General features: G+C 46.2%; 4 protein-coding genes and 1 long non-coding RNA gene across 6 annotated transcripts; 3 read left to right on the top strand and 2 right to left on the bottom strand.

Moving 5' to 3' along the window:
- Positions 1-1145: 1145 nt before the first annotated feature.
- On the bottom strand, positions 1146-3551 carry LOC123351500 (pollen-specific leucine-rich repeat extensin-like protein 1). The gene is made up of 2 exons (XM_044990884.1): positions 3414-3551; positions 1146-2306 (listed from the first exon to the last, which is right to left on the bottom strand). Exons 1-2 carry the CDS (start codon positions 3549-3551, stop codon positions 1146-1148), a joined length of 1299 nt encoding a protein of 432 aa, XP_044846819.1.
- Positions 3552-9858: 6307 nt separating this feature from the next.
- Positions 9859-70215, top strand: LOC123351501. Its single transcript, XM_044990885.1, has 13 exons — positions 9859-10764; positions 13863-14148; positions 20914-21163; positions 26435-26818; positions 32983-33144; positions 42810-43022; positions 50859-50930; positions 52932-53102; positions 59652-59946; positions 62853-62878; positions 64186-64317; positions 64776-64881; positions 69719-70215. The coding sequence occupies exons 1-13, from the start codon at positions 10735-10737 to the stop codon at positions 70046-70048; spliced, it is 2457 nt and encodes an 818-aa protein (XP_044846820.1). The 5' UTR covers positions 9859-10734; the 3' UTR covers positions 70049-70215.
- Positions 70216-96189: 25974 nt separating this feature from the next.
- On the top strand, positions 96190-96648 carry LOC123351502 (small proline-rich protein 2H-like). The gene has a single exon (XM_044990887.1). It carries the CDS (start codon positions 96190-96192, stop codon positions 96646-96648), a length of 459 nt encoding a protein of 152 aa, XP_044846822.1.
- A 28850-nt stretch (positions 96649-125498) lies between these two features.
- Positions 125499-126870, top strand: LOC123351962. 2 transcript variants are annotated; one of them, XR_006574078.1, is made up of 3 exons: positions 125499-125546; positions 126301-126395; positions 126782-126870. It is a non-coding gene; the product is annotated as an uncharacterized LOC123351962 (long non-coding RNA). The 2 variants fall into 2 exon arrangements; XR_006574079.1 differs by having other exon boundaries at positions 125504-125546; positions 126305-126395.
- Positions 126871-133120: 6250 nt separating this feature from the next.
- On the bottom strand, positions 133121-134059 carry LOC123351503 (keratinocyte proline-rich protein-like). Its single transcript, XM_044990888.1, has one exon. It carries the CDS (start codon positions 134057-134059, stop codon positions 133121-133123), a length of 939 nt encoding a protein of 312 aa, XP_044846823.1.
- Positions 134060-144179: the final 10120 nt, after the last annotated feature.

The raw sequence follows: 144179 nt of genomic DNA on the forward strand, positions 1-144179 counted from the left end.
AAGGGAACTGGATAAATTGATGGTGGTTAAGTCCATTAATGGCTATTAGCCAGGATGGGTAAGGAATGGTGCCCCTAGCCTCTGTTTGTCAGAGGGTGGAGATGGACGGCAGGAGAGAGATCACTTGATCATTGCCTGTTAGGTTCACTCCCTCTGGGGTACCTGGCATTGGCCACTGTCGGTAGACAGATACTGGGCTAGATGGACCTTTGGTCTGACCCGGTACAGCCGTTTCTTATGTTCTTATGTTCTTATGTTCTTAACCTCTTACAAAATGTGTTAACTGTCCAGAGAGAGGAGCCCTAGGAGAAGCCTGGTCTGGGGAGCAGGCTAGAGATGGATTTTATGTTGACATCTTTGTTAATAAAACCCAGGGACAGGGAGATGGGCCAGTTCTGGTGTCCACAGTTCAAGAAGGATGTTGATAAATTGGAGAGGGTTCAGAGAAGAGCCATGAGAGTGACAGACTCAAGGAGCTCAATTTATTTAGCTTAACAAAGAGAAGGTCAAGGGGTGATTTGGTCACACTCTACAAGTACCGACATGGGGAACAAATATTTAATAAAGGGCTCTTCAGTCTAACAGAGGAAGGTCTAACACGATCCAATGGCTGGAATTCAAAAGCGAGATAAATTCAGACTGAAAATAAGATGTACCGGTACATTTTGAACAGTGAGAGTAATTAACCGTTAGAACAATCGGCCAAGGTTTGTAGTGGATTCTCCATCTCTGACAGTTTTTAAATCAAGATGGGATGTTTTTGTAAAAGATCTGCTCTGGGGATTATTCTGGGGGTGTTCTCTGACCTGCGTTACACAGGGATTCATCCTCGCCGATCACAATGGTCCCATCTGGCTTTGGAATCTCTATGCATCTATGAAAGCATCTGCTCCCCCCCGCCCCCGGTCAAATCAAATCCCAATACATTAGGGGACAAGCCGAGGTGCTACACCAGCTGAGAGCTTGTCCCCTAATGTATTGTATAGGCAGCAGCAGGAAAGCATTGCAGGAGAGGTGTGAAGCCATAGCAAAGAGGCTGTGAGGAGGAAGCCCATGCCCCGGTCACCAGCAGGAAGTGCGCACTAGGGTTACTTGGATTTGTATTGCATTTTCTGCCTCAGTTACACAAGGAGCCATTTTGGCCCTTACTTCTTTGGTGGCCACCAGTGAGGAAAGGGTAGTGGCTTCTGATAATGCCAGGAGTACAGGCACTCAGGAGATTTAGAGGCTTGTCCTGCAGCAGGTTCTCTTGGGTCCCGAGCACCTGGGTTTCGCTGCTGTGCCGGTGGAAGTTGTGTCTCGCTAGGGCTCAGGTCCTGCTCTGGTGTCTGGGGTTCTGGACCCTGACAGGGGCTTGGGTCCCGCTCTGGTGTCTGGGACTCAGAGACCTGATGGGGACTCGAATCCTGCTCTGGTGTTTGAGGCTCCGGGGCCTGATGGGGACTTGGGTCCTGCTCTGGTATTGGGGGCTCCGGGGCCTGACGGGGACTCGGGTCCTGCTCTGGTATTGGGGGCTCTGGAGCCTGACCGGGACTCAAATCCTGCTCTGGTGTTTGAGGCTCGAGGGCCTGATGGGGGCTCAGGTCCTGCTCCGGTATCTGGGGCTCTGGGGCCTGATGGGGACTCGAAACCTGCTCTGGTGTTTGAGGCTCCGGGGCCTGACGGGGACTCGAATCCTGCTCTGGTGTTTGAGGCTCTGGGGCCTGATGGGGACTCGGGTCCTGCTCTGGTATTGGGGGCTCTGGAGCCTGACCGGGACTCGAATCCTGCTCTGGTGTTTGAGGCTCGAGGGCCTGATGAGGGCTCAGATCCTGCTCCGGTATCTCTGGCTCTGGGGCCTGACAGGGACTTGGGTCCCGCTCTAGTGTCTGGGGCTCTGGGGCCTGTTGGGGATTCGAATCCTGCTCTGGTATTTGAGGCTCGGGGGCCTGACGGGGACTCGGGTCCTGCTCTGGTGTTTGAGGCTCGGGGGCCTGACGGGGACTCGAATCCTGCTCTGGTGTTTGAGGCTCGGGGGCCTGATGGGGGCTTCGGTCCTGCTCTGAAATCTGTAACTCTGGAGCCTGATGCGGGCTTGGGTCGCGCTCTGGTGTCGGAGGCTCCTGTGTGCGCCCCCCACAATTTGCTTCTCCCTGGGACGCTGAGCTTCCACCGTGGCCGGGTCGCTGACCCTGGCTTACTTCCCTGTCACAAGCCTTGGCCACTTGGAAGATCAGAACGAGAAACCCGTTGAAGTCAAGTCTGCCATCACGGTCAGTGTCCAGCAGCTGCAGCATCTTGTCTATGGTCTGGAGACCCTGGGGGACCTGCAAGGAAACAACACCCGGACCAAAGCCCATTAACCCGTCATATATTCTCCAGTTAGAAAGAACAAGCCAGCTCGGCTGTAATCCCCGGCTGTGCCTATGCTTATGGCAGGGTGTAGATCGCAGACACTGCACCCCGCTAACCTGGGTATAAAGAGCAGTGTAGCTCAGCTTAGGCAAGTAGACTAGAGTGCCCCACACCCCTGAACCCCACAGCTCTCCCCACGCCCAAGCTGTGCCTCCCATGTCTACACTGCTATTTCTAGCATAGTGTCCTGCTGCCCCCGCTGTGGCCTTTGCCCCTGCAGTGAAAGGCACCGGCCGTGAGGAAAGGCTCCGGCGGTGGGAACGCAGTGGGGAAAGCTGCCTGCTGCCGGAGCCTTTCACTGCGGCATGTAGCTACACTGCGGCCTCTGCATTCCACTGTAAGCGCAGACATCGTCTCAGGGTGAAATGCCCCCTGAGCAGAGGGCCAGCCGAAGGCCCAGGCCTCAGTGAAATCCTGTTATAGCCCCGAGTCAATTGAATCCTGTGTGTTCCCAGCTCATTCACAGTTGTATATAGATAAGCATGGTGTCCCGCCCCCCCGGTTTCCAGTTGGTATTGGGCGCGAGCAAAAAGGTTCTGAGTTCGCATTAGCGGAATCCTCGTCAAACAGGAGAGGGAAATTCTGAGAAAAAAATCCCTTCAGAAAATTCTGTTTCCTAGTGAAATTTTCAGTTTGAAATTTATGATATTTTTTCCTTTTTCACATTGTTTTTATGATTTGTACATTATTTCATGACATGTCAGCAGCCGTTACGCATAAAAAGGCATGTCATAGCGTGTCAGGTCATCATATGTCCTAACGGTCAAAATATTTATTTTATTTTCAAATAGATTCGGGGCAGCTGCTCCTTAGCAGCACAGATTGAAATGTCCCTTCTTTACCAGCTCAGTCAAACTGTTACGTTACGACACAAACCGGAGAACAGACTCTTGTGTATCTCTTATATCAGTTACCGAGCAAGAACACGTGCATCCTAGAAGAGATACTCATTGCATAGACCTTCCCCCGCCTCACTCCTGAGCCTAAGTAACTAGCACAGGCGTCTTGGCAGTGCTCACCACAGTCACATCAGCAAACTCCTGGCGGATGAGCTGCCTCAGCTCCCCCTTGCTCAGCGTGGGGCAGGCGCCATCCCTCTTTGCGGACATGTAGAAAGCATTGATAATGCCTTTGATATTGCTCAGCAGCTGAGTCATCTCCCTACACGTTCGAGTGAGCCTGGAAGAGAGGAACAGACATATTTTTTCCCCAGTAACACTAAACTCATGTGTAATCTCAGATCCCATGTGGATGTGCAGGAAATGACAAAGTGGCTAAACAGATGGACAAATGGACAGTCAAAAAGATGGGTAGGTGGAGAGATGAATGCCTGGATGAGTAGACAAACAGACAATGCCTAGCTGAGTATATGGAGAGCTAGATAGATGGACAACCCCATGGATGCATGGCTGTAGAGACAGATGGATAGATGCCTGGACTGGTGGTTGGAGAGCTAGACAGATCAATGGATGGCTGGAAAGATGGATAGAGAGACAGTTGTTGAGATGGATGGATAGTTGGAGGGATAGATGGAGAGACTGACAGTGAGATGGATGGATAATTGGAGGGATAGACGGATGGATAGACCGTTGGTGAGATGGAAGGATAGTTCGAAGGATAGATGGATGGATAGACAGTTGTTGAGATGGAAGGATAGTTGGAGGGATAGATGGAGAGATGGAGAGACTGACAGTGAGATGGATGGATAGTTGGGGTGATAGATAAATAGCCCCCTTTCCTCATTTATCTTTTTGCTTCTGACCACAGATTAAATACAGTCTAAAGTTCAGCTTTGTAAAAGTGGCTAAGCTGGAGGAAGAACAGAGCTGAGCATACAGCCCAGCTCTGGGAAGCCTCAGAGTATTGTAATTTCTAATTCATGGTCTGCCACAGTCACTGGTTGGAAAAAACAAATACAGACATTCCTTTAAGACAGCTCGGCGCTGATACATCCAGGAACCTGTTCCTCGCTTATATCAGTCCTGGTTTACTACCACCAATAACATTCAACATCTGTAAAAATAACAAGATCCCTGTTATCCAGACTTACCGGGTTCAGTAACAAGACAAGTGCAGTAGAGTAGTTTGGAGTGGAGCAGAGATCTTATATAGGGTTCTTAATCATACCCTGTGTGTCTTCCAAAGGAGACACCCTCAATGTGCAATGGCCTGATTCATTTCTAACCAATTCAGCTACCACCTCCCCCCCACCCCCCGGCTTTATTTATCTCTTACTTCTGTTGTACTGATTTGCTGCAACAGCGACTGCAGAATATGTCCAATGCTAGCCCCACCCTGGACGCCTTGCCAAGGCATTTTACAGAAAGGCTACTTTTAATTTTTCTGTAGGTGTCACCCAGAAATGTCTCTGAATGTCTGTGGAGCAAACCTGTTTTGCAAGGATCAGCTTCTCAAAGTGATGGGCTTTAGGTAGAGAAGCAGGGGAAGAAGCCACACATAACATAAAGGAATATGCTGTGAGGGGAAGTTCTCTGGCCTATGTGACACTGGAGGTCAGACGAGATGATCACAAGGGTCCCTTCTGGCTTTGGAATCTTCAGAATATTTTTTGATAAGCGACTGTGATAGTAAAGTGACTTGAATAGGGTTTTTTTTATGAGGAGGTTAAATGCAATTGCTCTCTTCCCACTGCTATAGTGCTTTCGGTCTCTGAGCGCAAAATACGACAGCATTAGTTCTTGAAACTCTGCTGGTGGCTGTAGGTGCCTTGCTGGTAGGAACACGCAGCTGTGTGCGCACTGTGGAGGGGAAATGTTGTCAGTGTTTCTCTTCTGCATAAGTGTCTGTGTGCGTTGGGGGGTGAGTCGCCTTTGGATAGTTTTTCTGAGAGCGTGTGCGTTGAGGGGTAGATGTTAACACTACCTGTCTGGTTAAGAATGCTCCTCTCTGTGTGTGGTGAGTATTATAAAAAAGATCTCTTAGAATCATAGACGATCAGGGTTGGAAGGGACCTCAGGAGGTATCTAGTCCAACCCCCTGCTCAAAGCAGGACCAAACCCAACTAAATCATCCCAGCCAGGGCTTTGTCAAACTGAGCCTTAAAAACCTCTAAGGAAGGAGATTCCACCACCTCCACCATCTCTTATTTGGGCTAATTTTGAACCTGCCTAAACGTTGGAGATTTAAAAATTTGACACTGACACATTGAAGAAGGAGCAGAGAGGGGCAGAGTTAAAGACAAACCCAGAACCTCCCCCTTCCTGGTAACGATATTCATTTGAAATTGACACGGCCCCTCTGCCCCCCAGGCACTTTTAAGAGAGGCTGAAATGTCAGGGTTACGTCCCCTACTTGCTCCCTTCTGTTTTGTGAGGTCAGGTCTTCACTGAGGGCCCGCTCCTGTGACGGATTACTCAGAGTAGCAAACGCTGCTCCTGGTAGTAAGTGTTTTCAGGATCAGGCCCTTGGCTCTGTGCAGGTGGACCAATGCACCTGCCCGCATGAGAGTGCAGGATCAGGTCCTTTGAGAGCAAGCTGTTTGGAATAGGGCCAGGCCGTTTGATGGCTGGAAAGTGCCTAAGGCACTAAATAAATGAATGACGATGACAGTAATTAATATTACAGAGGTGTGGGAGTGGGGGTGAGAGAGGCTGTCTAATGGAGAACTAAATACAATCAATACATTCCACCACATATAGCGCAGCCACTTAACATGTAGGGAAAAAAATGATCCCTCATTTTCAGCACTTGCCATAACAGAGCAATGCGGCCTAGTGAATCAGACCCTTGCCTAAGAGATATGAGATCTAGCTTCTAAGTCCTAGCTCTGCCATTACCTAATATATAATGCTCTGTAAATCCCTTGCCTTCTGGTTCCTCTCCCATCCTTTGTCTATTTCGATTGCAATTGCTTTAGGGCAGGACTGTTTTTACAGCCCAATGGGCCTATGATCTCGGGCGGTTACTTTAGGCACTGCTGTAATAGAACGAATAATTACGTCAGTCAGAGGCAGTAGAGCTATCCGAAGTTGGCCAGTGGTATAGAGAAGAAGAGTTATTTGTGGTTTAGCATTGGAGAAATAAGGGGATTATTTCACTATGCACTAGGGTTGATTGTGGAAGGATGCATCTTTCTGTCTTCCCCCTGGGAGCGCGTTATATGGTCAACCTATATTTCATGTCCCTCCCTGTGCAGGTGTTTTGGGATTAGACACGTATGGCTAAAATACTTGTTCCAGCGTCATTGACTTGTTCTCCCTGTAACTGCCATGAAAACCTCACATTCAAAATTACCGTCTCCCAAGGATATCATTAGCATCAAGGTGGGGGTAATTAACACCCTGTGGGCACTGGACTAATGTAGGTGTGTTCAAAACAGTGTCATTCAACTGGCTTCTTCCCGTGGGGCCTGTGGAGTCTTCTGTGGTTTTCCATCTTCCTTGTGCCAGGACAGTCATTCTGAGCAAGGACCGTTGATTGAATAGGTGAATTAATTACTGTATCTGGTTCCAGACCCTAACACTGAGCTCTGACCAGTCACTGCCGGCCCTGGGTCAGAATCTCCAGCTGGATTCTCTGACGTGTTCTGTAGGCATTTATATCATGTCCTTTAAGGTGCTGGGTTCATATAGTACTGGAGAACGAAGCCCTCTGTATAGCCCTCCATTCAGCCTGGGTAGGGGGAGAGTTAACTTCCCGGACCACCTATGGGGGAAGAGAGCAACAGAATCAGAACTGAGGCCCATCTGCTGCAAAATACAGGGGCCTGTGCATAGGCAGGGAAACCCAATTGTGGCTCTCTGTATGTGTATATGGATCTCCTCAATATATGTTCCATTCCATGCATCTGAAGAAGTGGGCTGTAGCCCACGAAAGCTTATGCTCAAATAAATGTGCTAGTCTCTAAGGTGCCACAAGGACCGCTGTTCTTTTTGCGGGTACAGACTAACCCGGCTGCTACTCTGAAAATTGTGGCTCCGTTATTCATGCTGCCCTGACACCAGGAGTCGTCCAGCTGAAGTCAATGGGTGTCTTTGTGGAATCCGGTGCTGCTGAGTGTGGAGGAGGGGCTGGCCTCTTGGTAGCAGAGGACTAAGACTGTAATTTCTTTGGGGCAGAGGCTGTCTTTATGTTCTGCATTTGTCCAGCACCTCGCACAGCGGGGCCTTAGTCTCTGAGTGGAGTTCCTAGGATAGCACCTAGGAACACAAATAAATAAATTATTAATAATAACAATAATGTAATAAATAAACGTAGCTGCTTCAGCAGAGAACAGCGATACACGTGCTGCAAAGCAAGTTAACAGAGCTCTTTTCCCTCAGGCTCACGCCGGCTATCTGGAGTCCAGTGGGTTCAAGGAAACAATCATCGTCGAGGCCATAAGAATAAGAGGGTTAGTGTGACTGGGTGTCTCACCTCTGCCCCTTGCTGGACAGAATCAGAACTGCTTAAATATACATCATAGGCCCCTTTCTGCTAGCACGTAGCCAAAATGCTCCTTTAGCTCAAGGACCACGGGACCGTGGCCCAGATCCACAGACGTATTTAGCTGCCTAACTCCCACCTAAAACCCTTGGTGGATCTTGGTGGCCTGTGCCTTTAGAGCAGAGGACGTTGGAGAGCCCTATCCCTGTCATCTCCGGGAGACTCCAAGGGGCTGCGGGGACGTCGTGAGAACCATGAAGGCCTGGTTCCCCGTGGGGTTTGTTATAATAAAACATTTGATCACTTCTGGGCCTCTCTAGCAAAGCATCCTAAGCAGGCCAATGAAACAAACCCTGATCAGCCTGTAAGGATTTGCAGTCTTTTACTGCACGTATTACTGAATGACAAACACAAGGCAAACCCCTTTGATTAGCATGTCTGAAGCTAACAGTGGGGTGCAAATTAGAACCTCTCTTTCGGGTGCACAGTGCAGCTGGCAATAATTCAAACGTCTGCCTGGACAGCCTTAAAGGCAGCTTTTCAAAGAGTGCCACCAGCTGGGAGTTTCGATAGATAGCAGCCAGGACTTTCAGCAGCCGGGCGCACCTCGTCGAGATCAGTTAAAGGCGGAGTGACAGTAAAAAGGAATGTTGTGCATAATAATAATGTTTAGCTCTTCCCAGCCTTAGTCAGATTAGTATAATTATTACAGCTGGGGAAACTGAGGCACATAGCAGGGACGTGACTTACTCGCTCCATCAACAGCTCTGTTGTACTGTAGAGGCATGGAATATGCTGGATCAAGCCTCCAAGCGCTAGCGTCGGCACAGCAGCTGAAGCAAGCCCACTGTGCCCACAACGCATACAGCAAAGACAGTGGTAATGCATCTCTTCTCTGAGCTGTTCCCTGGCCGTTTGCTACCACGCTGCCCGGGAGCAAGCAGAGAATTCATTCTCAATGGATGCCCGTCTTCTGCCTTTCTACTTGGACGGTCCATACAGTTGCTACTGGCTTTTATAATGTGTCCATTCGTCTGCTGCGACCTGGGCTGAGTCCCAGCAAACTTATCTCACTGGGTCAAGAAGTTAAGTTTTACTAACTCCCTAAATATCTTTATTAGAAGCTGCTACAAACTAAGTGCAGTTTAAAAATTTACTATTAGGCATTTGGGGGCAACATCCTCACAGTAGGACCCCCACTTTAGGCTCCTACTTTTGAGCATTGTTGCTCTAGCCAACAAATGGCTAATTAGAGAGTTTTATTTTAAACACTACAGAAATACTTACAATTTTTAAGTACACATTTTTGTTTGAGAGGAAAAAGAAATAACAATCAGATGTATCAATAGATATTTACAAAGGAAGCCACTGCCCATATCCACATTTTTGAGATGGGGAAACTGAGGCACCAAGCAGGGGGAAGATTTGCCCCAGGTCAGGAAGCGAGCCGAGGATGGAATTCATAGCTCCTAGTCTAGGGTGCTATCCACTTGCCCAAATCACCTAAGGAAATTCAGCTCCAGAATCTATATTAGAAACATCATTAGGAGCAAAATGCCCCTCCAGCAACATAAAGGGTTAAATGGTTTCAATGGGGTGATTTGAAATCACTACAGGTGAGCCTCTTAATGACTTACTAATTGGGCAGGAGGTGAACATAAAAAGGGGACATAAGCTAGGCCTCAGAGGAAAATTTGGAGGAAGGGGGTGGTGTGAATGCTGAGCTCGAGGATTCAAGCCAACACTAGGTTGAGCTGTCAGAGGAGCTGTATGACTGGTCATGGAGGCAAAGCCACTTTTGTTGTTAATGGAATTATGTGATTTATGGTAGTTGTAGAATCCACAGCTGAGCTCAGGGCCCCATTCTATTTGGAGCTGCACATACCCAGAGCAAGAGAGAGTCCTTGCCCTGGCTGGCGTACTCAGTTTCAAATCAAGTTTATTATTTCACCGTGGGTTCTCTCAGGCAGCGGTTTCTAGGAGCCAAACCTGGTGAAAACCAGCACAGGATGAGAGATGCTGATAAAGCAGACTTGATGCCCCTGTTATATATGCTACTGTTGCTGGGTTGCAACAGAACTAGAAACAAGAACAAACTTTGCTATGGAGCCTGTGTTGTGTCCCTGTAATTGTAACTACAGAGGGAAAACGTTGATACTTAGCAACAAAACAGCACTCAAGATCTTTGAATGGTCCCTTGCTGCTGCATTCTGTTTCTGTTAACCACCAACCCTTTATACAGAGCTCCAGTTTCAGGGTCAAGACAGCTCTGCTTAGAAGGACAAACAGTATCTTATTAATGAACATTGGGATCGTGGTCTGGAGCTGAGACAGGCTTAGATTTTCCCAGCTTATACACCTACCCAGGCCTCCTTCCTCTGTAACATTCAAAATATTTGGCTGCCAACCTTGTCATTAAGCTGTAACATGGGTGGAGTGTGATTGGTGAGAGTGTACTGAGAAGGGAGGTAGGTTGTGACAATCTTACTGGAGTTATTTCTAGTTAAATGCCTGGCCCACTTCTGAAGTGATTTCCAAGCTGGAAGGAGCATTCTGATGAAAACAACTAGAGAGAATAACACAGTTTTATTTTCCATTGGGTCTTTAATACACACCTGAATATCTTACAGAAGCCAAATAGTGCAGGGCCAGAGAGAAATCATGAAACACAGAGAGAGAAATTCCAGTGCTGGCAAAGGAGAAAATTCTTTACATATTTCAACTGGGTTTTGAAATGAGAAGGAGGATGTAGGCTACAGATGGAGGAGAAAGCTCTGCTGTCAGTGAAATTGTGTGAAAGAGTTACAAAGGGGACTGAGGCCAGGGAGGGGGAGTAGAGAAAAACACATCCAGGAGTAAATCTATGCAGGGTCTCTAGCAAGCCAGGTAGGGGACTTTGAACTGGGTCCTGCTACGAACGGGGAGGCCACTCCGGTTGTCTGAGGATGGGGAGATATGGCTGAGTCTGTTGATTTGTATGAAGAGGTGAGTGCGCCGGGAGAGAGTTGATTTCCCTGAGACTGGAGCTTTACGTTCCAGGGGCAGGGAGGTAAGCCCCGATCCGAGACCCTCATGTTGTCATGCCAGAGAAGCTGCTGCTGCTGAGTTCATCTATTATCATTTGTTTGTATTGAGATAGCACCCAGGAAACCCTAGTTGTGTACAAATAGCTCTCTCCCCCACAGACTGTGGTTGCAGATTAGGGCTCTGATGTTCCTGGTTTCCTAGGATTCCTCAGGAGAACAGCACATAAGCAACATGAATTCCAAAGGCAAGTTTTTTACATTTGCAGTCACCATAGGACAGATAACATACTCCAGCTACGTGGGCTGAGTATGAGCTCAGGGGAAGCCTGTGGGTCCGTATTCAGCATGGCTAGTTCATGCCTTTGCTTCTCACTGCCTGTGCCACCATGGTTATCCTGCTGGTTTGAGTGCATGAGCAGGAATCACACCCCTACCTCCCCCGCTTAGACATAGTATGTGACCAGTTTAGATGATACACTTAGCCTCATTTTACAGCGGGAAAACTAAGGAACTGGGAGGTTAATGCACCTTTGGGGCGGTGCTGCTTGAGTGATGACACTTTTCAAAGCTTCTTGAGATCCCCGGGGACAGGGAGGTGCTAGAAACGCATCTTTATTATTCTAATTTAGAAAATTGAGGGCAGGAGAGGAGTGGCTGTGTGTCTAATTTTGACACATACACTCGTGTTTTCCCACAGTGGACGGCCTGGTTGATGGGAAAGACGAATAGGTTGGGCTCAAACAGAATTGAAGCGGGTGAGACACATTTCTGGGGCACCTGGCATTGGCCACTGTTGGAAGACAGGACACTGGGCTAGATGGACCTTTGGTCTGACCCAGTCTGGCCGTTCTTATGTACATTCCTCTCTGCTGTCTTTGATCCATGGCAGCGACAAATCAGCATGACAAAGTTGCTAGGTGTGACTGGCAAAGAAGCAAGTCTGTAGCAATGGATTGTTTACTTAGCAAATGCTAAGTAATAAATAGCAACAATTTTAAAGATGTATCTGACAGAAAAAAATGGCATGATAATTTGGGCTCGCTGAGGGAAGTAGCTTGGGGTTGCAGACAAACTGGTTTCTCTGGAATACCAGCTCTGCTAAGGTTTCTTAATAATAGTGAAAATAATAGTCGTTTGCACCTCTGACTCCATGTGCCTGGACACAGATTGTTTAAAATAGAACATTTAAATCCAAGCATCTGACTGCAAAAGCCCTGTAGCTCTCAGGGAAGAACTCATAAGCCCATATCTAGGGACAGGTAATATATTTGTTTTCATTTTACACGGAGTGAGTAAAATTTCCCAAAGCACATAAGTCCCACTGATTTGTGCCTGTCTAGTGGCTGAGCTATGCTACTGCTACCTGCCAATGGAGCTGCTTTTTAAGCTCATGCACTTGAGGTCCTTGGTGTGATGCAGAAGGTTCTGGATTCCAATCCATGGTGGGTTTATTACAAGTGGGTCCACAAAATGAGGGTCCAGTCCTCCAGCGGGTTACTGTGGGCAGTTCCCAGTGGGTTGTTCCATCCGTGGTATTTCTAAAGCCCCTTTTCCACAACACCTAAGCACTGCCCTGTGTCAGAGCCTCATGAACGTTCCCTGTGTACCCTCCTCTAGAATTCCAGGACACCTCTCCTGGTGAGTCTGCAGGAGCGGGAGGTATAAGCAGGCGGCGGGGTCCGATATCTCATTTCCGGATGCCAGGCCATGGAAACCATATAAAAAGGCTCACATCACAATGCTCCCAATCGACACGACTTCTTCGTTAGTTCCTGTAGGTGAATTGGGTAAGTCTCCTTCTGATTATTGGGAGCTAACTTCATGGCAGGACTTAATTTTTAACTTTCCTCTTCTAGCTGTTCACAAGAGTGCTTTGCTTAACTATCTAGTGGTTATTTTACTAATCCTACTGCATGCCTTTAAAATGGGATTTCAGTCCATCTTCCCGTGGGCTTGTTCTTTCTGAAGTGGTTTGCAATATCAATGCTCTCTGCCAGGGCTGATTCCCCACTTGAGTGCAGAAGGTGGGGGCCCGCAAGGATTCTAAAAATTAATACTGGCCACTCCAGGCTTGTATTAAACTCCCAAGGTTACAGCTTTTCTCTGACCTTGGATGGGTAGGTGCTGCCACCAAACAAGTGCAAAACCCCTTTGAGGACCAGGAAGGTGCACTTGGGAATTCCTTCCTGTGGGGTACCCTCAACCGCTTCTAGTCCTCCTCCAGGGAAGAGCTGAGAAAGAAAACTAAGGAAATCAGCTGTTGCCACCAGCTAGTTAAACAACATGTGCACAAACCTCTTGAGACACAAAAATCCAATTCTGTCCTTAAAAAAGGTAAATTTTATTAAAAACAAAAAGAAAGAAAATACATCTGGAAACTCAGGCTATTGCTAGATTTTTTAAAAAAAACACTTACAAGGATTAAGCATCAGGAATAATGTTCTTGAGGTCCAGCTTAAAGGTTACAGGCAAAACAAAAGCATTTGAGGTTAGCACAGAGGAGTTCACAAGCCGTAAAGAAATAAAAGAGATAAACCTAATCACGTCTTCCTAGACGTTTCCTGATCTACTTACATATCTGGGATTTCAAATGAGTAGTTTCTAGGTGTGATACCGATGATTTTTTTTATACCTGGCCCGAAGTTTCTTACAGCATAGTTGCACTGTGTCTGCGTCTCCCCGAGAACAACAATAGACAGACAAAAGGGGAGTCTTGTTTCAATTTTAAACAGTTCTAGCCTTCCCATTGGCTCGTTTGGCCAGGTGCTCACTCCCTTCCTTTTACCTTTGCATAGCAGTAAGTCATTTTAACCTTTTACAGGTAAAGCAAGTCGAGAACAGCTACTAAGAGAGATTTTATAGCTAATTGACTGGCTGGGTCCATAAAAGGGAGCTACCCCCTTGTCCCCACACTTCATTTGTCACACTCTCTCTGGAGAAGTGTTCCCCAGTGCACAAGCCACTGATTCTGCTGCATGTTCTGGTGTGTGATGCTAATGAGAAGATAAAGCTGCTTGTCTTGATTTTGCAAACCTAGAAGCCTCCTTTGTCTTTCAGTTTTGCCCACGTCCCAGGAAGATGGCTTACCAGCAGCAATGCAAACAGCCCTGCCTGCCTCCTCCATGCTGTGAGACCAAGTGCACTACCAAATGCCTGGATCCCTGCTGCAAAGTCTGTGTGACCAAGTGTGTGACAAAATGCGTGGATCCCTGCTGCAAAGTCTGCGTGAAGAAGTGCACTACATGTGTGCATCCATGTCCATGCCCTCAAAAGTGCCTTCCATGCCCTCCGTGCCTTCCAAAATGCCCACCTGTGCAGGACTGCTGCAAAGAAAAGAAGCTCTGTTAGTGCCCACAGAACCACCAATGTCTACGGAATGAAAATGAATTGAAGTCTCCTGCATAGTAGCTTCCTCCTGACTTCGCTGGTCTGGCTTTTCCCTTGCAGTGTGACGTGTTTCTAGGAATGTTTCCAGTCTCTGTCCTCACACTGTTTCTGCTTTTCCTATCCAGAGGTCAGTGCCCCCGTTGTAATGAGTAACTGATCATCTTTGTGCCCCTGAGATATCAGCTGTGCCTGGGACAGATCCTGTAACACTTGTTCTGTAGACTCTTTAGTGTTGGAGATTTTCCCCTCTCTGGTCTCTTTTCCCATCCCGCCTTTTCTTGTAGATGCGCAGCAATAAAAGCTACGATTCATGACATCCTCTGCCTCCTGGTGTTTCATTCTCTTCAGCAGTCACATGCGCTCAAACCCAGATTCTCTTTCCCTGGGTTTCCTTTTCAAAAGGCCCTTCCCTAGGAAGTGGATGCAAGTGCCCAGAAGACGTGATGGGGCCAGAGGCAGCAAGGAGGAGCAGAGGCAGCAGGGTACCCGTGGGACAGGCCGGTACTCCTGCCTCGGTGGGACTGAACTAGTCAAACATCAGCTTGTGTTCGACAGGGCCTGAATTCCCATCCAAAAAATAGGGGGTGCTCAGCACCCACGAGCCATAGTGGTTCCTGGTCCTGCTTGAGGTCGGCTCACAGGGCGATGCCCTGGCCTAACCACACAGGGCGCTTGAGTGTGGAAAGTGATGAGTTCTGTGCTGCTCCCAGCTGCAGCCCTTGGGGCAGGGAGTTGGTTATAAACAGAGGCAGGGTGATTAAGATAACAAAAGCTTGTCATTAAGTTAAGGATTGTTACATGAGCCTGAAAGCCCTGCCAGGCACTCTAGTGAAAAGATAGGAAACAAAGGGCAGGAATAATTGGTCCATTTTCAGGATGGAGAGAAGTCAATAGCAGTGTCCCCCAGGGGTCTGTACTGGCACCAGGGCTGTTCAACATACTGATAAATGATCTGGGAAAAGGGGTAAACGGTGGGGTGGCAACATTTACAGATGATACAAAATTAATGAAGAGAGTTAAGTCCAAAACAGACTGCAAAGAGCTACAAAGGGATCTCACAAAACTGGGTGACTTGGCAAGAAAATGGCAGATGAAATTCAATGTCAAATGCAAAGTAACGCACATGGCAAAATATAATCTCAACCATATCTACAAAATGATAGGGTCTAAATTAGCTGTTATGTGTCAACAAAGAGATCTTGGAGTCATTTGCAGTACTCTGGAAGCGCTATGTTTCCAGAGAAATGCAGATTTATAAGAATCTTTCTCACTATGCTGATATCATCCTGAACTGTGGAAAATTCATTCTCCAGCTTCAGAAGACTTAAAAGTTACCTCCAGTCATCAATGGGATGTAGCTGTCCTTTCTGTGCATCAAGACCATACCAAGGAACTAGATGTAAGTAAGATTGCTGACACTTTCATCCAGAAAGGTACATTGAGACATAATGTCTTTAAACTGGGATGTTAGTGAAGGCAGCTTGTAGGTGATTGCAATGATTTTAATATGCTGTAATTCACGATGATGTAATTATGTAGTTCATAACCATTGAATCATTATTAAAATAGTAAAGATATCAATGATAGTGTATAAATATGCTGAAAATAAACTCCCCCCAAATCTGGCAGAACCCCCTTCTCCAGCCCCTCCAAACACACCACCTGTTCAAAAGCATCCACCAGCAAAAACCTCCGTTTCACTTTTCCTGGAAACTCGGCATTGCTGTATTCACCCCTCTACATTTTCACCTTTAAATTGCATAAGGCGAGAAGGGACCATTAGGATCTAGATTGACACCCTGTACAATACAGCACAGAGAATTTCACCCATTGACCCCTGTATACTTGAACCCAATATCTTGTGATTCACTAAAGCATCTCTGCAAGAAAGGTCTTGATCTGAAGACTTTTAGTGATGGAGAATCCTCCCACTTCCCTTGGAAGGTTTTTTCATTTGTTAATCAACCTCCTTGCCAAAAATTCATTCATCTGACATCCCTTTGCAAGTTATTTCTCCTCCTCTTGCTTAGCTCATGTTCTCCTGAGCTTTGCTCGTTATTTCACTGAAGGTTCCAAAGGTTTATCCTTCCACAGACTGTTAATTCTCTTATGGGATCAGGACCTTCCATGTAGGATGTAACTGACTGTGTACGTATCCCTCAGATATTGCTCATATCCTAGAGACTCACTCTGTACAATTCCACCATCGCGTGTTCAGCTCTGGAATAATTTAATTCTTCAGCCTCCATCCAACCTTTAATTTTTGTTGTGTTGAAATCTAGCTTGTAGTTCCTGGAATCATCTGCCTCCTGGTGTTTGCTTTGCCCTCTCTTTGTCTCTTTAATCACTGCTTGTCTCTTGTCTCGCCTATTTCAAGCTCTCTTCTGTTTCACTTTTAAAGACCCACATAACCTGAAAAGTGGGGAAAGAAAAATCCTGAGATAAGCCTGGGTGACTTCGTACAAATCTGCAAACCTAAAAAGAAACAAAGGAGAAAAGACCATCTGAGCTTTTCTTACGCTGCAGTGTTCTCTGGGTGCCAAAAATAATTCAACCCGCATCAGCCAAGTCCTCCCACCTCTTTGCCATCCTTTTATCCAAGAGTGTGTCAGTGCTGGTGAAGTTACGGGAGAGCTATTATTATTACTTCATATTTCATTAGCTCCTCAAGGCCCCACTAAGACCAGGGCTGCATGCGTCAAGGTCTGAGCAGACACGTGGCAAGACACAGTCCCTTCCCCTGAAGGTGATAGAATCTGGGGCACAATCCTGATACAGAGGTAAGGCCAAAGAGCATCATTAGTGGTCCAGGACCCCATTGTGCTAGGGGCTGTACAAATGTATAAGGAAAATATGGTTCTGATCCCAAGTAGCTTACAATTAGGCAAATCTCTACAACAGTTTCTCTTCTGAAAGAAAGAAAGAAAGAAAGAAAACAACCACCCAAGATAAGTAAAAAAGGAACATGAGGTTCCTGACACATGTATGATAAGTTCTCATTCTATGATTTAAATCAATTAAAACTCTTGTCATGCTTGTTCAGAATGCTCACCATCCTGTGTAAATAGCATAACATGGGTGACTTTTCCAGTCCATATTGGGGTAATTATAATTCCAAACTCACACTGATGGCACCTTAGATATGCAAATTTTATTAACATAATGTAAATGAACAGGGGATTGCTATCACCACTAGGGGCACTGATGTCCCATATGTACAAGGATAGACATCCCCCTGCACAAAGGTCTTACACTAGAGGATGTTGAAGAGAAGCTATTACAGTTAGACATTTTTATATAAGAAGGTCCAGAGAACTCAAAACCAAGAATTTTATAAGAGCTGGTTGAGGAGGTCACTGGACCATGGCTGGAAGGTTAAGCTAGAAAAATTCAGATTGGAAATAAGGTGTAAAATATTAATAGTGTGATTAGTCATTGGAACCATTTACCAGCCATGGTTGTGGATTCTCCATCACTGATGATTTTTAAATCAAGATTGGAGTTTTGTCTAGAGTCTATGCTCTAGGGGTTATTCTGGGCTAGTTCTGTGGCCAGTGTTGTACAAGAGATCAGATGAGATGATCAGAGTGGTCCCTTCTGGCCTTGGAATCTATGAATGTCTAGTGTATATAGCAGGAAGCCACTACTAAGCGAAGACACAATGTCAGATGATAATGACCCCAGATATTTCTTCTAGCAGGACTAAGAGTGGAGACTGTCCTACCACTAAAAATACTGGGGTATTCGTTATTCCAACATCGACTCCGTGCATATAGAAGCGTGCAAGGGAACTGCATTTTGGCAGGAATGGAAAAATACCTATAGCAGGTCAGACCAAAGCTCAATCTAGTCTAGTATCGTGTCTTTGACAGTGACCATTACAAGATATCTCAGAAGAAGGTACAAGAACGCCTGCGAAGGGAAACTTATGGAAATACGTAAGAATCAATTTTAGGAAGAAAATAAGCCAGTTCTTTATTGTATTGTTTTTTTCCAATGTGGGTCATGTGCTAGAACTTACAAACAGTATTTGCTCAGACAGTGTCACGTGCGTCTCCTTAAAATAATTATAACTAATTATTAAAATACTTATTAAAAATCTTGATGCAAGCAGGTAATTGAAGAATCTGTAGATGGAGGAAGTTTGGATTGTGAAAAATCAAATCTATATAGCCCTGCGTGTCTCATTTCTGGGCACTTGGCCATGGTAATGATATAAAAAATCTCCCACATAATGTCTGACCCATGCCAGTGTTTATGGATACTATCAGTAATACTTTATTGAAGGGTGTATGAATACTGTGGAAGATCAAGATATTTTCTCATAACAGTTTCTTCTATTGCTCAACCAGCCATTGGTTTTCTAGCATGGCCAAGTTCCGATGGGCTCTATTCAGTACCCACAACAATAAAAGTACATTGGAGGCAGGGCTGGCTAATTTAACAAAGCCCCTCCTGCATGGTGGCTTTTGCAGCAAGTCCTTTCCCAGCTGAATCAGAGCTCTGAGGTACTGCACAGTCCCTTCTCATGACATCCTTTGGGGGAGTCTTTGAGATTTTGAAGAGCCTCTTCGAAAGGAAACGAGAGCTGTGGGATCTTAGATAACTGCCTGCGATACAGAAACATCCACATTAACCAAAAAATACACTCTGTGGGCTGGCAGAGAGATCAAGGAGAGATTGGAGATTATGGAAAATGTTGAGAATCACTGGTATGGAAAAGAACCAGATTTAAAGTACTTTAGACCTAGCATCCTTGAGTTTTCCTGATTTAATTGTTAGAGGCCAAGGAAACTGCAGATCCTCTGTCCCTCTCTTCTCACAATTGTCACAGTGATGCTCCCTCGTCATGGGTGGGTTGAATCCCTCTCTAGTGACTACTCAACAGAAAATGGAATTTCAAGGTGACAGGTGATAGGTAATGGTGTTACTACTTAACTCAGGTGGTTGAGGTCTGAGTTATAACCCTGATGTCCCATGTTCCAAAACAATTGCAGACCTGTTGTGGGGATTGTTGCATCAGCATATGCCCCTCATTGTCATTTTTCTGATATAGGTTATCACAGAAGCATAGAATATCAGGGTTGGAAGGGACCTCAGGAGGTATCTAGTCCAACCCCCTGCTCAAAGCAGGACCAACCGCAATTAAATCATCCCAATGACTGACTCATCTTCTATCCCTTAAAACAGCGTATTCCAGGAGCATGGCATGAAAATGAATATGGGGCACTGCCTGTGGAGCTCAGTCTTATTGCTCCTTCCAAAGAAAAGGATTTAATAGATTAAAAAAAACCAGCCATATTTTATGCTAGTTCTGCCTGTTGAGCCACTTGAATGTAACCATGGCAATACATCTAGTTTTCCTGAACCAGTTTGACATTGGAATCAATGGAGTTACTCCAGAGATGTATTTGACCATCAGGTTGTAATCAGCAGTGGATGAGAACACTAAATTGATTGGCAAAGATAATCCTGGAACTCACAGTCCCTTCTGAAATGATAATATTATGTATGTGTTGGAATTGCCATAGCACCGAGGTGTCCTTTGAATGGACCTAGACTCCATTAAGCTAGGTGCTATACAAACACCACCTGGACCTGTCCTCATTTTCACAGCTGCATCCAATGTGCTGAAAGACGGATAATCAGAATTCTGGAGTCTGGCTAGGTTGACCAGAGAGCAAGTGTGAAAAATCGGGATGGGGGAGAGGGGAGCAGGATAATGAGGTGGTAGTAGGGTTGTATGTAAGTCAAATCCCTTAATAATCGAGACGGTCTCAATAATATCAGAACATCTGGTCACCCTAAGTCTTACGCACCTTTCAGGTGTGGATGTATTGGGCAGTTACAGCGCAAGGCGGGTAGCTGGTGGCAGTCCTTGAATATGGCAGAATATTACGATGCCAGTTACTGGGTATCAGCAGTATTGTCAGGTGCTAAAAAGGCGTGAGTGGGTCCCCAAATCACGAGAATTAAAAAAAACCCTCAATGGTTTTGTGGCTGAGCTGCTGCAGCAGGCAGAACACCTCTGACAGCTGAGCTGCTCCAGCCCCCATGGGTGCAGCGCACCTGGATACCCCCTGGGAATTCAGGCCCTGTAACATATACACAGCAGTCAACAGACAGGGGAGGTGCTGAGCAGGGAACACGACCTGCTGCTTGCCTCTTTCAGTCCCACAGAGGCAGAGAACCGGCCTGTTTCACCTGAACCCTGCTGCCTCTGCTCCTCCTTGCTACCTCTGACCCCATCACTTCTTCTGGGCACCAGCCACCACTTCCTAGAGAAGGGCCTTTTAAAAAGGAAACCAAAGGAAGGAGAATCTGGGTCTGAGCACATGTGACTGCTGAAGAGAATGAAACAGCAGGAGGCAGATGATGTCATGAATCGTAGCTTTTATTGTAGCACATCTACATTAAAAGACGGGAGGGGAAAAGAGACCAGAGGGGGGGAAATCGCCAACACTAAAGAGTCTACAGCACAAGTGTTACAGGATCTGTCCCAGGCACAGCTGATATCCCAGGGGCACAAAGACGGTCAGTTACTGGTTACAAGGGAAGGCATTGACCTCTGGATAGGAGAAGCGGAAGCAGTGCGCAGGGTGCGGACAGAGACTGGGAACGACGTTCCTGGCAACACGTCACACTGCAAGGGGAAAGCCAGACCAGCGGAGTGAGGAGAGAGCTACTGCACGAGGGGCTGTAATTCATTCTCATTCCGTAGGCGTCGGTGGTTCCGAGGGCACTAACAGAGCTTCTTTTCTTTGCAGCAGTGCTGCACAGGTGGGCATTTTGGAAGGCACGGAGGGCACTTTTGAGGGCACGGAGGACATGGACAACACTTTTGAGGGCACGGAAGACACTTTTGAGGGCACGGAGGACATGGACAACACTTTTGAGGGCACGGAAGACACTTTTGAGGGCACGGAGGACATGGACAACACTTTTGAGGGCACGGGCATGGATGCACGCATGTAGTGCACTTCTTCACACAGACTTTACAGCAGGGATCCACGCATTTTGTCACACACTTGGTCACACAGACTTTGCAGCAGGGATCCAGGCATTTGGTAGTGCACTTGGTCACACAGCAAGGAGGGGGCAGGCAGGTCTTTTTGCATTGCTGCTGGTAAGCCATCTTCCTGGGACGTGGGCAAAACTGAAAGACAAAGGAGGCTTCTAGGTTTGCAAAATCAAGACAAACAGAATCATCTTCTCATTCGCATCATGCACCAGAACATTCAGCAGAATCAGAGGCTGGTGCACTTCTCCAGAGAGAGCACTGCCATTGCAAACCACTTCAGAAAGAACAAACAAGAGGGAGGATGGACTGAAATCTCTTTCTCATGGCCTGCAATGGGATTAGTGAAATAGCCACAAGACACTTCAGGAAAACACTCTTGTGAGCAGCAAGAAGAGGAAAGCCAAAAATTAAGCCCAGCCTTGAAGTTAGCTCCCAATCATCAGAAGGAGACTTACCCAATTCACCAACAGGAGCTAATGAAGATGTCAAGTCGTTTGTGGAGCATTGTGATGCGAGTCTTTTTATATGGTTTCCATGGCCTGGTCTCCGGAAACGAGATATCCTAGAGGTATGCAAATATGATTTGCATAAACTGACTTGCTCCAATTCAACATCCTTCAACTACGTGTTGGCATCATTATTTTTAATAATTATTTTAAGTGGACACACGTGTCATCTGTGAGGAAATGCCTGACGTACAAAATTCATATTAGAAATACAATTCAATAAACAACTGCATTGTTTGCTTTAAAATGGTCTTTATGGAGTTCCTTTTATTCCATCCGCAGACTCCTGCATCTTCCTCTGAGGCAGCTGGTACTGCTCACTGGCAGAGAGAAGATATTGGCCTGGATGGATCTCTGATCTGATCCACTCTGGGTATTTCTCTGTTCCTGCTAATGTACAACTCCCGTTCATGCCACACCACGAATGCCCCTATGGGCACAGAGCTGACACTGGGTTTATGGATTCCTTGGTATTTTTAGCAGTAGGAAACTCCAAATGCAGCCCACTCGCCACTGTTACTCCTGCTAGAATGAATATTGGTCAGGTGTCTGCTGATAAGGAGTTTGTGTCTTTGTGATGTGACATGGTGTCTTCACCTCATGGTGCCTTCCTGCCATTTTGCACTGAAACTTCATCCTCATTCTAATATTTTCTAATATAGATTGTAAACACTTTAATGTATTTTAATCAGAAAATGAGGAGCTTTTTATGCATGTATCACGAAGATTATGTGCCCCTTTCACCCTTAAACGCAACACTTGCAGACCCTTTCTTTTGTGTCTTTTGCTATTCCCGCTTAATCAGTTAACAGGCACTGTGGACTCACATGCTGCAAGGCCCTGAGGGTGTGTGATTCTCCTGTGGGTTCAGATGGCAGCAGCTGATTCAAGACCCTGTGACTCAGCCTCTGATGCTGCCGACACGCGTGTATCTTCCTCTTTGGAATTCCAGTGTGTTATTATCACGAGTTGGGCCTCAGGGTTTCAGGAGCCAGGTCAGAAGGGACCCCTGGGATCATCTCATCTGATCTCTTGTACAGCACTGGCCATAGAACTAGCCCAGAACTAGCATAGACCCTAGACAAACCTCCAATCTTGACTTAAAAATCGTCAGTGATGGAGAATCCACGACCACCACTGGTAAATGGTTCCAATGGCTAATCACACTCACAGTTAATATTTTACACCTTATTTCCAGTCTGAATTTTGCTAGCTTCAACTTCCAGCCATTGTACAGATTAGAGCTGTCTCTGCTAGACTAAAGAGCCCATTATTCACTATTTGTTCCCCAGGCAGATATTTGTAGACTGTAATCAAGTCAAGCCTTAAACGTCTTTTTAAGTTAAATAGAGTCAAGGAGCTCAATCTATCTCCTAGTGAGTCACAATAATTAAATTCCTTACAGGAGGCAGTGGGATCTCCTGGATACGGCCTTGCACTGGGAGTCAGGAGACCTGGACTGTATCCCTGCCTCTGCTACTGACTGCCTGTGTGATCTTGGGCAAGTCATTTCACCTCCCTTTGACTCTTTCCCCTCCAAACCTTTGCCTGTCTAAATTAAAATCTTTGGAGCAGGGACTATGTGTTCGTACAGCACCTAGCAATGAGTTCACTGTCATACTTGGGGCCTCTAGGAGGTACAGCAAATCAAATCATTAAATAAATAAAATTGTCTACCACTCTTCAGTATTTCTAATTGTCTGGAATCTGAGCACACTCAAAGTAACTCTCCTAACAGGCCTGTTTTTCTCAGAAATCGTTATTACCCTTCCAATGGAATGGAGAGAGATGAGCTGTAACATTAAAAGCACAGGGGGAAGAAGCTTTGCCTTCAGATAACACTTCCCCTGGAATTATTTTTTCCCGGAATCACGCTGCTTGTGTTCCAGTCACTTTCACTTTAATCTGTTCTCAGAATTTGGCCCTTCAGGACTCACTGCTGGACCCTAAGGGGCCGAGCCCATAAGCAGCGAGTGGACACCTGCTTTCAAGGTGGAAGTCCATAAAGTAGGATCATAGATATCCAATGAGGAGAGCTTCAGCTTTGTCAGGTTGGAGTCCCACTTCACTCCTTGGGTCCACATGTGGAAATCTGTGGTACGGCCTCAGAGGAAAGTGTAGCTGAACGTGAGAAAAAGTGACAGAATCCAGCACACAACATGATGTATTCTGATAGTGGACCAAGAACCTGTTGTGTTAGGTTTGGTTCCTGTGCCAAAGACGTTACAATCTCAGTAAATCTCTGCCAGGGCTTCTCATCCTGAATGAAGGAAAGCAGGAAAGAAAGACCCCACTATAGGTTAAAAAGGAACATGAGCTTCCGGACACATGCATAGATTGGTGCTGGTTTCCTAACTGAAATAAATTAAAACCTGGACATTATTCTTCAGAAGAGTCAATGTCCGTGGGAACAGCATCACATATGTGTTTTTTCCAGTCCATATTTGCATAATTCCCATTCCACACTCATGTTGATGGCATGTCAGATATTGAAATTTTGTAATGTAATGGAGACAGACAGGAGATTGCTTTCCCCACAGGGGGTGCTGGCATCCCGTATATATCAAGATGGACCCTGTCACAGCAGATTACCATCTGCATTAGAAAATACAACAATTAGAATAAATTTTAGTGCATAATGGCAAAAAACCACCCCATACGTAAAGACACAATGTCAGCTAATAAAGAGCCAAACTCCATATCATTAGGAGTCACCTGACAAATATTTATTCTAGCAGAACTAACAGACTGGGCTGGATTTGAAGTGTCCTCCTGCTAAAAATACTGGGGAATCCAGGAATCCAAGATCAACTCTGTGTCTATAGAAGCATGCGGGGTAGATCATGGAGGGAAGTTGAACATTAGCAGGAATGAAGAAATGCCCATAATGGCTCAGAGCAAAGATCCATCCGGTCCAGTGTCCTGTCTCCAATAGCAACCAGTACCTGATGCCTCAGAGGAAGATGCAAGAAAGTCTGAAGAAGGAATTTATGGAAATGCAAAGAATCCTGTTGTTAATGGAATTGGCTTTTTCTAATATAGAGTATGTGATCAATCAGAGAACTTACAAACAGCATTTACTCTAATATGGAATGTGCATCCGCTAAAAATAATTAATTAAAATAATTAGTAACATGAGTGATGAAGGCGAGTAATTGAAGGCTGTGTCACTGGAGCTAGATAGGATTGTAAGAATCATATCTGCATATCTGTGGGGTGCCTCATTTCCGTGGAGCAGGCCATGCAAACCATATAAAAAGGTTCCTGTTCCAGTGCTCCTCAATCCACTCGGCTTCTTCGTTTGTTGCTGTTGGTGACTTGGTAAGTCTTGTTCTTATTATGGAGAGCTAACTTCATGGCTTGGCTTCATTTTTGGTTTTCCTTTCCTTGTTGTTCATAATAGTGCTTTGTGTAAGTATCTTGCTGTTATTTCTCTAATCCCATTGCACGGCTGCAGGAGGGGATTTCAGTCCATTCCCTGTAAGGATTGTTCTTTCTGAAGTGGTTTGCAATGGCAGTGCTCTCTCGACAGAAATGTTTCCCACGGCACCAACCTCTGTTTGTGCCGAATGTTCTCCGTCCCTGCTTTCGGGATCCCTTTTTAATTCAGGAAATTAAATTAGCAGGTGTGACAGGGAATTGCAGGGTGGGGCTCAGTGCTTCAGCAGAGAGCACTGGAAAGAGAAACATCTAGGCGGAGAGACTGTTGGAGAAATGAGGGCAAAGGAGTAAGATGTGTCTGGAAGTAACTCAGACTGAAAATATATGGAGGGGATATAGCACCTGCCCTTTCACTACCAAATTCCTTAATAGCGAAAACCTGCACAATTCTGTGGACGTCAGTGGAGCTCCACTGATTTACACCAGCCGTGGAGCTAGAGGGGAATAGAAGAGAGTCTAAAGGCCTTGCCTGCGCACACATCCCCCCAATGAAAGGAAGGCAGTAAGGAGATTCAAGGAGTCACCACCCATAAAAGTCAAGCTGCTCTGTGCTGGAAATATAACTCCAGATGCATTCGTGCAGCCTAAGGACCTGGGAAGAAAACATCTGCACAAATGCACTTCCATTCCTGAATATTTAGTTTGGAACACAAGAGGCCAAAGGAACCGACTGTTCATTTGGGGCTTTTGAAAAGTTCAGCTGAAAACTCTACCCTTAGATCAGTGGCATCAGGCTCAGTCAGTCCTACAGAGTGTGACAATAAGGAGATTCCAGAGAGATCTCTACCAGTGCCACCTGCCACCTGCACATTCAGAAGCGCTGAGTGGTTTATTTAACTCCTCTAGCAGAAAAACATTTGAATGCAGAAATGGTTGATGGTTACAAATACTGCTAAACACATTCTGTTTCTCTCGCCCTGCTATTAATCTCAGCTGTTTAAATCTGATAGTACATATTGCACTGAATGTTTTGCTTTCTTCTGCAGAAATATGTTACTGGTCACAGGAGTGTTTTGCTTAATTATATTGAGGTTATTTCACTAATCCCATTGTAAACCTTCAGAGTGGGATTTCAGTCCATCCTCCCTCATGCTTTTTCATTCTGTATTGATTTGCAATGGCAATGCTCTCTGTGGAGAAGTGTCCCCAAGTGCACCAGCCTCTGATTCTGCTGAATGTTCTGGTGCATGATGCGAATGAGAAGATGATGCTGTTTGTCTTGATTTTGCAAACCTTGAAGCCTCCTTTGTCTTTCAGTTTTGCCCACGTCCCAGGAAGATGACTTACCAGCAGCAATGCAAACAGACCTGCCTGCCCCCTCCTTGCTGTGTGACCAAGTGCACTACCAAATGCCTGGATCCCTGCTGCAAAGTCTGTGTGACCAAGTGTGTGACAAAATGCGTGGATCCCTGCTGTAAAGTCTGTGTGAAGAAGTGCACTACATGCGTGCATCCATGCCCGTGCCCTCAAAAGTGTTGTCCATGTCCTCCGTGCCCTCAAAAGTGTCTTCCATGCCCTCAAAAGTGTTGTCCATGTCCTCCGTGCCCTCAAAAGTGTTGTCCATGTCCTCCGTGCCCTCAAAAGTGTCCTCCATGCCCTCCGTGCCTTCCAAAATGCCCACCTGTGCAGCACTGCTGCAAAGAAAAGAAGCTCTGTTAGTGCCCACGGAACCACCGACGCCTACGGAATGAGAATGAATTACAGCCCTTCGCGCAGTAGCTCTCTCCTCACTCCGCTGGTCTGGCTTTCCCCTTGCAGTGTGACGTGTTTCTAGGAACGTCGTTCCCAGTCTCTGTCCGCACACTGCGCACTGCTTCCGCTTCTCCTATCCAGAGGTCAATGTCCCCCCTTGTAACCAGTAACTGACCGTCTTTGTGCCCCTGGGATATCAGCTGTGCCTGGGACAGATCCTGTAACACTTGTGCTGTAGACGCTTTAGTGTTGGTAATTATCCTCCTCCGTTCTCTTTTCCCCTCCCGCCTTTTAATGTAGATGTGCTACAATAAAAGCTACGATTCCTGGCATCATCTGCCTCCTGGTGTTTCATTCTCCTTAGCAGAAGGACCTGCTGCAGAAGTCACCATACTGTGGGCCAAAGTTCTGAAATGAGGTCTCATTAAGTCAGCTGACGTTACCTCCAATGTATTTTTATTGCCATGGATACTGAATAGACCCCACTGGGGCTTGGCTATCCTAGAAAACCAATGGAAGTTGAGCAAAAAAAGCCTCTTTTAAGAGAATAGATCTTGATCTTGCACAGTGATCATGCCCCCTTCCACAGGGGGTTACTGATGCTATCCATAAGCACAGACATGGACTATACATTATGGGGGAGATTTTTGCAAGCACCAAGGGCAATCAGGCATTGCCTGTAAAAATGTACACCTCTGTTTCACATTTCCTGGAAACTCGGCATTGCTGTATTCCCCTCTCTACATTTTCACCTTTAAATTGCATAAGGCAGGAAGGGCCCATTAGGATCTAGATTGACACCCTATACAATACAACACAGAGAATTTCATCCAGTCACCCCTGTATACTTATACCCCATATTGTGTGATTCACTAAAGCATCTCTAGCATAAAGGTCTTGATCTTTTAGTGATGGAGAGTCCTCTCCCTTCCCTTGTATCAGAGGGGTAGCCGTGTTAGTCTGGTTCTGTAGAAGCAGCAAAGAATCCTGTGGCACCTTATAGACTAACAGGTTTGCATCCGAAGAAGTGGGGATTCACCCACGAAAGCTCATGCTGCAAAACGTCTGTTAGTCTATAAGGTGCCACAGGATTCTTTGCTGCTTCCCTTCCCTTGGAATGTTTTTTTCATTTGTTAATAACCTCCCTGCCAAAAATTCATACAACTGACATCCCTTTGCAAGTTATTTCTCTTTCTCTAGCTTAGCTCACGTTCTCCTGAGCTTTGTAAGTTATTTCACTGATGGTTCCAGAGGTTTATCCTTCCACAGACTGTTAATTCTCTTATGGGATCAGGACCTTCCATATATCATGTAACTGACTGTGTATGTACCCCTCAGATATTGCTCACATCCTAGAGACGCACTCTGTACAATTCTACCGTCACATGCTCAGCACTGGAATATTCATTCCTCAGCTTCCATCCAACCTTGATTTATTGTTGTGTTGAAATCTAACTTGCAGTTCCTGGAATCATCTGCCTCCTGGTGTTTGCTTTGCCCTCTCTTCGTCTCTTTAATCACCGCTTGGCTCCTGTCTCACCCATTTCAAGCTCTCTTGTGTTTCACTTTTAAAGACCCAAATAGCATGAAAAAAGGGGAAAGAAAAATTCTGAGATAAGTCTCGGCGACTTCGTAGACACCCATGAACTTGAAAAGATGCAAAGGAGAAAAGACCATCTGAGCTTTTCTTATGCTGCAGTGTTCTCTGGGTGCCAAAAATAATTCAACCTGCATCAGCCAAGCCCTCCCACCTCTTTGCCAGCCTTTCATCTAAGGGTGTGTCAGTGCTGGTGGAGTTACAGGAGAGCTATTATTATTATTACTTCATATTTCATTAGCTCCTCGAGGCCCCACTGAGACCGGGGCCGCATGGCTCAGGTGCTGAGCAGACAGGCGGCAGGACACAGTCCCTTCCCCTGAAGAGCTGGCCATCTAAACAGACTGAAAATGAGGAGGGGACGGACTCACCCAAGGTCACACTGCAGGTGTGTGATGGAGCTAGGAGAGAACCAGCTCCTCTGTCTGCCTGTCAAGTGTTTATCCACTAGGCCACACCAACCCCCTACCACAGCTCCAAGTCTTTGCTGTGGATGTTCTCTATGCTATGATGTGCCATTTTTCTTGGGTAGCCCACAGCAATAACAAACACTAGTGGTCTCAACATAGGAACATAAGAATGGCCAGTATTAGACCCCTACTGGGTCAGACCAAAGGTCCATCTAGCCCAGTGTCCTGTCTTCCGACAGTGGCCAGTGCCAGGTGCCCCAGAGGGAATGAACAGAACAGGGAATCATCAAGTGATCCAGCCCCTGTCACCCATTCCCAGCTTCTGGGAAATAGAGGCTAGGGACACCATCTCTGCCCATCCTGGCTAATAGCCATAGATGGACCTATCCTCTCTGAATTTAACTAGTTCTTTTTGGAACCCTGTTATGGTCTTGGCCTTCACAACATCCTCTGGCAAGGAGTTCCACAGGTTGACTGTGCGTTGTGTGAAGAAATACTTCCTTTTATTTGAACAGAAGGCAGGTTTGGATGATATGAAACCCACATCCCAAAGCACTCAAAAAGCTTTGGTCCTATGTATCGATGTATGGACCACAACCCAGTGGAGGCTTCCACACTTACCCCTCAATCTCACACCTTATGCTACACTCTATGACACACGGCACACTCTATTGGTGCAAATATCCCAGGAAGAGAACTTTAGTAACGCGGGAATCTCAGAGCATTAGCAGCCTGCTAGGGAATGGGGCTGTGAGGAAATAGGATAAGCTCTGTGGGCTGTATAGAAAGGATGTAGAGAAATGGGAAAGGATCCAGAGGCGAGCGACAAAGATGATCAAAGGGCTGGAATGCAAGCCACAGGAGCAAAGGCTGAAGGAACTGGGTATGTTTAGTTTGGAAAAGAGGAGATGAAGCGGGATATGATAGCGGTGTTCAGCTACTTGAAAGGCTGGCGGAGAGAAGATGGAGAAACGTTGTTCTGTTTTGCCACCGAGGGCAGGACAAGAGGCTATGGGTTGAAACTCCAGCAGAGCAGATTTAGGTTAAATCTCAGGAAAAACGTCCTAACGGAACGAAGAGTAGGCAATGGTACAGGTTGCCTTGGGAGGTGTCAGAAGCTTCTTCACTGGAGGTTTTCAAAAGGAGGCTGGGTAGCCAGCTGCCTTGGATGCTTTAACAACGAATCCTGCATCTTGGCAGGGGGTTAGCCTAGATGACCCTCATGGTGCATCCTAACCCTAGGGTTCTATGAGTCTAAGCCATATGTCGAGAGCGTGTGGTGTTGGGGGAGGATAGCGAATGCTCAAGTCCCGTTTGCTTTTTTACAGTTTGGTGTGACTAGACCAGAATAATGGGGAGCATCACGGGGACTAGTAGGGAACCTGCCATTGAAAAGGCAGCACTTAGCAACAGCAGAGAGACTTGGACCTAAGCTTTAACCAGGAGGGAAGGGAAGGGTGACACGTCTCTGGCTCAATAGTGAACGAATGCACTAGTACAGCACTAGTGGGGGAGACTGTTGTGCCTGGGGAGCAAATATTTAAGAACGGGCTCTGCTGTCTAGCAGAGACAGGTCTAATCTGTACAATGGCTGGAATCGGAAGCTAGAAAAATTCAGACTGGAAATAAGGCATAAAATATTAACTGAGTGTGTGATTAGCCATTGGAACCATTTACCAGCCGTGGTTGTGGATTCTCCATCACTGACAATTTTTAAGTCAAGATTGGAGGTTTGTCTAGAGCAGGGATGGGCAAACTATGGCCCGCGGGCCGGATCCGACCCTTCAGGGCTTTGGATCCGGCCCGCGGGATTACCCCTGGTGGTGCTGCGGGCCCGGCGCTGCTCTCAGAAGCAGCCCCCGGGCCGGGAGGCAAAGGGCTCCATGTGCGCACGCAGAGCCCTCTGCCCCCCCCCAGGGGCCGCAGCACTTCCTGGAGTGGCGTGGGGACAGGGCAGGCATGCAGGGAGCCTGCCCTGGCCCTGGTGTGCGCCACTGCCACCCCGGAGCCACTTTAGGTAAGCGGCACCGGGCTGGAGCTCAAACCCCTCCTCGCCCCGCCCCCCAACTTCCTGCCCTAAGCCCTCTGCCTGTACCTCGCACCCCTCCTGCACCCAACTCCCTGCCCTGAGCCCCTTTCTGCTCTCCTGTGCATTCCAACCACCTGCCCTGAGCTCCCTGCTGCACCCTGCACCCCGTGCACCCCAACTCCCTGCCCTGAGCCCCATCCTGCACTCTGCACCCCTCCTGTACCCCAACCCCCTTCCCTGAGCCCCCTCTTACACTCTGCACCCCTTCTCTGCCCCAATCCCTTGTCCTGAGCCCCTTCCTCCACATCCCGCACTCCACCCGCCCTGCCCCAGCCCTGCATACAATTTGCTCACCCAGATGTGGCCCTCGCCCCAAAAAGTTTGCCCACCCCTGGTCTAGAGTCTATGCTCTAGGGGTTATTCTGGGCTAGTTCTATGGCCAGTGTTGTACAAGAGATCAGAGGAGATGATCCCAGTGGTCCCTTCTGGCCTTGGAATATATGACTGTCCAGTGTATTAGAATGGATTAGAATTAGAATGAAGTTGCAGCACAAAATGGCAGAAAGCCACTACTAAACGAAGACACAATGTCAGATGATAATGACCTCAAATACTGGAGACTACAGAAATGTTGAGAATTATTGGTATGGAGAAAGTGCCAGATCCAAAGTACTTTGGAGCTTATGTTTTCCTGATTAATTGTTAGAGTACAAGGAGATCAGTGATCCTCTGTCGCTCTCCTCTCACAATTGTCACAGTCATGGGTGGCTTGTATCCCTCTCTAGCGGCTACTCAATAGAAAATGGAATTTCAAGGTGACAGGCTACTATAGGTAATGGTGTTACTACTTAGCTCAGGTGGTTGAGGTCTGAGTTATAACCCTGATGTCCCATGATCAAAAACAGTTGAAGACTGGTTGTGGGGGTGTTGCATCAGCATATGCCCCTCAGTGTCATTTTTCTGACATAGGTTCCTAGTGACTGACTCACTTCTATCCCTTCAAACAGTGTATTCCAGGAGCATGCCATGAAAATGAATGCGGGACTCTGCCTGTGGAGCTCAGGCTTATTGCTCCTTCCAAAGAAAAGGATTTTATAGCTCAAAAAAAAATTGGCCATATTTTATACTAGTTCTGTTTGTTGAGCCACTTGCATGTCACCAGGCAATAAATCTCGTTTTCCTGGCCCAGTTTGGCATTGGACTCAATGGAGTTACTCCAGAGATGAATTTCGACCATAGATTGTAGCCAGCGGTGGATACGAACTCTCTAAATTGATGGCTGAAGATGACAATATTATTCTGTTTTGGAATCGTCACAGCACCTAGCAGCCCGTTATGCTAAGTGATGTACAAACCTAGCAACAAGGTGCTGCCTGCTTCTTCGCAGTGTCGTCTGGGGGTGGGAACGTGTGTTCGTATGGAACTGTTGTGGCTGACGTCACGGGATATTTGAATGCCAGATGCGGTAGAGTGTCATGTGTCCCTCCCTTCGTGCTTCGGCCACCATTCCAGAGGAAATGCATCCACGGGATGGATCACGTGGTGATTCCCTGTTCTGTTCATTCCCTCTGGGGTACCTGGCATTGGCCACTGTCGGAAGACAGGATACTGGGCTAGATGGACCATTGGTCTGACCCAGTATTGCCGTTCTTATATTCTTAACACCTGGATCTGTCCTGATTTTCTCCTCCTTGCTGCCTCTGTCCCCATCACTTCTTCTGGGCAACTGTGACCAGTTCTGAGGGAAGGGTCTGTTTAAAAGGAAACCCAAGGAAGGAGAATCTGGGTCTGAGTGTATGTAACTGCTGAAGAAAATGAAACACCAGGAGGCAGATGATGTCATGAATTGTAGCTTTTATTATGGCACATCTACATAAAAAGATGGAATGAGAAAAGAGACCAGAGGGGGAAAATCACCAGCACTAAAGAGTCTACAGCACAAGTGTTACACGTTCCTAGAAACACTTAACAGTGCAAGGAGAATGCTAGACCAGCGGAGTGAGGAGAGAGCTACTGCGTAGGGGCTGTAAATCATTTTCATTCCATAGACATCGGTGGTTCTGTGGGCACTAACAGAGCTTCTTTTCTTTGCAGCAGTCCTGCACAGGTGGGCATTTTGGAAGGCACGGAGGGCATGGACAACACTTTTGAGGGCACGGAGGACATGGACAACACTTTTGAGGGCACGGAAGACACTTTTGAGGGCACGGAGGACATGGACAACACTTTTGAGGGCACGGGCATGGATGCACGCATGTAGTGCACTTCTTCACACAGACTTTACAGCAGGGATCCACGCATTTTGTCACACACTTGGTCACACAGACTTTGCAGCAGGGATCCAGGCATTTGGTAGTGCACTTGGTCACACAGCAAGGAGGCGGCAGGCAGGTCTGTTTGCATTGCTGCTGATAAGCCATCTTCCTGGGACGTGGGCAAAACTGAAAGACAAAGGAGGCTTCTAGGTTTGCAAAATCAAGACAAACAGAATCATCTTCTCATTCGCATCATGCACCAGAACATTCAGCAGAATCAGAGGCTGGTGCACTTCTCCAGAGAGAGCATTGCCATTGCAAACCACTTCAGAAAGAACAAACAAGAGGGAGAATGGACTGAAAACTCTTTCTCATGGCCTGCAATGGGATTAGTGAAATAGCCACAAGACACTTCAGGAAAACACTCTTGTGAGCAGCAAGAAGAGAAAAGCCAAAAATTAAGCCCAGCCTTGAAGTTAGCTCCCAATCATCAGAAGGAGACTTACCCTATTCACCAACAGGAGCTAATGAAGATGTCAAGTTGTTTGTGGAGCATTGTGATGCGAGTCTTTTTATATGGTTTCCATGGCCTGGTCTCCGGAAACGAGATATCCTAGAGGTATGCAAATATGATTTGCATAAACTGACTTGCTCCAATTCAACATCCTTCAACTACGTGTTGGCATCATTATTTTTAATAATTATTTTAAGTGGACACACGTGTCATCTGTGAGGAAATGCCTGACGTACAAAATTCATATTAGAAATACAATTCAATAAACAACTGCATTGTTTGCTTTAAAATGGTCTTTATGGAGTTCCTTTTATTCCATCCGCAGACTCCTGCATCTTCCTCTGAGGCAGCTGGTACTGCTCACTGGCAGAGAGAAGATATTGGTCTGAATGGATCTCTGATCTGATCCACTCTGGGTATTTCTCTGTTCCTGCTAATGTACAGCTCCCGTCCATGCCACACCACGCACAGAGCTACGGGCACAGAGCTGACACTGGGTTTATGGATTCCTTGGTATTTATAGCAGTAGGAAACTCCAAATGCAGCCCACTCGCCACTGTTACTCCTGCTAGAATGAATATTGGTCAGGTGTCTGCTGATAAGGAGTTTGGGTCTTTGTGATGTGACATGGTGTCTTCACCTCATGGTGCCTTCCTGCCATTTTGCACTGAAACTTCATCCTAATTCTAATATTTTCTAATATAGATTGTAAACACTTGCGACAGAGGTTGAAAGCTTTAATGTATTTTAATCAGAAAATGAGGAGCTTTTTATGCATGTATCACAAAGATTATGTTCCCCTTTCACCCTTAAACCCAACACTTGCAGACCCTTTCTTTTGTGTCTTTTCCTATTCCCGCGTAGTCAGTTAACGGGCACTGTGGACTCACATGCTGCAAGGCCCTGAGGGTGTGTGATTCTCCTGTGGGTTCAGATGGCAGCAGCTGATTCAAGACCCTGTGACTCAGCCTCTGATGCTGCCGACACGCGTGTATCTTCCTCTTTGGAATTCCAGTGTGTTATTATCACGAGTTGGGCCTCAGGGTTCCAGGAGCCAGGTCCTACCTGGAAGAGACGGGCTGGAAACTATCTCTGGATTCTTCTAACAAAGGAATCTGTCTCCTAGTGAGTCACACTAATTAAATACCTTACAGGAGGCAGTGGGATCTCCTGGATACGGCCCTTCACTGGGAGTCAGGAGACCTGGACTGTATCCCTGCCTCCGCTACTGACTGCCTGTGTGATCTTGGGCAAGTCATTTCACCTCCCTATGCCTCTTTCGCCTCCAAACCTTTGCCTGTCTAGATTAAAATCTTTGGGGCAGGGACTATGTGTTTGTACAGCACCTAGCAATGAGTTCACTGTCATACTTGGGGCCTCTAGGAGGTACAGTAAATCAAATCATTAAATAAATAAAATTGTCTACCACTCTTCAGTATTTCTAATTGTCTGGAATCTGAGCACACTCAAAGTAACTCTCCGAACAGGCCTGTTTTTCTCAGAAATCGTTATTACCCTTCCAATGGAATGGAGAGAGATGAGCTGTAACATTAAAAGCACAGGGGGAAGAAGCTTTGTGTACAGATAACACTTCCCCTGGAATTATTTTTTCCCGGAATCACGCTGCTTGTGTTCCAGTCACTTTCACTTTAATCTGTTCTCAGAATTCGGCTCTTCTTCAGGACTCACTGCTGGACCCTAAGGGGCCGAGCCCATAAGCAGCGAGTGGACACCTGCTTTCAAGGTGGAAGTCCATGAAGTAGGATCATAGATATCCAATGAGGAGAGCTTCAGCTTTGTCAGGTTGGAGTCCCACTTCACTCCTTGGGTCCACACGTGGAAATCTGTGGTATGGCCTCAGAGGAAAGCGTAGCTGAACGTGAGAAAAAGTGACAGAATCCAGCACAAAACGTGATGTATTCTGATAGTGGACCAAGAACCTGTTGTGTTAGGTTTGGTTCCTGTGCCAAAGACGTTACAATCTCAGTAAATCTCTGCCAGGGCTTCTCATCCTGAATGAAGGAAAGCAGGAAAGAAAGACCCCACTATAGGTTAAAAAGGAACATGAGCTTCCGGACACATGCATAGATTGGTGCTGGTTTCCTAACTGAAATAAATTAAAACCTGGACATTATTCTTCAGAAGAGTCAATGTCCGTGGGAACAGCATCACATATGTGTTTTTTCCAGTCCATATTTGCATAATTCCCATTCCACACTCATGTTGATGGCATGTTAGATATTGAAATTTTGTAATGTAATGGAGACAGACAGGAGATTGCTTTCCCCACAGGGGGTGCTGGCATCCCGTATATATCAAGATGGACCCTGTCACAGCAGATTACCATCTGCATTAGAAAATACAACAATTAGAATGAAATTTTAGCGCATAATGGCAAAAAACCACCCCTACGTAAAGACACAATGTCAGCTAATAAAGAGCCAAACTCCATATCATTAGGAGTCACCTGACAAATATTTATTCTAGCAGAACTAACAGAGTGGGCTGGATTTGAAGTGTCCTCCTGCTAAAAATACTGGGGAATCCAGGAATCCAAGATCAACTCTGTGTCTATAGAAGCATGCGGGATAGATCATGGAGGGAAGTTGAACATTACCAGGAATGAAGAAATGCCTATAATGGCTCAGAGCAAAGATCCATCCGGTCCAGTGTCCTGTCTCCAATAGCAACCAGTACCTGATGCCTCAGAGGAAGATGCAAGAAAGTCTGAAGAAGGAATTTATGGAAATGCAAAGAATCCTGTTGTTAATGGAATTGGCTTTTTCTAGTATAGAGTATATGGATCAGGCAAAGAACTTACAAACAGCATTTACTCTAATATGGAATGTGGATCTGCTAAAAATAATTAATTCAAATAATTAGTAACATGAGTGATGAAGGCGAGTAATTGAAGGCTGTGTCACTGGAGCTAGATAGGATTGTAAGAATCATATCTGCATATCTGTGGGGTGCCTCATTTCCGTGGAGCAGGCCATGCAAACCATATAAAAAGGCTCCTGTCCCAGTGCTCCTCAATCCACTCGGCTTCTTCGTTTGCTCCTGTTGGTGACTTGGTAAGTCTTGTTCTTATTATGGAGAGCTAACTTCACGGCTGGGCTTCATTTTTGGCTTTCCTTTCCTTGCTGTTCACAAGAGTGCTTTGCGTGAGTATCTTGCTGTTATTTCTCTAATCCCATTGCACGGCTGCAGGAGGGGATTTCAGTCCATTCCCTGTAAGGATTGTTCTTTCTGACGTGGTTTGCAATGGCAGTGCTCTCTCGACAGAAATGTTTTTCACGGCACCAACCTCTGTTTGTGCCGAATGTTCTCCGCCCCTGCTTTCAGGATCCCTTTTTAATTCAGGAAATTAAATTAGCAGGTGTGACAGGGAATTGCAGGGTGGGGCTCAGTGCTTCAGCAGAGAGAACTGGGAAAGAAGCATCTAGGAGGAGGGAGCTGTCAGAGTCTTGAGGGCAAAGGAGTAAGATGTGTCTGGAAGTAACTCAGACTGAAAATATATGGAGGGGATATAGCACCTGCCCTCTCACTACCAAATTCCTTAATAGCGAAAACCTGCACAATTTTGTGGATGTCAATGGAGCTCCACTGATTTACACCAGCCGTGGAGCTAGAGGGGAATAGTAGAGAGTCTAAAGGCCTTGCCTGCGCACACATCCCCCCAGTGAAAGGAAGGCAGTAAGGAGATTCAAGGAGTCACCACCCATAAAAGTCAAGCTGCTCCGTGCTGGAAATACAACTCCAGATGCATTCGTGCAGCCTAAGGACCTGGGAAGAAAACATCTGCACAAAGGCACTTCCATTCCTGAATATTTAGTTCAGAACACGAGAGGCCAAAGGAACCGACTGTTCATTTGGGGCTTTTGAAAAGTTCAGCTGAAAACTCTACCCCTAGATCAGTGGCATCAGGCTCAGTCAGTCCTACAGAGTGTGATAATGACGAGATTCCAGAAAGATCTCTACCAGTGCCACCTGCCACCCGCACATTCAGAAGCGCTGAGTGGTTTATTTAACTCTTCTAGCAGAAAAACATTTGAATGCAGAAATGGTTGATAGTTACAAATACTGCTAAACACATTGTGTTTCTCTCGCCCTGCTATTAATCTCAGCTGTTTAAACCTGATAGTACATATTGCACTGAATGTTTTGCTTTCTTCTGCAGAAATATGTTACTGGTCACAGGAGTGTTTTGCTTAATTATATTGAGGTTATTTCACTAATCCCATTGCACACCTCAGAGTGGGATTTCAGTCCATCATCCCTCATGCTTTTTCATTCTCTATTTATTTGCAATGGCAATGCTCTCTGTGGAGAAGTGTCCCCGAGTACACCAGGCTCTGATTCTGCTGAATGTTCTGGTGCATGATGCTAATGAGCAGATGATGCTGTTTGCCTTGATTTTGCAAACCTTGAAGCCTCCTTTGTCTTTCAGTTTTGCCCACGTCCCAGGAAGATGGCTTACCAGCAGCAATGCAAAAAGACCTGCCTGCCCCCTCCTTGCTGTGTGACCAAGTGCACTACCAAATGCCTGGATCCCTGCTGCAAAGTCTGTGTGACCAAGTGTGTGACAAAATGTGTGGATCCCTGCTGTAAAGTCTGTGTGAAGAAGTGCACTACATGCGTGCATCCATGCCCGTGCCCTCAAAAGTGTTGTCCATGTCCTCCGTGCCCTCAAAAGTGTTGTCCATGTCCTCCGTGCCCTCAAAAATGTTGTCCATGCCCTCCGTGCCTTCCAAAATGCCCACCTGTGCAGGACTGCTGCAAAGAAAAGAAGCTCTGTTAGTGCCCACGGACCCACCGACGTCTACGGAATGAAAATGAATTACAGCCCCTCGCGCAATAGCTCTCTCCTCACTCCGCTGGTCTGGCTTTCCCCTTGCAGTGTGACGTGTTTCTAGGAACGTCGTTCCCTGTCTCTGTCCGCACACTGCGCACTGCTTCCGCTTCTCCTATCCAGAGGTCAATGCCTTCCCTTGTAACCAGTAACTGACCGTCTTTGTGCCCCTGGGATATCAGCTGTGCCTGGGACAGATCCTGTAACACTTGTGCTGTAGACGCTTTAGTGTTGGCGATTTCCTCCCTCTGGTCTCTTTTCCCCTCCCGTCTTTTAATGTAGATGTGCTACAATAAAAGCTACGATTCCTGGCATCATCTGCCTCCTGGTGTTTCATTCTCCTTAGCAGAAGGACCTGCTGCAGAAGTCACCATACTGTGGGCCAAAGCTCTGAAATGAGATCTTATTACATCAGACGAACCTACCTCCAATTTATTTTTATTGCCGTGGATACTGACAATCCGAATCCATTCTAATACACTGGACATTCAAAGACTCAAAGGCCGGAAGGGACCCCTGGGATCATCTCATCTGATCTCTTGTACAACACTGGCCATAGAACTAGCCCAGAATAACTCCTGGAGCATAGACTCTAGACAAACCTCCAATCTTGACTTAAAAATCGTCAGTGATGGAGAATCCACGACCACCACTGGTAAATGGTTCCAATGGCTAATCACACTCACAGTTAATATTTTACGCCTTATTTCCAGTCTGAATTTTGCTAACTTCAACTTCTAGCCATTGTACAGATTAGACCTGTCTCTGCTAGACTAAAGAGCCCATTAGTCACTATTTGTTCCCCAGGCAGATATTTGTAGACTGTAATCAAGTCAAGCCTTAACCGTCTTTTTAAGTTAAATAGAGTCAAGGAGCTCAATCTATCGGTGTGAGGCAGGTTTTCTAACCTTTTAATCATTCTTGTGACTCTTCTCGGAATCCTCTCCAATTTATCCACAGCCTACTTGAATTATAGGCATCAGAACTGGCCACAGGATTCCAGCAGCCATCTCATCAGTGTCTCCGCTTGGTGCCCCCATCCGGTACCTTCGTTTTGAACCTTCACCTCAGTTCCCGTTTTTCTCATTAATTGTCCCCCGTATTCATTTGGTCCCTGGGTCCAGTGGTCCCTCCCGCTAGGCTGGGGGAGGGGCCTTTAGAAGTGGGCAGGTTTGCACCCACTCACCTCCTGGGTTTTCCAATAAGAATCTCATCAGTGGTAAAATAACCTCTCTACAGTAAGTTGAGATTCCCGGGTTCATGCAGCCCAGGATCGTGTTAGCTCTTGGGGCCACAGCGCTCACATTCCGCTGATTATCTACCATGACCCCCAAATCTTTTTCACCGGGCGGGACCTGCAATAAATGACATTGTCAAATGGATTTGTATCGTAAAGCACTATATTTCATAGCACTGCTTCCCAGGATAGCGTCTCCCATCCTGTACGAATGGCCCACAAGCTCTGTTCCTCCCCTTCACTCTGGGGGAGTTCCACTAATTGAAATGCAAAAGGCAGGGGCTGAAAGAGATCCTTGAATGGGCTCTTATTGATCACAGATGGGTGGGGGTTGGTTTTCGGTGCCATGACACAGATAGCACCACAAGGGGCACAGCACCCTCCCTAGTGCTGTCCTAGTGAATTTGTTCTCTACTGAGCCAGAGACTCACTCTTCCCTTCCCTCCTGGTTAAAGCTTAGGTCCAAGTCTCTCTGCTGTTGCTAATCGTTGCCTTTTCAATGGCAGGTTCCCTACTAGTCCCCGTGATGCTCCCCATTATTCTGGTCTAGTCACACCAAACTGTAAAAAAGCAAACGGGACTTGAGCATTCGCTATCCTCCCCCAACACCACACGCTCTCGACATACGTCTTAGACTCATAGAACCCTAGGGTTAGGATGATTCACCGTAAGGGTCATCTAGGCTAACCCCCTGCCAAGATGCAGGATTCGTTGTTGCTAAACCATCCAAGGCAGCTGGCTACCCAGCCTCCTTTTGAAAACCTCCAGTGAAGAAGCTTCTGCCACCTCCCAAGGCAACCTGTACCATTGCCTACTCTTCGTTCCGTTAGGACGTTTTCCCTGAGATTTAACCTAAATCTGCTCTGCTGTAGTTTGAACCCATTGCCTCTTGTCCTGCCCTCGGTGGCAAAACAGAACAACGTTTCTCCATCTTCTCTCCGCCAGCCTTTCAAGTAGCTGAACACCGCTATCATATCCCGCTTCATCTCCTCTTTTCCAAACTAAACATACCCAGTTCCTTCAGCCTTTGCTCCTGTGGCTTGCGTTCCAGCCCTTTGATCATCTTTGTCGCTCTCCTCTGGATCCTTTCCCATTTCTCTACATCCTTTCTATACAGCCCACAGAGCTTAGTCACTGCTCCCCGACTTCCAGACATTCCTTCTGCAACTTGCTCCTGAACCCCCGTTCCCTGCATCCCTGTCAATTTTCCTCACACTTCAATATCCTCCCCAGCTCCCACCAATTTGCTTCTGTCTGTCTGCTCCCTCTGCACCCAGCGTGCTGCCTAAGACCTCAGCTCCAGCATGTTCAGATACTTCAGCAAGGCACACAATATTAGGACCTGGACATGATAGGTTAGAATAGATCCTACTTCCTAACAGCCCTCTATTCCCTAGCAGGATCCAAATGCTCTGAAATTCCTGCGGTACTAAAGATCTCTTCATGGCATACTTGAGTAATAATAATAGCTCTCCTGTAACTTCACCAGCACTGACGCACCCTTAGATGAAAGGCTGGCAAAGAGGTGGGAGGGCTTGGGTGATGCAGGTTGAATTATTTTTGGCACCCAGAGAACCCTGCAGCATAAGAAAAGCTTAGATGGTCTTTTTTCTTTTGTTTGTTTTTAGGTTCATGGGTTTCTATGAAGTCCCCCAGGCTTATCTCGGAATTTTTCTTTTCCCTCTTTTCATGCTATTTGGGTCTTTTAAAGAGAAACAAAAGAGAGCTTGCAATGGGTGAGACAGGAGCCAAGCAGTGATTAAAGAGACGAAGAGAGGGCAAAGCAAACACCAGGAGGCAGATGATTCCAGGAATTGCAAGTTAGATTTCAACACAACAATAATTCAAGGTTGGATGGAAGCTGGGGAATGAGTATTCCAGTGCTGAGCATGCGACGGTGGAATTGTACAGAGCGAGTGTCTAGGGTGTGAGCAATACGCAGTCAGTTACATCCTGCATGGGAAGGTCCTGATCCTATAGGAGAATTAACAGTCTGTGGAAGGATAAACCTCTGGAATCTTCAGTGAAATAACTATCAAAGCTCAGGAGAACACGAGCTAAGCAAGAGGAGGAGAAATAACTTGCAAAGGGATGTCAGAAGTATGAATTTTTGGCAGAGAGGTTGATTAACAAATTTGTGGTAGAGACGCTTTAGAGAATCACAAGATATTGGGTTCAAGTATACAGGGGTGACTGGGTGAAAGTCTCTGTGCTTTATTGTACAGGGTGTCAATCTAGATCCTAATGGTCCCTTCCTGCTTTACGCAATTTAAAGGTGAAAATATAGATGGGGAATACAGCAATGCCGAGTTTCCAGGAAATGTGAAACAGAGGTGTACATTTTTAAAGACAATACCTGATTGACTTGGTGCTCGCAAAAGTTTCCCCCCTAATATATAATCCATGTCTGTGCTTATGTAACCCATCAGTAACCCCCTGTGGAAGGGGGCATGGTTACTGTGGAAGACTAAGATCTATTATCTTAAAAGAGGCTTTTTTTGCTCAAATTGCCATTGGTTTTCTAGGATTGTCAGTATCCACAGCAATAAAAATAAATTGAAGGTAGGTTCGTCTGATGTAATAAGACCTCATCTCAGAGCTTTGGCCCACAGTATGGTGACTTCTGCAGCAGGTCCTTCTGCTAAGGAGAATGAAACACCAGGAGGCAGATGATGCCAGGAATCATAGCTTTTATTGTAGCACATCTACATTAAAAGACAGGAGGGGAAAAGAGACCAGAGGAGGATAATCACCAACACTAAAGCGTCTACAGCACAAGTGTTACAGGATCTGTCCCAGGCACAGCTGATATCCCAGGGGCACAAAGACGGTCAGTTACTGGTTACAAGGGGGGGCATTGACCTCTGGATAGGAGAAGCGGAAGCAGTGCGCAGGGTGCGGACAGAGACTGGGAACGACGTTCCTAGAAACACGTCACACTGCAAGGGGAAAGCCAGACCAGCGGAGTGAGGAGAGAGCTACTGCGCGAGGGGCTGTAATTCATTCTCATTCCGTAGACGTCGGTGGGTCCGTGGGCACTAACAGAGCTTCTTTTCTTTGCAGCAGTGCTGCACAGGTGGGCATTTTGGAAGGCACGGAGGGCATGGAGGACACTTTTGAGGGCATGGAAGACACTTTTGAGGGCACGGAGGACATGGACAACACTTTTGAGGGCACGGAGGACATGGACAACACTTTTGAGGGCATGGAAGACACTTTTGAGGGCACGGAGGACATGGACAACACTTTTGAGGGCACGGGCATGGATGCACGCATGTAGTGCACTTCTTCACACAGACTTTACAGCAGGGATCCACACATTTTGTCACACACTTGGTCACACAGACTTTGCAGCAGGGATCCAGACATTTAGTAGTGCACTTGGTCACACAGCAAGGAGAGGGCAGGCAGGTCTGTTTGCATTGCTGCTGGTAAGCCATCTTCCTGGGACTTGGGCAAAACTGAAAGACAAAGGAGGCTTCAAGATATGCAAAATCAAGGCAAACAGCATCATCTTCTCATTCGCATCATGCACCAGAACATTCAGCAGAATCAGAGGCTGGTGCACTCGGGGACACTTCTCCAGAGAGAGCATTGCCATTGCAAACCACTTCAGAAAGAACAAACAAGAGGGAGGATGGACTGAAATCCCACTCTGAAGGTTTGCAATGGGATTAGTGAAAAAACTTCAACATAGTTAAGCAAAACACTCTTGTGACCAGTAATATGTTTCTGCAGAAGAAAGCAAAACATTCAGTGCAATATGTACTATCAGGTTTAAACAGTTATCTTGAGATTAATAGCAGGGCAAGAGAAACACAATGTGTTTAGCAGTATTTTTAACCATCAATCATTTCTGCATTCAAATGTTTTTCTGCTAGAGGAGTTAAATAAACCACTCAGCGCTTCTGAATGTGCAGGTGGCAGGTGGCACTGGTAGAGATCTCTCTGGAATCTCCTCATTATCACACACTGTAGGACTGACTGAGCCTGATGCCACTGATCTAGGGGTAGAGTTTTCAGCTAAACTTTTCAAAAGCCCCAAATGAACAGTCGGTTCCTTTGGCCTCTTGTGTTCCAAACTAAATATTCAGGAATGGAAGTGCATTTGTGCAGATGTTTTCTTCCCAGGTCCTTAGGCTGCACGAATGTATCTGGAGTTATATTTCCAGCACGGAGCAGCTTGACTTTTATCAGTGGTGACTCCTTGAATCTCCTTACTGCCTTCCTTTCACTGGGGGGATGTGTGCGCAGGCAAGGCCTTTAGACTCTCTTCTATTCCCCTCTAGCTCCACAGCTGGAGTAAATCAGTGCAGTTCCACTGACGTCCACAGAATTTTGCAGGTTTTCGCTATTAAGGAATTTGGTAGTGAAAGGGCAGGTGCTATATCCCCTCCATATATTTTCAGTCTGAGTTACTTCCAGACACATCTTACTCCTTTGCTTTCACTTCCCGGACAGCTCCCTCCGCCTAGATGCTTCTCTTTCCAGTTCTCTCTGCTGAAGCACTGAGCCCCACCCTGCAATTCCCTGTCACACCTGCTAATTTAATTTCCTGAATTAAAAAGGGATCCTGAAAGCAGGGACGGAGAACATTCGGCACAAACAGAGGTTGGTGCCGTGGGAAACATTTCTGTAGAGAGAGCACTGCCATTGCAAACCACTTCAGAAAGAACAATCCTTACAGGGAATGGACTGAAATCCCCTCCTGCAGCCGTGCAATGGGATTAGAGAAGTAACAGCAAGATACTCACGCAAAGCACTCTTGTGAACTGCAAGGAAAGGAAAGCCAAAAATGAAGCCCAGCCGTGAAGTTAGCTCTCCATAATAAGAACAAGACTTACCAAGTCACCAACAGGAGCAAACGAAGAAGCCGAGTGGATTGAGGAGCACTGGGACAGGAGCCTTTTTATATGGTTTGCATGGCCTGTTCCACGGAAATGAGGCACCCCACAGATATGCAGATATGATTTTTCTAATCCTATCTAGCTCCAATGACACAGCCTTCAATTACTCATGTCCATCACTCATGTTAGTAATTATTTAAAATTATTATTTGAAGCGGACCCAGTTTACTTATTAGAGTAAATGCTGTTTGTAAGTTCTCTGCCTGATCTACATACTCTATATTAGAAAAAGCCAATTCCATTAACAACAGGATTCTTTGCATTTCCATAAATTCCTTCTTCAGACTTTCTTGCATCTTCCTCTGAGGCATCAGGTACTGGTTGCTATTGGAGACAGGACACTGGACCGGATGGATCTTTGCTCTGAGCCATTATGGGCAGTTCTTCATTCCTGCCAATTACAACTTCCCTCCATGATCTACCACCCAAACTTCTATAGACACAGGGTTGACCTTGGATTCCTGGATTCCCCAGTATTTTTAGCAGGAGGACACTTTGAATCCAGCCCAACTCTGTTAGTTCTGCTAGAATAAATATTTGTCAGGTGACTCCTAATGATATGGAGTTTGGCTCTTTATTATCTGACATTCTGTCTTCACTTAGGGGTGGCTTTTATTCTAATTGTTGTATTTTCTAATGCAGATGGTAATCTGCTGTGGCAGGGTCCATCTTGATCTCTACGGAATGCCAGAGTCCCCAGTGGGGAAAGCAATCTCCTGTCCATCTCCATTACAGACATCAACATGAGTGTGGAATGGGAATTATGCTAAAATGTACTGGAAAAGAATCTTATGTGATCCTGTTGATACAGACGTTGACTGTTCTGAAGAATAATGTCAAGGAAAGAAAGTTTTAATTTATTTCAGTTTGGAAATGAGAGCCAACCTATGCATGTGTCAGGAAGCTCATGTTCCCTTTTCACCTATAGTGGGACCTTTCTTTCTTTCTTTCTTTCTTTCTTTCTTTCTTTCTTTCTTTCTTTCTTTCTTTCTTTCTTTCTTTCTTTCTTTCTTTCTTTCTTTCTTTCTTTCTTTCAAGATGAGAAGCTGTGGCAGAGATTACTGAGATTGTAACATCTTTGGCACAGGAACCAAACCTAACACAACAGGTTCTAGGTCCATTATCACAATACACCACGTTGTGTGCTGGATTCTGTCACTTTTTCTCACGTTCAGCTACCCTTTCCTCTGAGGCCGTACCACAGATTTCCACGTGTGGACCCAAGGAGTGAAGTGGGACTCCAGCCTGACAAAGCTGAAGCTCTCCTCATTGGATATCTATGATCCTACTTTATGGACTTCCACCTTGAAAGCAGGTGTCCACTCGCTGCTTATGGGCTCGGCCCCTTAGGGTCCAGCAGTGAGTCCTGAAGAGCCAAATTCTGAGAACAGATTAAAGTGAAAGTGACTGGAACACAAGCAGCGTCATTCGAGGAAAAAATAATTCCAGGGGAAGTGTTATCTGAAGGCAAAGCTTCTTCCCCCTGTGCTTTTAATGTTACAGCTCATCTCTCTTCATTCCATTGGAAGGGTAATAACGATTTCTGAGAAAAACAGGCCTGTTAGGAGAGTTACTTTGAGTGTGCTCAGATTCCAGACAATTAGAAATACTGAAGAGTGGTAGACAATTTTATTTATTTAATGATTTGATTTGCTGTACCTCCTAGAGGCCCGAAGTATGACAGTGAATTCATTGCTAGGTGCTGTACAAACACATAGTCCCTGCCCCAAAGATTTTAATCTAGACAGACAAAGATTTGGAGGGGAAAGAGGCAAAGGGAGGTGAAATGACTTGCCCAAGATCACACAGGCAGTCAGTAGCAGAGGCAGGGATACAGTCCAGGTCTCCTGACTCCCAGTGCAAGGCCGTATCCAGGAGATCCCACTGCCTCCTGTAAGGTATTTAATTATTGTGACTCACTAGAGAACAGATTCCTTTATTAGAAGAATCCAGAGATATTTTCCAGCCCGTCTCTTCCAGGTAGGACCTGGCTGCTGGAACCCTGAGGCCGAACTCGTGATAATAACACTCTGGAATTCCAAAGAGGAAGATACACGCGTGTCGGCAGCATCAGAGGCTGAGTCACAGGGTATTGAATCAACTTCTGCCATCTGAACCCACAGGAGACTCGCACACCCTCAGGGCCTTGCAGCAAGAGAGTCCACAGTGCCCGTTAATTGACAAAACAGGAATAGCAAAAGACACAAAAGAAAGGGTCTGCAAGATACCCTAGGATGGGCTCTTAATGACCCACAAGTGTTGGGTTTAAGGGCAAAAAGGGAACATGATCTTCCTGATACATGCATAGAAAGCTCCTCATTTTCTGATTAAAATATATTAAAACTTTCAACCCTGGAATTTTTCTTCAGAACAGTCACTGCCCTGTGTACACAGGATAACACAGATGTCTTTCCCAGCCCATATTATCATAATTACAATTCCACACTCACGTTGATGGCCTCTTAGATATGTCAATGTTTTGCTGTAATGGAGATGGACAGGAGATGGTTCTCACCCTTGGGGGCACTGGCATCTCATACGTAAAAAGAAGCACCTCCGTCACAAGAGTTTACAATCTATATTAGAATTAGGATGAAGTTTCAGTGCAAAATAGCAAGAAGGCACCATGAGGTGAAGACACCATGTCACATAACAAAGACCCAAGCTCCTTATCAGCAGACACCTGACCAAAATTCATTCTAGCAGGAGTGGGCTGCATTTGGAGTGTCCTACTGCTAAAAATACCAAGGAATCCATGAGCCCAGCATCAGCTCTGTGCCCATAGAGGCATGCGTGGTGTGGCATGGACGGGAGTTGTACATTAGCAAGAACAGAAAAATACCCAGAGTGGATCAGATCAGAGATCCATCCAGACCAATATCTTCTCTCTGCCAGTGAGTAGTACCAGCTGCCTCAGAGGAAGATGGAAAAGCCTGCGGAAGGAAGGAATGGACTCCATAAAGACCATTTTAAAGCAAAAAATGCAGTTGTTTATTGAATTGTATTTCTAATATGAATTTTGTAGGTCAGGCGTTTCCTGAAAGACGACACGTGTGTCCACTTAAAATAATTATTAAAAATAATGATGCAAACAAGTAGTTGAAGGATGTTGAATTGGAGCAAGTCAGTTTATGCAAATCAAATGTGCATACCCCTAGGATATCTTGTTTCCGGATGCCAGGCCATGGAAACCATATAAAAAGACTCGCATCACAATGCTCCTCAACCGACTCGACATCTTCGTTAGCTCCTGTTGGTGAATTGGGTAAGTCTCCTTCTGATGATTGGGAGCTAACTTCAAGGCTGGGCTTAATTTTTGGCTTTTCTCTTCTTGCTGCTCACAAGAGTGTTTTCCTGAAGTGTCTTGTGGCTATTTCACTAATCCCATTGCAGGCCATGAGAAAGAGATTTCAGTCCATCCTCCCTCTTGTTTGTTCTTTCTGAAGTGGTTTGCAATGGCAATGCTCTCTCTGGAGAAGTGCATCAGCCTCTGATTCTGCTGAATGTTCTGGTGTGTGATGCTAATGAGAAGATAAAGCTGCTTGTCTTGATTTTGCAAACCTTGAAGCTTCCTTTGTCTTTCAGTTTTGCCCACGTAACAGGAAGATGGCTTACCAGCAGCAATGCAAACAGACCTGCCTGCCCTCTCCTTGCTGTGTGACCAAGTGCACTACCAAATGCCTGGATCCCTGCTGCAAAGTCTGTGTGACCAAGTGTGTGACAAAATGCGTGGATCCCTGCTGTAAAGTCTGTGTGAAGAAGTGCACTACGTGTGTGCATCCATGCCCGTGCCCTCAAAAGTGTTGTCCATGTCCTCCGTGCCCTCAAAAGTGTTGTCCATGTCCTCCGTGCCCTCCGTGCCTTCCAAAATGCCCACCTGTGCAGGGCTGCTGCAAAGTAAAGAAGCTCTGTTAGTGCCCACGGAACCACCGACGTCTATGGAATGAAAATGAAATACAGCCCCTCGTGCAGTAGCGCTCTCCTCACTCTGCTGGTCTAGCATTCCTCTTGCACTGTGACATGTAACACTTGTGGTGTAGACTCTTTAGTCTTGGTGATTTTTCCCCTCTGGTCTCTTTTCTCATCCCGTCTTTTCATGTAGATGTGCCGTAATAAAAGCTACAATTCATGACGTGGTCTGCCTCCTGGTGTTTCATTCTCTTCAGTAGTCACTCAGATCCAGATTCTCCTTCCTTGGGTTTCCTTTTAAAAAGACCCTTCCCTAGGAAGTGGTCACAGGTGCCCAGAAAAAGTGATATGGACAGAGGCAGCAAGGAGGAGAAAATCAGGACAGATCCAGGCGTTAAGAACATAAAAATGGCCATACTGGGTCAGACCAATGGTCCATCTAGCCCAGTACCCTGTCTTCCGACAGTGGCCAATGCCAGGTACCCCAGAGGGAATGAATAGAACAGGGAATCATCCAGTGATCCATCCTGTGGATGCATCTCCTCTGGAATGGTGGCCGAAGCATGAAGGGACTATAGTGACCAGGATGCTCCCCAGGCCCATTATTCTGGTGTATTCACACCAAATTTTAAAAAAGCAAATGGGGCTTGAGCATTCACTATCCTCCCCTGACACCACACGCTCTCGACATATGGCTTAGACTCATAGAACCCTAGGGTTAGGATGATGCACCATAAGGGTCATCTAGGCTAATCCCCTGCCAAGATGCAGGATTCGTTGTTAAAGCATCCAAGGCAGATGGCTACCCAGCCTCCTTTTGAAAACCTCCAGTGAAGAAGCTTCTGCCACCTCCCGAGGCAACCTGTACCGTTGCCTACTCTTCGTTCCGTTAGGACGTTTTTCCTGAGATTTAACCTAAATCTGCTCTGCTGGAGTTTGAACTCATAGCCTCTTGACTTGCCCTCGGTGGCAAAACAGAACAACTTTTCTCCATCTTCTCTCTGACAGCTTTTCAAGTAGCTGAACACCATTATCTTGCATCTGAAGAAGTGGGTATTCACCCACGAAAGCTCATGCTGCAAAACGTCTGTTAGTCTATAAGGTGCCACAGGATTCTTTGTTGCTTTTACAGATCCAGACTAACACGGCTACCCCTCTGATACTTGACACCATTATCATAGCCCCCTTCATCTCCCCTTTTCCAAACTAAACATACCCAGTTCCTTCAGCCTTTGCTCCTGTGGCTTGCGTTCCAGCCCTTTGATCATCTTTGTTGCTCGCCTCTGGATCCTTTCCCATTTCTCTACATCCTTTCTATACAGCCCACAGAGCTTAGTCACTGCTCCCCGACTTCCAGACATTCCTTCTGCATCTTGCTCCTGAACCTCTGTCAATTTTTCTCACACGTGAATAATCTCTCCAACTGCCACCAATTTGCTTCTGTCTGTCTGCTCCCTCTGCAGCCAGCGTGCTGCCTAAGACCTCAGCTCCAGCATGTTCAGATACGGCAGCAAGGGGCACAGTATTAGAACCCAGATATGATCGATTGGATCCTATTTCCTCACAGCCCCATTCCCTAGCAGGCTGCTAACACTCTGAAATTCCCGCGTTACTAAAGGTCTCTTCCTGGGATATTTGAGGCAGCAGAGTGTGCCGTGTGTCATAGCATAAGGTGTGAGATTGAGGCGTAAGTGTGGAAGCCTCCAGGGGGTTGTGGTGCATACCCTGATACATAGGAGCAAAGCTTTTGGGGATATCATCCAAACCTGCCCTCTGTTTAGACCACTAGTGTTTGTTATTGCTATGGGCACTAAGTGGCTACCCAGGAAAAATGGCACATCATAGCATAGAGAACATCCACAGCAAAGACTTGGAGCTGTGGTAGGGGGTTGGTGTGGCCTAGTGGATAAACACTTGACAGGCAGACAGAGGAGCTGGTTCTCTCCTAGCTCCATCACACACCTGCAGTGTGACCTTGGGTGAGTCCGTCCCCTCCTCATTTCCAGTCTGTTGAGATGGCCAGCTCTTCAGGGGAAGGGACTGTGTCCTGCCGCCTGTCTGCTCAGCACCTGAGCCATGCGGCCCCGGTCTCAGTGGGGCCTCGAGGAGCTAATGAAATATGAAGTAATAATAATAGCTCTCCTGCAACTCCACCAGCACTGACACACCCTTAGATGAAAGGCTGGCAAAGAGGTGGGAGGGCTTGGCTGATGCAGGTTGAATTATTTTTGGCACCCAGAGAACACTGCAGCATAAGAAAAGCTCAGATGGTCTTTTCTCCTTTGTTTCTTTTTAGGTTCATGGGTGTCTACGAAGTTTTCATGCTATGTGGGTCTTTTAAAGTGAAACAGAAGAGAGATCGAAATGGGTGAGACAGGAGCCAAGCGGTGATTAAAGAGACGAAGAGAGGGCAAAGCAAACACCAGGAGGCAGATGATTCCTAGAATTGCAAGTTAGATTTCAACACAACAATAATTCGAGGTTGGATGGAAGCTGGAGAATGAAATTATTCCAGGGTTGAAGACGCGACAGTGGAATTGTACTGAGTGAGTCTCTAGGATGTGAGCAATATCTGAGGGGTACATATGCAGTCAGTGACATCCTACGTGGGAAGGTCCTGATCCCATAAGAGAATTAACAGTCTGTGGAAGGATAAACCTCTGGAACCATCAGTGAAATAACTAACAAAGCTCAGGAGAACATGAGCCAAGTTAGAGGAAGAGAAATAACTTGCAAAGGGATGTCAGATGTATGGATTTTTGGCAGGGAGGTTGATTAACCATTGAAAAAATCTTCCAAGGGAAGGGGGAGGATTCTTCATCACTAAAAGTCTTCAGATCAAGACCTTTCTGGCAGAAACGCTTTAGTGAATCATAAGATATTGGGGGTAAGTACAGGATCTCCTCAGGTAAAGTCGTCCCTGATAACGTTGTTCTTATGTTCCGTTGCTGATCAATTAGGGCACATGCTCGTTTGAAGTTGTGCAATGCTCCCTTCTAACGTTTGGCAGCCGCCTGTTTTGTTCTCTGCTTGCAGGAAGAGCAGCCCCTTGCAGATAGCTGGTGGGTGGCTGGAACCAGGGTGGACCAGCAGCCCCCTTCTCAGCTCCCTCTATCAGCTCCCCACTCCCCTAAGTTCCCTGAGCAGCAGCTGTCCCTCCCCCCACTGCCATGTGCTGCTCCTGCCCTGTGCCTTGGAGCTGCTCCCAGAGACTCCTGCTTGCTGTACGGGGCAAGGGGGGGAGGGGGGGGCTAATGTCAGGGTGTCTCCTGTCGAAGAAAAACTCAGTTCTCGCTTTTTGTTTGGGTGCAGCAAAATTAAATACTTTATTATTTCTCCAGTAATTACCATGGAGGGAGAGAGTGCCATAGGACACAGGGTCCTGGACAGGTCTCTCAACTGGTAAACAATTACATCAAGCCTTTATACCTTTTTTACAGACAATTTCTAGCAATCATGGAGACACTAAAAAGCAACAAATATATTTTGTTTATACATAAGCTTTTCTGCTATCTTACTAGAAAAAGCAAGACTGCACATTGCAAGGTCGTAATACTTTCACACAGTTCACTCTGTCTTACATTATCTTGCTTCTACAAATCTCACGTCATAAGGGTCACAGTATGGCCTGACTCTTGCTAACTGACTAACATGCATTAAAATCCCCTTCAAATCCTTATTAATTCTTTCCTTGCTTCCACACTCCCCCCTTTTGTACTTCTAGTACAACAAACAATTTCAAATCTCAATGCGCATTAAACCATGGAGTTTAGATTCTACAGCAGACATGTCAACCTGAGGGGTTGTCAAGGGATGTAATGACAATGCATGATTAGCATGATCAGAAAAGGTATTATTACTATAATTATGTTATTGTTGTTGTTTTTGAAAAAACATAATTATAGTAATAATACCTTTTATGGTGACTTCTGCAGTGGGTACTACTGCTAAGGAGAATGAAACACCAGGAGGCAGATGATGCCAGGAATCGTAGCTTTTATTGTAGCACATCTACATTAAAAGGCGGGATGGGAAAAGAGACCAGAGGAGGATAATCACCAACACTAAAGCGTCTACAGCACAAGTGTTACAGGATCTGTCCCAGGCACAGCTGATATCCCAGGGGCACAAAGACGGTCAGTTACTGGTTACAAGGGGGGGCATTGACCTCTGGATAGGAGAAGCGGAAGCAGTGCGCAGTGTGCGGACAGAGACAGGGAACGACGTTCCTAGAAACACGTCACACTGCAAGGGGAAAGCCAGACCAGCGGAGTGAGGAGAGAGCTACTGCGCGAGGGGCTGTAATTCATTCTCATTCCGTAGACGTCGGTGGGTCCGTGGGCACTAACAGAGCTTCTTTTCTTTGCAGCAGTGCTGGACAGGTGGGCATTTTGGAAGGCACGGAGGGCATGGAGGACACTTTTGAGGGCACGGAGGACATGGACAACACTTTTGAGGGCACGGAGGACATGGACAACACTTTTGAGGGCACGGAGGACATGGACAACACTTTTGAGGGCACGGGCATGGATGCACGCATGTAGTGCACTTCTTCACACAGACTTTGCAGCAGGGATCCACGCATTTTGTCACACACTTGGTCACACAGACTTTGCAGCAGGGATCCAGGCATTTGGTAGTGCACTTGGTCACACAGCAAGGAGGGGGCAGGCAGGTCTGTTTGCATTGCTGCTGGTAAGTCATCTTCCTGGGACGTGGGCAAAACTGAAAGACAAAAGAAGCTTCAAGGTTTACAAAATCAAGACAAGCAGCTTTATCTTCTCATTAGTGTTATATCCTTGGGGCAGCCGGTGTAGGAAGCAATCACTTGAGGCCAGAGAGCAGACAGCTAACCAAAACCTCCATTTTATTTACAGAAACAGAGAGCTCACTCAGCGGGTTGAAACCGGCTGAGCTATCCCTTAATAGTCTAACTCAGTTGCCATAGTAACAAAACCCATGACAACCAAATACACAACAATTAGCATCATGCACCAGAACATTCAGCAGAATCAGAGGCTGGTGCACTGGGGAACACTTCTCCAGAGAGAGCATCACCATTGCAAACCACTGCACAAAGAACAAACATGGGGGAGGATGCACTGTAATCCCATTCTAAAGATCTGCAATGGGAGTAGTGAAATAACCTCAAGTAGGGTGACCAGATCACCCAGGTCAAATATCGGGACGCGGGGGGGGGGGCGGCAATGGGGGAAAAAATGGCGGAAGAGCAAAAAAAAAAAATTCCCCACCCCCGATTCCTTCTCCCTCCGCAAGCGCTGGAGGGAGGCCCGGGAGACTCAGGGGAGCTCAGGGCCGGGGTGAGTGTGAGTCCGGGCTGGCCCCAAGCAGGCAGGACTTGGGCATGGTACCTGTAGGGAGAGTTCAGAGTGACCTGCGGGGCCAGGCGGCGGCGGCTGTTCTCCCCACCTGGGCAGCGGGACTTGAGAGCAGCCGCTGCTGCAGCTCCCACATCCCCGGGGGGAGGAAGCGGCCGCTGGCCAAACTTGGCGGCTGCGGCTCTGGTGCCCATGAACCCCCCGAGCCCGGGCCTGCTGCGGGGACCCAGCACGCACACCGCGCGCCCAGCCCCTGGCCAGTTGCGTCTGGGCTGGCTGCCCAGCTGGTGCAATCCCACGGGCGGCCCTGGAGTGGGGGCAGCAGGCCCCAGCCCCCCCATCCTGCTCGGGTCCCATAGGGGAACGAACGGGGCTGGGCTGCCGATGCCTCCGCCGCGGGATTGCACCAGCTGGGCAGCCAGCCCAGACGCGACTGGCCAGTGGCGGGGCGCAGTGTGCGTGCTGCTGGGTCCCCGCAGCAGGCCCGGGTTCAGGCCCGGGCGCCACGTGCTTGGCCACTTCCTCCCCCCGCGGCAGTGGGAGCTGCAGCAGCGGTTGCTCCCGTGTCCCGCTGCCCAAGAGGGGAGAACAGCCACCGACTGGCCCCGCAGGCCACTCCCTACTCTCCATCCAGGCACCGCGCCCGAGTCCTGCCTGCTCGGGGCCAGGCCGGACTCACACTCACCCCGGCCCCACGTTCCCCTGCGTCTCCTGGGCATGGCGTGCTTGGCAAGAAGCGGGGATTTGGGGAGGGAGCCAATGGGGCGGGGATGGGGGCGGGGATTTGGGGAGGGAGCCAATTGGGGAAGGAGGAGGCAGAGTCGGGGCGGGGAAGGGCGCGAGCCCTTCCAGGCTCCGGAGCCTTTGCTTGTTTGTCCAGTGTCCCGACCTAACATTGGTCGGGACGCGGGACAAACAAGCAAATATCGGGACAGTCCCGATAAAATCGGGACGTCTGGTCACCCTAACCTCAAGATACGTTAGCAAAACACTCCTGTGACCAGTAATATATTTCTGTAGAAGAAACCAAAACATTCAGTGCAGTATTCAGGTTTAAACAGTTATCCTAAGATTAATAGCAGGGCGAGAGAAACACAATGTGTTTAACAGTATTTTTAACCATCAATCATTTCTGCATTCAAATGTTTTTCTGCTAGAGGAGTTAAATAAACCACTCAGCGTTTCTGAATGTGCAGGTGGCAGGTGGCACTGGTAGAGATCTCTCTGGAATCTCCTCATTATCACACTCTGTAGGACTGACTGAGCCTGATGCCACTGATCTAAGGGTAGAGTTTTCAGCTGAACTTTTCAAAAGCCCAAAATGAACAGTCAGTTCCTTTGGCCTCTTGTGTTCTGAACTAAATATTCAGGAATGGAAGTGCATTTGTGCAGATGTTTTCTTCCCAGGTCCTTAGGCTGCACGAATGCATCTGGAGTTGTATTTCCAGCACAGAGCAGCTTGACTTTTATCAGTGGTGACTCCTTGAATCTCCTTACTGCCTTCCTTTCACTGGGGGAATGTGTGCGCAGGCAAGGCCTTTAGACTCTCTTCTATTCCCCTCTAGCTCCACAGCTGGAGTAAATCAGTGCAGTTCCACTGACGTCCACAGAATTGTGCAGGTTTTTGCTATTAAGGAATTTGGTAGTGAAAGGGCAGGTGCTATATCCCCTCCATATATTTTCAGTCTGAGTTACTTCCAGACACATCTTACTCCTTTGCTTTCACTTCCCGGACAGCTCCCTCCGCCTAGATGCTTCTCTTTCCAGTTCTCTCTGCTGAAGCACTGAGCCCCACCCTGCAATTCCCTGTCACACCTGCTAATTTAATTTCCTGAATTAAAAAGGGATCCCGAAAGCAGGGACGGAGAACATTCGGCACAAACAGAGGTTGGTGCCGTGGGAAACATTTCTGTCGAGAGAGCACTGCCATTGCAAACCACTTCAGAAAGAACAATCCTTACAGGGAATGGACTGAAATCCCCTCCTGCAGCCGTGCAATGGGATTAGAGAAATAACAGCAAGATACTCACGCAAAGCACTCTTGTGAACAGCAAGGAAAGGAAAGCCAAAAATGAAGCCCAGCCGTGAAGTTAGCTCTCCATAATAAGAACAAGACTTACCAAGTCACCAACAGGAGCAAACGAAGAAGCCGAGTGGATTGAGGAGCACTGGGACAGGAGCCTTTTTATATGGTTTGCATGGCCTGTTCCACGGAAATGAGGCACCCCACAGATATGCAGATATGATTTTTCTAATCCTATCTAGCTCCAATGACACAGCCTTCAATTACTCATGTCCATCACTCATGTTAGTAATTATTTAAAATTATTATTTGAAGCGGACCCAGTTTACTTATTAGAGTAAATGCTGTTTGTAAGTTCTCTGCCTGATCTACATACTCTATATTAGAAAAAGCCAATTCCATTAACAACAGGATTCTTTGCATTTCCATAAATTCCTTCTTCAGGCTTTCTTGCATCTTCCTCTGAGGCATCAGGTACTGGTTGCTATTGGAGACAGGACACTGGACCGGATGGATCTTTGCTCTGAGCCATTATGGGCATTTCTTCATTCCTGCCAATTACAACTTCCCTCCATGATCTACCACCCAAACTTCTATAGACACAGGGTTGACCTTGGATTCCTGGATTCCCCAGTATTTTTAGCAGGAGGACACTTTGAATCCAGCCCAACTCTGTTAGTTCTGCTAGAATAAATATTTGTCAGGTGACTCCTAATGATATGGAGTTTGGCTCTTTATTATCTGACATTCTGTCTTCACTTAGGGGTGGCTTTTATTCTAATTGTTGTATTTTCTAATGCAGATGGTAATCTGCTGTGGCAGGGTCCATCTTGATCTCTACGGAATGCCAGAGTCCCCAGTGGGGAAAGCAATCTCCTGTCCATCTCCATTACAGACATCAACATGAGTGTGGAATGGGAATTATGCTAAAATGTACTGGAAAAGAATCTTATGTGATCCTGTTGATACAGACGTTGACTGTTCTGAAGAATAATGTCAAGGAAAGAAAGTTTTAATTTATTTCAGTTTGGAAATGAGAGCCAACCTATGCATGTGTCAGGAAGCTCATGTTCCCTTTTCACCTATAGTGGGACCTTTCTTTCTTTCTTTCTTTCTTTCTTTCTTTCTTTCTTTCTTTCTTTCTTTCTTTCTTTCTTTCAAGATGAGAAGCTGTGGCAGAGATTACTGAGATTGTAACATCTTTGGCACAGGAACCAAACCTAACACAACAGGTTCTAGGTTCATTATCACAATACACCACGTTGTGTGCTGGATTCTGTCACTTTTTCTCACGTTCAGCTACCCTTTCCTCTGAGGTCGTACCACAGATTTCCACGTGTGGACCCAAGGAGTGAAGTGGGACTCCAGCCTGACAAAGCTGAAGCTCTCCTCATTGGATATCTATGATCCTACTTTATGGACTTCCACCTTGAAAGCAGGTGTCCACTCGCTGCTTATGGGCTCGGCCCCTTAGGGTCCAGCAGTGAGTCCTGAAGAGCCAAATTCTGAGAACGGATTAAAGTGAAAGTGACTGGAACACAAGCAGCGTGATTCCGGGAAAAAATAATTCCAGGGGAAGTGTTATCTGAAGGCAAAGCTTCTTCCCCCTGTGCTTTTAATGTTACAGCTCATCTCTCTTCATTCCATTGGAAGAGTAATAACGATTTCTGAGAAAAACAGGCCTCTTAGGAGAGTTACTTTGAGTGTGCTCAGATTCCAGACAATTAGAAATACTGAAGAGTGGTAGACAATTTTATTTATTTAATGATTTGATTTGCTGTACCTCCTAGAGGCCCCAAGTATGACAGTGAACTCATTGCTAGGTGCTGTACAAACACATAGTCCCTGCCCCAAAGATTTTAATCTAGACAGACAAAGGTTTGGAGGGGAAAGAGGCAAAGGGAGGTGAAATGACTTGCCCAAGATCACACAGGCAGTCAGTAGCAGAGGCAGGGATACAGTCCAGGTCTCCTGACTCCCAGTGCAAGGCCGTATCCAGGAGATCCCACTGCCTCCTGTAAGGTATTTAATTATTGTGACTCACTAGAGGACAGATTCCTTTATTAGAAGAATCCAGAGATATTTTCCAGCCCGTCTCTTCCAGGTAGGACCTGGCTCCTGGAACCCTGAGGCCGAACTCGTGATAATAACACTCTGGAATTCCAAAGAGGAAGATACACGCGTGTCGGCAGCATCAGAGGCTGAGTCACAGGGTATTGAATCAACTTCTGCCATCTGAACCCACAGGAGACTCGCACACCCTCAGGGCCTTGCAGCAAGAGAGTCCACAGTGCCCGTTAATTGACAAAACAGGAATAGCAAAAGACACAAAAGAAAGGGTCTGCAAGATACCCTAGGATGGGCTCTTAATGACCCACAAGTGTTGGGTTTAAGGGCAAAAAGGGAACATGATCTTCCTGATACATGCATAGAAAGCTCCTCATTTTCTGATTAAAATATATTAAAACTTTCAACCCTGGAATTTTTCTTCAGAACAGTCACTGCCCTGGGTGTACACAGGATAACACAGATGTCTTTCCCAGCCCATATTATCATAATTACAATTCCACACTCACGTTGATGGCCTCTTAGATATGTCAATGTTTTGCTGTAATGGAGATGGACAGGAGATGGTTCTCACCCTTGGGGGCACTGGCATCTCATACGTAAAAAGACGCACCTCCGTCAAAAGAGTTTACAATCTATATTAGAATTAGGATGAAGTTTCAGTGCAAAATAGCAAGAAGGCACCATGAGGTGAAGACACCATGTCACATAACAAAGACCCAAGCTCCTTATCAGCAGACACCTGACCAAAATTCATTCTAGCAGGAGTGGGCTGCATTTGGAGTGTCCTACTGCTAAAAATACCAAGGAATCCATGAGCCCAGCATCAGCTCAGTGCCCTAGGGGCATGCGTGGTGTGGCATGGACGGGAGTTGTACATTAGCAAGAACAGAAAAATACCCAGAGTGGATCAGATCAGAGATCCATCCAGACCAATATCTTCTCTCTGCCAGTGAGCAGTACCAGCTGCCTGAGAGGAAGGTGGAAAAGCCTGCGGAAGGAAGGAATGGACTCCATAAAGACCATTTTAAAGCAAAAAATGCAGTTGTTTATTGAATTGTATTTCTAATATGAATTTTGTAGGTCAGGCGTTTCCTGAAAGACGACACGTGTGTCCACTTAAAATAATTATTAAAAATAATGATGCAAACAAGTAGTTGAAGGATGTTGAATTGGAGCAAGTCAGTTTATGCAAATCAAATGTGCATACCTCTAGGATATCTTGTTTCCGGATGCCAGGCCATGGAAACCATATAAAAAGACTCGCATCACAATGCTCCTCAACCGACTCGACATCTTCGTTAGCTCCTGTTGGTGAATTGGGTAAGTCTCCTTCTGATGATTGGGAGCTAACTTCAAGGCTGGGCTTAATTTTTGGCTTTCCTCTTCTTGCTGCTCACAAGAGTGTTTTCCTGAAGTGTCTTGTGGCTATTTCACTAATCCCATTGCAGGCCATGAGAAAGAGATTTCAGTCCATCCTCCCTCTTGTTTGTTCTTTCTGAAGTGGTTTGCAATGGCAATGCTCTCTCTGGAGAAATGCATCAGCCTCTGATTCTGCTGAATGTTCTGGTGCGTGATGCGAATGAGAAGATGATTCTGTTTGTCTTGATTTTGCAAACCTTGAAGCCTCCTTTGTCTTTCAGTTTTGCCCGAGTCCCAGGAAGATGGCTTACCAGCAGCAGTGCAAACAGACCTGCCTGCCCCCTCCTTGCTGTGTGACCAAGTGCACTACCAAATGCCTGGATCCCTGCTGCAAAGTCTGTGTGACCAAGTGTGTGACAAAATGCGTGGATCCCTGCTGTAAAGTCTGTGTGAAGAAGTGCACTACGTGTGTGCATCCATGCCCGTGCCCTCAAAAGTGTTGTCCATGTCCTCCGTGCCCTCAAAAGTGTTGTCCATGTCCTCCGTGCCCTCCGTGCCTTCCAAAATGCCCACCTGTGCAGGACTGCTGCAAAGTAAAGAAGCTCTGTTAGTGCCCACGGAACCACCGACGTCTATGGAATGAAAATGAAATACAGCCCCTCGTGCAGTAGCGCTCTCCTCACTCTGCTGGTCTAGCATTCCTCTTGCACTGTGACATGTAACACTTGTGGTGTAGACTCTTTAGTCTTGGTGATTTTTCCCCTCTGGTCTCTTTTCTCATCCCGTCTTTTCATGTAGATGTGCCGTAATAAAAGCTACAATTCATGACGTGGTCTGCCTCCTGGTGTTTCATTCTCTTCAGTAGTCACTCCGATCCAGATTCTCCTTCCTTGGGTTTCCTTTTAAAAAGACCCTTCCCTAGGAAGTGGTCACAGGTGCCCAGAAAAAGTGATATGGACAGAGGCAGCAAGGAGGAGAAAATCAGGACAGATCCAGGTGTTAAGAACATAAAAATGGCCATACTGGGTCAGACCAATGGTCCATCTAGCCCAGTACCCTGTCTTCCGACAGTGGCCAATGCCAGGTACCCCAGAGGGAATGAATAGAACAGGGAATCATCCAGTGATCCATCCTGTGGATGCATCTCCTCTGGAATGGTGGCCGAAGCATGAAGGGACTATATTGACCAGGATGCTCCCCAGGCCCATCATTCTTGTGTATTCACATCAAATTTTAAAAAAGCAAATGAGGCTTGAGCATTCACTATCCTCCCCTGACACCACACGCTCTCAGCATATGGCTTAGACTCAAAGAACCCTAGGGTTAGGATGATGCACCATAACGGTCATCTAGGCTAATCCCCTGCCAAGATGCAGGATTCGTTGTTAAAGCATCCAAGGCAGATGGCTACCCAGCCTCCTTTTGAAAACCTCTAGTGAAGAAGCTTCTGCCACCTCCCAAGGCAACCTGTACCATTGCCTACTCTCCGTTCCGTTAGGACGTTTTCCCTGAGATTTAACCTAAATCTGCTCTGCTGGAGTTTGGACTCATAGCCTCTTGTCCTGCCCTCGGTGGCAAAACAGAACAACTTTTCTCCATCTTCTCTCCGCCAGCCTTTCAAGTAGCTGAACACCGCTATCATATCCCCCTTCATCTCCTCTTTTCCAAACTAAACATACCCAGTTCCTTCAGCCTTTGCTCCTGTGGCTTGCGTTCCAGCCCTTTGATCATCTTTGTTGCTCGCCTCTGGATCCTTTCCCATTTCTCTACATCCTTTCTATACAGCCCACAGAGCTTAGTCACTGCTCCCCGACTTCCAGACATTCCTTCTGCAACTTGCTCCTGAACCCCTGTCAATTTTTCTCACACGTGAATAATCTCTCCAACGTCCACCAATTTGCTTCTGTCTGTCTGCTCCCTCTGCACCCAGCGTGCTGCCTAAGACCTCAGCTCCAGCATGTTCAGATACGGCAGCAAGGGGCACAGTATTAGAACCCAGATATGACCGATTGGATCCTATTTCCTCACAGCCCCATTCCCTAGCAGGCTGCTAACACTCTGAGATTCCCGCGTTACTAAAGGTCTCTTCCTGGGATATTTGAGGCAGCAGAGTGTGCCGTGTGTCATAGCATAAGGTGTGAGATTGAGGCGTAAGTGTGGAAGCCTCCAGGGGGTTGTGGTGCATACCCTGATACATAGGAGCAAAGCTTTTGGGGATATCATCCAAACCTGCCCTCTGTTTAGACCACTAGTGTTTGTTATTGCTATGGGCACTAAGTGGCTACCCAGGAAAAATGGCACATCATAGCATAGAGAACATCCACAGCAAAGACTTGGAGCTGTGGAAGGGGGTTGGTGTGGCCTAGTGGATAAACACTTGACAGGCAGACAGAGGAGCTGGTTCTCTCCTAGCTCCATCACACACCTGCAGTGTGACCTTGGGTGAGTCCGTCCCCTCCTCATTTTCAGTCTGTTGAGATGGCCAGCTCTTCAGGGGAAGGGACTGTGTCCTGCCGCCTGTCTGCTCAGCACCTGAGCCATGCGGCCCCGGTCTCAGTGGGGCCTCGAGGAGCTAATGAAATATGAAGTAATAATAATAGCTCTCCTGTAACTCCACCAGCACTGACACACCCTTAGATGAAAGGCTGGCAAAGAGGTGAGAGGGCTTGGCTGATGCAGGTTGAATTATTTTTGGCACCCAGAGAACACTGCAGCATAAGAAAAGCTCAGATGGTCTTTTCTCCTTTGTTTCTTTTTAGGTTCATGGGTGTCTACGAAGTTTTCATGCTATGTGGGTCTTTTAAAGTGAAACAGAAGAGAGATCGAAATGGGCGAGACAGGAGCCAAGCAGTGATTAAAGAGACAAAGAGAGGGCAAAGCAAACACCAGGAGGCAGGTGATTCCAAGAATTGCAAGTTAGATTTCAACACAACAATAATTCGAGGTTGGATGGAAGCTGGAGAATGAAATTATTCCAGGGTTGAAGACGCGACAGTGGAATTGTACTGAGTGAGTCTCTAGGATGTGAGCAATATCTGAGGGGTACATATGCAGTCAGTGACATCCTACGTGGGAAGGTCCTGATCCCATAAGAGAATTAACAGTCTGTGGAAGGATAAACCTCTGGAACCATCAGTGAAATAACTAACAAAGCTCTGGAGAACATGAGCCAAGTTAGAGGAAGAGAAATAACTTGCAAAGGGATGTCAGATGTATGGATTTTTGGCAGGGAGGTTGATTAACCATTGAAAAAGTCTTCCAAGGGAAGGGGGAGGATTCTTCATCACTAAAAGTCTTCAGATCAAGACCTTTCTGGCAGAAACGCTTTAGTGAATCATAAGATATTGGGGGTAAGTACAGGATCTCCTCAGGTAAAGTCGTCCCTGATAACGTTGTTCTTATGTTCCGTTGCTGATCAATTAGGGCACATGCTCGTTTGAAGTTGTGCAATGCTCCCTTCTAACGTTTGGCAGCCGCCTGTTTTGTTCTCTGCTTGCAGGAAGAGCAGCCCCTTGCAGATAGCTGGTGGGTGGCTGGAACCAGGGTGGACCAGCAGCCCCCTTCTCAGCTCCCTCTATCAGCTCCCCACTCCCCTAAGTTCCCTGTGCAGCAGCTGTCCCTCCCCCCACTGCCATGTGCTGCTCCTGCCCTGTGCCTTGGAGCTGCTCCCAGAGACTCCTGCTTGCTGTACGGGGCAAGCGGGGGAGGGGGGGGCTAATGTCAGGGTGTCTCCTGTCGAAGAAAAACTCAGTTCTCGCTTTTTGTTTGGGTGCAGCAAAATTAAATACTTTATTATTTCTCCAGTAATTACCATGGAGGGAGAGAGTGCCATAGGACACAGGGTCCTGGACAGGTCTCTCAACTGGTAAACAATTACATCAAGCCTTTATACCTTTTTTACAGACAATTTCTAGCAATCATGGAGACACTAAAAAGCAACAAATATATTTTGTTTATACATAAGCTTTTCTGCTATCTTACTAGAAAAAGCAAGACTGCACATTGCAAGGTCGTAATACTTTCACACAGTTCACTCTGTCTTACATTATCTTGCTTCTACAAATCTCACGTCATAAGGGTCACAGTATGGCCTGACTCTTGCTAACTGACTAACATGCATTAAAATCCCCTTCAAATCCTTATTAATTCTTTCCTTGCTTCCACACTCCCCCCTTTTGTACTTCTAGTACAACAAACAATTTCAAATCTCAATGCGCATTAAACCATGGAGTTTAGATTCTACAGCAGACATGTCAACCTGAGGGGTTGTCAAGGGATGTAATGACAATGCATGATTAGCATGATCAGAAAAGGTATTATTACTATAATTATGTTATTGTTGTTGTTTTTGAAAAAACATAATTATAGTAATAATACCTTTTATGGTGACTTCTGCAGTGGGTACTACTGCTAAGGAGAATGAAACACCAGGAGGCAGATGATGCCAGGAATCGTAGCTTTTATTGTAGCACATCTACATTAAAAGGCGGGATGGGAAAAGAGACCAGAGGAGGATAATTACCAACACTAAAGAGTCTACAGCACAAGTGTTACAGGATCTGTCCCAGGCACAGCTGATATCCCAGGGGCACAAAGACGGTCAGTTACTGGTTACAAGGGGGGGCATTGACCTCTGGATAGGAGAAGCGGAAGCAGTGCGCAGGGTGCGGACAGAGACTGGGAACGACGTTCCTAGAAACACGTCACACTGCAAGGGGAAAGCCAGACCAGCGGAGTGAGGAGAGAGCTACTGCGCGAGGGGCTGTAATTCATTCTCATTCCGTAGACGTCGGTGGGTCCGTGGGCACTAACAGAGCTTCTTTTCTTTGCAGCAGTGCTGCACAGGTGGGCATTTTGGAAGGCACGGAGGGCATGGAGGACACTTTTGAGGGCATGGAAGACACTTTTGAGGGCACGGAGGACATGGACAACACTTTTGAGGGCACGGGCATGGATGCACGCATGTAGTGCACTTCTTCACACAGACTTTACAGCAGGGATCCACGCATTTTGTCACACACTTGGTCACACAGACTTTGCAGCAGGGATCCAGGCATTTGGTAGTGCACTTGGTCACACAGCAAGGAGGGGGCAGGCAGGGCTGTTTGCATTGCTGCTGGTAAGTCATCTTCCTGGGACGTGGGCAAAACTGAAAGACAAAAGAAGCTTCAAGGTTTACAAAATCAAGACAAGCAGCTTTATCTTCTCATTAGTGTTATATCCTTGGGGCAGCCGGTGTAGGAAGCAATCACTTGAGGCCAGAGAGCAGACAGCTAACCAAAACCTCCATTTTATTTACAGAAACAGAGAGCTCACTCAGCGGGTTGAAACCGGCTGAGCTATCCCTTAATAGTCTAACTCAGTTGCCATAGTAACAAAACCCATGACAACCAAATACACAACAATTAGCATCATGCACCAGAACATTCAGCAGAATCAGAGGCTGGTGCACTGGGGAACACTTCTCCAGAGAGAGCATCACCATTGCAAACCACTGCACAAAGAACAAACATGGGGGAGGATGCACTGTAATCCCATTCTAAAGATCTGCAATGGGAGTAGTGAAATAACCTCAAGATACGTTAGCAAAACACTCCTGTGACCAGTAATATATTTCTGTAGAAGAAACCAAAACATTCAGTGCAGTATTCAGGTTTAAACAGTTATCCTAAGATTAATAGCAGGGCGAGAGAAACACAATGTGTTTAACAGTATTTTTAACCATCAATCATTTCTGCATTCAAATGTTTTTCTGCTAGAGGAGTTAAATAAACCACTCAGCGCTTCTGAATGTGCAGGTGGCAGGTGGCACTGGTAGAGATCTCTCTGGAATCTCCTCATTATCACACTCTGTAGGACTGACTGAGCCTGATGCCACTGATCTAAGGGTAGAGTTTTCAGCTGAACTTTTCAAAAGCCCCAAATGAACAGTCGGTTCCTTTGGCCTCTTGTGTTCTGAACTAAATATTCAGGAATGGAAGTGCATTTGTGCAGATGTTTTCTTCCCAGGTCCTTAGGCTGCACGAATGCATCTGGAGTTATATTTCCAGCACGGAGCAGCTTGACTTTTATGGGTGGTGACTCCTTGAATCTCCTTACTGCCTTCCTTTCACTGGGGGGATGTGTGCGCAGGCAAGGCCTTTAGACTCTCTTCTATTCCCCTCTAGCTCCACGGCTGGTGTAAATCAGTGAAGTTCCACTGACGTCCACAGAATTGTGCAGGTTTTCGCTATTAAGGAATTTGGTAGTGAGAGGGCAGGTGCTATATCCCCTCCATATATTTTCAGTCTGAGTTACTTCCAGATATGTCTTACTCCTTTGCTTTCACTTCCCGGACAGCTCCCTCCGCCTAGATGCTTCTCTTTCCAGTTCTCTCTGCTGAAGCACTGAGCCCCACCCTGCAATTCCCTGTCACACCCATTAATTTAATTTCCTGAATTAAAAAGGGATCCTGAAAGCAGGGGCGGAGAACATTCGGCACAAACAGAGGTTGGTGCCGTGGGAAACATTTCTGTCGAGAGAGCACTGCCATTGCAAACCACGTCAGAAAGAACAATCCTTACAGGGAATGGACTGAAATCCCCTCCTGCAGCCGTGCAATGGGATTAGAGAAATAACAGCAAGATACTCACGCAAAGCACTCTTGTGAACAGCAAGGAAAGGAAAGCCAAAAATGAAGCCCAGCCGTGAAGTTAGCTCTCCATAATAAGAACAAGACTTACCAAGTCACCAACAGGAGCAAACGAAGAAGCCGAGTGGATTGAGGAGCACTGGGACAGGAGCCTTTTTATATGGTTTGCATGGCCTGTTCCACGGAAATGAGGCACCCCGCAGATATGCAGATATGATTTTTCTAATCCTATCTAGCTCCAATGACACAGCCTTCATTACTCATGTCCATCACTCATGTTAGTAATTATTTAAAATAATTATTTGAAGCGGACCCAGTTTACTTATTAGAGTAAATGCTGTTTGTAAGTTCTCTGCCTGATCTACATACTCTATATTAGAAAAAGCCAATTCCATTAACAACAGGATTCTTTGCATTTCCATAAATTCCTTCTTCAGACTTTCTTGCATCTTCCTCTGAGGCATCAGGTACTGGTTGCTATTGGAGACAGGACACTGGACCGGATGGATCTTTGCTCTGAGCCATTATGGGCATTTCTTCATTCCTGCCAATTACAACTTCCCTCCATGATCTACCACCCAAGCTTCTATAGACACAGGGTTGACCTTGGATTCCTGGATTCCCCAGTATTTTTAGCAGGAGGACACTTTGAATCCAGCCCAACTCTGTTAGTTCTGCTAGAATAAATATTTGTCAGGTGACTCCTAATGATATGGAGTTTGGCTCTTTATTATCTGACATTCTGTCTTCACTTAGGGGTGGCTTTTATTCTAATTGTTGTATTTTCTAATGCAGATGGTAATTTGCTGTGGCAGGGTCCATCTTGATCTCTACGGAATACCAGAGTCCCCAGTGGGGAAAGCAATCTCCTGTCCATCTCCATTACATTACAAAATTTAAATTTCTAACATGACATCAACATGAGTGTGGAATGGGAATTATGCTAAAATGCACTGGAAAAGAATCTTATGTGATCCTGTTGATACAGACGTTGACTGTTCTGAAGAATAATGTCAAGGAAAGAAAGTTTTAATTTATTTCAGTTTGGAAATGAGAGCCAACCTATGCATGTGTCAGGAAGCTCATGTTCCCTTTTCACCTATAGTGGGACCTTTCTTTCTTTCTTTCTTTCTTTCTTTCTTTCTTTCTTTCTTTCTTTCTTTCTTTCTTTCTTTCTTTCTTTCAAGATGAGAAGCTGTGGCAGAGATTACTGAGATTGTAACATCTTTGGCACAGGAACCAAACCTAACACAACAGGTTCTAGGTTCATTATCACAATACACCACGTTGTGTGCTGGATTCTGTCACTTTTTCTCACGTTCAGCTACCCTTTCCTCTGAGGCCGTACCACAGATTTCCACGTGTGGACCCAAGTAGTGAAGTGGGACTCCAGCCTGACAAAGCTGAAGCTCTCCTCATTGGATATCTATGATCCTACTTCATGGACTTCCACCTTGAAAGCAGGTGTCCACTCGCTGCTTATGGGCTCGGCCCCTTAGGGTCCAGCAGTGAGTCCTGAAGAGCCAAATTCTGAGAACGGATTAAAGTGAAAGTGACTGGAACACAAGCAGCGTGATTCCGGGAAAAAATAATTCCAGGGGAAGTGTTATCTGAAGGCAAAGCTTCTTCCCCCTGTGCTTTTAATGTTACAGCTCATCTCTCTTCATTCCATTGGAAGGGTAATAACGATTTCTGAGAAAAACAGGCCTGTTAGGAGAGTTACTTTGAGTGTGCTCAGATTCCAGACAATTAGAAATACTGAAGAGTGGTAGACAATTTTATTTATTTAATGATTTGATTTGCTGTACCTCCTAGAGGCCCGAAGTATGACAGTGAATTCATTGCTAGGTGCTGTACAAACACATAGTCCCTGCCCCAAAGATTTTAATCTAGACAGACAAAGATTTGGAGGGGAAAGAGGCAAAGGGAGGTGAAATGACTTGCCCAAGATCACACAGGCAGTCAGTAGCAGAGGCAGGGATACAGTCCAGGTCTCCTGACTCCCAGTGCAAGGCCGTATCCAGGAGATCCCACTGCCTCCTGTAAGGTATTTAATTATTGTGACTCACTAGAGAACAGATTCCTTTATTAGAAGAATCCAGAGATATTTTCCAGCCTGTCTCTTCCAGGTAGGACCTGGCTGCTGGAACCCTGAGGCCGAACTCGTGATAATAACACTCTGGAATTCCAAAGAGGAAGATACACGCGTGTCGGCAGCATCAGAGGCTGAGTCACAGGGTATTGAATCAACTTCTGCCATCTGAACCCACAGGAGACTCGCACACCCTCAGGGCCTTGCAGCAAGAGAGTCCACAGTGCCCGTTAATTGACAAAACAGGAATAGCAAAAGACACAAAAGAAAGGGTCTGCAAGATACCCTAGGATGGGCTCTTAATGACCCACAAGTGTTGGGTTTAAGGGCAAAAAGGGAACATGATCTTCCTGATACATGCATAGAAAGCTCCTCATTTTCTGATTAAAATATATTAAAACTTTCAACCCTGGAATTTTTCTTCAGAACAGTCACTGCCCTGTGTACACAGGATAACACAGATGTCTTTCCCAGCCCATATTATCATAATTACAATTCCACACTCACGTTGATGGCCTCTTAGATATGTCAATGTTTTGCTGTAATGGAGATGGACAGGAGATGGTTCTCACCCTTGGGGGCACTGGCATCTCATACGTAAAAAGACGCACCTCCGTCACAAGAGTTTACAATCTATATTAGAATTAGGATGAAGTTTCAGTGCAAAATAGCAAGAAGGCACCATGAGGTGAAGACACCATGTCACATAACAAAGACCCAAGCTCCTTATCAGCAGACACCTGACCAAAATTCATTCTAGCAGGAGTGGGCTGCATTTGGAGTGTCCTACTGCTAAAAATACCAAGGAATCCATGAGCCCAGCATCAGCTCTGTGCCCATAGAGGCATGCGTGGTGTGGCATGGACGGGAGTTGTACATTAGCAAGAACAGAAAAATACCCAGAGTGGATCAGATCAGAGATCCATCCAGACCAATATCTTCTCTCTGCCAGTGAGCAGTACCAGCTGCCTCAGAGGAAGATGGAAAAGCCTGCGGAAGGAAGGAATGGACTCCATAAAGACCATTTTAAAGCAAAAAATGCAGTTGTTTATTGAATTGTATTTCTAATATGAATTTTGTAGGTCAGGCGTTTCCTGAAAGACGACACGTGTGTCCACTTAAAATAATTATTAAAAATAATGATGCAAACAAGTAGTTGAAGGATGTTGAATTGGAGCAAGTCAGTTTATGCAAATCAAATGTGCATACCCCTAGGATATCTTGTTTCCGGATGCCAGGCCATGGAAACCATATAAAAAGACTCGCATCACAATGCTCCTCAACCGACTCGACATCTTCGTTAGCTCCTGTTGGTGAATTGGGTAAGTCTCCTTCTGATGATTGGGAGCTAACTTCAAGGCTGGGCTTAATTTTTGGCTTTTCTCTTCTTGCTGCTCACAAGAGTGTTTTCCTGAAGTGTCTTGTGGCTATTTCACTAATCCCATTGCAGGCCATGAGAAAGAGATTTCAGTCCATCCTCCCTCTTGTTTGTTCTTTCTGAAGTGGTTTGCAATGGCAATGCTCTCTCTGGAGAAGTGCATCAGCCTCTGATTCTGCTGAATGTTCTGGTGTGTGATGCTAATGAGAAGATAAAGCTGCTTGTCTTGATTTTGCAAACCTTGAAGCTTCCTTTGTCTTTCAGTTTTGCCCACGTAACAGGAAGATGGCTTACCAGCAGCAATGCAAACAGACCTGCCTGCCCTCTCCTTGCTGTGTGACCAAGTGCACTACCAAATGCCTGGATCCCTGCTGCAAAGTCTGTGTGACCAAGTGTGTGACAAAATGCGTGGATCCCTGCTGTAAAGTCTGTGTGAAGAAGTGCACTACGTGTGTGCATCCATGCCCGTGCCCTCAAAAGTGTTGTCCATGTCCTCCGTGCCCTCAAAAGTGTTGTCCATGTCCTCCGTGCCCTCCGTGCCTTCCAAAATGCCCACCTGTGCAGGACTGCTGCAAAGTAAAGAAGCTCTGTTAGTGCCCACGGAACCACCGACGTCTATGGAATGAAAATGAAATACAGCCCCTCGTGCAGTAGCGCTCTCCTCACTCTGCTGGTCTAGCATTCCTCTTGCACTGTGACATGTAACACTTGTGGTGTAGACTCTTTAGTCTTGGTGATTTTTCCCCTCTGGTCTCTTTTCTCATCCCGTCTTTTCATGTAGATGTGCCGTAATAAAAGCTACAATTCATGACGTGGTCTGCCTCCTGGTGTTTCATTCTCTTCAGTAGTCACTCAGATCCAGATTCTCCTTCCTTGGGTTTCCTTTTAAAAAGACCCTTCCCTAGGAAGTGGTCACAGGTGCCCAGAAAAAGTGATATGGACAGAGGCAGCAAGGAGGAGAAAATCAGGACAGATCCAGGCGTTAAGAACATAAAAATGGCCATACTGGGTCAGACCAATGGTCCATCTAGCCCAGTACCCTGTCTTCCGACAGTGGCCAATGCCAGGTACCCCAGAGGGAATGAATAGAACAGGGAATCATCCAGTGATCCATCCTGTGGATGCATCTCCTCTGGAATGGTGGCCGAAGCATGAAGGGACTATAGTGACCAGGATGCTCCCCAGGCCCATTATTCTGGTGTATTCACACCAAATTTTAAAAAAGCAAATGGGGCTTGAGCATTCACTATCCTCCCCTGACACCACACGCTCTCGACATATGGCTTAGACTCATAGAACCCTAGGGTTAGGATGATGCACCATAAGGGTCATCTAGGCTAATCCCCTGCCAAGATGCAGGATTTGTTGTTAAAGGATCCAAGGCAGATGGCTACCCAGCCTCCTTTTGAAAACCTCCAGTGAAGAAGCTTCTGCCACCTCCCGAGGCAACCTGTGCCATTGCCTACTCTTCGTTCCGTTAGGACGTTTTTCCTGAGATTTAACCTAAATCTGCTCTGCTGGAGTTTGAACTCATAGCCTCTTGACTTGCCCTCGGTGGCAAAACAGAACAACTTTTCTCCATCTTCTCTCTGACAGCTTTTCAAGTAGCTGAACACCATTATCATAGCCCCCTTCATCTCCCCTTTTCCAAACTAAACATACCCAGTTCCTTCAGCCTTTGCTCCTGTGGCTTGCGTTCCAGCCCTTTGATCATCTTTGTTGCTCGCCTCTGGATCCTTTCCCATTTCTCTACATCCTTTCTATCCAGCCCACAGAGCTTAGTCACTGCTCCCCGACTTCCAGACATTCCTTCTGCATCTTGCTCCTGAACCTCTGTCAATTTTTCTCACACGTGAATAATCTCTCCAACTGCCACCAATTTGCTTCTGTCTGTCTGCTCCCTCTGCAGCCAGTGTGCTGCCTAAGACCTCAGCTCCAGCATGTTCATATACGGCAGCAAGGGGCACAGTATTAGAACCCAGATATGATAGATTGGATCCTATTTCCTCACAGCCCCATTCCCTAGCAGGCTGCTAATGCTCTGAGATTCCCGCGTTACTAAAGTTCTCTTCCTGGGATATTTGCACCAATAGAGTGTGCCGTGTGTCATAGCATAAGGTGTGAGATTGAGGCGTAAGTATGGAAGCCTCCAGGGGGTTGTGGTGCATACCCTGATACATAGGAGCAAAGCTTTTGGGGATATCATCCAAACCTGCCCTCTGTTTAGACCACTAGTGTTTGTTATTGCTGTGGGCTACCCAAGAAAAATGGCACATCATAGCATAGAGAACATCCACAGCAAAGACTTGGAGCTGTGGTAGGGGGTTGGTGTGGCCTAGTGGATAAACACTTGACAGGCAGACAGAGGAGCTGGTTCTCTCCTAGCTCCATCACACACCTGCAGTGTGACCTTGGGTGAGTCCGTCCCCTCCTCATTTTCAGTCTGTTGAGATGGCCAGCTCTTCAGGGGAAGGGACTGTGTCCTGCCGCCTGTCTGCTCAGCACCTGACGCATGCGGCCCCGGTCTCAGTGGGGCCTCGAGGAGCTAATGAAATATGAAGTAATAATAATAGCTCTCCTGTAACTCCACCAGCACTGACACACCCTTAGATGAAAGGCTGGCAAAGAGGTGAGAGGGCTTGGCTGATGCAGGTTGAATTATTTTTGGCACCCAGAGAACACTGCAGCATAAGAAAAGCTCAGATGGTCTTTTCTCCTTTGTTTCTTTTTAGGTTCATGGGTGTCTACGAAGTTTTCATGCTATGTGGGTCTTTTAAAGTGAAACAGAAGAGAGATCGAAATGGGCGAGACAGGAGCCAAGCGGTGATTAAAGAGACAAAGAGAGGGCAAAGCAAACACCAGGAGGCAGATGATTCCAAGAATTGCAAGTTAGATTTCAATACAACAATAATTCGAGGTTGGATGGAAGCTGGAGAATGAAATTATTCCAGGGTTGAAGACGCGACAGTGGAATTGTACTGAGTGAGTCTCTAGGATGTGAGCAATATCTGAGGGGTACATATGCAGTCAGTGACATCCTACGTGGGAAGGTCCTGATCCCATAAGAGAATTAACAGTCTGTGGAAGGATCAACCTCTGGACCCTTCAGTGAAATAACTAACAAAGCTCAGGAGAACATGAGCCAAGTTAGAGGAAGAGAAATAACTTGCAAAGGGATGTCAGACGTATGGATTTTTGGCAGGGAGGTTGATTAACCATTGAAAAAAACCTTCCAAGGGAAGGGGGAGGATTCTTCATCACTAAAAGTCTTCAGATCCAGACCTTTCTGGCAGAAACGCTTTAGTGAATCATAAGATATTGGGGGTAAGTACAGGATCTCCTCAGGTAAAGTCGTCCCTGATAACGTTGTTCTTATGTTCCGTTGCTGATCAATTAGGGCACATGCTCGTTTGAAGTTGTGCAATGCTCCCTTCTAACGTTTGGCAGCCGCCTGTTTTGTTCTCTGCTTGCAGGAAGAGCAGCCCCTTGCAGATAGCTGGTGGGTGGCTGGAACCAGGGTGGACCCGCAGCCCCCTTCTCAGCTCCCTCTATCAGCTCCCCACTCCCCTAAGTTCCCTGTGCAGCAGCTGTCCCTCCCCCCACTGCCATGTGCTGCTCCTGCCCTGTGCCTTGGAGCTGCTCCCAGAGACTCCTGCTTGCTGTACGGGGCAAGCGGGGGGGGGTGGGGGTGGGGGAGGCTAATGTCAGGGTGTCTCCCCATCCCCCCTGCTCCTGCACCCTGCTTACCCCATCTTCCATGGAGCAGTGGGGACACACGACGGATGGAGGGAGCTTCTAGGCAGTAGCTGTGGTCTCAGGTCTCAGCAAGCTGATTTAATTAAGAAGGCAGTGCACTTGAGCCTTGGGTCAGCTACTTAAAGGGGAAATGCCCATTTTTCTTTCACACACAGAGTGTGTCTCTGTCTGCCCTGCCTCTTTTCCTGCTGCCTTGTAGAGTGTTGTGAGAGTTAATCCTTGAGGGCTCAGTCAATTGCTAGTTCATTTAGCAGTAATGCATCCCTGGGAAATATCCCACCCTCTGACTCCTCCACCCCAACCAAGCTTCACAATCATCATCACTGTGTACCAGTATTAAATTGTTTGTTGAAAACTTATACTGCATGCATAGCTTTTTGTCTGGTGAAAAAAATTTCCCTGGAACCTAACCCCCTCATTTACATGAATTCTTATGGGGAAATTGGATTCGCTTAACATCGTGTTGCTTAAAGTTGCATTTTTCAGGAACATAACTACCGTGTTCAGTGAGGAGTTCCTTTATGCAGGGGTGACTGGGTGAAATTCTCTGTGCTGTATTGTACGGGGGTCACTCTAGATCGTGATGGTCCCTTCTCACCTTGTGCAATTTAAAGGTGAAAATGTAGATGGGGAATAGGGCAATTCAGTTTCCCGGAAATGTGAAACAGAGGTGTACACTTCTAAAGGCAATGCCTGATTGTACTTGATGCTTGCAAAAGTCTCCCCCATAATGTATAATCCATGTCTGTGCTTATGGATAGCATCAGTAACCCCCTGTGGAAGGGGGCATGAATTCTGTGGAAAACTAAAATCGATTCTCTTAAAAGAGGCGCTTTTTTGCTCGACTTCCACTGGTTTTCTAGGATGGCCAAGCCCCAATTTTATCTATTCAGTATCCATGGCAATAAAAATAAAGTGGAAGTAGGTTCGTCTGATGTAATAAGACCTCATTTCAGAACCTTGGCCTACAGTATGGTGACTTCTGCAGTGGGTCCTTCTGCTAAGGAGAATGAAACACCAGGAGGCAGATGATGCCAGGAATCATAGCTTTTATTGTAGCACATCTACATTAAAAGGCGGGATGGGAAAAGAGACCAGAGGGGGATAATTACCAACACTAAAGCGTCTACAGCACAAGTGTTACAGGATCTGTCCCAGGCACAGCTGATATCCCAGGGGCACAAAGACGGTCAGTTACTGGTTACAAGGGGGGGCATTGACCTCTGGATAGGAGAAGCAGAAGCAGTGCGCAGGGTGCGGACAGAGACTGGGAACGACGTTCCTAGAAACACGTCACACTGCAAGGGGAAAGCCAGACCAGCGGAGTAAGGAGTGAGCTACTGCGCGAGGGGCTGTAATTCATTTTCATTCCGTAGACGTCGGTGGTTCCGAGGGCACTAACAGAGCTTCTTTTCTTTGCAGCAGTGCTGCAAGGTGGGCATTTTGGAAGGCACGGAGGACATGGACAACACTTTTGAGGGCATGGGCATGGATGCACGCATGTAGTGCACTTCTTCACACAGACTTTGCAGCAGGGATCCACGCATTTTGTCACACACTTGGTCACACAGACTTTGCAGCAGGGATCCAGGCATTTGGTAGTGCACTTGGTCACACAGCAAGGAGGGGGCAGGCAGGTCTGTTTGCATTGCTGCTGGTAAGTCATCTTCCTGGGACGTGGGCAAAACTGAAAGACAAAGGAAGCTTCAAGGTTTACAAAATCAAGACAAGCAGCTTTATCTTCTCATTAGCATCATGCACCAGAACATTCAGCAGAATCAGAGGCTGGTGCACTGGGGAACACTTCTCCAGAGAGAGCATCACCATTGCAAACCACTGCACAAAGAACAAACAATAGGGAGGATGCACTGTAATCCCATTCTAAAGGTCTGCAATGGGAGTAGTGAAATAACCTCAAGATACGTAAGCAAAACACTCCTGTGACCAGTAATATATTTCTGTAGAAGAAACCAAAACATTCAGTGCAGAATTCAGGTTTAAACAGTTATCCTAAGATTAATAGCAGGGCGAGAGAAACAGAATGTGTTTAACAGTATTTGTAACCATCAATCATTTCTGCATTCAAACGTTTTTCTGCTAAAAGAGTTAAATAAACCACTCAGCGCTTCTGAATGTGCAGGTGGCACTGGTAGAGATACTCTCTAGAATATCATCATTGTTACAGTCTGTAGGACTGACTGAGCCCGACTCAACTGATCCAATGGGAGAGTTTTCAGCCGAACCTTTCAAAAGCCCCAAAAGAATGGAAGTGAATTTGTGCAAATGTTTTCTTCCCAGGTTCTTAGGCTGCACGAATGCATCTGGAGTTATATTTCCAGCACAGAGCAGCTTGACTTTTATGGGTGGTGACTCCTTGAATCTCCTTACCGCCTTCCTTTCATTGGGGGGATGTGTGCGCAGGCAAGGCCTTTAGACTCTCTTCTATTCCCCTCTAGCTCCACGGCTGGTGTAAATCAGTGGAGCTCCATTGACATCCACAGAATTTTGCAGGTTTTCCCTATTAAGGAATTTGGTAGTGAGAGGGCAGGTGCTATATCCCCTCCATATATTTTCAGTCTGAGTTACTTCCAGACACATCTTACTCCTTTGCCCTCAAGACACTGACAGCTCCCTCCTCCTAGATGCTTCTTTCCCAGTTCTCTCTTCTGAAGCACTGAGCCCCACCCTGCAATTCCCTGTCACACCTGCTAATTTAATTTCCTGAATTAAAAAGGGATCCTGAAAGCAGGGACGGAGAACATTCCGCACAAACAGAGGTTGGTGCCATGGGAAACATTTCTGTAGAGAGAGCACTGCCATTGCAAACCACTTCAGAAAGAACAATCCTTACAGGGAATGGACTGAAATCCCCTCCTGCAGCCGTGCAATGGGATTAGAGAAATAACAGCAAGATACTCACGCAAAGCACTCTTGTGAACAGCAAGGAAAGGAAAGCCAAAAATGAAGCCCAGCCGTGAAGTTAGCTCTCCATAATAAGAACAAGACTTACCAAGTCACAACAGGAGCAAACGAAGAAGCCGAGTGGATTGAGGAGCACTGGGACAGGAGCCTTTTTATATGGTTTGCATGGCCTGTTCCACGGAAATGAGGCACCCCGCAGATATGCAGATATGATTTTTCTAATCCTATCTAGCTCCAATGACACAGCCTTCATTACTCATGTCCATCACTCATGTTTGTAATTATTTAATATAATTATTTGAAGCGGACCCAGGTTACTTATTAGAGTAAATGCTGTTTGTAAGTTCTCTGCCTGATCTACATATTCTATATGAGAAAAAGCCAATTCCATTAACAACAGGATTCTTTGCATTTCCATAAATTCCTTCTTCAGACTTTCTTGCATCTTCCTCTGAGGCATCAGGTACTGGTTGGTATTGGAGACAGGACACTGGACCGGATGGATCTTTGCTCTGAGCCATTATGGGCATTTCTTCATTCCTGCCAATTACAACTTCCCTCCATGATCTACCACCCAAACTTCTATAGACACAGGGTTGACCTTGGATTTCTGGATTCCCCAGTATTTTTAGCAGGAGGACACTTTGAATCCAGCCCAACTCTGTTAGTTCTGCTAGAATAAATATTTGTCAGGTGACTCCTAATGATATGGAGTTTGGCTCTTTATTATCTGACATTCTGTCTTCACTTAGGGGTGGCTTTCATTCTAATTGTTGTATTTTCTAATGCAGATGGTAATCTGCTGTGGCAGGGTCCATCTTGATCTCTACGGAATGCCAGAGTCCCCAGTGGGGAAAGCAATCTCCTGTCCATCTCCATTACATTACAAAATTTAAATTTCTAACATGACATCAACATGAGTGTGGAATGGGAATTATGCTAAAATGTACTGGAAAAGAATCTTATGTGATCCTGTTGATACAGACGTTGACTGTTCTGAAGAATAATGTCAAGGAAAGAAAGTTTTAATTTATTTCAGTTTGGAAAGGAGAGCCAACCTATGCATGTGTCAGGAAGCTCATGTTCCCTTTTCACCTATAGTGGGACCTTTCTTTCTTTCTTTCTTTCTTTCTTTCTTTCTTTCTTTCTTTCTTTCTTTCTTTCTTTCTTTCTTTCTTTCTTTCTTTCAAGATGAGAAGCCGTGGCAGAGATTACTGAGATTGTAACATCTTTGGCACAGGAACCAAACCTAACACAACAGGTTCTAGGTCCATTATCACAATACACCACGTTGTGTGCTAGATTCTGTCACTTTGTCTCACGTTCAGCTACCCTTTCCTCTGAGGCCGTACCACAGATTTCCACGTGTGGACCCAAGTAGTGAAGTGGGACTCCAGCCTGACAAAGCTGAAGCTCTCCTCATTGGATATCTATGATCCTACTTCATGGACTTCCACCTTGAAAGCAGGTGTCCACTCGCTGCTTATGGGCTCGGCCCCTTAGGGTCCAGCAGTGAGTCCTGAAGAGCCATATTCTGAGAACAGATTAAAGTGAAAGTGACTGGAACACAAGCAGCGTGATTCCGGGAAAAAATAATTCCAGGGGAAGTGTTATCTGAAGGCAAAGCTTCTTCCCCCTGTGCTTTTAATGTTACAGCTCATCTCTCTCCATTCCATTGGAAGGGTAATAACGATTTCTGAGAAAAACAGGCCTGTTAGGAGAGTTACTTTGAGTGTGCTCAGATTCCAGACAATTAGAAATACTGAAGAGTGGTAGACAATTTTATTTATTTAATGATTTGATTTGCTGTACCTCCTAGAGGCCCCAAGTATGACAGTGAACTCATTGCTAGGTGCTGTACAAACACATCGTCCCTGCCCCAAAGATTTTAATCTAGACAGACAAAGGTTTGGAGGGGAAAGAGGCAAAGGGAGGTGAAATGACTTGCCCAAGATCACACAGGCAGTCAGTAGCAGAGGCAGGGATACAGTCCAGATCTCCTGACTCCCAGTGCAAGGCCGTATCCAGGAGATCCCACTGCCTCCTGTAAGGTATTTAATTATTGTGACTCACTAGAGGACAGATTCCTTTATTAGAAGAATCCAGAGATATTTTCCAGCCCGTCTCTTCCAGGTAGGACCTGGCTGCTGGAACCCTGAGGCCGAACTCGTGATAATAACACTCTGGAATTCCAAAGAGGAAGATACACGCGTGTCGGCAGCATCAGAGGCTGAGTCACAGGGTATTGAATCAACTTCTGCCATCTGAACCCACAGGAGACTCGCACACCCTCAGGGCCTTGCAGCAAGAGAGTCCACAGTGCCCGTTAATTGACAAAACAGGAATAGCAAAAGACACAAAAGAAAGGGTCTGCAAGATACCCTAGGATGGGCTCTTAATGACCCACAAGTGTTGGGTTTAAGGGCAAAAAGGGAACATGATCTTCCTGATACATGCATAGAAAGCTCCTCATTTTCTGATTAAAATATATTAAAACTTTCAACCCTGGAATTTTCTTCAGAATAGTCACTGCCCTATGTACACACGATAACACAGATGTCTTTCCCAGCCCATATTATCATAATTACAATTCCACACTCACGTTGATGGCCTCTTAGATATGTCAATGTTTTGCTGTAATGGAGATGGACAGGAGATGGTTCTCACCCTTGGGGGCACTGGCATCTCATACGTAAAAAGACGCACCTCCGTCACAAGAGTTTACAATCTATATTAGAATTAGGATGAAGTTTCAGTGCAAAATAGCAAGAAGGCACCACGAGGTGAAGACACCATGTCACATAACAAAGACCCAAGCTCCTTATCAGGAGACACCTGACCAAAATTCATTCTAGCAGGAGTGGGCTGCATTTGGAGTGTCCTACTGCTAAAAATACCAAGGAATCCATGAGCCCAGCATCAGCTCTGTGCCCATAGAGGCATGCGTGGTGTGGCATGGACGGGAGTTGTACATTAGCAAGAACAGAAAAATACCCAGAGTGGATCAGATCAGAGATCCATCCAGACCAATATCTTCTCTCTGCCAGTGAGCAGTACCAGCTGCCTCAGAGGAAGATGGAAAAGCCTGCGGAAGGAAGGAATGGACTCCATAAAGACCATTTTAAAGCAAAAAATGCAGTTGTTTATTGAATTGTATTTCTAATATGAATTTTGTAGGTCAGGCGTTTCCTGAAAGACGACACGTGTGTCCACTTAAAATAATTATTAAAAATAATGATGCAAACAAGTAGTTGAAGGATGTTGAATTGGAGCAAGTCAGTTTATGCAAATCAAATGTGCATACCTCTAGGATATCTTGTTTCCGGATGCCAGGCCATGGAAACCATATAAAAAGACTCGCATCACAATGCTCCTCAACCGACTCGACATCTTCGTTAGCTCCTGTTGGTGAATCGGGTAAGTCTCCTTCTGATGATTGGGAGCTAACTTCAAGGCTGGGCTTAATTTTTGGCTTTTCTCTTCTTGCTGCTCACAAGAGTGTTTTCCTGAAGTGTCTTATGGCTATTTCACTAATCCCATTGCAGGCCATGAGAAAGAGATTTCAGTCCATCCTCCCTCTTGTTTGTTCTTTCTGAAGTGGTTTGCAATGGCAATGCTCTCTCTGGAGAAGTGCATCAGCCTCTGATTCTGCTGAATGTTCTGGTGTGTGATGCTAATGAGAAGATAAAGCTGCTTGTCTTGATTTTGCAAACCTTGAAGCTTCCTTTGTCTTTCAGTTTTGCCCACGTCCCAGGAAGATGGCTTACCAGCAGCAATGCAAACAGACCTGCCTGCCCTCTCCTTGCTGTGTGACCAAGTGCACTACCAAATGCCTGGATCCCTGCTGCAAAGTCTGTGTGACCAAGTGTGTGACAAAATGCGTGGATCCCTGCTGTAAAGTCTGTGTGAAGAAGTGCACTACGTGTGTGCATCCATGCCCGTGCCCTCAAAAGTGTTGTCCATGTCCTCCGTGCCCTCAAAAGTGTTGTCCATGTCCTCCGTGCCCTCCGTGCCTTCCAAAATGCCCACCTGTGCAGGACTGCTGCAAAGTAAAGAAGCTCTGTTAGTGCCCACGGAACCACCGACGTCTATGGAATGAAAATGAAATACAGCCCCTCGTGCAGTAGCGCTCTCCTCACTCTGCTGGTCTAGCATTCCTCTTGCACGGTGACATGTAACACTTGTGGTGTAGACTCTTTAGTCTTGGTGATTTTTCCCCTCTGGTCTCTTTTCTTATCCCGTCTTTTCATGTAGATGTGCCATAATAAAAGCTACAATTCATGACGTGGTCTGCCTCCTGGTGTTTCATTCTCTTCAGTAGTCACTCAGATGCAGATTCTCCTTCCTTGGGTTTCCTTTTAAAAAGACCCTTCCCTAGGAAGTGGTCACAGGTGCCCAGAAAAAGTGATATGGACAGAGGCAGCAAGGAGGAGAAAATCAGGACAGATCCAGGCGTTAAGAACATAAAAATGGCCATACTGGGTCAGACCAATGGTCCATCTAGCCCAGTACCCTGTCTTCCGACAGTGGCCAATGCCAGGTACCCCAGAGGGAATGAATAGAACAGGGAATCATCCAGTGATCCATCCTGTGGATGCATCTCCTCTGGAATGGTGGCCGAAGCATGAAGGGACTATAGTGACCAGGATGCTCCCCAGGCCCATTATTCTGGTGTATTCACACCAAATTTTAAAAAAGCAAATGGGGCTTGAGCATTCACTATCCTCCCCTGACACCACACGCTCTCGACATATGGCTTAGACTCAAAGATCCCTAGTGTAAGGATGATGCACCATAAGGGTCATCTAGGCTAATCCCCTGCCAAGATGCAGGATTCGTTGTTAAACCATCCAAGGCAGATGGCTACCCAGCCTCCTTTTGAAAACCTCCAGTGAAGAAGCTTCTGCCACCTCCCGAGGCAACCTGTGCCATTGCCTACTCTTCGTTCCGTTAGGACGTTTTTCCTGAGATTTAACCTAAATCTGCTCTGCTGGAGTTTGAACTCATAGCCTCTTGACTTGCCCTCGGTGGCAAAACAGAACAACGTTTCTCCATCTTCTCTCCGCCAGCCTTTCAAGTAGCTGAACACCGCTATCATATCCCCCTTCATCTCCTCTTTTCCAAACTAAACATACCCAGTTCCTTCAGCCTTTGCTCCTGTGGCTTGCGTTCCAGCCCTTTGATCATCTTTGTCGCTTGCCTCTGGATCCTTTCCCATTTCTCTACATCCTTTCTATACAGCCCACAGAGCTTAGTCACTGCTCCCCGACTTCCAGACATTCCTTCTGCATCTTGCTCCTGAACCTCTGTCAATTTTTCTCACACGTGAATAATCTCTCCAACTGCCACCAATTTGCTTCTGTCTGTCTGCTCCCTCTGCACCCAGCGTGCTGCCTAAGACCTCAGCTCCAGCATGTTCAGATACGGCAGCAAGGGGCACAGTATTAGAACCCAGATATGATCGATTGGATCCTATTTCCTCACAGCCCCATTCCCTAGCAGGCTGCTAACACTCTGAAATTCCCGCGTTACTAAAGGTCTCTTCCTGGGATATTTGAGGCAGCAGAGAGTGCCGTGTGTCATAGCATAAGGTGTGAGATTGAGGCGTAAGTATGGAAGCCTCCAGGGGGTTGTGGTGCATACCCTGATACATAGGAGCAAAGCTTTTGGGGATATCATCCAAACCTGCCCTCTGTTTAGACCACTAGTGTTTGTTATTGCTATGGGCACTAAGTGGCTACCCAAGAAAAATGGCACATCATAGCATAGAGAACATCCACAGCAAAGACTTGGAGCTGTGGAAGGGGGTTGGTGTGGCCTAGTGGATAAACACTTGACAGGCAGACAGAGGAGCTGGTTCTCTCCTAGCTCCATCACACACCTGCAGTGTGACCTTGGGTGAGTCCGTCCCCTCCTCATTTTCAGTCTGTTGAGATGGCCAGCTCTTCAGGGGAAGGGACTGTATCCTGCCGCCTGTCTGCTCAGCACCTGAGCCATGCGGCCCCGGTCTCAGTGGGGCCTCGAGGAGCTAATGAAATATGAAGTAATAATAATAGCTCTCCTGTAACTCCACCAGCACTGACACACCCTTAGATGAAAGGCTGGCAAAGAGGTGGGAGGGCTTGGCTGATGCAGGTTGAATTATTTTTGGCACCCAGAGAACACTGCAGCATAAGAAAAGCTCAGATGGTCTTTTCTCCTTTGTTTCTTTTTAGGTTCATGGGTGTCTACGAAGTTTTCATGCTATGTGGGTCTTTTAAAGTGAAACAGAAGAAAGATCGAAATGGGTGAGACAGGAGCCAAGCAGTGATTAAAGAGACAAAGAGAGGGCAAAGCAAACACCAGGAGGCAGATGATTCCAAGAATTGCAAGTTAGATTTCAACACAACAATAATTCGAGGTTGGATGGAAGCTGGAGAATGAAATTATTCCAGGGTTGAAGACGCGACAGTGGAATTGTACTGCGTGAGTCTCTAGGATGTGAGCAATATCTGAGGGGCACATATGCAGTCAGTGACATCCTACGTGGGAAGGTCCTGATCCCATAAGAGAATTAACAGTCTGTGGAAGGATAAACCTCTGGACCCTTCAGTGAAATAACTAACAAAGCTCAGGAGAACATGAGCCAAGTTAGAGGAGGAGAAATAACTTTTCAAAGGGATGTCAGATGTATGGATTTTTGGCAGGGAGGTTGATTAACCATTGAAAAAGTCTTCCAAGGGAAGGGGGAGGATTCTTCATCACTAAAAGTCTTCAGATCAAGACCTTTCTGGCAGAAATGCTTTAGTGAATCATAAGATATTGGGGGTAAGTACAGGATCTCCTCAGGTAACGTCGTCCCTGATAACGTTGTTCTTATGTTCCGTTGCTGATCAATTAGGGCACATGCTCGTTTGAAGTTGTGCAATGCTCCCTTCTAACGTTTGGCAGCCGCCTGTTTTGTTCTCTGCTTGCAGGAAGAGCAGCCCCTTGCAGATAGCTGGTGGGTGGCTGGAACCAGGGTGGACCAGCAGCCCCCTTCTCAGCTCCCTCTATCAGCTCCCCACTCCCCTAAGTTCCCTGTGCAGCAGCTGTCCCTCCCCCCACTGCCATGTGCTGCTCCTGCCCTGTGCCTTGGAGCTGCTCCCAGAGACTCCTGCTTGCTGTACGGGGCAAGCGGGAGAGGGGGGGGGCTAATGTCAGGGTGTCTCCCCATCCCCCCTGCTCCTGCACCCTGCTTACCCCATCTTCCATGGAGCAGTGGGGACACACCACGGATGGAGGGAGCTTCTAGGCAGTAGCTGTGGTCTCAGGTCTCAGCAAGCTGATTTAATTAAGAAGGCAGTGCACTTAAGCCTGGGGTCAGCTACTTAAAGGGGAAATGCCCATTTTTCTTTCACACACAGAGTGTGTCTCTGTCTGCCCTTCCTCTTTTCCTGCTGCCTTGTAGAGTGTTGTGAGAGTTAACCCTTGAGGGCTCAGTCAATTGCTAGTTCATTTAGCAGTAATGCATCCCTGGGAAATATCCCACCCTCTGACTCCTCCACCCCAACCAAGCTTCACAATCATCATCACTGTGTACCAGTATTAAATTGTTTGTTGAAAACTTATACTGCATGCATAGCTTTTTGTCTGGTGAAAAAAATTTCCCTGGAACCTAACCCCCTCATTTACATGAATTCTTATGGGGAAATTGGATTCGCTTAACATCGTGTTGCTTAAAGTTGCATTTTTCAGGAACATAACTACCGTGTTCAGTGAGGAGTTCCTTTATGCAGGGGTGACTGGGTGAAATTCTCTGTGCTGTATTGTACGGGGGTCACTCTAGATCGTAATGGTCCCTTCTCACCTTGTGCAATTTAAAGGTGAAAATGTAGATGGGGAATAGAGCAATTCAGTTTCCTGGAAATGTGAAACAGAGGTGTACACTTCTAAAGGCAATGCCTGATTGTACTTGATGCTTGCAAAAGTCTCCCCCATAATCCATGTCTGTGCTTATGGATAGCATCAGTAACCCCCTGTGGAAGGGGGCATGAATTCTGTGGAAAACTAAAATCGATTCTCTTAAAAGAGGCTTTTTTTTGCTCGACTTCCACTGGTTTTCTAGGATGGCCAAGCCCCAATTTTATCTATTCAGTATCCATGGCAATAAAAATAAAGTGGAAGTAGGTTCGTCTGATGTAATAAGACCTCATTTCAGAACCTTGGCCTACAGTATGGTGACTTCTGCAGTGGGTCCTTCTGCTAAGGAGAATGAAACACCAGGAGGCAGATGATGCCAGGAATCATAGCTTTTATTGTAGCACATCTACATTAAAAGGCGGGATGGGAAAAGAGAACGGAGGAGGATAATTACCAACACTAAAGCGTCTACAGCACAAGTGTTACAGGATCTGTCCCAGGCACAGCTGATATCCCAGGGGCACAAAGACGGTCAGTTACTGGTTACAAGGGGGGGCATTGACCTCTGGATAGGAGAAGCGGAAGCAGTGCGCAGGGTGCGGACAGAGACTGGGAACGACGTTCCTGGCAACACGTCACACTGCAAGGGGAAAGCCAGACCAGCGGAGTAAGGAGAGAGCTACTGCACGAGGGGCTGTAATTCATTCTCATTCCGTAGACGTCGGTGGGTCCATGGGCACTAACAGAGCTTCTTTTCTTTGCAGCAGTGCTGCACAGGTGGGCATTTTGGAAGGCACGGAGGGCATGGAGGACACTTTTGAGGGCATGGAAGACACTTTTGAGGGCACGGAGGACATGGACAACACTTTTGAGGGCACGGGCATGGATGCACACAGGTAGTGCACTTCTTCACACAGACTTTACAGCAGGGATCCACGCATTTTGTCACACACTTGGTCACACAGACTTTGCAGCAGGGATCCAGGCATTTGGTAGTGCACTTGGTCACACAGCAAGGAGGGGGCAGGCAGGTCTGTTTGCATTGCTGCTGGTAAGTCATCTTCCTGGGACGTGGGCAAAACTGAAAGACAAAGGAAGCTTCAAGGTTTACAAAATCAAGACAAGCAGCTTTATCTTCTCATTAGCATCATGCACCAGAACATTCAGCAGAATCAGAGGCTGGTGCACTGGGGGACACTTCTCCAGAGAGAGCATCACCATTGCAAACCACTGCACAAAGAACAAACATGGGGGAGGATGCACTGTAATCCCATTCTAAAGATCTGCAATGGGAGTAGTGAAATAACCTCAAGATACGTTAGCAAAACACTCCTGTGACCAGTAATATATTTCTGTAGAAGAAACCAAAACATTCAGTGCAGAATTCAGGTTTAAACAGTTATCCTAAGATTAATAGCAGGGTTAGAGAAACAGAATGTGTTTAACAGTATTTGTAACCATCAATCATTTCTGCATTCAAACGTTTTTCTGCTAAAAGAGTTAAATAAACCACTCAGCGCTTCTGAATATGCAGGTGGCACTGGTAGAGATACTCTCTAGAATATCATCATTATCACACTCTGTAGGACTGACTGAGCCCGACTCAACTGATCCAATGGGAGAGTTTTCAGCCGAACCTTTCAAAAGCCCCAAAAGAATGGAAGTGAATTTGTGCAAATGTTTTCTTCCCAGGTCCTTAGGCTGCACGAATGCATCTGGAGTTATATTTCCAGCACAGAGCAGCTTGACTTTTATGGGTGGTGACTCCTTGAATCTCCTTACCGCCTTCCTTTCATTGGGGGGATGTGTGCGCAGGCAAGGCCTTTAGACTCTCTTCTATTCCCCTCTAGCTCCACGGCTGGTGTAAATCAGTGGAGCTCCATTGACGTCCACAAAATTTTGCAGGTTTTCGCTATTAAGGAATTTGGTAGTGAAAGGGCAGGTGCTATATCCCCTCCATATATTTTCAGTCTGAGTTACTTCCAGACACATCTTACTCCTTTGCCCTCAAGACTCTGACAGCTCCCTCCTCCTAGATGCTTCTTTCCCAGTTCTCTCTTCTGAAGCACTGAGCCCCACCCTGCAATTCCCTGTCACACCTGCTAATTTAATTTCCTGAATTAAAAAGGGATCCTGAAAGCAGGGACGGAGAACATTCGGCACAAACAGAGGTTGGTGCCGTGGGAAACATTTCTGTCGAGAGAGCACTGCCATTGCAAACCACGTCAGAAAGAACAATCCTTACAGGGAATGGACTGAAATCCCCTCCTGCAGCCGTGCAATGGGATTAGAGAAATAACAGCAAGATACTCACGCAAAGCACTCTTGTGAACAGCAAGGAAAGGAAAGCCAAAAATGAAGCCCAGCCGTGAAGTTAGCTCTCCATAATAAGAACAAGACTTACCAAGTCACCAACAGGAGCAAACGAAGAAGCCGAGTGGATTGAGGAGCACTGGGACAGGAGCCTTTTTATATGGTTTGCATGGCCTGCTCCAAGGAAATGAGGCACCCCACAGATATGCAGATATGATTCTTACAATCCTATCTAGCTCCAATGACACAGCCTTCAATTGCTTGTTTGCATCACTATTGTTCATAATTATTTTAAGCGGACGCAGTTTATTTATTAGAGTAAATGTTGTTTGTAAGTTCTGTGCCTGGTCCACATACTTTATATTAGAAAAAGCCAATTCAATTACCACCAGGATTCCATAAGTTCCTTCTTCAGACTGTTTTGCATCTTCCTCTGAGGCATCAGGTACTGGTTGCTATTGGAGACAGGACACTGGACCGGATGGATCTTTGCTCTGAGCCATTATGGGCATTTCTTCATTCCTGCTAATGTTCAACTTCCCTCCATGATCTATCCCCCCATGCTTTACAGACACAGAGTTGACCTTGGAGTTATGGATTCGCTGGAATTTTTAGCAGGAGGACACTTAAAATCCAGTCCACTCTGTTAATTCTGCTAGAATAAATATTTGTCAGGTGACTCTTGATGATAAGGAGTTTGGCTTTTTATTATCTGACATTGTGTCTTCACTTAGGGGTGACTCCTTGCCATTTTGCACTGAAATTTCATTCTAATTCTAGTATTTTCTAATGCAGATGGTAGGCTGCTGTGGCACGGTCCATCTTGATATATACGGGATGCCAGCGCCCCCCTGTGGGGAAAGCAATCTCCTGTCTGTCTCCATTACGTTACAAAATTTCAATATCTAACATGCCCATCAACATGAGTGTGGAATGGGAATTATGCTAATATGGACTGGAAAAAACCTGTTTGTGATCCTGTTGCCACAGACGTGGCCTGTTCTGAAGAATAATGTCAAGGAATGAAAATTTTAATTTATTTCAGTTAGGAAGCGGGAACCAATCTATGCATGTGTCTGGAAGCTCATGTTCCTTTTTCACCTATAGTGGGGTCTTTCTTTCTTTCTTTCTTTCTTTCTTTCTTTCTTTCTTTCTTTCTTTCTTTCTTTCTTTCTTTCTAGATTAGAAGCCCTGGCAGAGATTTACTGAGATTGTAACATCTTTGGGACAGGAACGAAACCTAACACAGCAGGGTCTAGGTCCTCTTCCACAATGCACCCCATTGTGCGCTGGGTTCTGCCACCTTTCCCCATGTTGAGCTTCACTTTTCTTGGAGGCTGTACCACTGATTTCCATGCGTGTACCCATAGAGTGCTCCAGCCTGAGAAAGCCAAAGCTCTCCTCCTTGGATTTCTATGACCCTACTTCCTGGACATCCACTTCCTGCTTATGGGTTCAGCCCCTTAAGGTCTAGCAGTGAGTCCTGAAGAGCCAAATTCGCAGAAAAGATTAAAGCGGAAGTGACTGTAACAGAAGCAGAGTGACTCCAGGAAAAGTTATTTCAAGGGGAAGTGTTATCTGAAGGCAAAGCTTCTTCCCCCTGTGCTTTTCATGTTACAGCTCCTCTCTCTCCATTTCCTTGGAAGGGTAATAATGATTTCTAAGAAAAACAGACCTGTTAGGAGTGTTACGGTGAATGTGCTCAGATGCCAGACAATTAGAAATACCTAAGAGTGGTAGACTATATTTTTTTATTTAATAATTTGTATTACTGCAGTTTCAAGAGGCCCCAACCGTGACAGGAAACCCATTGTGATAGATGCTGTACAATCACAAAGTCCCTGCCCCAAAGATTTTAATCTAGACAGGCAAAGGTTTGGAGGAGAAAGAGGCATAGGGAGGTGAAATGACTTGCCCAAGATCACACAGATGGTCAGTGGCAGAGGCAGGGACATAGTCCAGTTCTCCTGACTCTCAGTGCAAGGCCGTATCCAGGAGCTCTCTCTGCCTCCTGTAAGGTATTTAATTATTGTGACTCACTAGGGGACAGATTCCTTTATTAGAAGAATCGAGAGGTAATTTCCTAACTTGTCTCTTCTAGGTAGAACCTGGCTCCTGGAACCCTGAGGCCCAGCTGGTGAGAATAACACACTGGAATTCCAAAGAGGAAGATACACCCAAGCCGGCAGCTTCAGAGGCTGAGTCACGGGGTCTTGAATCCAGCTGGTGCCATCTGAACCCACAGGCGGATCACACACCACAGGGCCTTGCAGCATGTGAGTCCACAGTGCCCATTAACTGACTAAGCGGGAATAACAAGTGACGCAAAAGGAAGGGTCTGAAAGACACCCTGGGATGGGCTCTCAGTGACCCACAAGTGCTCAGGATTTTGGTTTTCGGTGTCATCACAGTGATGGCACCTGCAGCAGCACAGCACCCCCTAGTGCCAGTCTTGTACTGAATTAGAGAAGCATCTCCCATCCTATCCTATTCCTTCTGGTTATGGGCTTCGGTCAAAGCCTCCCTGCTATTGACAAGGGTTGACTTTCAATGGCAGGCTCTCTGCTCGACCCATCTGACCCTCCCCAGGCCCAATGTTCCGTTGTATTCACATCAAACCGTAAAAAGTAAATGGGCCTTGAGAATTAGCTCTCCTCCCCTGACACTACGCACTCTAAATCGTCTTTGTAACTACCCCATGACTTCCGAGGCCATGTCCCCAGCCTGCTCCTTAACCCCCTGTGCCTCCATCCCTGTGAATTTTCCTTCCACTTTGATACCCACCCTGTCCAAACCCACCTACTTCTGTCTCCCTGTTCCCTCTCCATACAGCATGCGCAGACACTGCGGCCATGGACAGAGACAGACTAGATCCTAGTTTTTCAGAGCCCTAATTCCTCACAGCCCTGCCCTCCCTAGCAGGCTCCTAAGCACCAGGAGACCCGTTTTGCTCAAGGCCTCTTCCGGGTGCCGGGTGCCAGAGCACAAGAGGTGTGACTCTGAGGGGGTAAGTTCCTCAAGTGGAAGCCAGCTCCACCGTTGGGGTACAGACATTGATACACAGGGCCAAAGCTTTTCGAGTGTTTCTTAGGTGGTTGGTGTGGCTTAGCGGACACTTGACTGGAAGTCTGTTCCCAGCTCTGTCACCGGCCTACTGGGTGACCGCGGGTGAGTTATTTCCCCTGTGGTCCTTGGTCTATTTAGATTGCCAGCTCTTCAGAGCAGGACGGTGTCTTGTTGAGGGGCTGCTTAGCCCCTTACAGAATGAGGCCCGGCTCTCTTAAAAAGACAGAGAAGATCAAGGAAACACTAAGAGGCAGATGAGGCTAGGAACACAGCCACAATTAAATGTTGGGATGGGAGCTGGGGAAACAAATTATCCCACCACTGACTATGCCTCAGTTGAATTGTACAGAGTGTGAGCAATATCCCCGAGGATCAGAGCCAGTCAGTTACATATTACATGGGAAGACTCTGATCCCTACACTTAGTAAGAGAATTAACATAAAACTCGGCGGTTTCAGAGAAATCACTACCAAAGGCAAAGCTGGGAGAACATGAGCTAAGCAGGAGGAGAAGTAAATTGCACAGCAACATGGGATTTGCTTTTCATGCCGTGACTGTTGATGGTTCTGTGGCTGCAAAGAATGCTTTCCTTTCTTACATGGCTAAGCTCTAAAAAGGTATCTCGACCTTCACAGCAGCAGTATAAGAGAAGGATATCCTGGATATTTCCATCTTCTTTTCAGGATAAATTTAGACACAAGTGGTTGTCGAACTCTCTGACAAATCCCAGCATTTGTTATAAAATCATTCCATTTAATACCTTGTATTTCCTAAGGCATTTGCTTTCAAAGGCATTTAGGTGTCTGTCTGAAGCTCTGGTGGATTTCACACCCATACGTTAAGACGGATATAACATTTGACCTGAAGATTCATGTGTTGGGCTTTAAGTTATAGATTTTTCATGGCCAAATCCCCATTAAGCTGGTGAAGGCAGCTGCCACCTTGCCAATTTGTGATGCTATTTAGTCTTCCAGGACACTGGACAGAGCTGGGACAATCAGGTGTGGTCCAGCAAGATCCTTCTGTGACTGGACGACATGCTCAGTTTTGCTGAGGGTAAAAATCAGCTACTAGAGACACATGCTAAGGAGCAAATTCATCACTTGCATAATTCTATTGCCCTTCACGATTCTGAGAAACTGGGCAAGGGAAACGAAAGCCCATGGCTATTCCTTATCCTGAAAGGATTTCTTAAAAATCCTGTGTTTTGGTGGTGATTGATGGATAAAGTGATGTCACCTAGACAGAGCTAAGATAAAGATATCACCATGAAAATGAAATCTACTATCATTAAAAATATATTAAAATTCTATGATAAATACTTCTTTTAACTTGGAATAAAATAACGTCCTTCTAAAGAGGGAAAAGAGTCCAGAGACAATGTTCTGTGTTTGTTTTCCTGAGATTCACATGGTATATCTGTGCCACCCAGCATAATAGCAACAAATTCTAGCATTGTGTTCTAGTCTATTGTATTCTAGTCTATTGTATTCTAGTCTATTGTTTATAGTTTCTGTTAAATGCCTTAACATCTGACGCATTCCAGTAGTGCCTTAAGGCAATATGATTCACCTCTCTCACATGGTTTATTCATTCGGTCATCCACTTGCGAGGGAATCACCTGTGGTTCGTTCCTTCTCTCATCCTCTTCCAGGGGCAGTTGCGTAGGAAGTGCAGAGTTTTGGTAGGAGTTTGTTTATGGGGATTGCTCTGAAACGTGCACCCCACTGTGTGTCTGTGTTAGAGAAGGGAGGTCAAACAATTCCGTGTCAGCCACTTGTCGCGTTTGGTTTCTGGTGGTCCTTCGTTCGTGAGCGAGTTCATTCCAGACTCAGACCCGGTCCCTGTGAATGTTCCGTCCCCTGACCAGACGAGCTTTACTCCCTTTCCAACAGTTGAAGCCCTTTTGTCTCTAAGATTAATTGAGCTATCGGTGCAATGTACTTAATTATCTTAAAATGAGCTGGAAAAGTCACACAGTTCGGTGAGATGGTGACATCCTTTACCAAACAGAGTAATTAATTCTTTTCCTCAAGTGCCCAAAGAACAGGAAGCACGGTGGGATTCTTTCGGGAGTGCTGGCCTTTGTACCTCGGAAGGCAAGAAGACCAGGTGAACAAGAAGACCAGGTGGTGAAAGTTTTCCCATGTAAATGTTAGGAGGTTTTGAATATGTAGAGCAAAGTTGGTCCCGGTCCCGGTCCTACAGACTGAATTTGGAAGTGAAAGCGCTGAATCAAAGATTATTAGAAAAGGCTAAAGAGAAATTGATCACACTGTGTTTCACTCTCTGCCTTTTGTCTTACGGATCAAATCCACATGACTGCTAGACAAATAGAGAGTTTTTGAGGTAACCTGGCAGGTTCTCTCTGAATCCCAGTGTCACACATTGTCTTAACTACCCATGGAGAGGCAGCCCTCACTGGTTCCCAGCTTTTGAGTGTTTGACTTTCGATGCATAAGATTCCCTTATTCTAGCCACAGCTTCTTTCCTTGCTGGAACAAGCCCAATCACTTATGCTTGAAGTGGAGCACAGGTTTGGGAAGATGCCCAATTTTGAATGAAAGCTTCCGAGTTGTGGCGAATCTACGCTGTCCTTTGGGAAGCTGTTCAAGTGCTTAACGACTCTTTGTAGCTCAGAATTTTGCATCTTATTCCCACTTGGACTTTTTAAAACTTCAACTCCCAGCCACTGGCTCTTGTACTGTCCTTGTGTGACACATTAAAGAGCTCTCTAGTGTACATAGAGGGAAGTGATGACAAAAATGTCCTCGATATTGGTATTTCACTTCCATGGCCAACTAGTGTTCGGTGCTAGGCAGGCCTCTGCTCAGCTATTTCAGCGCAGCCAGCCTTCTATGCAATGGAAGTTACACCGACCTAAGCGCTGGTGTGAACAGTGCTACGTCGGCAGGAGAGCGTCTCACACCCACATAGCTCCCCTGCTCATGGGAGTTGGAGTAATTAAGTCAACGGAGCTAAAGTGGAGCAGTGGCAAGCTCTGTCACGTAGCCATAACATATCCAGGTAGTAGGGTGTACATGTAAAAAAAATCCCCCGATACAAACTCCAACCAAACCAAAACTGCACTTCCCACAATTCCGCTGTGATGAGGATGAGAGAAAGAAGAAACTAAGCCGGGGATGATGAAAGAGTGGATAAACCACCTGTGCAAGAACTTAGTCAGTTGCTTAAGAAACTACTGGAAGGTGTCAGATGATGAGGATGATACAAGAACGTAGAAACAATAAAACAAACTTAGGGTGTTCTCTGTGGAGTTCAGTCTTTTCTCACTTTTGGAGCAAGGGGTTCTATTCCAAGGGAAACAACGTATGAATCACACACATTGAATAACTTTCTACAAGGAGAGATTTTATTTCCATAATGAGATTTTTTTATTTTAGTGACTACATCACTTTACCCACCAAACAGCGCTAACACACAGGGGGATTTTTAAGAAAGCCCTTCAGAATGAGGTGTAGTCATGGGCTTTTGTATCCCTTCCCCAATTTCACAGGGTCATGGAGGTCGATGGATTTGTGCAAGAGATTAATTTGGGCCATAATGTGTTTCCATGGTGGCTGATCTGAACCCTCCACAAAACTGACCATCGCATCCAGTCATGGAAATGTCCCCATCGTACGGCACCAGCTGTCTCCCTCTCTATCCCTGGAAGAGATATTTAGCAACAGGGGTCTCAGTGCTTAGGAGCCTGCTGTGAGGGATTAGGGCTCTGAGGAAATAGGACCTAGACTGTCAGAGCTGGGTTCTTAGTCTCTGCCCATGGCCGCAGTGTCTGCGCATGCTGTTTGGAGAGGGAGCAGGGAGACAGATGTAGGTGGGTTTGGACAGGGGTGGACACCAAAGTGGGAGGAAAATTCTCAGGGCGGCAAAGGCTGTGGTGGAGCAGGCTGGGGACATGGCGCCCGAAGTTACAGAGGAGTTACCCAGACCGATGCAGAGAGCATGTTGCAGGACAGTAGCTAACGTTCACGGCCCATTTGCTTTTTTATGATTTGATGTGAACACACCGGTCCTGGGGAGAGTCAGATGGGTCTAGCAGAGAGCCTGCCATTGAAGGGGAACCCTTACCAACACCAGAGGGGCTTTGACCTAAGCCTCAACCAGGAGAGGTGTGCTGGGTGATGCGTCTCTGACTCGATACTGAACCAACGCCCTGGTGCAGCACTAGGGGGTGCTGTGGTGCTGGGGTGCCGTCTTTGTGTGGACATTTAAAATGAAAATCCCCAAACAATCGTAGGCATTAAGAGCCCATCCAAGGAGGACTTTCAGCCCCTTCCTTTTGTGTCACTTGTTATTCCCGCTGAATCAGTTAATGGGCACTGTGGACTCTCATGCTGCAAGGCCCTGAGCGGGTATGATCCTCCTGTGAGGCGGTGACTCAGCCACTGAATGTGTCAACGTGGGTGTAACTTCCTCTTTGGAATTCCAGTGTGTCGGTTCTTACCAGCCGGGCCTCCGGATCCCGGGAGATGGACTTGGGAAATTACCTGTCGGGATTGTTCTGATACAGGAGACTTTCCCCTAGTGAGTCACAATAGTTAAATACCTTGTATAAGGAAGCGTGATATTGAGGATATAAGTCATTGTATTGCGAGTGAGGAGAAATGTGTTTTATTCCTGACTTTGCCACTGACCTACTGTGTGACTATGGGCAAGTCACTTTACCTCGTGCTGTACAAGCACATAAAAACTATGGTTTCTGTCCCAGTGAGCTTACAAACTATTTTAATCTCTGCAATAGCCTCTCCTTAAGAAAGAAAGAAAGAAAGAAAGAAAGAAAGAAAGAAAGAAAGAAAGAAAGAAAGAAAGAAAAAGCAGCTTCCTGACACATACCTGGCTAGGTTCTCATTTCTTGATTTAAATAAATTAAAACTTTCCAACTTGTGTCATTCATATTCAGAACACTTCACTGTCCTGTGTAAACAGGATAACACCAGGTGGTTCGTGCCATGTTTTCAGTCATTACAGTGCTGAACTAATGATTGAATTAGTCAATTTGATAAAAATTGTTGCCAGAACACATAATCTCATGACTTTTCCTGTCAATATTGTTGGGATTCCCCCAAGACCTATTCCATTTGCTTCCCCAAGAGTTCAGTTCGATTCCAGTTTTGTCACTCAGCTTCCTTTGTTTTGCATACAGCAAAGGTACACTGAGTTGGTCCTACTCAAGCCTAGGGCACAGGTGTGAGGCATTCCACACAGCTAATGTTACACAGCAAACCTCTTGCTTTATACGTATTTATACGTTCCATTGCATTTACTGTTCATTGCATCACACTTCTGGGGATTACTATGGTCCCTTTGTAGGAGCCAGTCCCTGTAAAGCATGCTCTGTCCACGCTCGCCTTACTCCTTACATCAACTTATGTTCCAGGTTTATCTTATCCATTGTTATCGTGTCCATTGTCGGTGGTTCTTGTGGTGTTCCCCTTACCTCAGCTAGGACAGACATTCTGCTGATCCATTTACCTCCCTAATTCTGCCTTCCCAGAAATGAGGCCTCACCCATGACCAATTACTCATGTCAAACCGGACCTACACATTTTAGGATAATTGCAATTCCTGGCATCTTAGGTATGTAAAAGACGTTAATATAATGGGAATGGATAGGAGACTGCTATCAATTTAGGGGGCACCAGCACCCCATATGTATAAAGAGGGACCCCCACTACAAAGAGTTTACAATCTATATTAGATTAGCATATACTAGGATTAGACTGAAGTTGCAGCGCAAAATGGCAAGAAGCCACCACTAGGTGAAGAGACAATGTCAGATAATATAGACCCAAACTTCCCATCATTGGGAGTTACTTGACAAATCTTTATTTTAGCAGGACTAACAGCATGGAGAGTGTCCTATTGGGGCATCCAGGATCCCAGTGTCAGCTCTGTGCCTATGCCATGGAGGGGATTTGTACATTAGCAGGAACAGAGCAATACACATAGTGGGTCACCCCAAAGATCCATCTAGTTCAATAACCTGGCTCTGACAATGACTAGTATCAGATGCCTCAGAGGAAGAAACAAGCAAGCATGCAGAAGGAATGTATAGAGATCCATAAGAATTCATTTATTGAAGCAAAGAATCCCAGTTCTTTATTGAATGATTTTTTTCCAATTTGAATTACGTAGATCAGGTGTTACAAGTTACACACAGCATTTCCTCAGATAATGTCATGTGTCTTCTTAAAACAATTATAATTATTAAAGTAATTATTAAAAATGGTGATGCAACCAAGCAATTGAAGACTCTGTACTTGGAGGAAGTTTGGATTGCAAAAAACCTCAACCCCATAGCTCTGAGGTGTCTCATTTCTGGACACCAGGCCACAGAAACCATATAAAAAGGCTCACACCTCAATGCTCCTCAATCCACTCAGCTTCTTCGCTTGCTCCCGTCGGTGAATTGGGTAAGTCTCCCTCTGATTATTGGGAGCTAACTTTATGGCTGGGATTTCATTTTTTGCTTTCTTCTTCTGAAATATATTACTGCTCACAAGAGGGCTTTGCTTAAGTATCTTGATTTTAATTCACTAATCCCATTGAAGGGCTTCACGATGGGATTTCAGTCCATCCTCCTTGGTGCTTGTTCTTTCTGCAGTGGTTTGCAATGGGGATGCTCTCTCTGGAGAAGTGTCCCTAGTGCACCAGCCTCTGATTCTGCTGAATAGTCTGGTGTGTGACACTAATAAGAAAATACAGTTGCTTGTCTTGATTTTGAAAACCCTGAAAGCTCCTTTTTCTTTCAGTTTTGCTCACATCCCAGGAAGATGGCTTACCAGCAGCAATGCAAACAGCCCTGCCTGCCTCCTCCATGCTGTGTGAAGCAGTGCAAGACTAAATGCGTGGATCCGTGCCCTCCATGCCCTCCTAAGTGCGTGGATGTGTGCCCTCCTAAGTGTGTGGATGTGTGCCCTCCTAAGTGTGTGGATCAGTGCCCTCCTAAGTGCGTGGATGTGTGCCCTCCTAAGTGTGTGGATCAATGCCCTCCTAAGTGCGTGGATCAGTGCCCTCCTAAGTGCGTGGATGTGTGCCCTCCTAAGTGCGTGGATCAGTGCCCTCCTAAGTGCGTGGATGTGTGCCCTCCTAAGTGCGTGGATGTGTGCCCTCCTAAGTGCGTGGATCAGTGCCCTCCTAAGTGCGTGGATGTGTGCCCTCCTAAGTGCGTGGATGTGTGCCCTCCGTGCCCACCTCTGCAGCAGTGCTGCCAAGAAAAGAAGTTCTGTTAGTGCCCATGGAACCACCGACGTCCAGGGAATGAAAATGAATTACAGCCCCTCGTGCAGTAGCTCTCTCTCCTCACTCCGCTTGTTTGGCATTCTCCCTGCAATGAGATGTGTTTCTTGGAATGTTTCCAGTCTCTGTCTTTACTTTGTAAACTCCTTCTGTTCTCAGTATCAAGGCCTTCCCTTGGAATGTGTAACTGACCGGCTTTGTACCCCTGGGATATTGCATGGCCGGGAGAGGGATGCTGTATCGCTTGTACTGTAGACTGGTTGTTGTTGGAAAATTTCCCCAGCTGGTCTCTTTTCCCCTCCCGTCTTGTAACGTAGATGTGCAGCAATAAAAGCTACGATTCACAGCATTGCCTGCCTCCTGGTGTTTCATTCCCTTTAGCAGTCACTAGCTCTCAGACCCAGATTCTCCTTCCTTTTATTTCCTTTTTAAAAGACCCTTCCCGTAGAGAGTAGTCACTGGTGCCTAGAAGAAATGCCGGAGGTGCAGAGGCAGCAGGGAACACATGAGGCAGGCCAAACAGCAGCCTGTGTTCCCTGCTCAGCCGCATCCCCTCTCCGCTGCCTGCTGTGTATGTGCTAGAGGGCCAGAATGCCCGGGGTGTCAGCCAGGCGTGGGCAGGTGGGGCCAGCCAGCCCCTCGATGTCAGAGGGGTCCTGCATGCAGCAGTAGATCAGGCACACGACTCTAGTGTCCTAATTCCAAGTTCACCAGAAATGATCATTACTAAAACCTGACTCATGATTTTTGAACTCTTCCAATTGGCTGTCGTAAGAAACAGGAGTGTAGCCACACTGGGTCAGGCCAATGGTCCCTCTATCCTAGTATCCTGTCTTCCCACAGTGACCAGGGCCAGATGCTTCAGGGGGAGTGAACAGATCAGGACAATTATCACGTGAACCATCTGCTGTTCTCCAGTCCCAGTGCCAGTATCTGGCAGTCCATCATGGCTAAGCCTCTGACTGCCAGATACTGGTTCCTCACTCCCCCGAATCCCAGCCTGACATGCTGTCAGGCTGCCTCCTTCCTCTCTTCCGCCACTTCTTGCCAAGCCTTCAGGATTGTCCTGGACTCTTCAGGAATCACATGATGAAACCTCCACGAATACACCCAACCAAAAATGGCAACCCGACTTCTGGGCCTGTTCTGGAAGGAGAGATGGTGGCTTGGGAAGGACCTACTGGAGGGGAGCCCCATAGGTGCTCCTTTCAGAATGCAACGTGTGTGTAAAGTGCCAACCCACCAACGAGGAAATTGGGAACATCTGCTTCTTGGCAGATAACCTGAGCTCCTCCCTTAGGAAAATTCTGCTTCCTCTCCGCCTGTCACCTCTGCCCAGGACAAGTCATGGTGCTGCAGGTCGCAAAGAGGAGCTGAGGCAGCTAGAAGCATGTGAGACTGTCCTGTGCTCTGCCTCTGCAGGGATGAACTGAAACCGTCAAACAGAAGCCTGTATTCCCTGCTCCGTGCACCCACCCTCTGCTGCCTCCTATTTCAGTGCTGTAGTGCAAAAATTCCCCCGTTGGCAGCCCGGCGTGCTGGAGGCTCTAGTCCAAGGGGTCCCTGAATGTACCCTGCAATATATCTGCCACACAGTGCAATTCCAACATCATTGGTAGGGATTCGGTCCCAGTGGCCCCAGTGACCTCTTGCCCTTGCTCCTGCACGTAGAAATGGCAGGGAAAAAATGTATTTCAGCATCATTTCTGGTTTCACGTAGCTCTAGTTTGATTTTTCAAAAACTGTAGGTCTTAGATTAAAATGGAGTAAAATCTCACACCCCCTGCCCCAAACCATCTTCCTTAGCTGGCCAGAAATAAGAAATCTAAGAACAGTTACCATTGATTTTATTTAAAAGTTTGTGAATGCAGGTGCCGCTAAGATGAAGCTATGCGGCTTGATAAAAGACCTAGGCCAAAATTTGGTGCCCTGTTTTGACACAACAAAGGACCGAGACAGCAGGAGAAATATGAAATCTGAAGCCCATGGTTATCCCAGCTCAAGCATGACCATTATCACTTGCAGGTCTCAGTGTTTTGTTCTCATTCTCCCACCCTCACCAGTGGAAAAACTCTAGTTTCAAAATATTGAACATTAGGAATAATGGACATTGCTTAAAATCACCTCTTCTGTTAATTTGCATTTCATAACTTGCTCTTAGTGAACAAAGAACCAATGTAAATAGCAGATACCCTGTGCATAGATGACACGGATAAGATATAGTCAGAGGACTGAATAGGGAAAGATTTTTGCTCTAGCGTGGGTGGGAGAGATTAGTTCCAATGTGCCACTGCAGATTGGCCTTGCATGGGCATGCCAGAAAAGGGGACATAGGTGGGAGGAGGTGAAACCAGTAATCGCTATTCCACATGCCACTGTGGGGAATATCCTGGAGGCTGCCGTGCAGGATTTCAGCCCTCGTGTTCTCTGGTCAAGGTATTAGAAGCAACTGGTTCCTGTGATCCTACAACTCTATCTTCCCGTATCTCCCAGTGACGCACCCTCGTAAAATGTGGATTGCGTTTCCCTCTGGTGGCTAGATTACATATAGGGCCCTTTGTTTTCCGTTTTTATGTTATTTAACTTTTCCGAGGAACTTATCAGTGTTTATTACACCACAATAAAAACAGGTGAAAATCAGTGCAAAAACTATTCATAATTTTTTGGGGTAAATATTGGGGTTTATTTTGTTGGAGGGAAAGACGGGGGGAAAAGTATTCAGTAGATTAATGCTTTGAATTCCATTCATTAATGTGGTTTGTGCAGAACTAAAACAGAACTCAAAACACAATGCTGACACCTCTCAGTTTAAGAAAATATAGACTCTAATCCCCAAATCCAATTTTTCATTTGAATAAAGAGTTTACTGTTGTAGACGTAGAACTATTAGCCTATAAATATTTACATTTAATAATTGGGCTGCACCATTTGCCTACATTCAACTTCATCCTTTCCCTCTGTTTTTGCTTTTTTAAAACTTTTGACTGTGTCGTTCTGAAATGTATTCTGATACGGACTTTCATTTTCTTCCTATTTTAATGTGTCAAATCTTTAAACTGTTATCTGCTACCAGATTGAAATGTGTACGTGGTGGGCATGAGATTCGCCAATAAGTTCAGATGCGCCCGCACGTCAGAGCTTTTGTGTGTACCTGTTTGCTTATGGTATGTATCCTCTAGACTCATACAGAGCCTTACGTCATAAACAGGCAGCTTTCCATAGCCACACAGACTAATGTATTATGGTAATACAGATATTTTCCTAATAAAACAAGTTATTTTTTCTGTGTTTTAATAATACAAAAGGAGGATGAAAATCAGAAAAAATGAATAATACTTTTTGTAAAACCCAGGAATTTTTTGGTAACAATCGGTTTGAACTGAAAACAAAGAGGCTTAATCACATAACATGGAATTTCAACATGGGATGCTAGCCTACTAATGCTGCCGGATGCTGGAGCTGCTCTTTAGCACCAGTGCTCAAGGTCTGTACTGTGGGGTCAGCGTTACAAGGTCCAAACCCTGCTGATGACCTGCTGCAATAATTGTCATTTAAAAAAAATAAACAAATAACTTTAAAAAAAATTAAATCTGTAAATGCTAAAAAACCCCAAGAATTTAAAATTATAAAAATATTAAAATATTTTTTCCTGGTTTCACACTCTGTGCCCTCAAAGATTCTGATCATCTTTCCTCCCCCTTTCCTATCTCTCTCATCCTCATAGAATTATAGGACTGGAAGGGACCTCGAGAGGTATCTAGTCCAGCCCCCTGCACTCATGGCAGGACTAAGTATTATCTAGACCATCCCTGGCAGGGGTTTGTCCAACCTGCTCTTAAAAATCCCCAATGATGGAGATTCCACAATCTCCCTGGGCAATTTATTCCAGTGTTTAACCACCCTGGCAGTAGAAAGCTTTTCCTGATATCCAACGTAAACCGCCCATTGCTTCTTGTCCTATCCTCAGAGGTTAAGGAGAACAATTTTTTCCCTCCTCCTTGTAACAACCTTTTACTTACTTGAAAACTGTTATCATGGCCCCTCTCACTCTTCTCTTCTCCAGACTAAACAAACCCAATTTTTTCACTCTTCCCTCATAGCTCATGTTTTCTAGACCTTTCATCACTTTTGCTCTTCTCTGGACTTTCTCCAATTTGTCCACATCTTTCCTGAAATGTGGTGCCCAGAACTGGACACAATACTCCAGTTGAGGCCCATTCAATGCAGAATAGAGTGGAAGAATCACTTCTTGTGTCTTGCTTACAATACTCCTGCTAATACAGCCCAGAATGATGGTTGCTTTTTTTGTAACAGAGTTACACTATTGACTTATATTTAGCTTGTGATCCACTATGACCCCCAGATCCCTTTCTGCAGTACTCCTTCCTAGGCAGATGTTTTCCATTTTGTATGTGTGCAACTGATTGTTCCTTTCTAAGTGGAGTACTTTGCATTTGTCCTTATTGAATTTCATCCTATTTACTTCAAATAATTTCTCCAGTTTGTCCAGATCATTTTGCATTTTCATCCTATCCTCCAAAGCACTTGCAACCCGTCTCAGCTTGGTATCGTCCGTAAAATTTATAAGTGGACTCTCCATGCCATTATCTAAATCATTGATGAAGATATTGAACAGAACCAGACCAGAATCAATCCCTACGGGACCCCACTCGTTATACCCTTCCAGCATGACTGTGAACCACTGATAACTACATTCTGAGAACAACAGAGAGAAAGGGAGGAAAATAGAACCCTGCAGAAGGATAATCTTCTGGTTAGATTACAGAAGTGAGCCCTAAAGTCTCAGATGTCTGTCCCAGCTCTGCTACGGACATCTAATGTCACCTTGGTCAAGTCACTTATTCTCTCTGTGTCTCAAGTTCCCACCTTCAACAAACACAACCCTTCTTTGCTTTACAGGGTGGCTGTCAGGATAAATGTAAGTAATGTGTGTGAGGAGCTCACAGTGATGGGCACCGTAGCAATGTCTAGATAGCCGAGAAAAATAGAGTTGGAAGGAAAGGAAACACCAGGGGCCAGTGGATATCATAAATTATCATTTTTATTCCAGCATGTCTACAATTAAAGATGGAATGGAAATCAAGAGAACGAATTTACTCCATTATCATCTATTCCTCTGCACCAGTGTATGGTACGGTACGTCTCTGAAGGGTGTAAATACCAATGTTTCAGGGGTACAAAGCCAGTTGCAGAAGATACCAATCTCTAGAGGCTACTGAAGACTGAGTAAATACACAGTGTACAAGTAGACTCTGAACCCCCCCCAGAAGCCAAGGCAGGGAGAAGATAAGAGAACCAATTATGGAATAAGTTACAAACAGGAACATGCAAGTTTGCTTGACATGTTGTGGCTGTTCACAGTCCGGTGGATGCTCATATCACTTCAGTTGTACTTCTGCGTAGGCGGGCACTTAGGTGAAGGGCATTTTGGTGGCCTGCATGGCTCCTGGCACTTGGGTGGAGGACACGGCTCCTGGCACTGAGGTGGAGGACATGGCTCCTGGCACTTGGGTGGAGGACACGGCTCCTGGCACTGAGGTGGAGGGCATGGCTCCTGGCACTTGGGTGGAGGACACGGCTCCTGGCACTGAGGTGGAGGACACGGCTCCTGGCATTGGGGTGGAGGACACGGCTCCTGGCACTGGGGTGGAGGACATGGCTCCTGGCACTTGGGTGGAGGACACAGCTCCTGGCACTGAGGTGGAGGGCACACTGGTGGTGGCAGGCAGGTTTGCTTACACTGCTGCTGATGTTGGTAAGACATATTTCAACGATTTAGGTAAACCTGAAAGGAAAGTCACAACACAGCCCTTGTGAGTATAAGACAATCTTGCACTATTATCCTTCATTGCAACATGGGATTTTCCAGAAGAGCCTAAGGGAATTAGATGCTCAATTCTCAGTGAATTTCAGTAGGATTTGGACTCCTTTAAAAATTTCAAGCTAAGCCTTGCCTCTCCTTTTTCAGTCATACATGCCATCGGCTCTTACTTGTCACCTGAATATCCCCAGCCGGATTAAGAGAAAATATTCCAGTAACTTGTGCACTGAGTTACCATTTATGGGGGTTCAGTTATTTTCTTTCGGCAATGGCAACATACCCATGCTTCTACGAGTGCATCCCTGCTAGGATTCCCAGTGCGAGGCTTGTCATGTGCATCACTTGAGACCTCTATCAGAAGCTGCTGGTTGCATTAGGTGCCTCTCTCTTTAGATAATAATCACTGGACAGAGCTACATTGTGTAATTTCCACGTGTAGTTCTGTTGACAAAATGCGTGAGTCTGTGATGCGCAATACAGCCAAAAATACTGGACTGATCAGGCACGATGGCATGAAAGCTAAGCGGTGATAAAATGTTCAAGCTGCGCCTTGCGAGAGCCTCAGAGAGCCTGAAAGGTCTCAAATGAATCAACAGAGAGGAAAGCGCTTAGTGCAAAAGCTTTTGGATGACAGTACAGGGCAGCATAACTATTCTAGTGGAATGGTTTGACTCCTAGGGAAAAAAAAAAACCCCCACACCTACCTTGTTCTAGTCTCCTGTGGTCATTGAAACTGTTCATTCAAATTAATCATATAGTTCTTCAATCACATAAACATCTCTGGGGATACGCACACACGTCCCGGCAACAGGAACCCTCTGATTAAACTCTGAGACCCAGATTCACTTTGCTTTGGTGACTTCAAAATAGCTCTTCTAATTACATCAGTTGAGGATCTAGCCCTGAGACTGCAGGACCTCCTGTGTTAATGTCTCTATTTCTAAGACCGAAGAGGGAATGAATTGATGCTTGTGCTTCAGGCTAAGGATATGCTTAAATGATTGTCTAGATAAGGCTTTAATCCTCTACCTCAGGCTGCATAGGTCCGTGTTACAGTGCCAAATGCCCTGGGTCCAAACCCTGCTGCAGACTCATAAACACTGACATGGATATAATTGATTCCAATCACCAACGCTGGCGATATAGTGCCCTAATCAGTAAATCCCATCCTTAAACAGAACACACGTGTTATCATAAATAGATCTCTGCAGAACAAAGGGTCAAGATAATGACCGCAGCAAAGGCAGCCTTCAATAATCAGAAAGACACTTACCTAATTCACCTACAGGACTGAGTGACCAAGAAGCACCGAGAAGACAAGTGGATTGAGGAGGGCTGTGAAAAGAGACCTTTTATAGCATTTCTGAGCCCTGTTTCTTTCAACGCAGGCTCTGGATGGATACTGTGAGGACATTGTATGTAGCAACCGGAACCTGCTCCACCACCTCCTTAAATTCCTTGTTTGAATCATCTTTTCTGGAAAATTCCCAGCCTTCTCCCATTTCAGAACCAAGCAATTCCCTCCTCCTCCCACTCTATTCAGAAAGACGAGGAAATGAAACTCGAGTTGGGAAACAGCATTTGCTGAAACAAACATCTCAATGCTTTGTTTGGATAATTTTTTCTCCCGTCTTCTTTAAATAAATCCTGCCATTCATGGATTTGCTTCCATCTTTTTATTTCCTTCAAATGTTCTATACACGACTTCTCCTGGTTGCAATCACAGATTCAATGGATTCCAATGGAACAAGGCCAAGTTCAAGGGTCCAGGCCAGCGATTCGGCCTTTGGAATCTGCCCCTAGTAATCTTAGTCTTAGAGGCCTGCAAACTCATCCCAGTCCTCTCCACTCCTTGGCCGGGCTAGACTAAGGATTCACCACAGTCTCCTGCTGCCGTGAAGTTTGGGTCCTTATGTTCTGATGCTGGCTCTTCACAGAGTGGAACCACCTCACCCTGTCCTGTTGCAACGAACACAACATTTCTGCCCCTGAAATACATGAATAGATTCAGGGACTTTAAGGCCAGAAAGGACCATTATGATCATCTAGTCGGACCTCCTGCATAACACAGGCCAGAGCATTTCACCCTATTGCATCTGTGTTGAGCCCAACAACTTGTGTTGGACGGAAGCATCTATCCCAGCAAGGCATCCTGGCTGGATGTGAAGACAACAAGAGATGGGGAATCCATCACTTCCCGCGGCACTTTGTTCCAGTAGTTAATCTCTCTCTCTGCTAAACAATGGTACCTTTTGTTCATCTGAATTGGTCTGGTTATAACATCCAGCCACTGGTTTCTGTTCTGCTTTTCTCTGTTTGGCCAAAGAGCTTGTTAGTACCTGGTATTTCCTCCCTCAAAGGTTCTTTGACACTATAAAATGTGTGACTTCAATTTCCTGCCATATAGGGCTTGAAGGGATTGGCGAGAGCTGTGAAAAGCAGGGCTGGAGTGTGTAATTCAAGAAAGATGGGGACCCTTCCATCATTGATAGTGGCCACAAGCCACAGTGCTTCCAATTGCCTGTGGCTACGCGTTGATGTCCAGGTTAACTTCTGGTGTGAGAGCCATTGATTTCTGGATGCCTGTGAAACTGGTCAGGGAGAAGAAGAAAGAAAACCCGCACAAGTCCATTTCTCAGTCTGAAGCCCTTATTGCTGTATGTATTGTCACAACCCCTAGGAGCCCAGCCATGGGCTCGTATCCTGTGGTGGAAGGTACTGAAGAAAAAGACATTCCCTGCCAACAGCTTAGTACCACTCCATGATAGCAGAATTCAAGGCTTTCAATGTGGTTTTGCCCAGGCAAAAGTAGGGAGAAGAAAAGCATCAGGGAGACGAAACAATCATTTGTCAGAAATTTGTTTAAACATGTTGTTTAAAGGAAATAAAAATCCTTTATTTGGATTCATAATATATCGCCAAGTCTTTCCATTGACTTGCATGGACTGTGGCGAAGGCCCATTCTGAAGGTGAGGTAATGCTGAAGTGAATCAGTCTGCCTGTAACACATGACTCTGCACTGTGACCTATCTGACAGATCATTAGTGTGCAGGCGGAGTGTATATAACCGAGATGGGAAAAGATATGGATTTAGGTGTGTTCGTGACATTGTTCCAAATCATCTTCTAATTAAATCTTTTCTTCCAGTGATGAATGACTACAAGATATGATCACTCTCTGTGTTCTTCCCGTCAATACAAAGAGGCAATAATTCAGAACAAGAAAAACAAGGTGGTGAAAGTTTTTAATGTATTTCAGTTGGGAATTGAGACTCGGTACCTTGAACGTTTATCTATCTATCTATCTATCTATCTATCTAGCCCCATACACCCCCTCTATCTATCTATCTATCTATCTATCTATCTATCTATCTATCTATCTATCTATCACAGGGAAGTCAAAGGATCTGACCCTATTTGGATTACTTTTTCCATATAGCTAGGTCCATTTCCTGCTGAAGGATTCAGCACTTTGGGATCCATTAGTGAACTTCTATTGTCCCGATTTGAAGATTAATAGGACTGGGTAAAATAAGGGGCCTGATTTTCAGAGGTGTGGCGCTGTCTCTGGTTCCCATGGGAGTTATGGGTGCTCTCTGCTCCTTTGATAAGTTAGGATGTGACTGACAGTGTTTGAGCAGAGGAGACCTTGATTTAGTGGATTTGGATTGGGGCTGGATGACAGGTCAATGCTGGTTTGCCATTATCATCTGCCCTTCCCCAACCCTATGGAAACGGAGGGAAGAATTTGGTTCATAGGGTTGCACACGCAGGGTGTGGGGTGGAGGAAGGCACAAATGTGGCTTCCTGGTCTCTTTTCCCTGTAGCCGCTCATAACTTTTCAATCAAAATGTTTGTTTTTTTTAACCAAAAAATGTTTTCTTGATACGGGAGGCAGAAAGTGTCCGTTGAGGAAGGGGGATTTGTTAGCCCCTGGAGCTGATTAGAGCAGCATAAAGGACGGTCCTACCTTGAAGTGGCTGCCCACAGCCCATCTGGATCACCTTGGTTAAAACCCATTCCCCCTTTCCCTCTCTTGCCCCCTGTTTTCAAGGAAGAGGTGGCAGAGAGTAGAGGATGTTGGGGGAATTCACCGGGGGACACTTACAGGTATAAGAGAGTCTGAGGCAATGACGAATCCTGCCCATGGTATGTGTCTTTAGCACCACATGGATGCCATTTTAATGGAGCTGTGCTGATTTGTGCCAGCTCAGGATCTGGCCCAGGGAGCGTACCTATAGCAGGAACTTCTGAGGTTTAACTAACTTATGAAGTATAATGAGGATTGGACAAGATCTGATCAGACCTGCTCTCTAGGGTCGGCATGGATTTCAGTCGGAGGGGCAACCAGCAATCGCTCTTGCACATGCAACTACAGACACTCCCCGGGTTACGCAAATTCACACTTACAGAAAAAGTTCCATAAGCCAGAAATAGGATTTTTGAGTTGCGGAAATTTTTGCATAACATATGGTTAGACGTCTCCGACTTACACAAAATTCGAGTTACGCAAGGATCTCCAGAACGGAACGATTGCTTAAGTCAGGGGTCGTCTGTATAGGGATTATCCTGGAGGCCGCTGTGCAGAGTCTCAGCCCTGGTCTTCTCTGGTCAAGTTATTAGAAGCAACAGGTCCCTGTGATCCTACACCTCTACCTTCCTGTATCTCCCAGTGATGCACACTTGTAAAATGTGGGTTGCACATCCCTCTAGTGGCTCGATCACATAATATGGAATTTCCACATGGGATGCTAGCCTACTAATGCTTCCGGCTGCTGGAGCTGCTCTTCAACTCAGAGGAAGATGCAAGCAAGCATGCAGAAGGAATGTATAGAGATCCATAAGAATTCATTTATTGAAGCAAAGAATCCCAGTTCTTTATTGAATGATTTTTTTCCAGTTTGAATTACGTAGATCAGGTGTTACAAGTTACACACAGCATTTCCTCAGATAATGTCATGTGTCTCCTTAAAACAATTATAATTATTAAAGTAATTATTAAAAATGGTGATGCAACCAAGCAATTGAAGACTCTGTACTTGGAGGAAGTTTGGATTGCAAAAAACCTCAACCCCATAGCTCTGAGGTGTCTCATTTCTGGACACCAGGCCACAGAAACCATATAAAAAGGCTCACACCTCAATGCTCCTCAATCCACTCAGCTTCTTCGCTTGCTCCCGTCGGTGAATTGGGTAAGTCTCCCTCTGATTATTGGGAGCTAACTTTATGGCTGGGATTTCATTTTTTGCTTTCTTCTTCTGAAATATATTACTGCTCACAAGAGGGCTTTGCTTAAGTATCTTGATTTTAATTCACTAATCCCATTGAAGGGCTTCACGATGGGATTTCAGTCCATCCTCCTTGGTGCTTGTTCTTTCTGCAGTGGTTTGCAATGGGGATGCTCTCTCTGGAGAAGTGTCCCTAGTGCACCAGCCTCTGATTCTGCTGAATAGTCTGGTGTGTGACACTAATAAGAAAATACAGTTGCTTGTCTTGATTTTGAAAACCCTGAAAGCTCCTTTTTCTTTCAGTTTTGCCCACGTCTCAGGAAGATGGCTTACCAGCAGCAATGCAAACAGCCCTGCCTGCCTCCTCCATGCTTTGTGAAGCAGTGCAAGACTAAATGCGTGGATCCGTGCCCTCCATGCCCTCCTAAGTGCGTGGATGTGTGCCCTCCCAAGTGCGTGGATGTGTGCCCTCCTAAGTGCGTGGATGTGTGCCCTCCCAAGTGCGTGGATCCATGCCCTCCTAAGTGCGTGGATCCATGCCCTCCTAAGTGCGTGGATGTGTGCCCTCCTAAGTGCGTGGATCCGTGCCCTCCTAAGTGCGTGGATGTGTGCCCTCCTAAGTGCGTGGATGTGTGCCCTCCTAAGTGTGTGGATCAATGCCCTCCTAAGTGCGTGGATGTGTGCCCTCCTAAGTGCGTGGATCAGTGCCCTCCTAAGTGCGTGGATGTGTGCCCTCCTAAGTGTGTGGATCAATGCCCTCCTAAGTGCGTGGATGTGTGCCCTCCTAAGTGCGTGGATGTGTGCCCTCCTAAGTGTGTGGATCAATGCCCTCCTAAGTGCGTGGATGTGTGCCCTCCTAAGTGCGTGGATCAGTGCCCTCCTAAGTGCGTGGATGTGTGCCCTCCTAAGTGCGTGGATGTGTGCCCTCCTAAGTGCGTGGATCAGTGCCCTCCTAAGTGCGTGGATGTGTGCCCTCCTAAGTGCGTGGATGTGTGCCCTCCGTGCCCACCTCTGCAGCAGTGCTGTCAAGAAAAGAAGTTCTGTTAGTGCCCATGGAACCACCGACGTCCAGGGAATGAAAATGAATTACAGCCCCTCGTGCAGTAGCTCTCTCTCCTCACTCCGCTTGTTTGGCATTCTCCCTGCAATGAGATGTGTTTCTTGGAATGTTTCCAGTCTCTGTCTTTACTTTGTAAACTCCTTCTGTTCTCAGTATCAAGGCCTTCCCTTGGAATGTGTAACTGACCGACTTTGTACCCCGGGGATATTGCATGGCCGGGAGAGGGATCCTGTATCGCTTGTGCTGTAGACTGGTTGTTGTTGGAAAATTTCCCCAGCTGGTCTCTTTTCCCCTCCCGTCTTGTAACGTAGATGTGCAGCAATAAAAGCTACGATTCACAGCATTGCCTGCCTCCTGGTGTTTCATTCCCTTTAGCAGTCACTAGCTCTCAGACCCAGATTCTCCTTCCTTTTATTTCCTTTTTAAAAGACCCTTCCCGTAGAGAGTAGTCACTGGTGCCTAGAAGAAATGCCGGAGGTGCAGAGGCAGCAGGGAACACATGAGGCAGGCCAAACAGCAGCCTGTGTTCCCTGCTCAGCCACCTCCCCTCTCCGCTGCCTGCTGTGTATGTGCTAGAGGGCCAGAATGCCTGGGGTGTCAGCCAGGCGTGGGCAGGTGGGGCCAGCCAGCCCCTCGATGTCAGAGGGGTCCTGCATGCAGCAGTAGATCAGGCACACGACTCTAGTGTCCTAATTCCAAGTTCACCAGAACTGATCATTACTAAAACCTCATCATTCTCGGGGCCTGACTCATGATTTTTGAACTCTTCCAATTGGCTGTCGTAAGAAACAGGAGTGTAGCCACACTGGGTCAGGCCAATGGTCCCTCTATCCTAGTATCCTGTCTTCCCACAGTGGCCAGTGCCAGATGCTTCAGGGGGAGTGAACAGATCAGGACAATTATCACGTGAACCATCTGCTGTTCTCCAGTCCCAGTGCCAGTATCTGGCAGTCCATCATGGCTAAGCCTCTGACTGCCAGATACTGGTTCCTCACTCCCCCGAATCCCAGCCTGACATGCTGTCAGGCTGCCTCCTTCCTCTCTTCCGCCACATCTTGCCAAGCCTTCAGGATTGTCCTGGACTCTTCAGGAATCACATGATGAAACCTCCACGAATACACCCAACCAAAAATGGCAACCCGACTTCTGGGCCTGTTCTGGAAGGAGAGATGGTGGCTTGGGAAGGACCTACTGGAGGGGAGCCCCATAGGTGCTCCTTTCAGAATGCAACGTGTGTGTAAAGTGCCAACCCACCAACGAGGAAATTGGGAACATCTGCTTCTTGGCAGATAACCTGAGCTCCTCCCTTAGGAAAATTCTGCTTCCTCTCCGCCTGTCACCTCTGCCCAGGACAAGTCATGGTGCTGCAGGTCGCAAAGAGGAGCTGAGGCAGCTAGAAGCATGTGAGACTGTCCTGTGCTCTGCCTCTGCAGGGATGAACTGAAACCGTCAAACAGAAGCCTGTATTCCCTGCTCCGTGCACCCACCCTCTGCTGCCTCCTATTTCAGTGCTGTAGTGCAAAAATTCCCCCGTTGGCAGCCCGGCGTGCTGGAGGCTCTAGTCCAAGGGGTCCCTGAATGTACCCTGCAATATATCTGCCACACAGTGCAATTCCAACATCATTGGTAGGGATTCGGTCCCAGTGGCCCCAGTGACCTCTTGCCCTTGCTCCTGCACGTAGAAATGGCAGGGGAAAAATGTATTTCAGCATCATTTCTGGTTTCACATAGCTCTAGTTTGATTTTTAAAAAACGGTAGGTCTTAGATTAAAATGGAGTAAAATCTCACACCCCCTGCCCCAAACCATCTTCCTTAGCTAGCCAGAAATAAGAAATCTAAGAACAGTTACCATTGATTTTATTTAAAAGTTTGTGAATGCAGGTGCCGCTAAGATGAAGCTATGCGGCTTGATAAAAGACCTAGGCCAAAATTTGGTGCCCTGTTTTGACACAACAAAGGACCGAGACAGCAGGAGAAATATGAAATCTGAAGCCCATGGTTATCCCAGCTCAAGCATGACCATTATCACTTGCAGGTCTCAGTGTTTTGTTCTCATTCTCCCACCCTCACCAGTGGAAAAACTCTAGTTTCAAAATATTGAACATTAGGAATAAACACACGTTGCTTAAAATCACCTCTTCTGTTAATTTGCATTTCATAACTTGCTCTTAGTGAACAAAGAACCAATGTAAATAGCAGCTACCCTGTGCATAGATGACACGGATAAGATATAGTCAGAGGACTGAATAGGGAAAGATTTTTGCTCTAGCGTGGGTGGGAGAGATTAGTTCCAATGTGCCACTGCAGATTGGCCTTGCATAGGCATGCCAGAAAAGGGGACATAGGTGGGAGGAGGTGAAACCAGTAATCACTATTCCACATGCCACTGTGGGGAATATCCTGGAGGCTGCCGTGCAGGATTTCAGCCCTCGTGTTCTCTGATCAAGGTATTAGAAGCAACTGGTTCCTGTGATCCTACAACTCTATCTTCCCGTATCTCCCAGTGACGCACCCTCGTAAATTGTGGATTGCGTTTCCCTCTGGTGGCTAGATCACATATAGGGCCCTTTGTTTTCAGTTTTTATGTTATTTAACTTTTCCGAGGAACTTATCAGTGTTTATTACACCACAATAAAAACAGGTGAAAATCAGTGCAAAAACTATTCATAATTTTTTGGGGTAAATATTGGGGTTTATTTTGTTGGAGGGAAAGACGGGGGGGAAAGTATTCAGTAGATTAATTCTTTGAATTCCATTCATCAATGTGGTTTGTGCAGAACTAAAACAGAACTCAAAACACAATGCTGACACCTCTCAGTTTAAGAAAATATAGACTCTATCCCCAAATCCAATTTTTCATTTGAATAAAAAGTTTACTGTTGTAGACGTAGAACTATTAGCCTATAAATATTTACATTTAATAATTGGGCTGCACCATTTGCCTACATTCAACTTCATCCTTTCCCTCTGTTTTTGTTTTTTAAAAACTTTTGACTGTGTCGTTCTGAAATGTATTCTGATACGGACTTTCATTTTCTTCCTATTTTAATGTGTCAAATCTTTAAACTGTTATATGCTACCAGCTTGAAATGTGTTCGTGGTGGGCATGAGATTCGCCAGTAAGTTCAGATGTGCCCGCACGTCAGAGCTTTTGTGTGTACCTGTTTGCTTATGGTATGTATCCTCTAGACTCATACAGAGCCTTACGTCATAAACAGGCAGCTTTGCACAGCCACACAGACTAATGTATTACCGTAATACAGATATTTTCCTAATAAAACAAGTTATTTTTTCTGTGTTTGAATAATACAAAAGGAGGATGAAAATCAGAAAAAAATGAATAATACTTTTTGTAAAACCCAGGAATTTTTTGGTAACAATCGGTTTGAACTGAAAACGAAGGGGCTTAATCACATAACATGGAATTTCAACATGGGATGCTAGCCTACTAACGCTGCCGGATGCTGGAGCTGCTCTTTAGCACCAGTGCTCAAGGTCTGTACTGTGGGGTCAGCGTTACAAGGTCCAAACCCTGCTGATGACCTGCTGCAATAATTGTCATTTAAAAAAAATAAGCAAATAATTTTTAAAAAAATTAACTCCGTAAATGCTAAAAAACCCCAAGAATTTAAAATTATAAAAATATTAAAATATTTTTTTCCTGGTTTCACACACTGTGCCCTCAAAGATTCTGATCATCTTTCCTCCCCCTTTCCTATCTCTCTCATCCTCATAGAATTACAGGACTGGAGGGGACCTCGAGAGGTATCTAGTCCGGTCCTCTGCACTCGTGTCAGGACTAAGTATTATCTAGACCATCCCTGGCAGGGGTTTGTCCAACCTGCTCTTAAAAATCCCCCATGATGGAGATTCCACAACCTCCCTGGGCAATTTATTCCAGTGTTTAACCACCCTGGCAGTAGAAAGCTTTTCCTGATATCCAACGTAAACCGCCCATTGCTTCTTGTCCTATCCTCAGAGGTTAAGGAGAACAATTTTTTCCCTCCTCCTTGTAACAACCTTTTACTTACTTGAAAACTGTTATCATGGCCCCTCTCACTCTTCTCTTCTCCAGACTAAACAAACCCAATTTTTTCACTCTTCCCTCATAGCTCATGTTTTCTAGACCTTTCATCATTTTTGTTCTTCTCTGGACTTTCTCCAATTTGTCCACATCTTTCCTGAAATGTGGCGCCCAGAACTGGACACAATACTCCAGTTGAGGCCCATTCAATGCAGAATAGAGTGGAAGAATCACTTCTTGTGTCTTGCTTACAATACTCCTGCTAATACAGCCCAGAATGATGGTTGCTTTTTTTGTAACAGAGTTACTTATATTTAGCTTGTGATCCACTATGACCCCCAGATCCCTTTCTGCAGTACTCCTTCCTAGGCAGATGTTTTCCATTTTGTATGTGTGCAACTGATTGTTCCTTTCTAAGTGGAGTACTTTGCATTTGTCCTTATTGAATTTCATCCTATTTACTTCAAATAATTTCTCCAGTTTGTCCAGATCATTTTGCATTTTCATCCTATCCTCCAAAGCACTTGCAACCCGTCTCAGCTTGGTATCGTCCTTAAAATTTATAAGTGGACTCTCCATGCCATTATCTAAATCATTGATGAAGATATTGAACAGAACCAGACCAGAATCAATCCCTATGAGACCCCACTCGTTATACCCTTCCAGCATGACTGTGAACCACTGATAACTACATTCTGAGAACAACAGAGAGAAAGGGAGGAAAATAGAACCCTGCAGAAGGATAATCTTCTGGTTAGATTACAGAAGTGAGCCCTAAAGTCTCAGATGTCCGTCCCCAGCTCTGCTACGGACATCTAATGTCACCTTGGTCAAGTCACTTATTCTCTCTGTGTCTCAAGATCCCACCTTCAACAAACACAACCCTTCTTTGCTTTACAGGGTGGCTGTCAGGATAAATGTAAGTAATGTGTGTGAGGAGCTCACAGTGATGGGCACCGTAGCAATGTCTAGATAGCCGAGAAAAATACAGTTGGAAGGAAAGGAAACACCAGGGGCCAGTGGATACCATAAATTATCATTTTTATTCAGCATGTCTACAATTAAAGATGGAATGGAAAACAAGAGAACGAATTTACTCCATTATCATCTATTCCTCTGCACCAGTGTATGGTACGGTACGTCTCTGAAGGGTGTAAATACCAATGTTTCAGGGGTACAAAGCCAGTTGCAGATGATACCAATCTGTAGAGGCTACTGAAGACTGAGTAAATACACAGTGTACAAGTAGACTCTGAACCCCCCCAGAAGCCAGGGCAGGGAGAAGATAAGAGAACCAATTATGGAATAAGTTACAAACAGGAACATGTAAGTTTGCTTGACATTTTGTGGCTGTTCACGCTCCGGTGGATGCTCATATCATTTTAGTTGTACTTCTGCGTAGGGGGGCACTTAGGTGAAGGGCATTTTGGTGGCCTGCATGGCTCCTGGCACTTGGGTGGAGGACACGGCTCCTGGCACTGGGGTGGAGGACACGGCTCCTGGCACTTGGGTGGAGGACATGGCTCCTGGCACTGAGGTGGAGGACACGGCTCCTGGCACTGAGGTGGAGGGCATGGCTCCTGGCACTTGGGTGGAGGACACGGCTCCTGGCACTGAGGTGGAGGGCATGGCTCCTGGCACTTGGGTGGAGGACACGGCTCCTGGCACTGAGGTGGAGGACACGGCTCCTGGCACTTGGGTGGAGGGCACACTGGTGGTGGCAGGCAGGTTTGCTTACACTGCTGCTGATGTTGGTAAGACATATTTCAACGATTTAGGTAAACCTGAAAGGAAAGTCACAACACAGCCCTTGTGAGTATAAGACAATCTTGCACTATTTTCCTTCATTGCAACATGGGATTTTCCAGAAGAGCCTAAGGGAATTAGATGCTCAATTCTCAGTGAATTTCAGTAGGATTTGGACTCCTTTGAAAATTTCAAGCTAAGCCTTGCCTCTCCTTTTTCAGTCATACACGCCATTGGCTCTTACTTGTCAACTGATTATCCCCAGCCAGATTAAGAGAAAATATTCCAGTAACTTGTGCACTGAGTTACCATTTATGGGGGTTCAGTAATTTTCTGTTGGCAATGGCAACATAGCCATTCTTCTACGAGTGCATCCCTGCTAGGATTCCCAGTGCGAGGCTTGTCATGTGCTTTGCTTGAGAACTCTATCAAGAAGCTGCTGGTTGCATTAGGTGCCTCTCTCTTTAGATAATAATCACCGGACAGAGCTACATTGTGTAATTTCCACGTGTAGTTCTGTTGACAAAATGTGTGAGTCTGGGATGCCCAATACAGCCAAAAATACTGGACTGATCAGGCACGATGGCATGAAAGCTAAACGGTGATAAAATGTTCAAGCTGCGCCTTGCGAGAGACTCAGAGAGCCTGAAAGGTCTCAAATGAATCAACAGAGAGGAAAGCGCTTAGTGCAAAAGCTTTTGGATGACAGTACAGGGCAGCATAACTATTCTAGTGGAATGGTTTGACTCCTAGGGGAAAAAAGAACCCCCACACCTACCTTGTTCTAGTCTCCTGTGGTCATTGAAACTGTTCATTCAAATTAATCATATAGTTCTTCAATCACATAAACATCTCTGGGGATACGCACACACGTCCCGGCAACAGGAACCCTCTGATTAAACTCTGAGACCCAGATTCACTTTGCTTTGGTGACTTGAAAATAGCTCTTCTAATTACACCAGTTGAGGATCTAGCCCTGAGACTGCAGGACCTCCTGTGTTAATGTCTCTATTTCTAAGACCGAAGAGGGAATGAATTGATGCTTGTGCTTCAGGCTAAGGATATGCTTAAATGATTGTCTAGACAAGGCTTTAATCCTCTACCTCAGGCTGCATAGGTCCGTGTTACAGTGCCGAATGCCCTGGGCCCAAACCCTGCTGCAGACTCATAAACACTGACATGGATATAATTGATTCCAATCACCAACGCTGGCGATATAGTGCCCTAATCAGTAAATCCCATCCTTAAACAGAACACACGTGTTATCATAAATAGATCTCTGCAGAACAAAGGGTCAAGATAATGACCGCAGCAAAGGCAGCCTTCAATAATCAGAAAGACACTTACCTAATTCACCTACAGGACTGAGTGACCAAGAAGCACCGAGAAGACAAGTGGATTGAGGAGGGCTGTGAAAAGAGACCTTTTATAGCATTTCTGAGCCCTGTTTCTTTCAACGCAGGCTCTGGATGGATACTGTGAGGACATTGTATGTAGCAACCGGAACCTGCTCCACCACCTCCTTAAATTCCTTGTTTGAATCATCTTTTCTGGAAAATTCCCAGCCTTCTCCCATTTCAGAACCAAGCAATTCCCTCCTCCTCCCACTCTATTCAGAAAGACGAGGAAATGAAACTCGAGTTGGGAAACAGCATTTGCTGAAACAAACATCTCAATGCTTTGTTTGGATAATTTTTTCTCCCGTCTTCTTTAAATAAATCCTGCCATTCATGGATTTGCTTCCATCTTTTTATTTCCTTCAAATGTTCTATACACGACTTCTCCTGGTTGCAATCACAGATTCAATGGATTCCAATGGAACAAGGCCAAGATCAAGGGTCCAGGCCAGCGATTCGGCCTTTGGAATCTGCCCCTAGTAATCTTAGTCTTAGAGGCCTGCAAACTCATCCCAGTCCTCTCCACTCCTTGGCCGGGCTAGACTAAGGATTCACCACAGTCTCCTGCTGCCGTGAAGTTTGGGTCCTTATGTTCTGATGCTAGCTCTTCACAGAGTGGAACCACCTCACCCTGTCCTGTTGCAACGATCACAACATTTCTGCCCCTGAAATACATGAATAGATTCAGGGACTTTAAGGCCATCTAGTCGGACCAGAGCATTTCACCCTATTGCGTCTGTGTTGAGCCCAACAACTTGTGTTGGACGGAAGCATCTATCCCAGCAAGGCATCCTGGCTGGATGTGAAGACAACAAGAGATGGGGAATCCATCACTTCCTGCGGCACTTTGTTCCAGTGATTAATCTCTCTCTCTGCTAAACAATGGTGCCTTTTGTTCATCTGAATTGGTCTGGTTATAACATCCAGCCACTGGTTCCTGTTCTGCTTTTCTCTGTTTGGCCAAAGAGCTTGTTAGTACCTGATATTTCCTCCCTCAAAGGTTCTTTGACACTATAAAATGTGTGACTTCAATTTCCTGCCATATAGGGCTTGAAGGGATTGGCGAGAGCTGTGAAAAGCAGGGCTGGAGTGTGTAATTCAAGAAAGATTGGGACCCTTCCATCATTGATAGCGGCCACAAGCCACAGTGCTTCCAATTGCCTCTGGCCATGTGTTGATGTCCAGGTTAACTTCTGGTGTGAGAGCCATTGATTTCTGGATGCCTGTGAAACTGGTCGGGGAGAAGAAGAAAGAAAACCCGCACAAGTCCATTTCTCAGTTTGAAGCCCTTATTGCTGTATGTATTGTCACAACCCCTAGGAGCCCAGCCATGGGCTCGTATCCTGTGGTGGAAGGTACTGAAGAAAAAGACATTCCCTGCCAACAGCTTAGTACCACTCCATGATAGCAGAATTCAAGGCTTTCAATGTGGTTTTGCCCAGGCAAAAGTAGGGAGAAGAAAAGCATCAGGGAGACGAAACAATCATTTGTCAGAAATTTGTTTAAACGTTGTTTAAAGGAAATAAAAATCCTTTATTTGGATTCATAATATATCGCCAAGTCTTTCCATTGACTTGCATGGACTGTGGCGAAGGCCCATTCTGAAGGTGAGGTAATGCTGAAGTGAATCAGTCTGCCTGTAACACATGACTCTGCACTGTGACCTATCTGACAGATCATTAGTGTGCAGGCGGAGTGTATATAACCGAGATGGGAAAAGATATGGATTTAGGTGTGTTCGTGACATTGTTCCAAATCATCTTCTAATTAAATCTTTTCTTCCAGTGATGAATGACTACAAGATGTGATCACTCTCTGTGTTCTTCCCGTCAATACAAAGAGGCAATAATTCAGAACAAGAAAAACAAGGTGGTGAAAGTTTTTAATGTATTTCAGTTGGGAATTGAGACTCGGTACCTTGAAAGTTTATCTATCTATCTATCTATCTATCTATCTATCTATCTATCTATCTATCTATCTAGCCCCATACACCCCCTCTATCTATCTATCTATCTATCTATCTATCTATCTATCTATCTATCTATCTATCTATCTATCTATCTATCCCCATACACCCCCTCTATCTATCTATCTATCCCGACACTCCCCCTCTATCTATCTATCTAATCTATCCCCAGACAATCTATCTATCTATCTATCTATCTATCTATCTATCTATCTATCTATCTATCTATCACAGGGAAGTCAAAGGATCTGACCCTATTTGGATTACTTTTTCCATATAGCTAGGTCCATTTCCTGCTGAAGGATTCAGCACTTTGGGATCCATTAGTGAACTTCTATTGTCCCGATTTGAAGATTAATAGGACTGGGTAAAATAAGGGGCCTGATTTTCAGAGGTGTGGCGCTGTCTCTGGTTCCCATGGGAGTTATGGGTGCTCTCTGCTCCTTTGATAAGTTAGGATGTGACTGACAGTGTTTGAGCAGAGGAGACCTTGATTTCGTGGATTTGGATTGGGGCTGGATGACAGGTCAATGCTGGTTTGCCGTTATCATCTGCCCTTCCCCAACTCTATGGAAACGGAGGGCAGAATTTGCTTCATAGGGTTGCACACGCAGGGTGTGGGGTGGAGGAAGGCACAAATGTGGCTTCCTGGTCTCTTTTCCCTGTAGCCGCTCATAACTTTTCAATCAGAATGTTTGTTTTTTTTAACCAAAAAATGTTTTCTTGATACGGGAGGCAGAAAGTGTCCTGTGAGGAAGGGGGATTTGTTAGCCCCTGGAGCTGATTAGAGCAGCATAAAGGACGGTCCTACCTTGAAGTGGCTGCCCACAGCCCGTCTGGATCACCTTGGTTAAAACCCATTCCCCCTTTCCCTCTCTTGCCCCCTGTTTTCAAGGAAGAGGTGGCAGAGAGTAGAGGATGTTGGGGGAATTCACCGGGGGACACTTACAGGTATAAGGGAGTCTGAGGCAATGACGAATCCTGCCCATGGTATGTGTCTTTAGCACCACATGGATGCCATTTTAATGGAGCTGTGCTGATTTGCGCCAGCTCAGGATCTGGCCCAGGGAGCGTACCTATAGCAGGAACTTCTGAGGTTTAACTAACTTATGAAGTATAATGAGGATTGGACAAGATCTGATCAGACCTGCTCTCTAGGCTCGGCATGGATTTCAGTCGGAGGGGCAACCAGCAATCGCTCTTGCACATGCAACTACAGACACTCCCCGGGTTACGCAAGACCCGACTTATGCAAATTCACACTTACAGAAAAAGTTCCATAAGCCAGAAATAGGATTTTTGAGTTGCGGAAAATTTTGCATAACATATGGGTAAACGTTTTCAACTTACGCAAAATTCGAGTTACGCAAGGCTTTCCGGAACGGAACGATTGCTTAAGTCAGGGGGTGTCTGTATAGGGATTATCCTGGAGGCCGCTGTGTAGAGTCTCAGCCCTGGTCTCCTCTGGTCAAGTTATTAGAAGCAACTGGTCCCTGTGATCCTACACCTCTACCTTCCTGTATCTCCCAGTGATGCACAGTTGTAAAATGTGGGTTGCATATCCCTCTAGTGGCTAGATCACATAATATGGAATTTCCACATGGGATGCTAGCCTACTAATGCTTCCGGCTGCTGGAGCTGCTCTTCAGCTCCAGTGCTCAAGGTCTGTGATGTGGGATCAGCATTTCTAGGTCCAAAAGCTGTTGATGACCTGTTGTGGAAATTGTTATATCAGCCCAAGCACCCACTGCCAAGTGTCCCAGCCAGCTTCCTGCTTTCACACTCTGTGCCCTCAAAGATTCTGACATCATTCCTCCCCCTTTCCTATCTCTCCCATCCTCATATGGTTCTTTCTCCTGGCAACCCCCATGCAGAAATTACACAGCCCACTATCCTTGCTCCTTGCCAACTTTCTAATCACACAAAACTGAATACCTGTGCCCCACCCCTTCCGTGAGGTCCCACCCCTGCCCCGCCTCTTCTAGGAAGCCCCACCCACCACTTGCTCCATCCTCCCTCCCTCTGTTGCTCCCTCTCCCCCACCCTCACTCACTCTCACCGGGCTGCGGTGTGGGGTTGGGATGCGGGAGGGGGGTGAGGGCTCCAGCTGGGGGTGCGGGCTCTGGGGTGGGGCCTGGGAATACCCAGGGACTTCAGGCTGGGGCAGTTTTTTGGGGTGTGTGGGGGCATGAGGGCTCTGACTGGGAGGGCAGTCTCTGGGTTGGGGGCAGGGGATGAGGGTTTGGGGTTCAGGGTCCAGTGGCACTTGCTATAGCTTCCAGGAAGTGGCCGCCAGGTCCCTGTGCCCCCTATGTGCATGGGTGGCCAGAGAGGCTCTGCAGGCTTCCCTTGTATCTTCATGCGCCAGCCCCACAGCTCCCATTGGTCACAGTTCCTGGCCAATGGGAGCTGCGGAGCCAGCACTAGGGGGCGGGGGCAGCACGTGGAGCCTTCCTGACTGCCCATGTGCCTAGGGGCCACAGAGACCTGGTGGCTGCTTCTGGGAGATGCAAGGAGTCTGCCTCAGCCCCGGGACCCTGCTGCACCTCTGACTGGATGTTTAACAGCCCGGTTGGTGGTGCCAACCAGAGCCGCCAGGATCCCTTTTCGACCTGTCGAAAACTGGATCTCAGGCAACCGTATCCTCACAATCCCCATCTCTGACAGCTCTCTAAATACCCTCATCTCAACCTCTTTATGAAACCACAGTTCCCAAGAGCAGCTGAGAGGTGACAGACTGTGCTGTGTGCCAGGGACTTGAAATGTGTATGATTCAGAGTGGAACAAGCAAGAACAAGAGCTGCCGCCAGATCAAAAGGAGGTGGAAGGAAGTTTTCAACTGATTTAGATCTCCCCCTCTGTTCTTTGGTGCAAACTGATCCTTCCTCCTACATCTGCTTGTGTTTAAGTCTCAAGATTTTTTTTGAAAGTTTAAAGAAAAGAGCGTAAGAAAACATTATAACAAGAACTGGTCAAAATTTTCAAAGGAAAATACTTCATGGTGAAATAAGGGGTTATAATAAAAATGAAAATTTTGGTGGAAAATTAATTTTGGTCAAAATTTTTCTGGGTTTCTGATGAAAAACCAGAAGTCAGACACTGAATAGTTTTCAGTTTTCTGGTTTTCTTTTTCATTCAAAAATCACAAAATGTGTTTGCATGAAATTTGGGCAATTAAAAAAAACCCTCTTGTAAAAAAAATATTTTTTTCCATGAGCTCTTACCCATAACTCATCATCACCCAGGAGACAGAAAGAAAGGGCGAAAAATAGGACACAGGAGAAGGATAGTTTTCTGGTTAGTTTACAGAAGTGAGCCCAAAAGTCTCAGAGCTCTGGCCCTGGCTCAGCTACGGACATCCAATGTCACCTTTGCCAAGTCACTTATTCTCTCTGTGTCTCAATTTCCCACCTTCAACAAACACAACCCTTCTCTGCTTTCCAGGGTGGCTGTCAGGATAAATTTAGTAATGTGTGTGAAGGGCTCACAGTGAAGGGCACCGTAGCAATGTCTAGATAGCCAAGAAAAACAGAGTTGGAAGGAAAGGAAACACCAGGAGCCAGTGGATACCATAAATTATCATTTTTATTCAGCATGTCTACAATTAAAGATGGAATGGAAAACAGGAGAACGAATTTACTTCATTGTCATCTATTCCTCTGCACCAGTGTATGGTACTGAATGTCTCTGAGGGGTGTAAATACCAATATTTCAGGGGTACAAAGCCAGTTGCAGATGATACCAATCTGTAGAGGCTACTGAAGACTGAGTAAATACACAGTGTACAAGTAGACTCTGAACCCTCCCAGAAGCCAAGGCAGGGAGAAGATAAGAGAACCAATTATTGAATAAGTTACAAACAGGAACATGTAAGTTTGCTTGACATTTTGTGGCTGTTCACGCTCCGGTGGATGCTCATATCACTTCAGTTGTACTTCTGCATAGGCGGGCACTTAGGTGAAGGGCATTTTGGTGGCCTGCATGGCTCTTGGCACTTGGGTGGAGGACATGGCTCCTGGCACTTGGGTGGAGGACACGGCTCCTGGCACTGAGGTGGAGGGCATGGCTCCTGGCACTTGGGTGGAGGACACGGCTCCTGGCACTGAGGTGGACGGCACGGCTCCTGGCACTGAGGTGGAGGACATGGCTCCAGGCACTTGGGTGGAGGACACGGCTCCTGGCACTGAGGTGGAGGGCATGGCTCCTGGCACTTGGGTGGAGGACACGGCTCCTGGCACTGAGGTGGAGGGCATGGCTCCTGGCACTTGGGTGGAGGACACGGCTCCTGGCACTGAGGTGGAGGGCATGGCTCCTGGCACTTGGGTGGAGGACACGGCTCCTGGCACTGAGGTGGAGGACACGGCTCCTGGCACTTGGGTGGAGGACACGGCTCCTGGCACTGAGGTGGAGGGCATGGCTCCTGGCACTTGGGTGGAGGGCACACTGGTGGTGGCAGGCAGGTTTGCTTACACTGCTGCTGATGTTGGTAAGACATATTTCAATGATTTAGGTAAACCTGAAAGGAAAGTCACAACACAGCCTTTGTGAGTATAAGACAATCTTGCACTATTTTCCTTCATTGCAACATGGGATTTTCCAGAAGAGCCTAAGGGAATTAGATGCTCAATTCTCAGTGAATTTCAGTAGGATTTGGACTCCTTTGAAAATTTCAAGCTAAGCCTTGCCTCTCCTTTTTCAGTCATACATGCCATCGGCTCTTACTTGTCACCTGAATATCCCCAGCCAGATTAAGAGAAAATATTCCAGTAAATTGTGCACTGAGTTACCATTTATGGGGGTTCAGTAATTTTCAGTTGGCAATGGCAACATAGCCATTCTTCTACAAGTGCATCCCTGTTAGGATTCCCAGTGCGAGGCTTGTCATGTGCTTTGCTTGAGAACTCTATCAGAAGCTGCTGGTTGCATTAGGTGCCTCTCTCTTAAGATAATAATCACCTGACAGAGCTACATTGTGCAATTTCCACGTGCAGTTCTGTTGACAAAATGTGTGAGTCTGGGATGCGCAATACAGCCAAAAATACTGGACTGATCAGGCACGATGGCATGAAAGCTAAACGGTGATAAAATGTTCAAGCTGCGCCTTGCGAGAGCCTCAGAGAGCCTGAAAGGTCTCAAATGAATCAACAGAGAGAAAAGCGCTTAGTGCAAAAGCTTTTGGATGACAGTACAGGGCAGCATAACTATTCTAGTGGAATGGTTTGACTCCTAGGGAAACCCCCCCCCATCTACCTTGTTCTAGTCTCCTGTGGTCATTGAAGCTGTTCATTCAAATTAATCATATAGTTCTTCAATCACATAAACATCTCTGGGGATACGCACACACGTCCCGGCAACTGGAACCCTCTGATTAAACTCTGACATCGAGACCCTCAGCTGGGGTAAATTCACTTTGCTTTGGTGACTTCTAATTACACCAGTTGAGGATCTAGCCCTGAGACTGCAGGACCTCCTGTTTTAATGTCTCTATTTCTAAGTGCTTCACTGAAGGGGGAATGAATTGATGCTTGTGCTTCAGGCTAAGGATATGCTTAAATGATTGTCTAGACAAGGCTTTAATCCTCTACCTCAGGCTGCAGAGGTCCGTGTTACAGTGCCGAATGCCCTGGGTCCAAACCCCGCTGCAGACTCGTAAACACTGACATGGATATAATTGATTCCAATCACCAACGCTGGCGATATAGTGCCCTAATCAGTAAATCCCATCCTTAAGCAGAACACACGTGTTATCATAAATAGATCTCTGCAGAACAAAGGGTCAAGATAATGACCACAGCAAAGGCAGCCTTCAATAATCAGAAAGACACTTACCTAATTCACCTACAGGACTGAGTGACCAAGAAGCATCGAGAAGACAAGTGGATTGAGGAGGGCTGTGAAAAGAGACCTTTTATAGCATTTCTGAGCCCTGTTTCCTTCAACGCAGGCTCTGGATGGATACTGTGAGGACATTGTATGTAGCAACCGGAACCTGCTCCACCACCTCCTTAAATTCCTTGTTTGAATCATCTTTCAGAAAAATTCCCAACCTTCTCCCATTTCAGAACCAAGCAATTCCCTCTCCTCCCCCCCCCCTCCATTCTAAAAGACGAGGAAATGAAACTAGAGTTTGGAAACATCATTCTTTTTTATAATTTTTTCTCCCGTCTTGTTTAAATAAATCCTGCCATTCATGGAATTGCTTCCATCTTTGCATTTCCTTCAATGTTCTATACACGACTTCTCCTGGTTGCAAAGACACAGATTTAATGGATTCCAATGGAACCCGAGTTCAAGGGTCCAGGCCAGCGATTCGGCCTTTGGAATCTGCCCCTAGTAATCTTAGTCCTAGAGGCCTGCAAACCCAGCCCAGTCCTCTCCACTCCTTGGCCGGGCTAGACTAAGGATTCATCACAGACTCCTGCTGCCGTGAAGTTTGGGTCCTTATGTTCTGACGCTGACTCTTCACAGAGTGGAACCACCTCACCCTGTCCTGTTACAACGATCACAACATTTCTGCTCCTGAAATACATTAATAGATTCAGGGACTTTAACACCAGAAGGGACTGTTATGATCATCTAGTCGGACCTCCTGCATAACACAGGCCAGAGAATTTCACCCTGTTGCGTCTGTGTTGAGCCTAACAACTTGTGTTGGACGGAAGTATCTATCCCAGCAAGGCATCCCGGCTGGCTGTGAAGACAACAAGAGATGGGGAATCCATCACTTCCTGCGGCAGTTTGTTCCAGTGGTTAATCTCTCTTTCTGCTAAACAATGGTGCCTTTTTCTCCTTAGAATTGGCCTGTTTATAACATCCAGCCACTGGTTCCTGTTCTACCTTTCTCTGTTTGGCTAAAGAGCTTGTTAGTTCCTGGTGTTTCCTCCCCCAAAGGTCCTTTGACACTATAAAATGTGTGACTTCAATTTCCTGCCATTTAGGGCTTGAAGGGATTGTCGAGAGCTGTGAAAAGCAGGTCTGGAGTGTGTAATTCAAGAAAGATGGGGACCCTTCCATCACTGATAGTGGCCACAAGCCACAGTGCTTCCAATTGCCTCTGGCCACGCGTTGATGTCCAGGTTAACTTCTGGCGTGAGAGCCATTGATTTCTGGTTTTCTGGATGCCTGTGAAACTGGTCGGGGAGAAGAAGAAAGAAAACCCGCACAAGTCCATTTCTCAGTCTGAAGCCCTTATTGCCGTATGTATTGTCACAACCTCTAGGAGCCCAGCCATGGGCTCGTATCCTGTGGTGGAAGGTGCTGTACAAACACGGAAGAAAAAGACATTCCCTGCCAACAGCTAACAACACTCAAGGATTTTGAATGTGGTTTTGCCCAGGCAAAAGTGGGGAGAAGAAAAACAGCGTGGAGACGGAACAATCATTTGTCAGAAAGTTGTTTAAATATGTTGTTTAAAGGAAATAAAAACCTTTGCTTTGGATTGATAATATATTGTGAAATCCTTCCATTGACTTGCATGGAGTGTGGTGAAGGCCCATTCTGAAGTTGAGGTAATGCTGAAATGAGCCACACTGCGTGTAACATACTACTCTGCATTGTGACCTATCTGATATGTCATTAGTGTGCAGGCGGAGTGTATATAACCAAGATGGGAAGAGATACGGACTTAGGTGTGTATCTGACATTGTTACCAAATCATCTTCTAATTAAATCTTTTCCTCTAGTGATGAATGAATACAAGATGTGATCACTCTCTGTGTTCTTCCCATCAATACAGAGGCAATAATTTGGAACAAGAAGAACAAGGTGGTGAAAGTTTTTAATGAATTTCAGTCAGGAAATGAGATGTGGTACCTTGAGAACTGAACCTAGATGAGTCAGGAAGCTCATCTTTCTTTCTTTCTTTCTTTCTTTCTTTCCCCATACACCTTATCTATCTATCTATCTATCTATCTATCTTCAAGATTATTACAGGGAAGTCAAAGACTATGAGCCTACTTCAATTACTTCTTCCATAAAGATAGATCTATTTCCTGCTGAAGGATTCAGAACCTAAAATATAATTTTCTATTTTTATAAAAAGGAAGACTAAACTTCTCTTCTTTGGATGTCAGATGATCTTGTATCCCAATCTGGACCTTCCCATGTTATCTCCTGTTGTCTAAGAAAATCGGTCTCTCTATGCAGCCCACTTGTCTCCCCCCCGCCCCCAATCGGCATTTTAAAAATTCTCTCTATCTGTCAGCACTTTGGGATCCATCAGAGAAATTCTAGTGTCCCAGTTCAAAGATTAATAGGACTGGTTAAAAATAAGTGGCCTGTAATAAGGACTGTCCTATATTGAATTGGCTGCTCACCGCCCTTATGGATTACCCTGGTTACAACCCATTCCCCCTTCCCCTCTCTTACACCCTTTTTTTCAAGGAAGAAGTGGCAGAGAGTAGAGGATGTTGGAGGAATTCACCGGGGGACACTTACAGGCATAAGGGAGTCTGAGGCAATGATGAATCCTGCCCATGGTATGTGTCTTTAGCAGCATATGGATGCCATTTTAATGGAGCTGTGCTGATTTACACCAGCTCAGGATCTGGCCCAGGGTGTGTACATCACAATAGCAGGAACTCCTGAAGTTTAAGCAAACTCATTGGACAAGGTCTGATCAGACCTGTCGCCTTGGCTCAGCAGTGATTTCAGTGGGATTTTTGCCCTGGGACAGGCTCAGCTGATTATAAATGAATTAACTAGTTGTTAATAGATTAGGTGGGGCTTCCATACAATTAATAATCTCCCACTCCCGAGAGGGAGGTGTCTCTGACAAATGATGACTTCAACCAGAACTAAGGAATTGCCAGCAGTGGTTGTGAAACAATCTGGTCCTCATGCAAATTCATTGTCTCCTCCCCAGGTCTCATAAGCCTTATAAAATAGCTCCCCTCAGTAGGTGCATCAATCCACTTGACTGCGTGTTTCCTTGTACCTGCAGCTGAAACAGGTAAGTGTCTCTCGGCTTATTTAGCTCGTGTTATTGCTGGTGTTGATTTGTTACTCTCTACCGCAGAGATAGAGCGATTTTTGTTGAGAGACCCATAGACCAGACAGGACCATCACGATCATCTAGTCTGACCTCCTGCAAATCGCTGGCCTCAGAACCTCACCCACCCACTCCCTTGACCTCTGGCTTAGTTACTGAAGTCCTCAAGTCATGGTTTCAAGTTGTTCTGTAGGAACGCTCCATATTTTATTATTCCACCTAGATGCTCCAAGACGAGGGCACCACTTTGTGAGGCATTGTCCATATGCACAGTACCAGGCAGTGCCTCATGCAAAGTGCTCTCAGACTAGAGAGACAAACGGGGGAGGAAGGAAGAAATAATAGGCCTCTTTCAGCGATGAGGAACTGAGATGGAGGGTGATTAGGAGGAGCTGATAGAAAAATGGAAAAACAATTTTGTGAAAAAATTCAAAATTGTTACATCTTGCAGGTTTCAAATTGGAATAATTTTCCATTTTTGTGACCCCACCCACCAAAAAATGTTGAAATGTTGAAATTTTATTTGCTTTTATTTAAAAAAACCCACAACAAACAAAACCCTCTTTCTGTCGAATGAGTAGGCAGTAAAATGAATTATATTCAGAGTTTGGCTTTTTTGTTGGTTTTCTGTTTCTTGAAAGACAACTGCTTGCTCCACAGGTGATTTCAAAATTCTCTCTTGTCCTCCTGCAGTTTAAAAGCCTGTTCAGCTTGCAAAAATGTATGCCTGACTGACTGAATCTGTGAAAGCAGGCAAAGGCGCATCGTGGTATGTTTTGTACCTGCTGAAAAGGCACCTCATTTTTCTTTCAGGTTTACCTAGATCATTGAAAGATGTCTTCTGATCAGCAACAGTGTAAACAGACCTGCCCGCCTCCTCCAAAATGCCAGGAGAAATGCCCTCCTCCATGCAAGGAGCCCTGCCTTCCGAAATGCCAGGACAAATGCCCTCCGCCATGCAAGGAGCCCTGCCCTCCGAAGTGCCACCCTCCACAGCAGTCCCAAGACTGGAAGCAGTGCTAACATCCTCTGAGCCTACTGCAATGAACCAACAAGCACAGACCGCAGATGAGTCTCCTCTCTCATGACCCACTTAGCTCGTGTTCTCATCCGAAGAAGCGTTTCCTTCAGAGCTCTGCCCTGTTCTGCTAAATCTTTCATTCGTATCCCGAGACTTGCAATGAGCTGATGCAGTAGCCCTGAGATCCACCGTACAGCCTGGAGAGATATACTCCTCGCTTGTACTCAATGGGCAGCCGGCATTGCAGACAAATCAGTATCCTCTTCTCCATCCGATTGTTAATTGCGGACGTGCAACAATAAAATTTCAATTAAGATTATTAACTGTCTCCTGCTCTTTCTTTTATTTTTCTCTGTTCCCCTCCACTTCTCTGAGATCCAGTTTCACATATGAGCATAGTAATTGCCAGACTGGATGAGACTCCTAGTCCCCAGTATCCTGCCTTCAACAGCAGCCAACACCAGCTGCTTCCGAAGAAGGTGTATGAACCCCACAGTGGGCAGATGTGGGATAATTTGCCCCAATCCCCTGAGAATGGTCTCACCCTGATCTCTAACACTTCGAGACTGGCTTAAAGCCTGCTGCTTGTTTCTCTTCAAAATAACCTTCATTGTTAAGGCCAACATAGGTTGAACAAACAAAGAAATAGGAATATCGAGTTCTTGGCTCACTTACAATCAATGTTAACAAGAAAAAAAAGTGTAAGAACTGAGATGTGTACATGGAAATGTCCAGGACAATGAGTGACCTTTGCTGGGGGTAGCACAAATAATTGTAGATCAGGCAAATACTAAACATCATTTTGATTTACAGGCTTCTCAGTTCTCTCCTATTGAAAAGAAAGTGAGCGGGTTGTTGTACTGAATGGTACGTTTATTTGGCAGTCAGTCATTTTCTGACAAAGCAATGCAACGATTTTGCTGTTTTTTAAAAATAATACAGAGGTTGTTTGTTTTCCAAATTCTCCATGGAATTTTTTTAGTCTATTTTTTTCCCATTTTTAAAACGAGTAGTTTTGGGCAATGATTTTTTTTCAATTTTGCAAGAAATCCCCCCTTAATGAAGATGACCAATCAAAATCATCAATACAAAAATCAATGTAGAGCTACAAACTAAAACAATGTTTTCACCAAAAGTCTCCACGGAGAATTAATTTTACAAACAACCCAATATTTGGGAAAAAATCAAAATCCTGCCATCCAACTTCGAAGGGCTCCTTTGGGCTGTTAGGTTAGCGATTGCCGGAGGACAGTGCACTCTACGCATGGTCAAAGCAGCCCCCTCTGACAGGCCTAGCTCTTTCCTTAAGGAATGGGTCAACGGGAAGGGTTTGCATTAGAGGTCCAGCATTGCTTGACCGTCTAAAAGTAGGGTGACCAGATGTCCAGATTTTATAGGGACAGTCCCGATTTTTGGGTCTTTTTCTTATATAGGCTCCTATTACCCCCCCCAGCCCCATCCTGATTTTTCACACTTGCTGTCTGGTCACCCTATCTATAACAGGGATGGGAAACTATGGCCCGCGGGCCGAATCCAGTCTGCCAGCCATTTTTATCCAGGCCTTGAGCTTCCTCTGGGAAGTGGAGTCTGGGGCTTGCTGGAGCACTGGGGATCAGGGTCTTGGGGGCCGCTCCATGCAGCTCTTGGAAGCAGCAGCATGGCTCCCCTATGGCTCCTATGCGTAGGGGCAGCCAGTGGGCTCTGCTCTGCACACTGCCTCCATCCCAAGTGCCGTCCCCTCAGCTCCCATTGGCCGGGAACTGTGGCCAATAGGAGCTGCAGGGGCAGTGCCTGTGGATGGGGCAGCATGCAGAGCTGCCTGGCTGTGCCTCTGCATAGGAGCCAGAGCAGGGACATGCTGCTGCTTCCGGGAGCTGCTTGAGGTAAGCGCCACCTGGAGCCTGCACCAGTGAGCCTTGCCCTGTGCCCCTATCCCCTGCCCCAAACTGATCCCCCTCCTGCCCTCCAAACCCCTCGATCCCAGCCTGAAGCACCCTCCTACACCCCAACCCCCTTATCCCCAGCCTCACGCCAGAGCCCGCATCCCCAGCTGGAGCCCTCATCCCCACAACACCATACCAGCCCAGAACCCCCTCCCGCACCCTGAACTCCTCATTTCTGGCCCCACCCCAGAGCCCGCACCCCAAACCAGAGTCCTCATCCCCTCGCACACCCTTACCCCAATTTTGTGAGCACTCATGGCCCGCAATACAACTTCTATTCCCAGATGTGGCCCTCTGGCCAAAGAAGTTTGCTCATCCCTGTTCTAAAAGAAGCTTTGGTTGGTTTTACTGCAGCCATGCAAGGGGGACCTTCAGAAGTGACTGAATGTTTTGCATTTGTTCACTTAATTTAGGAATGGATTTTCCAAAGTCCTGAATCATCAGGCAGGAATTATTGCAGCAGGATCACACTTGCAGGAGTGTCAACAATTTGGGTGAAAAAGACTGTGTTTCTGGGAGACTGCGGGCTTTGCTGGTTCATTTTTTATTTTTAGTGGGAAGATGCCTGATGATTGTCTTTATTAGTAGTATGCCAGGTATATAAAAGTGAAGGAATAAAGGGAACAGTGCAGGGCATGGAGACATTCAGAATATAGATGAGCTACTCACTTTGAGTACTTTCTTTAAACTCAATCCAGAATATGTATACAACAGAAACGAGAAGGAAGATGTGCTGGGGTTGTTTTAGTGACTAGAAATCTCAATGATTTTTATTATTCATTAATAGATGGGCTTTGGGATGATTGGTTTTCACATAGAGGTTAATCTTCTATTGATAATATTTCATCCTAACACTATCTCCCATTATTCGTGTTATCGACTGAAAGGGGCTGCCAATTGTTTGACAACCCTCACGGTTCGTTCTCAGAAATGTTCCCAAGCCCAAATAACCAAACTTGGTCAACAGGATTGTCTAAAGACAAAGCAGAAGAATACAAATAGGAGACAGACAGACCCACCTTGTGGGAAGCAAATTCTCACAGCATGTTCTTATCTTACTCAGAGGGCGCACTTCAAAGATACACATTTCAGCTAGGAGGAATTATAGGATGTTTTTACACATCACAGAACTCTTCACCTGTCCCTGAAATCCAACCCACTGGTTCGTCCCAGTTCCTTAACATGTTCCAGACCTTCCCTAGCTTTGTTTTGGACCCCAGCATTGCAGAGCCTGGTCCGTGATGGTGCCTCTCTCTGCTTTCCCATATCTCATTTTGAACACTCCATTCCAGTGCAGATAAGCCATGACAGGACTCCCTTAGTGTAGGTGCAAAATACTCATTCACTTTTGCTTTTTTCCTCTTTTCTCATGCCAAAGCTGACTCCAGCTTTGCAAAGTGTTGTGGGATGTTTGAGACGGGGGAACAGAATTGCTGGAAGAGCATAATACATGCAGTTAATGTAACTTCCCAACACTATTTGTACTAAGCACCTGAGAGCTACTAATGTGCTGTGTACCACATCCAACGTATATGGATTGACTGACGGTATGTACAGCCCCAAGCACAACAGGGCCCAGATCTCAGGGAGGTATTGTCCCTTCCCTAAGAGGGAATCCTTTCAAACATCCTCTGTTGACCTGCACGTTTTCACCACTGCAAAGTGAGTGTAACCAGGCTACCAGTCTGGTTTGTCCACTTTTCAATCCCCTTTGGCACTAGTGTGACTGTATGAGCTGCCGGAGGATTCGGTGAATCAGCTTCTTATGAATTTAACATGCCCTTCGTTCTGTTGATGATGAACTCATTAATTCAGCAGGTAAAGGGAGTGTCGTTCTATGCTTGAATTCACTCACAAGTCACAGGGCTTAACGCTGTGATGACTGGGGGGCATTCCCTGGTCTGTGCTATGCAAAATGCCAGACCACATGATCCAAACTGCCCCCTCTAGCCTTAAAAATCTGTGCATCCTGAGAGTCCTCTCTCACTTCAAAATCAATCAATATTTCAAGATTAACTTTTTCTATATCTTTAAAGATTTTGTAGGTAGAATTATTTTCACAAAGGGCCTGGCCATAAACGATTATGTTTTTTTATTTTTGTTTTATTGTTGAAATTCACAGTGAAAGCAATTATGGCTACAATGCCGGCAACATGCACAGGATGATTACAGATAAGTACAGAGCACATCAACGGTATCATTGTTACCGTGCCTGGTAACATACATATATAACTCATACAGTAGAGTGTATACATATCATGCATCATTCTGCAAACTAATCAATGGAAGCCATGCACTGAGGGTGCGTTCTTCTGGAATGAGCATGGGTTAGACACAGTAATCAAGGCCTTTCCCCTAACTGCTTCCAGGTTGAGTTGTTGTTTTGGTGTCTTGGAACAGTTAATATAACCTATTGGTGGACAAATGGCTCACTAAAGTTGTGGGACATTGTTTTAATGGAGAGGACTTGCAATTCAGTAAAGTAACTATCAAATCGGACTAGAGATCATTATAGGCATCTTTGTGCCTTATCTATTCTGGTGTAATTTCCAATAGATGAGACATTTAGGACCATGAATTTGTAATGATTGGAAAATCCTCTGTTCTAGTCCCCGGCATTAATATTATTGTTTATTATTTCTATTGTGGTAATGCCTGGGAGCCTCAGGCATGGATCAGGTGCTAGGCACTGTACATAAAACACAGAACTAAAAGCCTGTCTCTGCCCCGAGGAGCTTACAGTCTATGTATATGAAAAGGGACAGCACATGGATACAGCCAGCCAGATGGGAAAGCAGAAGAAAACAATGAGACAGTACCAGTTTTCATGATGGACAGTGGTCCTGGCTCCCCTGCTGCCTAACTGTTGTCCAGTTAAGTTGGAACATCAGCTTAGGCAGCCCTGGTTCCAACCTCCCTCAGCATAACCTACTTTAGCTCTGTGGGGATCAATGGAACTAGGAAAGAAGAATGATATTAGCTCTTCAAAGCATGTTTTATACAATTTGTACCTGAAGTACCCTTTTCTAGCAGTGCATAAAAAAAATTCAGAAAGACCACGTCTCTTATTAGCAGAACTATAGTATCGAGCCATCAAATTAACACATGGGTGGGAAGCTGTGCATCTGAACAGAATACCCTTAAAGAAACGAGGGGATGAGGTAAAATGACCGACAAGAAGCCAAAGGAATCGGTGCCAGGAGTTTGCACTCTGCTTTTCGTTCCATGGCGTTCATTGTTACTTGCAGGTTACTTCCAATTGGGTGGCAACTGGCATTGCTGCTTGCATTGTTGCTGTTCAATGGGTGGGCACGTCTTCACACAAGGTGGGCATTTCACTGGCTCAGGGCATGGAGTAGGAACTGGAACTGGTGGTTCCTTGCATGGTGGCTTCTCTGGAGAACAAGGTATTGGCTCGGGGCATGGAGTAGGAACTGGGACTGGCAGTTCCTTGCACTGCTGCTTCTGTTGAGGACATGGTAATGGCTCGGGGTGTGGAAGAGGAAATAGGACTTGTGGTTCCTTGCATGGCGGCTTCTCTGGACAATAAGGTATTGGCTCAGGGTGTGGAAGAGGAACGGGGAATGGTGGTTCCTTGCATGGTGGCTTCTCTGGAGAACATGGTATTGGCTCAGGGCATGGAGTAGGAACTGGGACTGGTGGCAACTTGCACTGCTGCTTCTCCTGAGGACACGGTATTGGCTTGGGGCATGGAGTAGGAACTTGGACTGGTGGTTCCTTGCATGGCGGCTTCTCTGGAGAGCATGGTATTGGCTCAGGGAGTGGAAGAGGAACTGGGACTGGCAGTTCCTTGCACTGCTGCTTCTGTTGAGGACATGGTATTGGCTCAGGGTGTGGAAGAGGAAATAGGACTTGTGGTTCCTTGCATGGCGGCTTCTCTGGAGAGCATGGTATTGGCTCAGGGAGTGGAAGAGGAACGGGGACTGGTGGCAGCTTGCACTGCTGCTTCTCCTGAGGACACGGTATTGGCTTGGGGCATGGAGTAGGAACTTGGACTGGTGGTTCCTTGCACGGCGGCTTCTCTGGGCAACATGGTATTGGCTCAGGGCATTTCACCGGCTCTGGACACGGCACAAGTTCCGGGCACTCTTTCGGCTTTGCCTTACAGAGTGCCGGTGGCAGGGTGATGCCTTGCTTGCATTGCTGCTGGTCTTGGTGAAGAGACATCTTTGTTGCAATACAGGATAATCTAAAAGAAGCACCAGAGTCTATCAACACATGCTATGTAAATGCAATAAGAATAGAGGCCAACCTCCCAGTGGTTTGGGAGACTGTTAGAATGTGCTTGCCTTTATTATCTCTTCCACCTTCTGATGCCAGCCCATCACTTATTTCACCCACTTCCTTCTTTTCATCCTGACTTCTGGTTCCTACTCTCACTCTGTCCTCTCATTTCCCCTTCTCTCTGTTCTGTACTTCCTGGACAATCCTCTTCCAGCTCCCACTACAGACTCCTTCAAACTGCAGCTGATTTCAGTGTTTCAAATGAAATTGCTTTTCCCCCCTCGCTCCTCCTCCCAGTGAACTCAGGACCCCACTCTTTTCAGTATCTTTCTGTGTCTATTCCTGTCCCTTTTGCTTATCTGAAGCCCAGGTGAAAGGAGGACCCGTAAAGAAACCAGAGCAAAATATTCCCCCAAAGAAATTGCTAGCACACTATCATACTGAATTTCTCTATGGTGAATACATGGAGCCTGATTCCCCTCTTTCTCTGCATTTACATCAGTGTCCCTGTATTGGTGCCCCTTTGGATTTCAGATGCTGTAACTGAAAGGAGAATAACACCCATGGCATTTACAAGTGGTTGTGCAAAGAATTAGTAAGAACAAGCATGATGCCAGTGGTGCGTGCACCCTCAGTGACACGCCGGCAGTGGCTTCTAAACGGGATGGATAATTGTATGGCCACTAATAACACATGCAGCTGAAGCAAGCTAAATTGAATGCACTCACACCCAGTCAAATCAGAATAGAAGGAAGTTCTCATACCGTTGTAATCCATAACTGCACAGATGAATTATGGGAGATTTCCTGCTACCTAAGAAGCATCAAGTGCCTTCCAGCAACAGAGGCTGGGGTCTAATAAAAGATATGACCTGACCCACCTTGTCTCTGCTTATCCTGGGACCAACAAGTCTACAACAACGTTGCAAATAACTACAAACTTGGATGAATCTATTGTCTGCTCCAATGGCAAATCCTATGTTCTTATATTTCTAGGAACAACCTAAGCATACCAAGGAAAGTTTCATATATGTAGCTCCAGATATTTTAACATCTAGAGCTAAATCCAAATGGAGTTAGCTAAGGGTATTTTTAACCTCTCCTCTCTGTGCTGCCACCCAATTCAATCCTGAGCATAAAGAATCTGTATGATCAGACTTACCCAACTGCCCGAGGAGAAGGAACCTGCAGAAGTCAAGTGGATAGTGGAGCTCTGAAGTGAGAGGACTTTTATATGGTTTCCAAGCCCTGCCTTCTGGATATGAGACAATCCACATGAATGATGAGCTCACTCATCCCAACCCAGAAGACTCACGTATTTTCTCAACTGACCTGTTTCTGGATTGACCTTGGTAGGAAACTCCCTCATGTTCTGATGAGTGTTGTATAATTTATTCGATTCTCCTCCCTGACTAATCTGAAGGGAAAAAGTTACAAAAGTGATAAAAATAAGCGATAAAAGGGGAGACCCCCCCCTACAGCATCAGCGCAGCTCCATTGAAGTCAGTGGGCCAGATCTTCAGCTGGTTTAAATTGACACAGCTTCATTGGAGTTCATTCTAAGGGCTCACCTTCCCTTGGCCATTTGCCATTGAATTCCTTGAAGTGACTCCTGATTTGGCTTTAGCATAAGTGAGAGGAGGATCTGGTCCTTGGTCTTCCAAGATTGGTTCAAGAAATCAAAGAGTTTGAGATGTTGAAAAGTCCAGTTAAAATGCAGCAGAATGGATTGGATGTCATATCAGATGAAAAAGTTTGTGGTTAAGTTACTGGACTGGGAGTCAGGACTCCTGGGTTCATTACTGCCAAAGGAGCTCCTGGGTTCTGCCAAAGACTCACTGTGTGACCGTGGGCATGTCACTTCATCTTTCCATCCCTCAGTTTCCCCATCTGTAAAATGTAGGCAATAGTACTTCTCTGTTTCACAGCAGTGGTGCGAGGCTACGGTCATTCATGTCTATGGGTTGGTCAGATGTTATGGTGCTGATGGAGCATATAAATACCTAGATAGAATGGAAATTCCAAAACCCATGTGGGCTTCTATCACCTTTCACCTTAGAAAGGTTGAGGGGAGAATTCTACTTGTGGGAATGAGACATTTTTAGAACCTAAAATATAATTTTCTATTTTTATAAAAAGACTAAACATCTTTTCTATTCATGTCAGATGTTCTTGTGTCCCAGTGATGGACCTTCCCATGTTGTCTCCCATTGCCTAAAAAAAATCTGCCTCTCTATGCAATCCACTTGTCTTTCTATCCAGTCAGCATTTATAAAATAGTTATATGGATGCTGATAGGAGCATAATAGGCCAGATTCTGCTCTCATTTGCAGGGGTGTAAATCCATTCCACTGATGGCAGGACAGCCACAAGTGAGGAGCAGACTTTGTCTCTTATTTGGAGGGGTTAAGCATTGGCATGGGCCGTAGAGCTTATCATGCCCATGTGCCGTCAGCCTGCTGGTTTGAGCATTCACCGGGCAGATGCTTTGAAAACGGTTGCAATCCAAACACTTCAGTGGCCATAAGGGCTTACAACATGCAGCCCGGCAGAACTGGTCAACATTTTTCCGCCAAAATGTTTTCTCTATGGACAACAGCGTCTTGATGCAATGGAAATGTTCACTGCAAAATTTCAATTTCTCATAACAAAATAACGTTTGTTACAAAAATGTCAAGGAAATTTTTTTATGAAAACGAAACTTTGTTCATTTGCATGACAATATTTTGCAGGGGTAGACGGGGAAAGGGACAATTATCTCCCTACCTGCTCTAGGGAACAGGGATGAATTTCACCATAGCTGATTGTCTTGCAATAATCACCTCCATCAGGCTCAGTGATTTGATGTGTAGGCTCTTATCAGGGCTGTAATGTCTTTCTGGAGCAATTCCATGTGTTAACGACGCAACGAGAGAATTGAGGCATTCTTGTGGCATGTGATGGGAATGGCAGCTTCGAGCTATGTTGCAATTTCCTCTTTTTAATCCTTGTTTCTCTATTTGTGGGTGGGACACCTGGGTGGGACACTGGTTGACGGTGTTGGTGCAACTTCTTGTCTTATTTCATCTGCAGGTGGGGCCTTGGCATAGTCCCTATCTCAGCTGGGCTTGGGAGATGTTTGCTTTGTCTCCCAACCTCTGATCGAAAGGGGTGGAATTCAGAAGGCCATCTCAAGACCTCTGTGCCGCCTAAGTCCTATGGAGCAGCTCTTCAGCTGGCTGAAAATGTCGCAACACCGCTGACGTCAAGCGCTATGACAAATTTATACCAGCTGAGCAATGGCCTTTATAAGTTTATTTCTGGAATCATGGCTCATCATCAACAAGAATCCTTTTAGCTTCACCTGGGGCTTGCTTATGGAAAATCTTTCTTCAAAGCAGAGATGCTGGAAAATGTTCAAACCCAAAGTAAACCCATGTTTGTTTGGTTTTTTTTTCTGGGCATCTAACCAGTTCTGCTTTGGGTGTCAAATTGCCAGCAGTAAATTCTAATGTCTCCTGGTTAACAAAAAGCAGCTTTCATAGCAAGAAAGGACATGATCTAGTGCTATGAGCAACAGGTTGAGCGCTGGGGGCCTGCTCTGACAGTGTGCCTTTTGGCAAGTGCGAGTGTTTGGTGGTGGTAGCGGCCTGTGATCTACAGGTCAGACTACAAGAACTGGTGTCCTTCTAGCCTTCAACTCTATGTCACTATGTCACTGACCCTTTGTGTGTCTTAATTTCTCCACCGGTAAATCAAGACTTTTTATGCTGCCCTCTCCTAGAGCAGGTTGTGAGCAGAGTTGGTTGAAAAATGGTGACACATTTTCATGAAAACTTTTCAGGCATTTTCATGAAAAGATTTTGTCAGAATTAAAAAAAAAAAGTGTCCAACTCTATGTAGAAACAGCACTTTGGGGGTTACATTTTTGGAAAATGTTGACCTGGTCAAGTTGTGAGTCTTAATTAATTATTTATGGTTTTGTGATATGCTTTGAGGATAAACAGTAACATTAGAATAAATAAGAAATAAATATAAATTCTTTTCTCTCTTTCGTGACTTACTTTACCTCCTGGTACCTTTTTACCTCAGACAAAATACTTTCCTATAAAGGTATAAATACTTTGTCCGTATCTGAGAATTGTATTAATAATACTTGGCAGCTATTTTCTGAGACAAATACTATATGTGGTGAAACTTGTCTTAATCAAGAATTCAAGGAGCTGTGAGAAATGGGTAGTTCAGTAAAGGAGGCTTCCCAAAGAAGTCAATCCCTCAATTCATCTGGGGATAGTTTGTGGTTACCTGTTAATGGGGCTTGATTCTGTTCTCAATTTACATCAGTTTCATGCCAGTGTAATTCCATTGAATTCAATTCTGAGTTACACTGGTGACTGCAGAATAGATCCTGGAAGTTGCCTACTGAGAGGTGATCTCTGTACTATAACTATTATTTATTATTTGTGCGGTGGTAACACCTGGAGACCAGGGTCCCATTGTGCTAGGAACTGTAAAAACACAGAGTGAGAGACAGCCCTTACCCCCAAAGATTTTACAGTCTAAATATTCAAGGCAGACAAAGGTCAGGAGAATTATCAGAGATTAAAATATTTTGTCCAAGCTCACACAGGAAGCCTGTGGCAGAGTCATGCATTCTACCCCTATCTCCTAAATCCTAATTATGGACTTAGCCACAAGTTCACCCTTCCTCTCCTGTGCAGGTGATGGTGCAGGTTGTCGCTTTTTCCCCTCTGTGACAGAGGACATTGCGGTTTTTCAGAGTAATCCCACGAGTTTTGTGTTTCATCAAGCACCTGACACTCACAGAGCTAATACAAACATGCCTGGAAACTGGAATAGCTTCTCCAGACCAACGCCTTGCTCTGCAATGTGCCGTGAGCTGGCTTCGTAACTCAGCGAGATAATTTCCACCCCTGAATAAGATCATTTGTTCTGTGGGAGGCTTCATGCTGGGACAATTGTATCTTCTGGTTTTTTGCTCCAGTAGTGACTTAACACTGAGACATCAACACTTAACAATAGCTGTTTCTGGTGCCTCCTTCATCTGCCTTCTCTTGTTCCTCATCCCTTGTCATTCACCCCCCTGACTCATGCTAGGAAACAATCCTTTTCAGGTGCCAATGCTTCATCCAATCCATGGCGATAGACCCATGTCTCTGAGTCATTTGGACTCTCACCAATCCCTGTGGAAATTGATGGGCTTCAGCATAGGCCTGAGATCCAATTCCAGCCCCGATGGAAATCAGAGAATGTGGATTTGGAGACTCTAGTTACTGAATTATGCCAAGATGAAAGTCTTAAAACTGTGGGCCAGGTTCTCAGCTGGTATAAGCTCATTGAATCCCATGAAGGATTTGGCTTTGTATCTTTCACGATCTCCTTCCGGGTCCAAATGAGTTCTTTTTGGCACTCATCCTGCTATGAATGGACAAGACGAGACTCTATGACAAAACGCTACATCGTGTTGATACTATCGTCAATTCAGATCTGAAATGTCCTATTGAAGGATCTCTTATGTTTGTCACCAAGATGCAAAGTTAGGAGCATCCAAGTGTTTGTTACACAGTGTTGAATGAATTCCTATCCATTAGACCTGGTATACTGCTCATTACAGGGATGCAAAGATTGTGGAAAATTTCTGGTTGGATTGTATCAGTATTTAATAATAACACTCAGAACTTGAAAAGCCTTTTGGCACTTTCAGTCACTGCACAAACATCGACTAATTAGTCCTCATTACTCACTACAAGATAGGTAATGGCAGGAGGTATTATTATCATCATATAACAAGTGGAGAAGTTGAGGCATAGCCAGGGGAAGTGACCTTCCCAAGGTCACAGAGAAAGACAGTGGCAGAGCCAGAATTATATCTCAAGAGTTCCTGGATCCCAGTCCTATGCTCACTCCTATAGACCATACATCCTGTGGTATTAAAATTGGGTGTCGTGTGTAAAACAAGGGATCCCCAGCTGCTCAGGGCCTACAGTTTGAAAGACAAGGGTTACCTGTGCCTCCTTGGTGCTGGGGAAAGTTGTGTGGGCTGGAGTGACGAGAGGTTACATGGAAAGGGAGGGCGAAAGGAAATGAGAGAGAAGGGAGAGCTGCACACAAGCAGACATAGAACCTGGAAGGGGAACACACCACATACAGGAAGGAGAGGAAAGGCAGAGATACATGGCAGAAGGGATTGCAGACATTCCATGGGAACAATTCATTTCTTCTGATAAGAATGGCATAGTCATCTGAGGCCAGATTTTCAAAGATATTTATGTGTCGCTCTGCTCACATCTAACTGACATACATGAACATAAGAACATACGAATGGCCCTATTGGGTCTGACCAAAGGTCCATCTAGCCCAGTATCCTGTCTTCCGACAGTGGCCAGTGCCAGGTGCCCCAGAGGGAATGAACAGAACAGGGACTCATCAAGTGATCCATCCTCTGTCGCTCATTCCCAGCTGCTGGCAAACAGAGGCTAGGGACACCATTCCTGCCCATCCTGGCTAATAACCATAGATGGACCTATCCTCCCTGACTTTATCTAGTTCTTTTTTGAACCCTGTTATGGTCTTGGCCTTCACAACATCCTCTGGCAAGGAGTTCCACAGCTCCATAAGAACATCCCATTTTCAAAAGTGACCGAGGCATTTAGGAGAGCCCCAATTTCATTGAAATTCAATGGGCTTTAGGCTCCTAAGTGACTTAGATACTTTTGAAAAATTTATCTTTTGGCCTTGCAATTCTGACCCAGCAGCATCTAAATGACTTTAAATATCCCTGTGCTACACACTAGGCAAAACAAATTGCTGAAGCTAAAGGGTACCTCAGGACACTGTGAGCTAGATTTAGGGTTGATTTCAGTGGAGTGAGGCTGATTTATTACAGCTGAGGAACTCGCATAAAACAATTGTTCCAATATCTATTCCTGGGGGAATTCTGCACCAAAAAATAAAACATGCTGAGCACAATATTTTAAAATTCTGCATATTTTATTTGTCAAAAATAACACCAAAATAATTGAAACTGTTGTGATTATATTGAAATTTATTTCAAAATACCTGTCCTCAAGTATGTCTGTAACAATACAGACAACAAAAACATTTGCCCCAGAAGCAGAGAGTTAAAGAAACCCCTAGGACAACTCAGTTCCTGTTTCTGTGTTATGCTTTTGTTGGGTACCTCAGTCTGGGTGTGTCACATGTACCAGCTGGACTCACCTTGTGGGAAAACTCTGCATCTCCAGTCATAGGCGGCAGGTTTGTATAATTTTTGGTGGGGCCCAAAATGGTGGTGCCCCCCCGCTCCCGCCCTGTAAGCCGATATAAAATGAAGCTACAACGCGTCAGTGCCACAAGATTACAAGGGTCAATTAAAAGTGGAAAGTCAGAAGCAGCACTTGCCTACTTCAATATACAGTATTATATTTTGTTGCATCTGTTGTGATGAAGTGGGAATGTTCTTAATATTTTCTCTGAATACTGTGTGGGTGCCTCAGTTTCCCCTGCAAGATGCCAACTGAAGGTGTTGGGGACAAAGAGATCAGGTGGCCTCCTTGTCCAGAAGAGACACAGAGGCCAGAGGAGGGAGTGTCAGTTTGGAGCTGGCTGGGGAAATGGGGAGAGACCCAGAACTTGGTTCTGGGCTCCCTACCCCCCAAGATGGACCTGACAGAGGGGTTCTGTTTTCTGTACCAACAAGCTCTGTTTAAACTGTGTTCCCGTCATCTAATAAACCTTCTGTTTTACTGTCTGGCTGAGAGTCACATCTGACTGCAGAGTTGGGTGCAGCGACCTCTGGTTGCCCCAGGACCAGCCTGGGCAGACTCACTTTGGAAAGTGCATGATGTGGAAGGGCATGCTGAATGCTCCGAGGTCAGACCCAGGAAGGTGTAAACTTCTTGCCCTGGAGACAGTATGCTCCGAGAGAGGAGGCTCCCCCAGAGTCCTGACTGGCTTTGTATGGAGATGTTCCAAAGCATCACAGCATCCCCTTCCACACCGTGCACTTCCCAGAAGTCCGCACAGGCACTGACACTCCCTCCTCCGGCCTTTGTCTCTTTTCCAGGCATTAGGAGGCCACCTGATCTCTCTGTTCTCCAACACCTTCAGTTGGCACCTTGCAGGGGAAACTGATTTGGGAGAAATGAAGTAAAAGCTGCCCAAACCGAGCTTGAGCACTCCTGAATTTTGAGGTGTTCAAATCTGGAAGGCAGGTGCTGGGGGTGGGAGAGGGCTGTGGGCTCCATGGGGGAGCATGGCAGCAACTGTCTGGAGCTGCATGGAGCCAGATACGCTGGTCTGAGTGGCACAGTAAGCGGTTTGGGGGTTGGTGAAGAGGTAGGGAGTTCCGGGGGGCAGTCAAGGGACAAGGAGCAGGGGGAGTTGGATGGGGCAGAGGTTCGAAGGGGCAGTCAGGGGACAGGCAGCAATTGGATAGGCATGGGAGTCTAAGGTTTATCAGGGGACAGGTAGGGGGTGCGGTCCTGGGGGGGGAAGTTGGGTGGGGTCTCAGGAGGGGGCAGTTGGGGACAAGGAGAAGAGAGGCTTAGATAGGGGCTGAGGTCCCAAGGGGCAGTTTGGGGCAGGGGTCTCGGTAGGGGGTATTTGGGGAACAAGGACCAGTGGGGCTTAGATAGGGGGTGGAGGTTCTGGGGGGCAGTTGGGGCAGGGGTCTGGGGAGGGGGCAATCAGCGGACAGAGGCTGGGATTCAAAGGGCTCTGGGCTGCTGGCAGCCGCGGGGATCCCAGAGCCCTTTAAATCCCAGCCCCGGCTGGGAGTCAGAGGACTCTGGGCTGCCTGCAACCGCAGGGAGCCCAGAGCCTTTTAAATCCCAGCCGGGGCCGGGAATCAGAGGGCTCTGGGCTGCCCGCTGCGGCGGGGAGCCCAGAACCCTTTAAATCTCAGCCGCGGCCGGGAATCAGAGGGCTCTGGGCTTCCCGCTGCAGCAGGCAGCCCAGAGCCCTCTGATTCCCGGCCGCGGCTGGGATTTAAAGGGCTCGGGGCTGCCTGCAACCGCGGGGAGCCCAGCGTCTTCTACCTCCCCGCAGCAGCCGGGAATCAGAGGGCTCTGGGCGTCCCGCTGCGGCGGGGAGCCCAGAGCCCTTTAAATCCCCGCCGCGGCCGGGAATCAGAGGGCTCTGGGCTTCCCGCTGCAGCAGGCAGCCCAGAGCCCTCTGATTCCCGGCCGCGGCTGGGATTTAAAGGGCTCTGGGCTGCCTGCAACCGCGGGGAGCGCAGAGCCTTTTAAATCCCAGCCGCGGCTGGGATTTAAAGGGCTCTGGGCTGCCTGCAACCGCGGGGAGCCCAGAGCCTTTTAAATCCCAGCCGCAGCCGGGAATCAGAGGGCTCTGGGCTGTCTGCTGCGGCGGGGAGCCCAGAGCCCTTTAAATCCCAGCCGCGGCCGGGAATCAGAGGGCTCTGGGCTGTCTGCTGCGGCGGGCAGCCCAGAGCCTTTTAAATCCCAGCCGCCGCCGGGAATCAGAGGGCTCTGGGCTGCCTGCAACCGCGGGGAGCCCAGAGCCTTTTAAATCTCAGCCGCTGCTGGGATTTAAAGGGCTCTGGGCTGCCTGCAACCGCGGGGAGCCCAGAGCCTTTTTAATCCCAGCCGCAGCCGGGAATCAGAGGGCTCTGGGCTTCCCGCTGCAGCAGGCAGCCCAGAGCCCTCTGATTCCCGGCCGCGGCTGGGATTTAAAGGGCGCTGGGCTGCCTGCAACCGCGGGGAGCGCAGAGCCTTTTTAATCCCAGCCGCGGCTGGGATTTAAAGGGCTCTGGGCTGCCTGCAAACGCGGGGAGCCCAGAGCCTTTTAAATCCCAGCCGCAGCCGGGAATCAGAGGGCTCTGGGCTGTCTGCTGCGGCGGGGAGCCCAGAGCCCTTTAAATCCCAGCCGCGGCCGGGAATCAGAGGGCTCTGGGCTGTCTGCTGCGGCGGGCAGCCCAGAGCCTTTTAAATCCCAGCCGCGGCCAGGAATCAGAGGGCTCTGGGCTGCCTGCAACCGCGGGGAGCCCAGAGCCTTTTAAATCTCAGCCGCTGCTGGGATTTAAAGGGCTCTGGGCTGCCTGCAAC

The sequence above is a fragment of the Mauremys mutica genome, chromosome 17, assembly GCF_020497125.1.
Source record: "Mauremys mutica isolate MM-2020 ecotype Southern chromosome 17, ASM2049712v1, whole genome shotgun sequence".
In the NCBI taxonomy this organism is placed as follows: Eukaryota; Metazoa; Chordata; order Testudines; family Geoemydidae; genus Mauremys; species Mauremys mutica.

Bases quoted from the DNA above. Each gene is read 5' to 3' on its own strand.
- LOC123351503 (XM_044990888.1), bottom strand. From the start codon at position 134,059: ATGTCTCTTCACCAAGACCAGCAGCAATGCAAGCAAGGCATCACCCTG.
- LOC123351502 (XM_044990887.1), top strand. From the start codon at position 96,190: ATGGCTTACCAGCAGCAATGCAAACAGCCCTGCCTGCCTCCTCCATGC.
- LOC123351501 (XM_044990885.1), top strand. From the start codon at position 10,735: ATGGCTGAGTCTGTTGATTTGTATGAAGAG. The intron at 14,149-20,913 runs GTTAGTGCCCAC...CTCATTCCGTAG, and splicing joins CTGCAAAGAAAAGAAGCTCT to GCGTCGGTGGTTCCGAGGGC. The intron at 62,879-64,185 runs GTGGGTGGCTGG...TTTTCTTTGCAG, and splicing joins CAGCCCCTTGCAGATAGCTG to CAGTGCTGCACAGGTGGGCA.
- LOC123351500 (XM_044990884.1), bottom strand. From the start codon at position 3,551: ATGACTCAGCTGCTGAGCAATATCAAAGGCATTATCAATGCTTTCTAC. The intron at 2,307-3,413 runs GTGAGCACTGCC...GTTTCCTTGCAG, and splicing joins AGTTTGCTGATGTGACTGTG to GTCCCCCAGGGTCTCCAGAC.